The sequence below is a fragment of the Camelus bactrianus genome, chromosome 31 (assembly GCF_048773025.1).
Source record: "Camelus bactrianus isolate YW-2024 breed Bactrian camel chromosome 31, ASM4877302v1, whole genome shotgun sequence".
In the NCBI taxonomy this organism is placed as follows: domain Eukaryota; kingdom Metazoa; phylum Chordata; class Mammalia; order Artiodactyla; family Camelidae; genus Camelus; species Camelus bactrianus.
This window is the reverse complement of record NC_133569.1, coordinates 4,151,244-4,295,422: the sequence shown is the minus strand read 5'-3', so window position 1 is coordinate 4,295,422 and position 144,179 is coordinate 4,151,244.

The following is a 144,179-nucleotide window of genomic DNA, read 5'->3' as shown; positions in this document are numbered from 1 at the left end:
AGAGAAATTTTGTGTTCACAACAAGCTAGGTGAAGGACGGCTTTCACACACACTTATCTCTCAGAACTGAGCATGTGGAGAGACGTTCGTTCATCTAGCACAAAGGGAACGGGTTGCAGGAGAAATTTTGCTCTGGTTTCTCGGTCTTTTTCCTAGTGCCGGTTTGAACTTCCTGCAGTTTTCACTGTAAAAACGAGTTGGAGCTAGTACCTCCCCATATATATGTATGGAGTGGAGTTTGCAACTGAAGAGAAACTTTGTGTTCCCAACAAGCTAGGCGAAGGACGGCATTCACACACACTTATCTCTCAGACCTGGGCATGTGGAGAGACGTTCGTTCATCTAGCACAAATGGAACGGGTTGCAGGAGAAACTTTTACTCTGGTTTCTCGGTCTGTTTCCTAGTGCCGGTTTGAAGTTCCTGCAGTTTTCACTGTAAAACCGATTTGGAGCTAGTACCTCCCCTTATATATGTATGGAGTGGAGTTTGCAACTGAAGAGAAACTTTGTGTTCCCAACAAGCTAGGTGAAGGACGGCTTTCACACACACTTATCTCTCAGAACTGAGCATGTGGAGAGACGTTCGTTCATCTAGCACAAAGGGAACGGGTTGCAGGAGAAACTTTTACTCTGGTTTCTCAGTCTGTTTCCTAGTGCCGGTTTGAAATTCCTGCACTTTTCACTGTAAAACCGAGTTGGAGCTAGTACCTCCCCATATATATGTATGAGTGGAATTTGCAACTGAAGAGAAAATTTGTGTTCCCAACAAGCTAGGTGAAGGACGGCTTTCACACACACTTTTCTCTCAGAAATGAGCATGTGGAGAGTCTTTCGTTCATCTAGCACAAATGGAAAGGTTTGCAGGAGAAACTTTTACTCTGGAGTCTCGGTCTGTTTCCTAGTGCCGCTTTAAAGTTCCTGCAGTTTTCACTGTAAAACCGAGTTGGAGCTAGTACCTCCCCATATATATGTATGGAGTGGAGTTGGCAACTGAAGAGAAACTTTGTGTTCCCAACAAGCTAGGTGAAGGACGGCTTTCACACACACTTATCTCTCAGAACTGAGCATGTGGAGAGACGTTCGTTCATCTAGCACAAAGGGAACGTGTTGCAGGAGAAACTTTTACTCTGGTTTCTCAGTCTGTTTCCTAGTGCCGGTTTAAAGTTCCTGCAATTTTCACTGTAAAACCGAGTTGTAGCTAGTACCTCCCCATATATATGTATGCAGTGGAGTTTGCAACTGAGGAGATACTTTGTGTTCCCAACAAGCTAGGTGAAGGACGGCTTTCTAACAAACTTATCTCTCAGAACTGAGCATGTGGGGAGACGTTCGTTCATCTAGCACAAAGGGAACTGGTTGCAGGAGAAACTTTTACTCTGTTTTCATAGTCTGTTTCCTAGTGCCTGTTTGAAGTTCCTGCAGTTTTCACTGTAAAACCGAGTTGGAGCTATTACCTCCCCATATATATGTATGGACTGGAATTTGCAACTGAAGAGAAACTTTGTGTTCCCAACAAGCTAGGTGAAGTACGGCTTTCACACACACTTTTCTCTCAGAAATGAGCATGTGGAGAGACGTTCGTTCATCTAGCACAAAGGGAAAGGGTTGCAGGAGAAACTTTTACTCTGGTTTCTCAGTCTGTTTCCTAGTGCCGGTTTGAATTTCCTGCACTTTTCACTGTAAAACCGAGTTCGAGCTAGTATCTCCCCATATATATGTATGGAGTGGAGTTTGCAACTGAAGAGAAACTTTGTGTTCCCAACAAGCTAGGTGAAGGACGGCTTTCACACACACTTTTCTCTCAGAAATGAGCACGTGGAGAGACGTTCGTTCATCTAGCACAAAGGGAAAGTGTTGCAGGAGGAACTTTTACTCTGGTGTCTCGGTCTGTTTCCTAGTGCCGGTTTGAAGTTCCTGCAGTTTTCACTGTAAAACCGAGTTGGAAGTAGTACCTCCCCATGTATATGTATGGCGTGGAGTTTGCAACTGAAGAGAAACTTTGTGTTTCCAACAAGCTAGGTGAAGGACGGCTTTCACACACACTTATCTCTCAGAACTGAGCATGTGGAGAGACGTTCGTTCATCTAGCACAAAGGGAACGTGTTGCAGGAGAAACTTTTACTCTGGTTTCTCAGTCTGTTTCCTAGTGCCGGTTTGATGTTCCTGCAGTTTTCTCTGTAAAACCGAGTTGTAGCTAGTACCTCCCCATATATATGTATGCAGTGGAGTTTGCAACTGAGGAGATACTTTGTGTTCCCAACAAGCTAGTTGAAGGACGGCTTTCACACACACTTATCTCTCAGAACTGAGCATGTGGAGAGACTTTCGTTCATCTAGCACAAAGGGAACGGTTTGCAGGAGAAAATTTTACTCTGGTTTCTCAGTCTGTTTCCTAGTGCCTGTTTAAAGTTCCTGCAGTTTTCACTGTAAAACCGAGTTGGAGCTAGTACCTCCCCATATATATGTATGGAGTGGAGTTTGCAACTGAAGAGAAACTTTGTGTTCCCAACAAGGTAGGTGAAGGACGGCTTTCACACACACTTATCTCTCAGAACTGAGCATGTGGACAGACATTCGTTAATCTAGCACAAAGTGAACATGTTGAAGAAGAAACTTTTACTCTGGTTTCCCGTTCTGTTTCCTAGTGCCGGATTGAAGTTCCAGCAGTTTTCACTGTAAAACCGAGTTGGAGCTAGTACCTCCCCATATATATGTATGGAGTGGAGTTTGCAACTTAAGAGGAACTTTGTGTTCCCAACAAGCTAGGTGAAGGACGGCATTCACACACACTTATCTCTCAGAACTGAGCATGTGGAGAGACGTTCGTTCATCTAGCAAAAAGGGAACGGTTTGCAGGAGAAACTTTTACTCTGGTTTATCGGTCTGTTTCCTAGTGCCGGTTTGAAGTTCCTGCAGTTTTCACTGTAAAACCGAGTTGGAGCTAGTACCCCTCCTTATATATGTATGGAGTGGAGTTTGCAACTGAAGAAAAACTTTGTGTTCCCAATAAGGTAGGTGAAGGACGGCTTTCACATACACTTATCTCTCAGAACTGATTATGTGGAGAGACGTTCGTTCATCTAGCACAACGGGAACGGTTAGCAGGAGAAATTTTACTCTGGTTTCTCGGTCTGTTTACTAGTGCCGTTTTGAAGTTCCTGCAGTTTTCACTGTAAAAACGAGTTGGAGCTAGTACCTCCCCGTATATATGTATGGATTGGAGTTTACAACTGAAGAGAAACTTTGTGTTCCCAACAAGCTAGGTGAAGGACGGCTTTCACACACACATATCTCTCAGAACTGAGCATGTGGAGAGACGTTCGTTCATCTAGCACAAAGTGAACGGGTTGCAGGAGAAACTTTTACTCTGGTTTCTCAGTCTGTTTCCTAGTGCCGGTTTGAATTTCCTGCACTTTTCACTGTAAAACCGAGTTGGAGCTAGTACCTCCCCTTATATATTTATGGAGTGGATTTTGCAACTGAAGAGAAACTTTGTGTTCCCAACAAGCTAGGTGAAGGACGGCTTTCACATACCCTTTTCTCTCAGAAATGAGCATGTGGAGAGACGTTCGTTCATCTAGCACAATGGGAAAGGGTTCCAGGAGAAACTTTTACTCTGGTGTCTCAGTCTGTTTCCTAGTGCCGGTTTGAAGTTCCTGCAGTTTTCACTGTAAATCCGAGTTGGAGCTAGTACCTCCACATATATATGTATGGCGTGGAGTTTGCAACTGAAGAGAAACTTTGTGCTCCCAACAAGCTAGGTGAAGGACGGCTTTCACACACACTTATCTCTCAGAACTGAGCATGTGGAGAGACGTTCGTTCATCTAGCACAAAGGGAACTTGTTGCAGGAGAAACTTTTACTCTGGTTTCTCAGTCTGTTTCCTAGTGCCGGTTTGATGTTCCTGCAGTTTTCTCTGTAAAACCGAGTTGTAGCTAGTACCTCCCCATATATATGTATGCAGTGGAGTTTGCAACTGAGGAGATACTTTGTGTTCCCAACAAGCTAGGTGAAGGACGGCTTTCACACACACTTATCTCTCAGAACTGAGCATGTGGGGAGACGTTCGTTCATCTAGGAGAAAGGGAAAGTGTTGCAGGAGAAACTTTTACTCTGCTGTCTCGGTCTGTTACCTAGTGCCGGTTTGAAGTTCCTGAAGTTTTTACTGTAAAACAGAGTTGGAGCTAGTACCTCCCCATATATATGTATGGAGTGGAGTTTGCAACTGAAGAGAAACTTTGTGTTCTCAACAAGCTAGGTGAAGGACGGCTTTCACACACACTTATCTCTCAGAACTGAGCATGTGGAGAGACGTCCGTTCATCTAGCACAAAGGGAATGGGTAGCAGGAGAAATTTTACTCTGGTTTCTCGGTCTGTTTCCTAGTGTCGGTTTGAAGTTCCTGCAGTTTTCACTGTAAAACCGAGTTGGAGCTAGTACCTCCCCGTATATATGTATGGATTGGAGTTTGCAACTGAAGAGAAAGTTTGTGTTCCCAACAAGCTAGGTGAAGGACGGCTTTCACACACACTTATCTCTCAGAACTGAGCATGTGGAGAGACGTTCGTTCATCTAGCACAAAGGGAACGGGTTGCAGGAGAAACTTACTCTGGTTTCTCAGTCTGTTTCCTTGTGCTGGTTTGATGTTCCTGCAGTTTTCACTGTAAAACCGAGTTGGAGCTAGTACCTCCCCATATATATGTATGCAGTGGAGTTTGCAACTGAAGAGAAACTTTGTGTTCCCAACAAGCTAGGTGAAGGACGGCTTTCACACACACTTATCTCTCAGAACTGAGCATGTGGAGAGACGTTCGTTCATCTAGCACAAAGGGAACGGGTAGCAGGAAAATTTTACTCTGGTTTCTCGGTCTGTTTCCTAGTGCCGGTTTGAAGTTCCTTCAGTTTTCACTGTAAAACCGAGTTGGAGCTAGTACCTCCCCATATATATGTATGGAGCGGGGTTTGCAACTTAAGAGGAACTTTGTGTTCCCAACAAGCTAGGTGAAAGACGGCTTTCACACACAATTATCTCTCAGAACTGAGCATGTGGAGAGACGTTCGTTCATCTAGCAAAAAGGGAACGGGTTGCAGGAGAAACTTTTACTCTGGTTTCTCAGTCTGTTTCCTAGTGCCGGTTTGATGTTCCTGCACTTTTCACTGTAAAACCGAGTTGGAGCTAGTACCTCCCCATATTTATGTATGGAGTGGAGTTTGCAACTGAAGAGAAACTTTGTGTTCCCAACAAGCTAGGTGAAGGACGGCTTTCACACACAATTTTCTCTCAGAAATCAGCATGTGGAGAGACGTTCGTTCATATAGCACAAAGGGAAAGGGTTGCAGGAGAAACTTTTACTCTGGTGTCTCGGTCTGTTTCCTAGTGCCGGTTTGAAGTTCCTGCAGTTTTCACTGTAAAACCGAGTTGGAGCTTGTACCTCCCCATATATATGTATGGCGAGGAGTTTTCAACTGAAGAGAAACTTTGTGTTCCCAACAAGATAGGTGAAGGACGGCTTTCACACACACTTATCTCTCTGAACTGAGCATGTGGGAGACGTTCATTCATCTAGCACAAAGGGAACGGGTTTCAGGAGAAACTTTTACTCTGGTTTCTCAGTCTGTTTCCTAGTGCCGGTTTTATGTTCCTGCAGTTTTCACTGTAAAACCGAGTTGGAGCTAGTACCTCCCCATATATATGTATGCAGTGGAGTTTGCAACTGAAGAGATATTTTGTGTTCCCAACAAGCTAGGTGAAGGACGGCTTTCACACACACTTATCTCTCAGAACTGAGCATGTGGAGAGACGTTCGTTCATCTAGCACAATGGGAACGGGTTGCAGAAGAAACTTTTACTCTGTTTTCTCGGTCTGTTTCCTAGTGCCGGATTGAATTTCCAGCAGTTTTCACTGTAAAACCGAGTTGGAGCTAGTACCTCCCCATATATATATATGGAGTGGAATTTGCAACTGAAAAGAAACTTTGTGTTCCCAACAAGCTAGGTGAAGGACGGCTTTAAAACACAATTATCTCTCAGAACTGAGCATGTGGAGAGACGTTCGTTCATCTAGCACAAAGGGAACGGGTTGCAGGAGAAACTTTTACTCTGGTTTCTCGGTCTGATTCTTAGTGCCGGTTTAAAGTTCCTGCAGTTTTCACTGTAAAACCGAGTTGGAGCTAGTACCTCCCCATATATATGTATGGAGTGGTGTTTGCAACTGAAGAGAATCTTTGTGTTCCCAACAAGCTAGGTGAAGGCGGCTTTCACACACACTTATCTCTCAGAACTGAACATGTGGAGAGACGTTCGTTCATCTAGCACAAAGGGAACGGGTTTCAGGAGAAACTTTTACTCTGGTTTCTCAGTCTGTTTCCTAGTGCCAGTTTAAAGTTCCTGCAGTTTTCACAGTAAAACCGAGTTGGAGCTAGTACCTCCCCATATATATGTATGGAGTGGAGTTTGCAACTGAAGAGAAACTTTGTGTTCCCAACAAGGTAGGTGAATGACGGCTTTCACACACACTTATCTCTCAGAACTGAGCATGTGGAGAGACGTTCGTTCATCTAGCACAAAGGGAACGGGTTGCAGAAGAAACTTTTACTCTGGTTTCTCGTTCTGTTTCCTAGTGACGGATTGAAGTTCCAGCAGTTTTCACTGTAAAACAGATTTGGAGCTGGTACCTACCCTTATATATGTATGGAGTGGAGTTTGCAACTGAAGAGAAACTTTGTGTTCCGAACAAGCTAGTTGAAGGACGGCTTTCACACACACTTATCTGTCAGAACTAAGCATGTGGAGAGACGTTCGTTCATCTAGCACAAAGGGAACGGGTTGCAGGAGAAACTTTTACTCTGGTTTCTCAGTCTGTTTCCTAGTGCCTGTTTGAAGTTCCTGCAGTTTTCACTGTAAAACTCTTTTGGAGCTAGTACCTTCCCATATATATGTATGGAATGGAATTTGCAACTGAAGAGAAATTTTGTGTTCCCAACAAGTTAGGTGAAGGACGGTTTTCACACACACTTTCTCTCAGAAATGAGCATGTGGAGAGAAGTTCCTTCATCTAGCACAAAGGGAAAGGGTTGCAGGAGAAACTTTTACTCTGGTGTCTTGGTCTGTTTCCTAGTGCCGGTTTGAAGTTCCTGCAGTTTTCACTGTAAAACCGAGTTGGAGCTAGTAACTCCCCATATATATGTATGGCTTGGAGTTTGCAACTGAAGAGAAACTTTGTGTTCCCAACAAGCTAGGTGAAGGACGGCTTTAACACACACTTATCTCTCAAAACTGAGCATGTGAAGAGACGTTCGTTCATCTAGCACAAAGGGAACGGGTTGCAGGAGAAACTTACTCTGGTTTCTCAGTCTGTTTCCTTGTGCTGGTTTGAAGTTCCTGCAGTTTTCACTGTTAAACCGAGTTGGAGCTAGTACCTCCCCATATATATGTATGCAGTGGAGTTTGCAACTTAAGAGAAACTTTGTGTTCACAACAAGATAGGTGAAGGACGGCTTTCACACACACTTATCTCTCAGAACTGAGCATGTGGAGAGACGTTCGTTCATCTAGCACAAAGGGAACGGGTAGCAGGAGAAATTTTACTCTGGTTTCTCGGTCTGTTTCCTAGTGCCGGTTTGAAGTTCCAGCAGTTTCACTGTAAAACCGAGTTGGAGCTAGTACCTCCCCATATATATGTATGGAGTGGAGTTTGCAACTGAAGAGAAACTTTGTGTTCCCAGCAAGCTAGGTGAAGGACACTTTCACACACACTTATCTCTCAGAACTGAGCATGTGGAGAGACGTTCGTTCATCTAGCACAAAGGGAACGGGTTGCAGGAGAAACTTACTCTGGTTTCTCAGTCTGTTTCCTTGTGCTGGTTTGAAGTTCCTGCAGTTTTCACTGTAAAACCGAGTTGGAGCTAGTACCTCCCCATATATATGTATGCAGTGGAGTTTGCAACTGAGGAGATACTTTGTGTTCCCAACAATCTAGGTGAAGGACGGCTTTCTAACAAACTTATCTCTCAGAACTGAGCATGTGGGGAGACGTTCGTTCATCTAGCACAAAGGGAACTGGTTGCAGGAGAAACTTTTACTCTGTTTTCATAGTCTGTTTCCTAGTGCCTGTTTGAAGTTCCTGCAGTTTTCACTGTAAAACCGAGTTGGAGCTAGTACCTCCCCATATATATGTATGGACTGGAATTTGCAACTGAAGAGAAACTTTGTGTTCCCAACAAGCTAGGTGAAGTACGGCTTTCACACACACTTTTCTCTCAGAAATGAGCATGTGGAGAGACGTTCGTTCATCTAGCACAAAGGGAACGGGTTGCAGGAGAAACTTTTACTCTGGTTTCTCAGTCTGTTTCCTAGTGCCGGTTTGAAGTTCCAGCAGTTTTCACTGTAAAACCGAGTTGGAGCTAGCACCTCCCCATATATATGTATGGAGTGGAGTTTGCAACTGAAGAGAAACTTTGTGTTCCCAACAAGCTAGGTGAAGGACGGCTTTCACACACACTTTTCTCTCAGAACTGAGCATGTGGAGAGACGTTCGTTCATCTAGCACAAAGGGAACGGGTAGCAGGAGAAATTTTACTCTGGTTTTTCCGTCTGTTTCCTAGTGCCGTTTTGAAGTTCCTACAGTTTTCAATGTAAAACCGAGTTGGAGCTTTTACCTCCCCGTATATATGTATGGAGTGGAGTTTGCAACTGAAGAGAAACTTTGTGTTCCCAACAAGCTAGGTGAAGGACGGCATTCACACACACTTATCTCTCAGAACTGAGCATGTGGAGAGACGTTCGTTCATCTAGCACAAAGGGAACGTGTTGCAGGAGAAACTTTTACTCTGGTTTCTCAGTCTGTTTCCTAGTGCCGGTTTGAATTTCCTGCACTTTTCACTGTAAAACCGAGTTCGAGCTAGTATCTCCCCATATATATGTATGGAGTGGAGTTTGCAACTGAAGAGAAACTTTGTGTTCCCAACAAGCTAGGTGAAGGATGGCTTTCACACACACTTTTCTCTCAGAAATGAGCACGTGGAGAGACGTTCGTTCATCTAGCACAAAGGGAAAGTGTTGCAGGAGGAACTTTTACTCTGGTGTCTCGGTCTGTTTCCTAGTGCCGGTTTGAAGTTCCTGCAGTTTTCACTGTAAAACCGAGTTGGAGCTAGTACCTCCCCATGTATATGTATGGCGTGGAGTTTGCAACTGAAGAGAAACTTTGTGTTCCCAACAAGCTAGGTGAAGGACGGCATTCACACACACTTATCTCTCAGAAATGAGCATGTGGAGAGACGTTCGTTCATCTAGCACAAAGGGAACGTGTTGCAGGAGAAACTTTTACTCTGGTTTCTCAGTCTGTTTCCTAGTGCCGGTTTGATGTTCCTGCAGTTTTCTCTGTAAAACCGAGTTGTAGCTAGTACCTCCCCATATATATGTATGCTGTGGAGTTTGCAACTGAGGAGATACTTTGTGTTCCCAACAAGCTAGTTGAAGGACGGCTTTCACACACACTTATCTCTCAGAACTGAGCATGTGGAGAGACTTTCGTTCATCTAGCACAAAGGAACGGTTTGCAGGAGAAAATTTTACTCTGGTTTCTCAGTCTGTTTCCTAGTGCCTGTTTAAAGTTCCTGCAGTTTTCACTGTAAAACCGAGTTGGAGCTAGTACCTCCCCATATATATGTATGGAGTGGAGTTTGCAACTGAAGAGAAACTTTGTGTTCCCAACAAGGTAGGTGAAGGACGGCTTTCACACACACTTATCTCTCAGAACTGAGCATGTGGAGAGACATTCGTTAATCTAGCACAAAGGGAACATGTTGAAGAAGAAACTTTTACTCTGGTTTCCCGTTCTGTTTCCTAGTGCCGGATTGAAGTTCCAGCAGTTTTCACTGTAAAACCGAGTTGGAGCTAGTACCTCCCCATATATATGTATGGAGTGGAGTTTGCAACTTAAGAGGAACTTTGTGTTCCCAACAAGCTAGGTGAAGGACGGCATTCACACACACTTATCTCTCAGAACTGAGCATGTGGAGAGACGTTCGTTCATCTAGCAAAAAGGGAACGGTTTGCAGGAGAAACTTTTACTCTGGTTTATCGGTCTGTTTCCTAGTGCCGGTTTGAAGTTCCTGCAGTTTTCACTGTAAAACCGAGTTGGAGCTAGTACCCCTCCTTAAATATGTATGGAGTGGAGTTTGCAACTGAAGAAAAACTTTGTGTTCCCAACAAGGTAGGTGAAGGACGGCTTTCACATACACTTATCTCTCAGAACTGATTATGTGGAGAGACGTTCGTTCATCTAGCACAACGGGAACGGTTAGCAGGAGAAATTTTACTCTGGTTTCTCGGTCTGTTTACTAGTGCCGTTTTGAAGTTCCTGCAGTTTTCACTGTAAAAACGAGTTGGAGCTAGTACCTCCCCGTATAAATGTATGGAGTGGAGTTTACAACTGAAGAGAAACTTTGTGTTCCCAACAAGCTAGGTGAAGGACGGCTTTCACACACACATATCTCTCAGAACTGAGCATGTGGAGAGACGTTCGTTCATCTAGCACAAAGGGAACGGGTTGCAGGAGAAACTTTTACTCTGGTTTCTCAGTCTGTTTCCTAGTGCCGGTTTGAATTTCCTGCACTTTTCACTGTAAAACCGAGTTGGAGCTAGTACCTCCCCTTATATATTTATGGAGTGGAGTTTGCAACTGAAGAGAAACTTTGTGTTCCCAACAAGCTAGGTGAAGGACGGCTTTCACATACCCTTTTCTCTCAGAAATGAGCATGTGGAGAGACGTTCGTTCATCTAGCACAATGGGAAAGGGTTGCAGGAGAAACTTTTACTCTGGTGTCTCAGTCTGTTTCCTAGTGCCGGTTTGAAGTTCCTGCAGTTTTCACTGTAAAACCGAGTTGGAGCTAGTACCTCCACATATATATGTATGGCGTGGAGTTTGCAACTGAAGAGAAACTTTGTGCTCCCAACAAGCTAGGTGAAGGACGGCTTTCACACACACTTATCTCTCAGAACTGAGCATGTGGAGAGACGTTCGTTCATCTAGCACAAAGGGAACGTGTTGCAGGAGAAATTTTACTCTGGTTTCTCAGTCTGTTTCCTAGTGCCGGTTTGATGTTCCTGCAGTTTTCTCTGTAAAACCGAGTTGTAGCTAGTACCTCCCCATATATATGTATGCAGTGGAGTTTGCAACTGAGGAGATACTTTGTGTTCCCAACAAGCTAGGTGAAGGACGGCTTTCACACACACTTATCTCTCAGAACTGAGCATGTGGGGAGACGTTCGTTCATCTAGGACAAAGGGAAAGTGTTGCAGGAGAAACTTTTACTCTGGTGTCTCGGTCTGTTACCTAGTGCCGGTTTGAAGTTCCTGAAGTTTTTACTGTAAAACAGAGTTGGAGCTAGTACCTCCCCATATATATGTATGGAGTGGAGTTTGCAACTGAAGAGAAACTTTGTGTTCTCAACAAGCTAGGTGAAGGACGGCTTTCACACACACTTATCTCTCAGAACTGAGCATGTGGAGAGAAGTTCGTTCATCTAGCACAAAGGGAACGGGTTGCAGGAGAAACTTTTACTCTGGTTTCTCAGTCTGTTTCCTAGTGCCGGTTTGAAATTTCTGCACTTTTCACTGTAAAACCGAGTTGGAGCTAGTACCTCCCCATATATATGTATGAGTGGAATTTGCAACTGAAGAGAAACTTTGTGTTCCCAACAAGGTAGGTGAAGGACGGCTTTCACACACACTTATCTCTCAGAACTGAGCATGTGGAGAGACATTCGTTAATCTAGCACAAAGGGAAGATGTTGAAGAAGAAACTTTTACTCTGGTTTCCCGTTCTGTTTCCTAGTGCCGGATTGATGTTCCAGCAGTTTTCACTGTAAAACCGAGTTGGAGCTAGTACCTCCCCATATATATGTATGGAGTGGAGTTTGCAACTGAAGAGAAACTTTGTGTTCCCAACAAGCAAGGTGAAGGATGGCTTTCACACACACTTATCTCTCAGAACTGAGCATGTGGAGAGACGTTCGTTCATCTAGCACAAATGGAACGGGTTGCAGGAGAAACTTTTACTCTGGATTCTCAGTCTGTTTCCTAGTGCCGGTTTGAAGTTCCTGCAGTTTTCACTGTAAAACCGAGTTGGAGCTTGTACCTCCCCATATATATGTATGGAGTGGAGTTTGCAACTTAAGAGGAACTTTGTGTTCCCAACAAGCTAGGTGAAGGACGGCTTTCACACACACTTATCTCTCAGAACTGAGCATGTGGAGAGACGTTCGTTCATCTAGCAAAAAGGGAACGGGTTGCAGGAGAAACTTTTACTCTGGTTTCTCGGTTTGTTTCCTAGTGCCGGTTTGAAGTTCCTGCAGTTTTCACTGTAAATCCGTGTTGGAGCTAGTACATTCCCTTATATATGTATGGAGTGGAGTTTGCAACTGAAGAGAAACTTTGTGTTCCCAACAAGCTAGGTGAAGGACGGCTTTCACACACACTTATCTCTCAGAACTGAGCATGTGGAGAGACGTCCGTTCATCTAGCACAAAGGGAATGGGTAGCAGGAGAAATTTTACTCTGGTTTCTCGGTCTGTTTCCTAGTGTCGGTTTGAAGTTCCTGCAGTTTTCACTGTAAAACCGAGTTGGAGCTAGTACCTCCCCGTATATATGTATGGATTGGAGTTTGCAACTGAAGAGAAAGTTTGTGTTCCCAACAAGCTAGGTGAAGGACGGCTTTCACACACACTTATCTCTCAGAACTGAGCATGTGGAGAGACGTTCGTTCATCTAGCACAAAGGGAACGGGTTGCAGGAGAAACTTACTCTGGTTTCTCAGTCTGTTTCCTTGTGCTGGTTTGATGTTCCTGCAGTTTTCACTGTAAAACCGAGTTGGAGCTAGTACCTCCCCATATATATGTATGCAGTGGAGTTTGCAACTGAAGAGAAACTTTGTGTTCCCAACAAGCTAGGTGAAGGACGGCTTTCACACACACTTATCTCTCAGAACTGAGCATGTGGAGAGACGTTCGTTCATCTAGCACAAAGGGAACGGGTAGCAGGAAAATTTTACTCTGGTTTCTCGGTCTGTTTCCTAGTGCCGGTTTGAAGTTCCTTCAGTTTTCACTGTAAAACCGAGTTGGAGCTAGTACCTCCCCATATATATGTATGGAGTGGAATTTGCAACTGAAGAGAAATTTTGTGTTCCCAACAAGCTAGGTGAAGGACGGCTTTCACACACACTTTTCTCTCAGAACTGAGCATGTGGAGAGACGTTCGTTCATCTAGCACAAAGGGAACGTGTTGCAGGAGAAACTTTTACTCTGGTTTCTCAGTCTGTTTCCTAGTGCCGGATTGAAGTTCCAGCAGTTTTCACTGTAAAACCGAGTTGGAGCTAGTACCGCCCCATATATATGTATGGAGTGGAGTTTGCAACTGAAGAGAAACTTTGTGTCCCCAACAAGCTAGGTGAAGGACGGCTTTCACACACACTTATCTCTCAGAACTGAGCATGTGGAGGGACGTTCGTTCATCTAGCACAAAGGGAACGGGTTGCAGGAGAAACTTTTACTCTGGTTTCTCGGTCTGTTTCCTAGTGCCTGTTTGAAGTTCCTGCAGTTTTCACTGTAAAACCGAGTTGGAGCTAGTACCTCCCCATATATATGTATGGAGCGGGGTTTGCAACTTAAGAGGAACTTTGTGTTCCCAACAAGCTAGGTGAAAGACGGCTTTCACACACAATTATCTCTCAGAACTGAGCATGTGCAGAGACGTTCGTTCATCTAGCACAAATGGAACGGGTTGGAGGAGAAACTTTTACTCTGGTTTCTCTGTCTGTTTCCTAGTGCCGGTTTGAAGTTCCTGCAGTTTTCACTGTAAAACCGAGTTGGAGCTAGAACCTCCCATTATATATGTATGGATTGGAGTTTGCAACTGAAGAGAAACTTTGTGTTCCCAACAAACTAGCTGAAGGACGGCTTTCACACACACTTATCTCTCAGAACTGAGCATGTGGAGAGACGTTCGTTCATCAAGCACAAAGGGAACGGTTAGCAGGAGAAATTTTACTCTGGTTTCTCGGCCTGTTTCCTAGTGCCGGTTTGAAGTTCCTGCAGATTTCACTGTAAAACCGAGTTGGAGCTAGTACCCCCCCATATATATGTATGGAGTGGCGTTTGCAACTGAAGAGAAACTTTGTGTTCCCAACAAGCTAGGTGAAAGACGGCTTTCACACACACTTATCTCTCAGAACTGAGCATGTGGAGAGACGTTCGTTCATCTAGCAAAAAGGGAATGGGTTGCATGAGAAACTTTTACTCTGGTTTCTCAGTCTGTTTCCTAGTGCCGGTTTGAAGTTCCTGCACTTTTCACTGTAAAACCGAGTTGGAGCTAGTATCTCCCCATATATATGTATGGAGTGGAGTTTGAAACTGAAGAGAAACTTTGTGTTCCCAACAAGCTAGGTGAAGGACGGCTTTCACACACACTTTTCTCTCAGAAATGAGCATGTGGAGAGACGTTCGTTCATCTAGCACAAAGGGAACGGGTTGCATGGGAAACTTTAATTCTGGTTTCTCAGTCTGTTTCCTAGTGCCGGTTTGAAGTTCCTGCAGTTTTCACTGTAAAACCGAGTTGGAGCTAGTACCTCCCCATATATATGTATGCAGTGGAGTTTGCAACTGAAGAGGTATTTTGTGTTCCCAACAAGCTAGTTGAAGGACGGCTTTCACACACAATTATCTCTCAGAACTGAGCATGTGGAGAGACGTTCGTTCATCTAGCACAAAGGGAACGGGTTGCAGAAGAAACTTTTACTCTGTTTTCTCGATCTGTTTCCTAGTGCCGGATTGAAGTTCCAGCAGTTTTCACTGTAAAACCGATTTGGAGCTAGTACCTCCCCATATATATGTACGGAGTGGAATTTGCAACTGAAGAGAAACTTTGTGTTCCCAACAAGCTAGGTGAAGGACGGCTTTAACACACAATTATCTCTCAGAACTGAGCATGTGGAGAGACGTTCGTTCATCTAGCACAAAGGGAACGGGTTGCAGGAGGAACTTTTACTCTGGTTTCTCGGTCTGTTTCCTAGTGCCGGTTTGAAGTTCCTGCAGTTTTCACTGTAAAACCGAGTTGGAGCTACTACCTCCCCTTATATATGTATGGAGTGGAGTTTGCAACTGAAGAGAAACTTTGTGTTTCCAACATGCTAGGTGAAGGACGGCTTTCACACACACTTATCTCTCAGAACTGAGCATGTGGAGAGACGTTCGTTCATCTAGCACAAAGGGAAAGGGTATCAGGGGAAATTTTACTCTGGTTTCTCGGTCTGTTTCCTATTGCCTGTTTGAAGTTCCTGCAGTTTTCACTGTAAAACCGAGTTGGAGCTAGTACCTCCCCATATATATGTATGGAGTGGAATTTGCAACTGAAGAGAAATTTTGTGTTCCCAACAAGCTAGGTGAAGGACGGCTTACACACACACTTTTCTCTCAGAAATGAGCATGTGGAGAGACGTTCTTTCATCTAGCACAAAAAGAAAGGGTTGCAGGAAAAACTTTTACTCTGGTGTCTCGGTCTGTTTCCTAGTGCCGGTTTGAAGTTCCTGCAGTTTTCACTGTAAAACCGAGTTGGAGCTAGTACTTCCCCATATATATGTATGCAATGGAGTTTGCAACTGAAGAGATACTTTGTGTTCCCAACAAGCTAGGTGAAGGACGGCTTTCACACACACTTATCTCTCAGAACTGAGCATGTGGAGAGACGTTCGTTCATCTAGCAAAAAGGGAACTGGTTGCAGAAGAAACTTTTTCTCTGGTTTCTCGGTCTGTTTCCTACTGCCAGATTGAAGTTCCAGCAGTTTTCACTGTAAAACCGAGTTGGAGCTAGTACCTCCCCATATATATGTATGGAGTGGAATTTGCAACTGAAGAGAAATTTTGTGTTCCCAACAAGCTAGGTGAAGGACGGCTTACACACACACTTTTCTCTCAGAAATGAGCATGTGGAGAGACGTACTTTCATCTATCACAAAAAGAAAGGGTTGCAGGAAAAACTTTTACTCTGGTGTCTCGGTCTGTTTCCTAGTGCCGGTTTGAAGTTCCTGCAGTTTTCACTGTAAAACCGAGTTGGAGCTAGTACCTCCCCATATATATGTATGCAGTGGAGTTTGCAACTGAAGAGATACTTTGTGTTCCCAACAAGCTAGGTGAAGGACGGCTTTCACACACACTTATCTCTCAGAACTGAGCATGTGGAGAGACGTTCGTTCATCAAGCACAAAGGGAACGGTTAGCAGGAGAAATTTTACTCTGGTTTCTCGGCCTGTTTATTAGTGCCGGTTTGAAGTTCCTGCAGATTTCACTGTAAAACCGATTTGTAGCTAGTACCTCCCCATATATATGTATGGAGTGGAGTTTGCAACTGAAGAGAAACTTTGTGTTCCCAACAAGCTAGGTGAAAGACGGCTTTTACACACACTTATCTCTCAGAACTGAGCATGTGGAGAGACGTTCGTTCATCTAGCAAAAAGGGAATGGGTTGCATGAGAAACTTTTACTCTGGTTTCTCAGTCTGTTTCCTAGTGCCGGTTTGAAGTTCCTGCACTTTTCACTGTAAAACCGAGTTGGAGCTAGTATCTCCCCATATATATGTATGGAGTGGAGTTTGAAACTGAAGAGAAACTTTGTGTTCCCAACAAGCTAGGTGAAGGACGGCTTTCACACACACTTTTCTCTCAGAAATGAGCATGTGGAGAGACGTTCGTTCATCTAGCACAAAGGGAACGGGTTGCAGGAGAAACTTTTACTCTGGTTTCTCAGTCTGTTTCCTAGTGCCGGTTTGATGTTCCTGCAGTTTTCACTGTAAAACCGAGTTGGAGCTAGTACCTCCCCATATATATGTATGCAGTGGAGTTTGCAACTGAAGAGGTATTTTGTGTTCCCAACAAGCTAGTTGAAGGACGGCTTTCACACACAATTATCTCTCAGAACTGAGCATGTGGAGAGACGTTCGTTCATCTAGCACAAAGGGAACGGGTTGCAGAAGAAACTTTTACTCTGTTTTCTCGGTCTGTTTCCTAGTGCCGGATTGAAGTTCCAGCAGTTTTCACTGTAAAACAGATTTGGAGCTAGTACCTCCCCATATATATGTACGGAGTGGAATTTGCAACTGAAGAGAAACTTTGTGTTCCCAACAAGCTAGGTGAAGGACCGCTTTAACACACAATTATCTCTCAGAACTGAGCATGTGGAGAGACGTTCGTTCATCTAGCACAAAGGGAACGGGTTGCAGGAGGAACTTTTACTCTGGTTTCTCGGTCTGTTTCCTAGTGCCGGTTTGAAGTTCCTGCAGTTTTCACTGTAAAACCGAGTTGGAGCTACTACCTCCCCTTATATATGTATGGAGTGGAGTTTGCAACTGAAGAGAAACTTTGTGTTTCCAACATGCTAGGTGAAGGACGGCTTTCACACACACTTATCTCTCAGAACTGAGCATGTGGAGAGACGTTCGTTCATCTAGCACAAAGGGAAAGGGTATCAGGAGAAATTTTACTCTGGTTTCTCGGTCTGTTTCCTATTGCCTGTTTGAAGTTCCTGCAGTTTTCACTGTAAAACCGAGTTGGAGCTTGTACCTCCCCATATATATGTATGGAGTGGAATTTGCAACTTCAGAGGAACTTTGTGTTCACAACAAGCTAGGTGAAGGACGGCTTTCACACACACTTATCTCTCAGAACTGAGCATGTGGAGAGACGTTCGTTCATCTAGCACAAAGGGAACGGGTTGCAGGAGAAACTTTTACTCTGGTTTCGCGGTCTGTTTCCTAGTGCCGGTTTGAAGTTCCTGCAGATTTCACGGTAAAACCGAGTTGGAGCTAGTACCTCCCCATATATATGTATGGAGTGGAGTTTGCAACTGAAGAGAAACTTTGTGTTCCCAACAAGCTAGGTGAAGGACGGCTTTCACACACACTTATCTCTCGGAACTGAGCATGTGGAGAGACGTTCGTTCATCTAGCACAAAAGGAACGGGTTGCAGGAGAAACTTTTACTCTGGTTTCTCAGTCTGTTTCCTAGTGCCAGTTTGAATTTCCTGCACTTTTCACTGTAAAACCGAGTTGGAGCTAGTACCTCCCCATATATATGTATGCAGTGGAGTTTGCAACTGAAGAGAAACTTTGTGTTCCCAACAAGCTAGTTGAAGGACGGCTTTCACACACAATTATCTCTCAGAACTGAGCATGTGGAGAGACGTTCGTTCTTCTAGCACAAAAGGAACGGGTTGCAGAAGAAACTTTTACTCTGTTTTCTCGGTCTGTTTCCTAGTGCCGGATTGAAGTTCCAGCAGTTTTCACTGTAAAACCGATTTGGAGCTAGTACCTCCCCATATATATGTACGGAGTGGAATTTGCAACTGAAGAGAAACTTTGTGTTCCCAACAAGCTAGGTGAAGGACGGCTTTAACACACAATTATCTCTCAGAACTGAGCATGTGGAGAGACGTTCGTTCATCTAGCACAAAGGGAACAGGTAGCAGGAGAAATTTTACTCAGGTTTCTTGGTCTGTTTCCTAGTGCCGGTTTGAAGTTCCTGCAGTTTTCACTGTAAAACCGAGTTGGAGCTAGTACCTCCCCATATATGTATGGAGTGGAATTTGCAACTGAAAAGAAATTTTGTGTTCCCAACAAGCTAGGTGAAATCGGCTTTCACACACACTTTTCTCTCAGAAATGAGCATGTGGAGAGACATTCGTTCATCTAGCACAAAGGGAACGTTTTGCAGAAGAAACTTTTACTCTGGTTTCTCGGTCTGTTTCCTAGTGCCTGATTGAAGTTCCAGCAGTTTTCACTGTAAAACCGAGTTGGAGCTAGTACCTCCCCATATATATGTATGGAGTGGAGTTTGCAACTGAAGAGAAACTTTGTGTTCCCAACAAGCTAGGTGAAGGACGGCTTTCACACACACTTATCTCTCAGAACTGAGCATGTGGAGAGACGTTCGTTCATCTAGCACAAAGGGAACGGGTTGCAGAAGAAACTTTAACTCTGGTTTCTCGGTCTGTTTCCTAGTGTCGGTTTGAAGTTCCTGCAGTTTTCACTGTAAAACCGAGTTGGAGCTAGTACCTCCCCATATATATGTATGGAGTGGAGTTTGCAACTTAAGAGGAACTTTGTGTTCCCAACAAGCTAGGTGAAAGACGGCTTTCACACACACTTATATCTCAGAACTGAGCATGTGGAGAGACGTTCGTTCATCTAGCACAAAGGGAACGGGTTGGAGGAGAAACTTTTACTCTGGTTTCTCTGTCTGTTTCCTAGTGCCGGTTTGAAGTTCCTGCAGTTTTCACTGTAAAACCGAGTTGGAGCTAGTACCTCCCCTTATATATGTATGGATTGGAGTTTGCAACTGAAGAGAAACTTTGTGTTCCCAACAAGCTAGGTGAAGGAAGGCTTTCACACACACTTATCTCTCAGAACTGAGCATGTGGAGAGACGTTCGTTCATCTAGCAAAAAGGGAATGGGTTGCAGGAGAAACTTTTACTCTGGTTTCTCTGTCTGTTTCCTAGTGCCGGTTTGAAGTTCCTGCACTTTTCACTGTAAAACCGAGTTGGAGCTAGTATCTCCCCATATATATGTACGGAGTGGAGTTTGAAACTGAAGAGAAACTTTGTGTTCCCAACAAGCTAGGTGAAGGACGGCTTTCACACCCACTTTTCTCTCAGAAATGAGCATGTGGAGAGACGTTCGTTCATCTAGCACAAAGGGAACGGGTTGCAGGAGAAACTTTTACTCTGGTTTCTCAGTCTGTTTCCTAGTGCCGGTTTGATGTTCCTGCAGTTTTCACTGTAAAACCGAGTTGGAGCTAGTACCTCCCCATATATATGTATGCAGTGGAGTTTGCAACTGAAGAGGTATTTTGTGTTCCCAACAAGCTAGTTGAAGGACGGCTTTCACACACAATTATCTCTCAGAACTGAGCATGTGGAGAGACGTTCGTTCATCTAGCACAAATGGAACGGGTTGCAGAAGAAACTTTTACTCTGTTTTCTCGGTCTGTTTCCTAGTGCCGGATTGAAGTTCCAGCAGTTTTCACTGTAAAACAGATTTGGAGCTAGTACCTCCCCATATATATGTACGGAGTGGAATTTGCAACTGAAGAGAAACTTTGTGTTCCCAACAAGCTTGGTGAAGGACGGCTTTCACACACAATTATCTCTCAGAACTGAGCATGTGGAGAGACGTTCGTTCATCTAGCACAAAGGGAACGGGTAGCAGGAGAAATTTTACTCAGGTTTCTCGGTCTGTTTCCTAGTGCCGGTTTGAAGTTCCTGCAGTTTTCACTGTAAAACCGAGTTGGAGCTAGTACCTCCCCATATATGTATGGAGTGGAATTTGCAACTGAAAAGAAATTTTGTGTTCCCAACAAGCTAGGTGAAAACGGCTTTCACACACACTTTTCTCTCAGAAATGAGCATGTGGAGAGACATTCGTTCATCTAGCACAAAGGGAACGTTTTGCAGAAGAAACTTTTACTCTGGTTTCTCGGTCTGTTTCCTAGTACCGGTTTGAAGTTCCAGCAGTTTTCACTGTAAAACCGAGTTGGAGCTAGTACCTCCCCATATATATGTATGGAGTGGAGTTTGCAACTGAAGAGAAACTTTGTGTTCCCAACAAGCTAGGTGAAGGACGGCTTTCACACACACTTATCTCTCAGAACTGAGCATGTGGAGAGACGTTCGTTCATCTAGCACAAAGGGAACGGGTTGCAGAAGAAACTTTAACTCTGGTTTCTCGGTCTGTTTCCTAGTGTCGGTTTGAAGTTCCTGCAGTTTTCACTGTAAAACCGAGTTGGAGCTAGTACCTCCCCATATATATGTATGGAGTGGAGTTTGCAACTTAAGAGGAACTTTGTGTTCCCAACAAGCTAGGTGAAAGACGGCTTTCACACACACTTATCTCTCAGAACTGAGCATGTGCAGAGACGTTCGTTCATCTAGCACAAAGGGAACGGGTTGGAGGAGAAACTTTTACTCTGGTTCTCTGTCTGTTTCCTAGTGCCGGTTTGAAGTTCCTGCAGTTTTCACTGTAAAACCGAGTTGGAGCTAGTACCTCCCCTTATATATGTATGGATTGGAGTTTGCAACTGAAGAGAAACTTTGTGTTCCCAACAAGCTAGGTGAAGGACGGCTTTCACACACACTTATCTCTCAGAACTGAGCATGTGGAGAGACGTTCCTTCATCTAGCACATAGGGAAAGGTTTGCAGGAGAAACTTTTACTCTGGTGTCTCGGTCTGTTTCCTAGTGCCTGTTTGAAGTTCCTGCAGTTTTCACTGTAAAACCGAGTTGGAGCTAGTACCTCCCCATATATATGTATGGCGTGGAGTTTGCAACTGAAGAGAAACATTGTGTTCCCAACAACCTAGGTGAAGGACGGCTTTAACACACACTTATCTCTCAGAACTGAGCATGTGGAGAGACGTTCGTTCATCTAGCACAAAGGGAACGGGTTGCAGGAGAAACTTACTCTGGTTTCTCAGTCTGTTTCCTTTTGCTGGTTTGATGTTCCTGCAATTTTCACTGTAAAACCGAGTTGGAGCTAGTACCTCCCCATATATATTTATGCAGTTGAGTTTGCATCTGAAGAGAAACTTTGTGTTCCCAACAAGCTAGGTGAAGGACGGCTTTCACACACACTTTTCTCTCAGAACTGAGCATGTGGAGAGACGTTCGTTCATCTAGCACAAAGGGAACAGGTAGCAGGAGAAATTTTACTCAGGTTTCTTGGTCTGTTTCCTAGTGCCGGTTTGAAGTTCCTGCAGTTTTCACTGTAAAACCGAGTTGGAGCTAGTACCTCCCCATATATGTATGGAGTGGAATTTGCAACTGAAAAGAAATTTTGTGTTCCCAACAAGCTAGGTGAAAACGGCTTTCACACACACTTTTCTCTCAGAAATGAGCATGTGGAGAGACATTCGTTCATCTAGCACACAGGGAACGTTTTGCAGAAGAAACTTTTACTCTGGTTTCTCGGTCTGTTTCCTAGTGCCTGATTGAAGTTCCAGCAGTTTTCACTGTAAAACCGAGTTGGAGCTAGTACCTCCCCATATATATGTATGGAGTGGAGTTTGCAACTGAAGAGAAACTTTGTGTTCCCAACAAGCTAGGTGAAGGACGGCTTTCACACACACTTATCTCTCAGAACTGAGCATGTGGAGAGACGTTCGTTCATCTAGCACAAAGGGAACGGGTTGCAGAAGAAACTTTAACTCTGGTTTCTCGGTCTGTTTCCTAGTGTCGGTTTGAAGTTCCTGCAGTTTTCACTGTAAAACCGAGTTGGAGCTAGTACCTCCCCATATATATGTATGGAGTGGAGTTTGCAACTTAAGAGGAACTTTGTGTTCCCAACATGCTAGGTGAAAGACGGCTTTCACACACACTTATCTCTCAGAACTGAGCATGTGCAGAGACGTTCGTTCATCTAGCACAAAGGGAACGGGTTGGAGGAGAAACTTTTACTCTGGTTTCTCTGTCTGTTTCCTAGTGCCGGTTTGAAGTTCCTGCAGTTTTCACTGTAAAACCGAGTTGGAGCTAGTACCTCCCCTTATATATGTATGGATTGGAGTTTGCAACTGAAGAGAAACTTTGTGTTCCCAACAAGCTAGGTGAAGGACGGCTTTCACACACACTTATCTCTCAGAACTGAGCATGTGGAGAGACGTTCGTTCATCAAGCACAAAGGGAACGGTTAGCAGGAGAAATTTTACTCTGGTTTCTCGGCCTGTTTCCTAGTGCCGGTTTGAAGTTCCTGCAGATTTCACTGTAAAACCGAGTTGGAGCTAGTACCTCCCCATATATATGTATGGAGTGGAGTTTGCAACTGAAGAGAAACTTTGTGTTCCCAACAAGCTAGGTGAAAGACGGCTTTCACACACACTTATCTCTCAGAACTGAGCATGTGGAGAGACGTTCGTTCATCTAGCAAAAAGGGAATGGGTTGCAGGAGAAACTTTTACTCTGGTTTCTCAGTCTGTTTCCTAGTGCCGGTTTGAAGTTCCTGCACTTTTCACTGTAAAACCGAGTTGGAGCTAGTATCTCCCCATATATATGTACGGAGTGCAGTTTGAAACTGAAGAGAAACTTTGTGTTCCCAACAAGCTAGTTGAAGGACGGCTTTCACACACACTTTTCTCTCAGAAATGAGCATGTGGAGAGACGTTCGTTCATCTAGCACAAAGGGAACGGGTTGCAGGAGAAACTTTTACTCTGGTTTCTCAGTCTGTTTCCTAGTGCCGGTTTGATGTTCCTGCAGTTTTCACTGTAAAACCGAGTTGGAGCTAGTACCTCCCCATATATATGTATGCAGTGGAGTTTGCAACTGAAGAGGTATTTTGTGTTCCCAACAAGCTAGTTGAAGGACGGCTTTCACACACAATTATCTCTCAGAACTGAGCATGTGGAGAGACGTTCGTTCATCTAGCACAAAGGGAACGGGTTGCAGAAGAAACTTTTACTCTGTTTTCTCGGTCTGTTTCCTAGTGCCGGATTGAAGTTCCAGCAGTTTTCACTGTAAAACCGATTTGGAGCTTGTACCTCCCCATATATATGTACGGAGTGGAATTTGCAACTGAAGAGAAACTTTGTGTTCCCAACAAGCTAGGTGAAGGACGGCTTTCACACACAATTATCTCTCAGAACTGAGCATGTGGAGAGACGTTCGTTCATCTAGCACAAAGGGAACGGGTAGCAGGAGAAATTTTACTCAGGTTTCTCGGTCTGTTTCCTAGTGCCGGTTTGAAGTTCCTGCAGTTTTCACTGTAAAACCGAGTTGGAGCTAGTACCTCCCCATATATGTATGGAGTGGAATTTGCAACTGAAAAGAAATTTTGTGTTCCCAACAAGCTAGGTGAAAACGGCTTTCACACACACTTTTCTCTCAGAAATGAGCATGTGGAGAGACATTCGTTCATCTAGCACAAAGGGAACGTTTTGCAGAAGAAACTTTTACTCTGGTTTCTCGGTCTGTTTCCTAGTGCCTGATTGAAGTTCCAGCAGTTTTCACTGTAAAACCGAGTTGGAGCTAGTACCTCCCCATATATATGTATGGAGTGGAGTTTGCAACTGAAGAGAAACTTTGTGTTCCCAACAAGCTAGGTGAAGGACGGCTTTCACACACACTTATCTCTCAGAACTGAGCATGTGGAGAGACGTTCGTTCATCTAGCACAAAGGGAACGGGTTGCAGAAGAAACTTTAAATCTGGTTTCTCGGTCTGTTTCCTAGTGTCGGTTTGAAGTTCCTGCAGTTTTCACTGTAAAACCGAGTTGGAGCTAGTACCTCCCCATATATATGTATGGAGTGGAGTTTGCAACTTAAGAGGAACTTTGTGTTCCCAACAAGCTAGGTGAAAGACGGCTTTCACACACACTTATCTCTCAGAACTGAGCATGTGGAGAGACGTTCGTTCATCTAGCACAAAGGGAACGGGTTGGAGGAGAAACTTTTACTCTGGTTTCTCTGTCTGTTTCCTAGTGCCGGTTTGAAGTTCCTGCAGTTTTCACTGTAAAACCGAGTTGGAGCTAGTACCTCCCCTTATATATGTATGGATTGGAGTTTGCAACTGAAGAGAAACTTTGTGTTCCCAACAAGCTAGGTGAAGGACGGCTTTCACACACACTTATCTCTCAGAACTGAGCATGTGGAGAGACGTTCATTCATCTAGCACAAAGGGAACGGGTTGCAGGTGAAACTTACTCTGGTTTCTCAGTCTGTTTCCTTGTGCTGGTTTGATGTTCCTGCAATTTTCACTGTAAAACCGAGTTGGAGCTAGTACCTCCCCATATATATGTATGCAGTTGAGTTTGCATCTGAAGAGAAACTTTGTGTTCCCAACAAGCTAGGTGAAGGACGGCTTTCACACACACTTATCTCTCAGAACTGAGCATGTGGAGAGACGTTCGTTCATCTAGCACAAAGGGAACAGGTAGCAGGAGAAATTTTACTCAGGTTTCTTTGTCTGTTTCCTAGTGCCGGTTTGAAGTTCCTGCAGTTTTCACTGTAAAACCGAGTTGGAGCTAGTACCTCCCCATATATGTATGGAGTGGAATTTGCAACTGAAAAGAAATTTTGTGTTCCCAACCAGCTAGGTGAAAACGGCTTTCACACACACTTTTCTCTCAGAAATGAGCATGTGGAGAGACATTCGTTCATCTAGCACAAAGGGAACGTTTTGCAGAAGAAACTTTTACTCTGGTTTCTCGGTATGTTTCCTAGTGCCTGATTGAAGTTCCAGCAGTTTTCACTGTAAAACCGAGTTGGAGCTAGTACCTCCCCATATATATGTATGGAGTGGAGTTTGCAACTGAAGAGAAACTTTGTGTTCCCAACAAGCTAGGTGAAGGACGGCTTTCACACACACTTATCTCTCAGAACTGAGCATGTGGAGAGACGTTCGTTCATCTAGCACAAAGGGAACGGGTTGCAGAAGAAACTTTAACTCTGGTTTCTCGGTCTGTTTCCTAGTGTCGTTTTGAAGTTCCTGCAGTTTTCACTGTAAAACCGAGTTGGAGCTAGTACCTCCCCATATATATGTATGGAGTGGAGTTTGCAACTTAAGAGGAACTTTGTGTTCCCAACAAGCTAGGTGAAAGACGGCTTTCACACACACTTATCTCTCAGAACTGAGCATGTGCAGAGACGTTCGTTCATCTAGCACAAAGGGAACGGGTTGGAGGAGAAACTTTTACTCTGGTTTCTCTGTCTGTTTCCTAGTGCCGGTTTGAAGTTCCTGCAGTTTTCACTGTAAAACCGAGTTGGAGCTAGTACCTCCCCTTATATATGTATGGATTGGAGTTTGCAACTGAAGAGAAACTTTGTGTTCCCAACAAACTAGGTGAAGGACGGCTTTCACACACACTTATCTCTCAGAACTGAGCATGTGGAGAGACGTTCGTTCATCAAGCACAAAGGGAACGGTTAGCAGGAGAAATTTTACTCTGGTTTCTCGGCCTGTTTCCTAGTGCCGGTTTGAAGTTCCTGCAGATTTCACTGTAAAACCGAGTTGGAGCTAGTACCTCCCCATATATATGTATGGAGTGGAGTTTGCAACTGAAGAGAAACTTTGTGTTCCCAACAAGCTATGTGAAAGACGGCTTTCACACACACTTATCTCTCAGAACTGAGCATGTGGAGAGACGTTCGTTCATCTAGCAAAAGGGAATGGGTTGCAGGAGAAACTTTTACTCTGGTTTCTCAGTCTGTTTCCTAGTGCCGGTTTGAAGTTCCTGCACTTTTCACTGTAAAACCGAGTTGGAGCTAGTATCTCCCCATATATATGTATGGAGTGGAGTTTGAAACTGAAGAGAAACTTTGTGTTCCCAACAAGCTAGGTGAAGGACGGCTTTCACACACACTTTTCTCTCAGAAATGAGCATGTGGAGAGACGTTCGTTCATCTAGCACAAAGGGAACGGGTTGCAGGAGAAACTTTTACTCTGGTTTCTCAGTCTGTTCCTAGTGCCGGTTTGATGTTCCTGCAGTTTTCACTGTAAAACCGAGTTGGAGCTAGTACCTCCCCATATATATGTATGCAGTGGAGTTTGCAACTGAAGAGGTATTTTGTGTTCCCAACAAGCTAGTTGAAGGACGGCTTTCACACACACTTATCTCTCAGAACTGAGCATGTGGAGAGACGTTCGTTCATATAGCACAAATGGAACGGGTTGCAGAAGAAACTTTTACTCTGTTTTCTCGGTCTGTTTCCTAGTGCCGGATTGAAGTTCCAGCAGTTTTCACTGTAAAACCGATTTGGAGCTAGTACCTCCCCATATATATGTACGGAGTGGAATTTGCAACTGAAGAGAAACTTTGTGTTCCCAACAAGCTAGGTGAAGGACGGCTTTCACACACAATTATCTCTCAGAACTGAGCATGTGGAGAGACGTTCGTTCATCTAGCACAAAGGGAACGGGTAGCAGGAGAAATTTTACTCAGGTTTCTCGGTCTGTTTCCTAGTGCCGGTTTGAAGTTCCTGCAGTTTTCACTGTAAAACCGAGTTGGAGCTAGTACCTCCCCATATATGTATGGAGTGGAATTTGCAACTGAAAAGAAATTTTGTGTTCCCAACAAGCTAGGTGAAAACGGCTTTCACACACACTTTTCTCTCAGAAATGAGCATGTGGAGAGACATTCGTTCATCTAGCACAAAGGGAACGTTTTGCAGAAGAAACTTTTACTCTGGTTTCTCGGTCTGTTTCCTAGTGCCTGATTGAAGTTCCAGCAGTTTTCACTGTAAAACCGAGTTGGAGCTAGTACCTCCCCATATATATGTATGGAGTGGAGTTTGCAACTGAAGAGAAACTTTGTGTTCCCAACAAGCTAGGTGAAGGACGGCTTTCACACACACTTATCTCTCAGAACTGAGCATGTGGAGAGACGTTCGTTCATCTAGCACAAAGGGAACGGGTTGCAGAAGAAACTTTAACTCTGGTTTCTCGGTCTGTTTCCTAGTGTCGGTTTGAAGTTCCTGCAGTTTTCACTGTAAAACCGAGTTGGAGCTAGTACCTCCCCATATATATGTATGGAGTGGAGTTTGCAACTTAAGAGGAACTTTGTGTTCCCAACAAGCTAGGTGAAAGACGGCTTTCACACACACTTATCTCTCAGAACTGAGCATGTGCAGAGACGTTCGTTCATCTAGCACAAAGGGAACGGGTTGGAGGAGAATCTTTTACTCTGGTTTCTCTGTCTGTTTCCTAGTGCCGGTTTGAAGTTCCTGCAGTTTTCACTGTAAAACCGAGTTGGAGCTAGTACCTCCCCTTATATATGTATGGATTGGAGTTTGCAACTGAAGAGAAACTTTGTGTTCCCAAAAAGCTAGGTGAAGGACGGCTTTCACACACACTTATCTCTCAGAACTGAGCATGTGGAGAGACGTTCGTTCATCAAGCCCAAAGGGAACGGTTAGCAGGAGAAATTTTACTCTGGTTTCTCGGCCTGTTTCCTAGTGCCGGTTTGAAGTTCCTGCAGATTTCACTGTAAAACCGAGTTGGAGCTAGTACCTCCCCATATATATGTATGGAGTGGAGTTTGCAACTGAAGAGAAACTTTGTGTTCCCAACAAGCTAGGTGAAGGACGGCTTTAACACACAATTATCTCTCAGAACTGAGCATGTGGAGAGACGTTCGTTCATCTAGCACAAAGGGAACGGGTTGCAGGAGGAACTATTACTCTGGTTTCTCGGTCTGTTTCCTAGTGCCGGTTTGAAGTTCCTGCAGTTTTCACTGTAAAACCGAGTTGGAGCTACTACCTCCCCTTATATATGTATGGAGTGGAGTTTGCAACTGAAGAGAAACTTTGTGTTTCCAACATGCTAGGTGAAGGACGGCTTTCACACACACTTATCTCTCAGAACTGAGCATGTGGAGAGACGTTCGTTCATCTAGCACAAAGGGAAAGGTTATCAGGAGAAATTTTACTCTGGTTTCTCGGTCTGTTTCCTATTGCCTGTTTGAAGTTCCTGCAGTTTTCACTGTAAAACCGAGTTGGAGCTAGTACCTCCCCATATATATGTATGGAGTGGAATTTGCAACTGAAGAGAAATTTTGTGTTCCCAACAAGCTAGGTAAAGGACGGCTTACACACACACTTTTCTCTCAGAAATGAGCATGTGGAGAGACGTTCTTTCATCTAGCACAAAAAGAAAGGGTTGCAGGAAAAACTTTTACTCTGGTGTCTCGGTCTGTTTCCTAGTGCCGGTTTGAAGTTCCTGCAGTTTTCACTGTAAAACCGAGTTGGAGCTAGTACCTCCCCATATATATGTATGCAGTGGAGTTTGAAACTGAAGAGATACTTTGTGTTCCCAACAAGCTAGGTGAAGGACGGCTTTCACACACACTTATCTCTCAGAACTGAGCATGTGGAGAGACGTTCGTTCATCTAGCACAAAGGGAACTGGTTGCAGAAGAAACTTTTACTCTGGTTCCTCGGTCTGTTTCCTACTGCCGGATTGAAGTTCCAGCAGTTTTCACTGTAAAACCGAGTTGGAGCTATTACCTCCCCATATATATGTATGGAGTGGAGTTTGCAACTGGAGAGAAACTTTGTGTTTCCAACAAGCTAGGTGAAGGACGGCTTTCACACACACTTATCTCTCAGAACTGAGCATGTGGAGAGACGTTCGTTCATCTAGCACAAATGGAACGGGTTGAAGGAGAAACTTTTACTCTGGTCTCTCGGTCTCCTTCCTAGGGCCGGTTTGAAGTTCCTGCAGTTTTCACTGTAAAACCGAGTTGGAGCTAGTACCTCCCCATATATATGTATGGAGTGGAGTTTGCAACTGAAGAGAAACTTTGTGTTCCCAACAAGCTAGGTGAAGGACGGCTTTCACACACACTTATCTCTCAGAACTGAGCATGTGGAGAGACGTTCGTTCATCTAGCACAAAGGGAACGGGTTGCAGGAGAAACTTTTACTCTGGTTTCTCGGTCTGTTTCCTAGTGCCGGTTTGAAGTTCCCGCAGTTTTCACTGTAAAACCGAGTTGGAGCTAATACCTCCCCTTATATATGTATGGAGTGGAGTTTGCAACTGAAGAGAAACTTTTTGTTCCCAACAAGCTATGTGAAGGACGGCTTTCACACACACTTATCTCTCAGAACTGAGCATGTGGAGAGACGTTCGTTCATCTAGCACAAAGGAACGCGTAGCAGGAGAAAATTTACTCTGGTTTCTCAGTCTGTTTTCTAGTGCCGGTTTGAAGTTCCTGCAGATTTCACGGTAAAACCGAGTTGGAGCTAGTACCTCCCCATATATATGTATGGAGTGGAGTTTGCAACTGAAGAGAAACTTTGTGTTCCCAACAAGCTAGGTGAAGGACGGCTTTCACACACACTTATCTCTCAGAACTGAGCATGTGGAGAGACGTTCGTTCATCTAGCACAAAAGGAACGGGTTGCAGGAGAAACTTTTACTCTGGTTTCTCAGTCTGTTTCCTAGTGCCAGTTTGAATTTCCTGCACTTTTCACTGTAAAACCGAGTTGGAGCTAGTACCTCCCCATATATATGTATGCAGTGGAGTTTGCAACTGAAGAGAAACTTTGTGTTCCCAACAAGCTAGGTGAAGTACGGCTTTCACACACACTTATCTCTCAGAACTGAGCATGTGGAGAGAGGTTCGTTCATCTAGCACAAAGGGAACGGGTAGCAGGAGAAATTTTACTCTTGTTTCTCGGTCTGTTTCCTATTGCCGGTTTGAATTTCCTGCAGTTTTCACTGTAAAACCTAGTTGGAGCTAGTACATCCCCGTATATATGTATGGAGTGGAGTTTGCAACTTAAGAGAAACTTTGTGTTCCCAACAAGCTAGGTGAAAGACGGCTTTCACAAACACTTATCTCTCAGAACTGAGCATGTGGAGAGACGTTCGTTCATCTAGCAAAAATGGAACGGGTTGCAGGATAAACTTTTACTCTGGTTTCTCAGTCTGTTTCCTAGTGCCGGTTTGAATTTCCTGCAGTTTTCACTGTAAAATCGAGTTGTAGCTAGTACCTCCCTATATATATGTATGGAGTGGAGTTTGCAACTGAAGAGAAACTTTGTGTTCCCAACAAGCTAGGTGAAGGACGGCTTTCACACACACTTATCTCTCAGAACTGAGCATGTGGAGAGACGTTCGTTCATCTAGCACAAAGGGAACGGGTTGGAGGAGAAACTTTTACTCTGGTTTTTCGGTCTGTTTCGTAGTGCCGGTTTGAAGTTCCTGCAGATATCACTGTAAAACCGAGTTGGAGCTTGTACCTCCCCGTATATATGTATGGAGTGGAGTTTGCAACTGAAGAGAAACTTTGTGTTCCCAACAAGCTAGGTGAAGGACGGCTTTCACACACACTTATCTCTCAGAACTGAGCATGTGGAGAGACGTTCGTTCATCTAGCACAAAGGGAACGGGTAGCAGGGGAACTTTTACTCTGGTTTCTCGGTCTGTTTCCTAGTGCCGGTTTGAATTTCCTGCAGATTTCACGGTAAAATCGAGTTGGAGCTAGTACCTCCCCATATATATGTATGGATTGGAATTTGCAACTGAAGAGGTATTTTGTGTTCCCAACAAGCTAGTTGAAGGACGGCTTTCACACACACTTTTCTCTCAGAACTGAGCATGTGGAGAGACTTTCCTTCATCTAGCACATAGGGAAAGGGTTGCAGGAGAAACATTTACTCTGGTGTCTCGGTCTGTTTCCTAGTGCCTGTTTGAAGTTCCTGCAGTTTTCACTGTAAAACCGAGTTGGAGCTAGTACCTCCCCATATATATGTATGGCGTGGAGTTTGCAACTGAAGAGACACATTGTGTTCCCAACAACCTAGGTGAAGGACGGCTTTAACACACACTTATCTCTCAGAACTGAGCATGTGGAGAGACGTTCGTTCATCTAGCACAAAGGGAACGGGTTGCAGGAGAAACTTACTCTGGTTTCTCAGTCTGTTTCCTTGTGCTGGTTTGATGTTCCTGCAATTTTCACTGTAAAACCGAGTTGGAGCTAGTACCTCCCCATATATATGTATGCAGTTGAGTTTGCATCTGAAGAGAAACTTTGTGTTCCCAACAAGCTAGGTGAAGGACGGCTTTCACACACACTTATCTCTCAGAACTGAGCATGTGGAGAGACGTTCGTTCATCTAGCACAAAGGGAACGGGTAGCAGGAGAAATTTTACTCAGGTTTCTTGGTCTGTTTCCTAGTGCCGGTTTGAAGTTCCTGCAGTTTTCACTGTAAAACCGAGTTGGAGCTAGTACCTCCCCATATATGTATGGAGTGGAATTTGCAACTGAAAAGAAATTTTGTGTTCCCAACAAGCTAGGTGAAAACGGCTTTCACACACACTTTTCTCTCAGAAATGAGCATGTGGAGAGACATTCGTTCATCTAGCACAAAGGGAACGTTTTGCAGAAGAAACTTTTACTCTGGTTTCTCGGTCTGTTTCCTAGTGCCTGATTGAAGTTCCAGCAGTTTTCACTGTAAAACCGAGTTGGAGCTAGTACCTCCCCATATATATGTATGGAGTGGAGTTTGCAACTGAAGAGAAACTTTGTGTTCCCAACAAGCTAGGTGAAAGACGGCTTTCACACACACTTATCTCTCAGAACTGAGCATGTGCAGAGACGTTCGTTCATCTAGCACAAAGGGAACGGGTTGGAGGAGAAACTTTTACTCTGGTTTCTCTGTCTGTTTCCTAGTGCCGGTTTGATGTTCCTGCAGTTTTCACTGTAAAACCGAGTTGGAGCTAGTACCTCCCCTTATATATGTATGGATTGGAGTTTGCAACTGAAGAGAAACTTTGTGTTCCCAACAAGCTAGGTGAAGGACGGCTTTCACACACACTTATCTCTCAGAACTGAGCATGTGGAGAGACGTTCGTTCATCAAGCACAAAGGGAACGGTTAGCAGGAGAAATTTTACTCTGGTTTCTCGGCCTGTTTCCTAGTGCAGGTTTGAAGTTCCTGCAGATTTCACTGTAAAACCGAGTTGGAGCTAGTACCTCCCCATATATATGTATGGAGTGGAGTTTGCAACTGAAGAGAAATTTTGTGTTCCCAACAAGCTAGGTGAAAGACGGCTTTCACACACACTTATCTCTCAGAACTGAGCATGTGGAGAGACGTTCGTTCATCTAGCAAAAATGGAATGGGTTGCAGGAGAAACTTTTACTCTGGTTTCTCAGTCTGTTTCCTAGTGCCGGTTTGAAGTTCCTGCACTTTTCACTGTAAAACCGAGTTGGAGCTAGTATCTCCCAATATATATGTATGGAGTGGAGTTTGAAACTGAAGAGAAACTTTGTGTTCCCAACAAGCTAGGTGAAGGACGGCTTTCACACACACTTTTCTCTCAGAAATGAGCATGTGGAGAGACGTTCGTTCATCTAGCACAAAGGGAACGGGTTGCAGGAGAAACTTTTACTCTGGTTTCTCAGTCTGTTTCCTAGTGCCGGTTTGATGTTCCTGCAGTTTTCACTGTAAAACCGAGTTGGAGCTAGTACCTCCCCATATATATGTATGCAGTGGAGTTTGCAACTGAAGAGGTATTTTGTGTTCCCAACAAGCTAGTTGAAGGACGGCTTTCACACACAATTATCTCTCAGAACTGAGCATGTGGAGAGACGTTCGTTCATCTAGCACAAAGGGAACGGGTTGCAGAAGAAACTTTTACTCTGTTTTCTCGGTCTGTTTCCTAGTGCCGGATTGAAGTTCCAGCAGTTTTCACTGTAAAACCGATTTGGAGCTAGTACCTCCCCATATATATGTACGGAGTGGAATTTGCAACTGAAGAGAAACTTTGTGTTCCCAACAAGCTAGGTGAAGGACGGCTTTCACACACAATTATCTCTCAGAACTGAGCATGTGGAGAGACGTTCGTTCATCTAGCACAAAGGGAACGGGTAGCAGGAGAAATTTTACTCAGGTTTCTCGGTCTGTTTCCTAGTGCCGGTTTGAAGTTCCTGCAGTTTTCACTGTAAAACCGAGTTGGAGCTAGTTCCTCCCCATATATGTATGGAGTGGAATTTGCAACTGAAAAGAAATTTTGTGTTCCCAACAAGCTAGGTGAAAACGGCTTTCACACACACTTTTCTCTCAGAAATGAGCATGTGGAGAGACATTCGTTCATCTAGCACAAAGGGAACGTTTTGCAGAAGAAACTTTTACTCTGGTTTCTCGGTCTGTTTCCTAGTGCCTGATTGAAGTTCCAGCAGTTTTCACTGTAAAACCGAGTTGGAGCTAGTACCTCCCCATATATATGTATGGAGTGGAGTTTGCAACTGAAGAGAAACTTTGTGTTCCCAACAAGCTAGGTGAAGGACGGCTTTCACACACACTTATCTCTCAGAACTGAGCATGTGGAGAGACGTTCGTTCATCTAGCACAAAGGGAACGGGTTGCAGAAGAAACTTTAACTCTGGTTTCTCGGTCTGTTTCCTAGTGTCGGTTTGAAGTTCCTGCAGTTTTCACTGTAAAACCGAGTTGGAGCTAGTACCTCCCCATATATATGTATGGAGTGGAGTTTGCAACTTAAGAGGAACTTTGTGTTCCCAACAAGCTAGGTGAAAGACGGCTTTCACACACACTTATCTCTCAGAACTGAGCATGTGCAGAGACGTTCGTTCATCTAGCACAAAGGGAACGGGTTGGAGGAGAAACTTTTACTCTGGTTTCTCTGTCTGTTTCCTAGTGCCGGTTTGAAGTTCCTGCAGTTTTCACTGTAAAACCGAGTTGGAGCTAGTACCTCCCCTTATATATGTATGGATTGGAGTTTGCAACTGAAGAGAAACTTTGTGTTCCCAACAAGCTAGGTGAAGGACGGCTTTCACACACACTTATCTCTCAGAACTGAGCATGTGGAGAGACGTTCGTTCATCAAGCACAAAGGGAACGGTTAGCAGGAGAAATTTTACTCTGGGTTCTCGGCCTGTTTCCTAGTGCCGGTTTGAAGTTCCTGCAGATTTCACTGTAAAACCGAGTTGGAGCTAGTACCTCCCCATATATATGTATGGAGTGGTGTTTGCAACTGAAGAGAAACTTTGTGTTCCCAACAAGCTATGTGAAAGACGGCTTTCACACACACTTATCTCTCAGAACTGAGCATGTGGAGAGACGTTCGTTCATCTAGCAAAAAGGGAATGGGTTGCAGGAGAAACTTTTACTCTGGTTTCTCAGTCTGTTTCCTAGTGCCGGTTTGAAGTTCCTGCACTTTTCACTGTAAAACCGAGTTGGAGCTAGTATCTCCCCATATATATGTATGGAGTGGAGTTTGAAACTGAAGAGAAACTTTGTGTTCCCAACAAGCTAGGTGAAGGACGGCTTTCACACACACTTTTCTCTCAGAAATGAGCATGTGGAGAGACGTTCGTTCATCTAGCACAAAGGTAACGGGTTGCAGGAGAAACTTATACTCTGGTTTCTCAGTCTGTTTCCTAGTGCCGGTTTGATGTTCCTGCAGTTTTCACTGTAAAACCGAGTTGGAGCTAGTACCTCCCCATATATATGTATGCAGTGGAGTTTGCAACTGAAGAGGTATTTTGTGTTCCCAACAAGCTAGTTGAAGGACGGCTTTCACACACAATTATCTCTCAGAACTGAGCATGTGGAGAGACGTTCGTTCATCTAGCACAAACGGAACGGGTTGCAGAAGAAACTTTAACTCTGGTTTCTCGGTCTGTTTCCTAGTGCCGGATTGAAGTTCCAGCAGTTTTCACTGTAAAACCGATTTGGAGCTAGTACCTCCCCATATATATGTACGGAGTGGAATTTGCAACTGAAGAGAAACTTTGTGTTCCCAACAAGCTAGGTGAAGGACGGCTTTAACACACAATTATCTCTCAGAACTGAGCATGTGGAGAGACGTTCGTTCATCTAGCACAAAGGGAACGGGTTGCAGGAGGAACATTTACTCTGGTTTCTCGGTCTGTTTCCTAGTGCCGGTTTGAAGTTCCTGCAGTTTTCACTGTAAAACCGAGTTGGAGCTACTACCTCCCCTTATATATGTATGGAGTGGAGTTTGCAACTGAAGAGAAACTTTGTGTTTCCAACATGCTAGGTGAAGGACGGCTTTCACACACACTTATCTCTCAGAACTGAGCATGTGGAGAGACGTTCGTTCATCTAGCACAAAGGGAAAGGGTATCAGGAGAAATTTTACTCTGGTTTCTCGGTCTGTTTCCTATTGCCTGTTTGAAGTTCCTGCAGTTTTCACTGTAAAACCGAGTTGGAGCTAGTACCTCCCCATATATATGTATGGAGTGGAATTTGCAACTGAAGAGAAATTTTGTGTTCCCAACAAGCTAGGTGAAGGACGGCTTACACACACACTTTTCTCTCAGAAATGAGCATGTGGAGAGACGTTCTTTCATCTAGCACAAAAAGAAAGGGTTGCAGGAAAAACTTTTACTCTGGTGTCTCGGTCTGTTTCCTAGTGCCGGTTTGAAGTTCCTGCAGTTTTCACTGTAAAACCGAGTTGGAGGTAGTACCTCCCCATATATATGTATGCTGTGGAGTTTGCAACTGAAGAGATACTTTGTGTTCCCAACAAGGTAGGTGAAGGACGGTTTTCACACACACTTATCTCTCAGAACTGAGCATGTGGAGAGACGTTCGTTCATCTAGCACAAAGGGAACGGGTTGCAGAAGAAACTTTTACTCTGGTTTCTCGGTCTGTTTCCTACTGCCGGATTGAAGTTCCAGCAGTTTTCACTGTAAAACCGAGTTGGATCTAGTACCTCCCCATATATATATATGGAGTGGAGTTTGCAACTGAAGAGAAACTTTGTGTTCCAAACAAGCTAGGTGAAAGACGGCTTTCACACACACTTATCCCTCAGAACTGAGCATGTGGAGAGACGTTCGTTCATCTAGCACGAATGGAACGGGTTGAAGGAGAAACTTTTACTCAGGTTTCTCGGTCTGCTTCCTAGTGCTGGTTTGAAGTTCCTGCAGTTTTCACTGTAAAACCGAGTTGGAGCTAGTACCTCCCCATATATATGTATGGAGTGGAGTTTGCAAATTAAGAGGAACTTTGTGTTCCCAACAAGCTAGGTGAAGGAAGGCTTTCACACACACTTATCTCTCAGAACTGAGCATGTGGAGAGACTTTCGTTCATCTAGCACAAAGGGAACGGGTTGCAGGAGAAACTTTTACTCTGGTTTCTCGGTCTGTTTCCTAGTGCCGGTTTGAAGTTCCAGCAGTTTTCACTGTAAAACCGAGTTGGAGCTAGTACCTCCACTTATATATGTATGGAGTGGATTTTGCAACTGAAGAGAAACTTTTTGTTCCCAACAAGCTAGGTGAAGGACGGCTTTCACACACACTTATCTCTCAGAACTGAGCATGTGGAGAGACGTTCTTTCATCTAGCACAAATGGAAAGGTTTGCAGGAGAAACTTTTACTCTGGTTTCTCAGTCTGTTTCCTAGTGCCAGTTTGAATTTCCTGCACTTTCACTGTAAAACCGAGTTGGAGCTAGTACCTCCCCATATATATGTATGGATTGGAGTTTGCAACTGAAGAGAAACTTTGTGTTCCCAACAAGCTAGGTGAAGGACGGCTTTCACACACACTTATCTCTCAGAACTGAGCATGTGGAGAGACGTTCGTTCATCTAGCACAAAGGGAACGGGTTGCAGAAGAAACTTTTACTCTGGTTTCTCGGTCTGTTTCCTACTGCCGGATTGAAGTTCCAGCAGTTTTCACTGTAAAACCGAGTTGGAGCTATTACCTCCCCATATATATGTATGGAGTGGAGTTTGCAACTGAAGAGAAACTTTGTGTTCCCAACAAGCTAGGTGAAGGACGGCTTTCACACACACTTATCTCTCAGAACTGAGCATGTGGAGAGACGTTCGTTCATCTAGCACAAATGGAACGGGTTGAAGGAGCAACTTTTACTCTGGTTTCTCGGTCTGCTTCCTAGGGCCGGTTTGAAGTTCCTGCAGTTTTCACTGTAAAACCGAGTTGGAGCTAGTACCTCCCCATATATATGTATGGAGTGGAGTTTGCAACTTCAGAGGAGCTTTGTGTTCCCAACAAGCTAGGTGAAGGACGGCTTTCACACACACTTATCTCTCAGAACTGAGCATGTGGAGAGACGTTCGTTCATCTAGCACAAAGGGAACGGGTTGCAGGAGAAACTTTTACTCTGGTTTCTCGTTCTGTTTCCTAGTGCCGGTTTGAAGTTCCCGCAGTTTTCACTGTAAAACCGAGTTGGAGCTAATACCTCCCCTTATATATGTATGGAGTGGAGTTTGCAACTGAAGAGAAACTTTTTGTTCCCAACAAGCTAGGTGATGGACGGCTTTCACACACACTTATCTCTCAGAACTGAGCATGTGGAGAGACGTTCGTTCATCTAGCACAAAGGAACGCGTAGCAGGAGAAAATTTACTCTGGTTTCTCAGTCTGTTTCCTAGTGCCGGTTTGAAGTTCCTGCAGATTTCACGGTAAAACCGAGTTGGAGCTAGTACCTCCCCATATATATGTATGGAGTGGAGTTTGCAACTGAAGAGAAACTTTGTGTTCCCAACAAGCTAGGTGAAGGACGGCTTTCACACACACTTATCTCTCAGAACTGAGCATGTGGAGAGACGTTCGTTCATCTAGCACAAAGGGAACGGGTTGCAGGAGAAACTTTTACTCTGGTTTCTCAGTCTGTTTCCTAGTGCCAGTTTGAATTTCCTGCACTTTTCACTGTAAAACCGAGTTGGAGCTAGTACCTCCCCATATATATGTATGCAGTGGAGTTTGCAACTGAAGAGAAACTTTGTGTTCCCAACAAGCTAGGTGAAGGACGGCTTTCACACACACTTATCTCTCAGAACTGAGCATGTGGAGAGAGGTTCGTTCATCTAGCACAAAGGGAACGGGTAGCAGGAGAAATTTTACTCTTGTTTCTCGGTCTGTTTCCTATTGCCGGTTTGAATTTCCTGCAGTTTTCACTGTAAAACCTAGTTGGAGCTAGTACATCCCCGTATATATGTATGGAGTGGAGTTTGCAACTGAAGAGAAACTTTGTGTTCCCAACAAGCTAGGTGAAGTACGGCTTTCACAAACACTTATCTCTCAGAACTGAGCATGTGGAGAGACGTTCGTTCATCTAGCAAAAATGGAACGGGTTGCAGGATAAACTTTTACTCTGGTTTCTCAGTCTGTTTCCTAGTGCCGGTTTGAATTTCCTGCAGTTTTCACTGTAAAATCGAGTTGTAGCTAGTACCTCCCTATATATATATGTATGGAGTGGAGTTTGCAACTGAAGAGAAACTTTGTGTTCCCAACAAGCTTGGTGAAGGACGGCTTTCACACACACTTATCTCTCAGAACTGAGCATGTGGAGAGACGTTCGTTCATCTAGCACAAACGGAACGGGTTGGAGGAGAAACTTTTACTCTGGTTTCTCGGTCTGTTTCGTAGTGCCGGTTTGAAGTTCCTGCAGATATCACTGTAAAACCGAGTTGGAGCTTGTACCTCCCCGTATATATGTATGGAGTGGAGTTTGCAACTGAAGAGAAACTTTGTGTTCCCAACAAGCTAGGTGAAGGACGGCTTTCACACACACTTATGTCTCAGAACTGAGCATGTGGAGAGACGTTCGTTCATCTAGCACAAAGGGAACGGGTAGCAGGAGAACTTTTACTCTGGTGTCTCGGTCTGTTTCCTAGTGCCGGTTTGAATTTCCTGCAGATTTCACGGTAAAATCGAGTTGGAGCTAGTACATCCCCATATACATGTATGGATTGGAATTTGCAACTGAAGAGAAATTTTGTGTTCCCAACAAGCTAGTTGAAGGACGGCTTTCACACACACTTTTCTCTCAGAACTGAGCATGTGGAGAGACGTTCCTTCATCTAGCACATAGGGAAAGGGTTGCAGGAGAAACTTTTACTCTGGTGTCTCGGTCTGTTTCCTAGTGCCTGTTTGAAGTTCCTGCAGTTTTCACTGTAAATCCGAGTTGGAGCTAGTACCTCCCCATATATATGTATGGCGTGGAGTTTGCAACTGAAGAGAAACATTGTGTTCCCAACATCCTAGATGAAGGACGGCTTTCAAACAAACTTATCTCTCAGAACTGAGCATGTGGAGAGACGTTCGTTCATCTAGCACAAAGGGAACGGGTTTCAGAAGAAACTTACTCTGGTTTCTCAGTCTGTTTCCTTGTGCTGGTTTGATGTTCCTGCAATTTTCACTGTAAAAGCGAGTTGGAGCTAGTACCTCCCCATATATATATGCAGTTGAGTTTGCATCTGAAGAGAAACTTTGTGTTCCCAACAAGCTAGGTGAAGGACGGCTTTCACACACACTTATCTCTCAGAACTGAGCATGTGGAGAGACATTCGTTCATCTAGCACAAAGGGAACGGGTAGCAGGAGAAATTTTACTCAGGTTTCTTGGTCTGTTTCCTAGTGCCGGTTTGAAGTTCCTGCAGTTTTCACTGTAAAACCGAGTTGGAGCTAGTACCTCCCGATATATGTATGGAGTGGAATTTGCAACTGAAAAGAAATTTTGTGTTCCCAACAAGCTAGGTGAAAGACGGCTTTCACACACACTTTTCTCTCAGAAATGAGCATGTGGAGAGACATTCGTTCATCTAGCACAAAGGGAACGTTTTGCAGAAGAAACTTTTACTCTGGTTTCTCGGTCTGTTTCCTAGTGCCGGATTGAAGTTTCAGCAGTTTTCACTGTAAAACCGAGCTGGAGCTAGTACCTCCCCATATATATGTATGGAGTGGAGTTTGCAACTGAAGAGAAACTTTGTGTTCCCAACAAGCTAGGTGAAGGACGGCTTTCACACACACTTATCTCTCAGAACTGAGCATGTGGAGAGACGTTCGTTCATCTAGCACAAAGGGAACGGGTTGCAGGAGAAACTTTTACTCTGGTTTCTCGGTCTGTGTCCTAGTGAAGGTTTGAAGTTCCTGCAGTTTTCACTGTAAAACCGAGTTGGAGCTAGGACCTCCCCATATATATGTATGGAGTGGAGTTTGCAACTGAAGAGGAACTTTGTGTTCCCAACAAGATAGGTGAAGGACGGCTTTCACACACACTTATCTCTCAGAACTGAGCATGTGGAGAGACGTTCGTTCATCTAGCACAAAGGGAACGGGTTGCAGGAGAAACTTTTACTCTGGTTTCTCAGTCTGTTTCCTAGTGCAGGTTTGATGTTCCTGCAGTTTTCACTGTAAAACCGATTTGGAGCTAGTACCACCCCATATATATGTATGCAGTGGAGTTTGCTACTGAAGAGATATTTTGGGTTTCCTAGAAGCTAGGTGAAGGACGGCTTTCACACACACTTATCTCTCAGAACTGAGCATGTGGAGAGACGTTCGTTCATCTAGCACAAAGGGAACGGTTTGCAGGAGAAACTTTTACTCTGGTTTCTAAGTATGTTTCCTAGTGCCGGTTTAAATTTCCTGCAGTTTTCACTGTAAAACCGAGTTGGAGCTATTACCTCCCCATATATATGTATGGAGTGGAGTTTGCAACTGAAGAGAAACTTTGTGTTCCCAACAAGCTAGGTGAAAGACGGCATTCACACACACTTATCTCTCAGAACTGAGCATGTGGAGAGACGTTCGTTCATCTAACAAAAAGGGAAGATATTGAAGAAGAAACTTTTACTCTGGTTTCTCGTTCTGTTTCCTAGTGACGGATTGAAGTTCCAGTAGTTTTCACTGTAAAACCGAATTGGAGCTAGTACCTCCCCATATATATGTATGGAGTGGAGTTTGCAACTGAAGAGAAACTTTGTGTTCCCAACAAGCTAGGCGAAGGACGGCTTTCACACACTCTTATCTCTCAGAACTGAGCATGTGGAGAGACGTTCGTTCATCTAGCACAAAGGGAACGGGTTGCAGGAGAAACTTTTACTCTGGTTTCTCGGTCTGTTTCCTAGTGCCGGTTTGAAGTTCCTGCAGTTTTCACGGTAAAACCGAGTTGGAGCTAGTACCTCCCCTTATATATGTATGGAGTGGAGTTTGCAACTGAAGAGAAACTTTCTGTTTCCAACATGCTAGGTGAAGGACGGCTTTCACACACACTTATCTCTCTGAACTGAGCATGTGGAGAGACGTTCGTTCATCTAGCACAAAGGGAACGGGTTGCAGGAGAAACTTTTACTCTGGTTTCTCAGTCTGTTTCCTAGTGCCGGTTTGAAGTTCCTGCACTTTTCACGGTAAAACCGAGTTGGAGCTAGTACCTCCCCTTATATATGTATGGAGTGGAGTTTGCAACTGAAGAGAAACTTTGTGTTCCCAACAAGCTAGGTGAAGGACGGCTTTCACACACACTTATCTCTCAGAACTGAGCATGTGGAGAGACGTTCGTTCATCTAGCACAAAGGGAACGGGTAGCAGGAAAAATTTTACTCTGGTTTCTCAGTCTGTTTCTTAGTGCCGGTTTGAAGTTCTTGCAGTTTTCACGGTAAAACCGAGTTGGAGCTAGTACCTCCCCATATATATGTATGGAGTGGAGTTTGCAACTGAAGAGAAACTTTGTGTTCCCAACAAGCTAGGTGAAGGACGGCTTTCACACACACTTATCTCTCAGAACTGAGCATGTGGAGAGACGTTCGTTCATCTAGCACAAAGGGAACGGGTTGCAGGAGAAACTTTTACTCTGGTTTCTCAGTCTGTTTCCTAGTGCCGGTTTGAAGTTCCTGCACTTTTCACTGTAAAACCGAGTTGGAGCTAGTACCTCCCCTTATATATGTATGGAGTGGTGTTTGCAACTGAAGAGAAACTTTGTGTTCCCAACAAGCTAGGTGAAGAACGGCTTTCACACACACTTATCTCTCAGAACTGAGCATGTGGAGAGACGTTCGTTCATCTAGCACAAAGGGAACGGGTAGCAGGAGAAATTTTACTCTGGTTTCTCAGTCTGTTTCCTAGTGCCGTTTTGAAGTTCTTGCAGTTTTCACGGTAAAACCGAGTTGGAGCTAGTACCTCCCCATATATATGTATGGAGTGGAGTTTGCAACTGAAGAGAAACTTTGTGTTCCCAACAAGCTAGGTGAAGGACGGCTTTCACACACACTTATCTCTAAGAACTGAGCATGTGGAGAGACGTTCGTTCATCTAGCACAAAGGGAACGGGTTGCAGGAGAAAATTTTACTCTGGTTTCTCAGTCTGTTTCCTAGTGCCGGTTTGAATTTCCTGCACTTTTCACTGTAAAACCGAGTTGGAGCTAGTACCTCCCCATATATATTTATGGAGTGGAGTTTGCAACTGAAGAGAAACTTTGTGTTCCCAACAAGCTAGGTGAAGGACGGCTTTCACACACACTTATCTCTCAGAACTGAGCATGTGGAGAGACGTTCGTTCATCTAGCACAAAGGGAACGGGTAGCAGGAGAAATTTTACTCTGGTTTCTCGGTCTGTTTCCTAGTGCCGGTTTGAAGTTCCTGCAGTTTTCACTGTAAAACCGAGTTGGAGCTAGTACCTCCCCGTATATATGTATGGAGTGGAGTTTGCAACTGAAGAGAAACTTTGTGTTCGCAACAAGCTAGGTGAAGGACGGCATTCACACACACTTATCTCTCAGAACTGAGCATGTGGAGAGACGTTCGTTCATCTAGCAAAAAGGGAACGGGTTGCAGGATAAACTTTTACTCTGGTTTCTCAGTCTGTTTCCTAGTGCCGGTTTGAATTTCCTTCACTTTTCACTGTAAAACCGAGTTGGAGCTAGTACCTCCCCATATATATGTATGGAGTGGAGTTTGCAACTGAAGAGAAACTTTGTGTTCCCAACAAGCTAGGTGAAGGACGGCTTTCACACACACTTATCTCTCAGAACTGAGCATGTGGAGAGACGTTCGTTCATCTAGCACAAAGGGAACGGGTAGCAGGAGAAATTTTACTCTGGTTTCTCGGTCTGTTTCCTAGTGCTGGTTTGAAGTTCCTGCAGTTTTCACTGTAAAACCGAGTTGGAGCTAGTACCTCCCCGTATATATGTATGGAGTGGAGTTTGCAACTGAAGAGAAACTTTGTGTTCGCAACAAGCTAGGTGAAGGACGGCATTCACACACACTTATCTCTCAGAACTGAGCATGTGGAGAGACGTTCGTTCATCTAGCAAAAAGGGAACGGGTTGCAGGATAAACTTTTACTCTGGTTTCTCAGTCTGTTTCCTAGTGCCGGTTTGAATTTCCTTCACTTTTCACTGTAAAACCGAGTTGGAGCTAGTACCTCCCCATATATATGTATGGAGTGGAGTTTGCAACTGAAGAGAAACTTTGTGTTCCCAACAAGCTAGGTGAAGGACGGCTTTCACACACACTTTTCTCTCAGAAATGAGCATGTGGAGAGACTTTCGTTCATCTAGCACAAAGGGAACTGATAGCAGGAGAAATTTTACTCTGGTTTCTCGGTCTGTTTCCTAGTGCCTGTTTGAAGTTCCTGCAGTTTTCACTGTAAAACCGAGTTGGAGCTATTACCTCCCCATATATATGTATGGAGTGGAGTTTGCAACTGAAGAGAAACTTTGTGTTCCCAACAAGCTAGGTGAAGGACGGCTTTCACACACACTTATCTCTCAGAATTCAACATGTGGAGAGACGTTCGTTCATCTAGCACAAAGGGAAAGGGTTGCAGGAGAAAGTTTTACTCGGTGTCTCGGTCTGTTTCCTAGTGCCGGTATGATGTTCCTGCAGTTTTCACTGTAAAACCGAGTTGGAGCTAGTACCTCCCCATATATATGTATGGCGTGGAGTTTGCAACTGAAGAGAAACTTTGTGTTCCCAACAAGCTAGGTGAAGGACGGCTTTAACACACACTTATCTCTCAGAACTGAGCATGTGGAGAGACCTTCGTTCATCTAGCATATAGGGAGCGGGATGCAGGAGAAACTTTTACTCTGGTTTCTCAGAATGTTTCCTAGTGCCGGTTTAAAGTTCCTGCAGTTTTCACTGTAAAACCGAGTTGGAGCTAGTACCTCCCCATATATATGTATGGAGTGGAGTTTGCAACTGAAGAGAAACTTTGTGTTCCCAACAAGCTAGGTGAAGGACGGCTTTCACACACACTTATTTCTGAGAACTGAGCATGTGGAGAGACTTTCGTTCATATAGCACAAAGGGAACGGGTTGCAGGAGAAACTATTACTCTGGTTTCTCGGTCTGTTTCCTAGTGCCGGTTTGAAATTCCTGCAGTTTTCACTGTAAAACCGAGTTGGAGCTTGTACCTCCCCATATATATGTATGGAGTGTAGTTTGCAACTTAAGAGGAACTTTGTGTTCCCAACAAGCTAGGTGAAGGACGGCTTTCACACACACTTATCTCTCAGAACTGAGCATGTGGAGAGACGTTCGTTCATCTAGCACAAAGGGAACGGTTTGCAGGAGAAACTTTTACTCTGGTTTCTCAGTCTGTTTCCTAGTGCCGGTTTGAAGTTCCTGCAGTTTTCACTGTAAAACCGAGTTGGAGCTAGTACCTCCCCTTATATATGTATGGAGTGGAGTTTGCAACTGAAGAGAAACTTTGTGTTCCCAACAAGATAGGTGAAGGACGGCTTTCACACACACTTATCTCTCAGAACTGAGCATGTGGAGAGAAGTTCGTTCATCTAGCATAAAGGGAACGGGTAGCAGGAGAAATTTTACTCTGGTTTCTCAGTCTGTTTCTTAGTGCCGGTTTGAAGTTCTTGCAGTTTTCACGGTAAAACGAGTTGGAGCTAGTACCTCCCCATATATATGTATGGAGTGGAGTTTGCAACTGAAGAGAAACTTTGTGTTCCCAACAAGCTAGGTGAAGGACGGCTTTCACACACACTTATCTCTCAGAACTGAGCATGTGGAGAGACGTTCGTTCATCTAGCACAAAGGGAACGGGTTGCAGGAGAAAATTTTACTCTTATTTCTCAGTCTGTTTCCTAGTGCCGGTTTGAATTTCCTGCACTTTTCACTGTAAAACCGAGTTGGAGCTAGTACCTCCCCATATATATGTATGGAGTGGAGTTGGCAACTGAAGAGAAACTTTGTGTTCCCAACAAGCTAGGCGAAGGACGGCTTTCACACACAATTGTCTCTCAGAACTGAGCATGTGGAGAGACGTTCGTTCATCTAGCACAAAGGGAACGGGTAGCAGGAGAAATTTTACTCTGGTTTCTCAGTCTGTTTCCTAGTGCCGGTTTGAAGTTCCTGCAGTTTTCACTGTAAAACCGAGTTGGAGCTAGTACCTCCCCGTATATATGTATGGAGTGGAGTTTGCAACTGAAGAGAAACTTTGTGTTCGCAACAAGCTAGGTGAAGGACGGCATTCACACACACTTATCTCTCAGAACTGAGCATGTGGAGAGACGTTCGTTCATCTAGCAAAAAGGGAACGGGTTGCAGGATAAACTTTTACTCTTGTTTCTCAGTCTGTTTCCTAGTGCCGGTTTGAATTTCCTTCAATTTTCACTGTAAAACCGAGTTGGAGCTAGTACCTCCCCATATATATGTATGAAGTGGAGTTTGCAACTGAAGAGAAACTTTGTGTTCCCAACAAGCTAGGTGAAGGACGGCTTTCACACACAATTTTCTCTCAGAAATGAGCATGTGGAGAGACTTTCGTTCATCTAGCACAAAGGGAACTGATAGCAGGAGAAATTTTACTCTGGTTTCCCGGTCTGTTTCCTAGTGCCGGTTTGAAGTTCCTGCAGTTTTCACTGTAAAACCGAGTTGGAGCTATTACCTCCCCATATATATGTATGGAGTGGAGTTTGCAACTGAAGAGAAACTTTGTGTTCCCAACAAGCTAGGTGAAGGACGGCTTTCACACACACTTACCTCTCAGAATTGAACATGTGGAGAGACGTTCGTTCATCTAGCACAAAGGGAAAGGGTTGCAGGAGAAAGTTTTACTCGGTGTCTCGGTCTGTTTCCTAGTGCCGGTATGATGTTCCTGCAGTTTTCACTGTAAAACCGAGTTGGATCTAGTACCTCCCCATATATATGTATGGCGTGGAGTTTGCAACTGAAGAGAAACTTTGTGTTCCCAACAAGCTAGGTGAAGGACGGCTTTAACACACACTTATCTCTCAGAACTGAGCATGTGGAGAGACCTTCGTTCATCTAGCACATAGGGAACGGGATGCAGGAGAAACTTTTACTCTGGTTTCTCAGACTGTTTCCTAGTGCCGGTTTAAAGTTCCTGCAGTTTTCACTGTAAAACCGAGTTGGAGCTAGTACCTCCCCATATATATGTATGGAGTGGAGTTTGCAACTGAAGAGAAACTTTGTGTTCCAAACAAGCTAGGTGAAGGACGGCTTTCACACACAATTATCTCTCAGAACTGAGCATGTGGAGAGACTTTCGTTCATCTAGCACAAAGGGAACGGGTTGCAGAAGAAACTTTTACTCTGGTTTCTCGGTCTGTTTCCTAGTACCAGATTGAAGTTCCAGCAGTTTTCACAGTAAAACCGAGTTTGAGCTAGTACCTCCCCATATGTATGTATGGAGTGGTGTTTGCAACTGAAGAGAAGCTTTGTGTTCCCAACAAGCTAGGTGAAAGACGGCTTTCACACACACTTATCTCTCAGAACTGAGCATCTGGTGAGACGTTCTTTCATCTAGCACAAAGGGAACGGGTTGCAGGAGAAAGTTTTACTCTGGTTTCTCGGTCTGTTTCATAGTGCCGGTTTGAAGTTCCTGCAGTTTTCACTGTAAAACCGTGTTGGAGCTAATACCTCCCCATATATATGTATGGAGTGGAGTTTGCAACTGAAGAGAAACTTTGTGTTCCCAACAAGCTAGGTGAAAGACGGCTTTCACACACACTTATCTCTCAGAAATGAGCATGTGGAGAGACGTTCCTTCATCTAGCACAAAGGGAACGGCTTGCAGGAGAAATTTTACTCTGGTTTCTCGGTCTGTTTCCTAGTGCCTGTTTGAAGTTCCTGCAGTTTTCACTGTAAAACCGAGTTGGAGCTTTTACCTCCCCATATATATGTATGGAGTGGAGTTTGCAACTGAAGAGAAACTTTGTGTTCCCAACAAGCTAGGTGAAGGACGGCTTTCACACACACTTATCTCTCAGAACTGAGCATGTGGAGAGACGTTCGTTCATTTAGCACAAAGGGAACGGGTAGCAGGTGAAATTTTACTCAGGTTTCTCGGTCTGTTTCCTAGTGCCTGTTTGAAGTTCCTGCAGTTTTCACTGTAAAACCGAGTTGGAGCTATTACCTCCCCATATATATGTATGGAGTGGAGTTTGCAACTGAAGAGAAACTTTGTGTTCCCAACAAGCTAGGTGAAGGACGGCTTTCACTCACAATTATCTCTCAGAACTGAGCATGTGGAGAGACTTTCGTTCATCTAGCACAAAGGGAACGGGTTGTAGGAGAAACTTTTACTCTGGTTTCTCGGTCTGTTTCCTAGTGCCGGTTTGAAATTCCTGCAGTTTTCACTGTAAAACAGTGTTGGAGATAGTACCTCCCCATATATATGTATGCAGTGGAATTTGCAACTGATGAGAAACTTGTGTTCCCAACAAGCTAGGTGAAGGACGGCTTTCAAACACACTTATCTCTCAGAACTGAGCATGTGGAGAGACGTTCTTTCTTCTAGCACAAATGGAACGTGTTGCAGGAGAAACTTTTTCTCTAGTTTCTCGGTCTGTTTCCTAGTGCCAGTTTGAAGTTCCTGCACTTTTCACTGTAAAACCGAGTTGGAGCTTGTACCTCCCCATATATTTGTATGGAGTGGAGTTTGCAACTGAAGAGAAACTTTGGGTTCCCAACAAGCTAGGTGAAGGACGGCTTTCACACACACTTATCTCTCAGAACTGAGCATGTGGAGAGACGTTCCTTCATCTAGCACAAAGGGAACGGTTAGCAGGAGAAATTTTACTCTGGTTTCCCGGTCTGTTTCCTAGTGCCTGTTTGAAGTTCCTGCAGTTTTCACTGTAAAACCGAGTAGGAGCTATTACCTCCCCATATATATGTATGGATTGGAGTTTGCAACTGAAGAGAAACTTTGTGTTCCCAACAAGCTAGGTGAAGGACGGCTTTCACACACACTTATCTCTCAGAACTGAGCATGTGGAGAGACGTTCGTTCATCTAGCACAAAGGGAACGGATAGCAGGAGAAATTTTACTCTGGTTTCTCGGTCTCTTTCCTAGTGCCTGTTTGAAGTTCCTGCAGTTTTCACTGTAAAACCGAGTTGGAGCTAGTACCTCCCCATATATATGTATGGCGTGGAGTTTGCAACTGAAGAGAAACTTTGTGTTCCCAACAAGCTAGGTGAAGGACGGCTTTAACACACACTTATCTCTCAGAACTGAGCATGTGGAGAGACCTTCGTTCATCTAGCACAAAGGGAACGGGATGCAGGAAAAACTTTTACTCTGGTTTCTCGGTCTGTTTCCTAGTGCCGGTTTGAAGTTCCTGCAGTTTTCACTGTAAAACCGAGTTGGAGCTAGTACCTCCCCGTATATATGTATGGAGTGGAGTTTGCAACTGAAGAGAAACTTTTTGTTCCCAACAAGCTAGGTGAAGAACGGCTTTCACACACACTTATCTCTCAGAACTGAGCATGTGGAGAGACGTTCGTTCATCTAGCATAAAGGGAACGGGTTGCAGGATAAACTTTTACTCTGGTTTCTCAGTCTGTTTCCTAGTGCCGGTTTGAATTTCCTTCACTTTTCACTGTAAAACCGTGTTGGAGCTAGTACCTCCCCATATATATGTATGAAGTGGAGTTTGCAACTGAAGAGAAACTTTGTGTTCCCAACAAGCTAGGTGAAGGAAGCTTTCACACACACTTATCTCTCAGAACTGAGCATGTGGAGAGACGTTCCTTCATCTAGCACAAAGGGAACGAGTAGCAGGAGAAATTTTACTCTGGTTTCCCAGTCTTTTTCCTAGTGCCTAATGAAGTTCCTGGAGTTTTCACTGTAAAACCGAGTTGGAGATATTACCTCCCCATATATATGGATGGATTGGAGTTTGCAATTGAAGAGAAACTTTGTGTTCCCAACAAGCTAGGTGAAGGACGGCTTTCACAGAAACTTATCTCTCAGAACTGATCATGTGGAGAGACGTTCGTTCATCTAGCACAAAGGGAACGGATAGCAGTGGAAATTTTACTCTGGTTTCTCGGTCTGTTTCCTAGTGCCTGTTTCAAGTTCCTGCAGTTTTCACTGTAAAACCGAGTAGGAGCTATTACCTCCCCATATATATGTATGGAGTGGAGTTTGCAACTGAAGAGAAACTTTGTGTTCCCAACAAGCTAGGTGAAGGACGGCATTCACACACACTTATCTCTCAGAAATGAGCATGTGGAGAGACGTTCGTTCATCTAGCACAAAGGGAAAGGGGTGCAGGAGAAAGTTTTACTCGGTGTCTCGGTCTGTTTCCTAGTGCCGGTATGAAGTTCCTGCAGTTTTCACTGTAAAACCGAGTTCGAGCTAGTACCACCCCATATATATGTATGGCGTGGAGTTTGCAACTGAAGAGAAACTTTGTGTTCCCAACAAGCTAGGTGAAGGACGGCTTTAACACACACTTAACTCTCAAAACTGAGCATGTGGAGAGACCTTCGTTCATCTAGCACAAAGGGAACGGGTTGTAGGTGAAATTTTACTCTGGTTTCTCGGTCTGTTTCCTAGTGCCGGTTTGAATTTCCTGCAGTTTTCACTGTAAAACAGTGTTGGAGCTAGTACCTCCCCATATATATGTATGCAGTGGAATTTGCAACTGATGAGAAACTTTGTGTTCCCAACAAGCTAGGTGAAGGACGGCTTTCAAACACAGTTATCTCTCAGAACTGAGCATGTGGAGAGATGTTCTTTCTTCTAGCACAATTGGAACGGGTTGCAGGAGAAACTTTTACTCTAGTTTCTTGGTCTGTTTCCTAGTGCCGGTTTGAAGTTCCTGCACTTTTCACTGTAAAACCGATTTGGAGCTATTACCTACCCATATGTATGTATGGAGTGGAGTTTGCAACTGAAGAGAAACTTTGTGTTCCCAACAAGCTAGGTGAAGGACGGCTTTCACACACACTTATCTCTCAGAACTGAGCATGTGGAGAGACGTTCGTTCATCTAGCACAAAGGAAACGGGTTGCAGAAGAAACTATTACTCTGGTTTCTCGGTCTGTTTCCTACTGCCGGTTTGAAGTTCCTGCAGTTTTCACTATAAAACCGAGTTGGAGCTAGTACCTCCCCATATATATGTATGGAGTGGAGTTTGCAACTGAAGAGAAACTATGTGTTCCCAACAAGCTAGTTGAAGGACGGCTTTCACACACACTTATCTCTCAGAACTGAGCATGTGGAGAGACGTTCCTTCATCTAGCACAAAGGGAACGGGTAGCAGGAGAAATTTTCTCTGGTTTCCCAGTCTGTTTCCTAGTGCCTGTTTGAAGTTCCTGCAGTTTTCACTGTAAAACCGAGTTGGAGCTATTACTTCCCAATATACATGTATGGAGTGGGGTTTGCAACTGAAGAGAAAGTTTGTGTTCCCAACAAGCTAGGTAAGGACGGCTTTCACACACACTTATCTCTCAGAAATGAGCATGTGGAGAGACGTTCGTTCATCTAGCACAAAGGGAAAGGATTGCAGGAGAAAAATTTACTCTGGTGTCTCGGTCTGTTTCCTAGTGCCGGGTTGAAGTTCCTGCAGTTTTCACTGTAAAACCGAGTTGGAGCTAGTACCTCCCCATATATATGTATGGAATGGAGTTTGCAACTGAAGAGAAACTTTGTGTTCCCAACAAGCTAGGTGAAGGACGGCTTTCACACACACTTATCTCTCAGAACTGAACATGTGGAGAGACGTTCGTTCATCTAGCACAAAAGGAACGGGTAGCAGGAGAAATTTTACTCTGGTTTCTCGGTCTGTTTCCTAGTGCCGGTTTGAAGTTCCTGCAGTTTTCACTGTAAAACCGAGTTGGAGACAGTACCTCCCCGTATATATGTATGGAGTGGAGTTTGCAACTGAAGAGAAACTTTTTGTTCCCAACAAGCTAGGTGAAGAACGGCTTTCACACACACTTATCTCTCAGAACTGAGCATGTGGAGAGACGTTCGTTCATCTAGCATAAAGGGAACGGGTTGCAGGATAAACTTTTACTCTGGTTTCTCAGTCTGTTTCCTAGTGCCGGTTTGAATTTCCTTCACTTTTCACTGTAAAACCGAGTTGGAGCTAGTACCTCCCCATATATATGTATGAAATAGAGTTTGCAACTGAAGAGAAACTTTGTGTTCCCAACAAGCTAGGTGAAGGAAGCTTTCACACACACTTATCTCTCAGAACTGAGCATGTGGAGAGACGTTCCTTCATCTATCACAAAGGGAACGAGTAGCAGGAGAAATTTTACTCTGGTTTCCCAGTCTTTTTCCTAGTGCCTGATGAAGTTCCTGGAGTTTTCACTGTAAAACCGAGTTGGAGATATTACCTCCCCATATATATGGATGGATTGGAGTTTGCAATTTAAGAGAAACTTTGTGTTCCCAACAAGCTAGGTGAAGGACGGCTTTCACAGAAACTTATCTCTCAGAACTGAGCATGTGGAGAGACGTTCGTGCATCTAGCACAAAGGGAACGGATAGCAGGGGAAATTTTACTCTGGTTTCTCGGTCTGTTTCCTAGTGCCTGTTTCAAGTTCCTGCAGTTTTCACTGTAAAACCGAGTTGGAGCTATTACCTCCCCATATATATGTATGGAGTGGAGTTTGCAACTGAAGAGAAACTTTGTGTTCCCAACAAGCTAGGTGAAGGACGGCTTTCACACACACTTATCTCTCAGAAATGAGCATGTGGAGAGACGTTCGTTCATCTAGCACAAAGGGAAAGGGTTGCAGGAGAAAGTTTTACTCGGTGTCTCGGTCTGTTTCCTAGTGCCGGTATGAAGTTCCTGCAGTTTTCACTGTAAAACCGAGTTCGAGCTAGTACCACCCCATATATATGTATGGCGTGGAGTTTGCAACTGAAGAGAAACTTTGTGTTCCCAACAAGCTAGGTGAAGGACGGCTTTAACACACACTTAACTCTCAAACCTGAGCATGTGGAGAGACCTTCGTTCATCTAGCACAAAGGGAACGGGTTGAGGAAGAAACTATTACTCTGGTTTCTCTGTCTGTTTCCTAGTGCCGGATTGAAGTTCCAGCAGTTTTCACTATAAAACCGAGTTGGAGCTAGTACCTACCCATATATATGTATGAATTGGTGTTTGCAACTGAAGAGAAACTTTGTGTTCCCAACAAGCTAGGTGAAGGACGGCTTTCACACACACTTATCTCTCAGAACTGAGCATGTGGAGAGACGTTCGTTCATCTAGCACAAAGGGAACGGGTTGCAGGAGAAACTTTTACTTTGGTTTCTCGGTCTGTTTCCTAGTGCCGGTTTGAAGTTCCTGCAGTTTTCACTGTAATACCGAGATGGAGCTTGTACCTCCCCATATATATGTATTGAGTGGAGTTTGCAACTGAAGAGAAACTTTGTGTTCCCAACAAGCTAGGTGAAGGACGGCTTTCACACACAATTATCTCTCAGAACTGAGCATGTGGAGAGACGTTCCTTCATCTAGCACAAAGGGAACGGGTAGCAGGGGAAAATTTACTCTGGTCTCCCGGTCTGTTTCCTAGTGCCTGTTTGAAGTTCCTGCAGTTTTCACTGTAAAACCGAGTTGGAGCTATTACCTCCCCATATATATGTATGGATTGGAGTTTGCAACTGAAGAGAAACTTTGTGTTCCCAACAAGCTAGGTGAAGGACGGCTTTCACACACACTTATCTCTCAGAACTGAGCATGTGGAGAGACGTTCGTTCATCTAGCACAAAGGGAACGGATAGCAGGAGAAATTTTACTCTGATTTCTCGGTCTGTTTCCTAGTTCCTGTTTGAAGTTCCTGCAGTTTTCACTGTAAAACCGAGTTGGAGCTATTACCTCCCCATATATATGTATGGAGTAGGATTTGCAACTGAAAAGAAACTTTGTGTTCCCAACAAGCTAGGTGAAGGAAGGCTTTCACACACACTTATCTCTCAGAAATGAGCATGTGGAGAGACGTTCGTTCATCTAGCACAAAGGGAAAGGTTTGCAGGAGAAAGTTTTACTCGGTGTCTCGGTCTGTTTCCTAGTGCCGGATAGAAGTTCCTGCAGTTTTCACTGTAAAACCGAGTTGGAGCTAGTAGCTCCCCATATATATGTATGGCGTGGAGTTTGCAACTGAAGAGAAACTTTGTGTTCCCAACAAGCTTGGTGAAGTACGGCTTTAACACACAATTATCTCTCAGAACTGAGCATGTGGAGAGACGTTCGTTCATCTAGCACAAAGGGAACGGGTTGCAGGAGAAAATTTAATCTGGTTTCTCGGTCTGTTTCCTAGTGCCGGTTTGAAGTTCCTGCAGTTTTCACTGTAAAACAGAGTTGGAGCTAGTACCTCCCCATATATATGTATGTAGTGGAGTTTGCAACTGAAGAGAAACTTTGTGTTCCCAACAAGCTAGTTGAAGGACGGCTTTCACACACACTTATCTCTCGGAACTGAGCATGTGGAGAGACTTTCGTTCATCTAGCACAAAGGGAACGGGTTGCAGAAGAAATTTTTACTCTGGTTTCTCGGTCTGTTTCCTAGTGCCGGATTGAAGTTCCAGCAGTATTCACTGTAAAACCGAGTTGGAGCTAGTACCTACCCATATATATGTATGGAGTGGAGTTTGCAACTGAAGAGAAACTTTGTGTTCCCAACAAGCTAGGTGAAGTACGGCTTTCACACACACTTATCTCTCAGAACTGAGCATGTGGAGAGACGTTCGTTCATCTAGCAAAAAGGGAACGGGTTGCAGGAGAAACTTTTACTCTGGTTTCTCGGTCTATTTCCTAGTGCCGATTTGAAGTTCCTGCAGTTTTCACTGTAAAACCGAGTTGGAGCTAGTACCTCCCCATATATATTTATGGAGTGGAGTTTGCAACTGAAGAGAAACTTTGTGTTCCCAACAAGCTAGGTGAAGGACGGCTTTCACACACACTTTTCTCTCAGAAATGAGCATGTGGAGAGATGTTCGTTCATCTAGCACACAGGGAAATGGTTGCAGGAGAAACTTTTACTCTGGTGTCTCGGTCTGTGTCCTAGTGCCTGTTTGAAGTTCCTGCAGTTTTCACTGTAAAAACGAGTTGGAGCTAGTACCTCCCCATATATATGTATGGTGTGGAGTTAGCAACTGAAGAGAAACTTTGTGTTCCCAACAAGCTAGGTGAAGGACGGCTTTCACACACACTTATCTCTCAGAACTGAGCATGTGGAGAGACGTTCGTTCATATAGCACAAAATGAACGGGTTGAAGGAGAAAAATTTACTCTGGTTTCTAAGTTTGTTTCCTAGTGCCGGTTTGATTCCTGCATTTTTCACTGTAAAACCGAGTTGGAGCTATTACCTACCCATATATATGTATGGAGTGGAGATTGCAACTGAAAAGAAACGTTGTGTTCCCAACAAGCTAGGTGAAGGACGGCTTTCACACACACTTACCTCTCAGAACTGAGCATGTGGAGAGACGTTCGTTCATCTAGCAAAAAGGGAACGGGTTGCAGGAGAAACTTTTACTCTGGTTTCTCGGTCTATTTCCTAGTGCCGATTTGAAGTTCCTGCAGTTTTCACTGTAAAACCGAGTTGGAGCTAGTACCTCCCCATATATATGTATGCAGTGGAGTTTGCAACTGAAGAGAAACTTTGTGTTCCCAACAAGCTAGGTGAAGGTCGGCTTTCACAGACACTTATCTCTCAGAACTTAGCATGTGGAGAGACGTTCGTTCATCTAGCACAAAGGGAACGGGTAGAAGGAGAAATTTTACTCTGGTTTCTCGGTCTGTTTCCTAGCGCCTGTTTGAAGTTCCTGCAGTTTTCACTGTAAAACCGAGTTGGAGCTAGTACCTCCCCATATATATGTATGGAGTATAGTTTGCAACTGAAGAGAAACTTTGTGTTCCCAACAAGCTAGTTGAAGGACGGCTTTCACACACACTTATCTCTCGGAACTGAGCATGTGGAGAGACATTCGTTCATCTAGCACAAAGGGAACGGGTTGCAGAAGAAATTTTTACTCTGGTTTCTCGGTCTGTTTACTAGTGCCGGATAGAAGTTCCAGCAGTATTCACTGTAAAACAGAGTTGGAGCTAGTACCTACCCATATATATGTATGGAGTGGAGTTTGCAACAGAAGAGAAACTTTGTGTTCCCAACAAGCTAGATGAAGGACGGCTTTCACACACACTTATCTCTCAGAACAGATCATGTGGAGAGACGTTCGTTCATCTAGCACAAAGGGAACGGGTAGCAGGAGAAATTTTACTCTGGTTTCTCGGTCTGTTTCCTAGTGCCTGTTTGAAAGTCCTGCAGTTTTCACTGTAAAACCGAGTTGGAGCTAGTACCTCCCCATATATATGTATGGAGTGGAGTTTGCAACTGAAGAGAAACTTTGTGTTCCCAACAAGCTAGGTGAAGGTCGCCTTCCACACACACTTATCTCTCAGAACTGAGCATGTGGAGAGACGTTCGTTCATCTAGCACAAAGGGAACGGGTTGCAGGGGAAATTTTTACTCTGGTTTCTCTGTCTGTTTCCTAGTGCCGGTTTGAAGTTCCTGCAGTTTTCTCTGTAAAACCGTGTTGGAGCTAGTACTTCCCATATATATGTATGCAGTGGAGTTTGCAACTGAAGAGAAACTTTGTGTTCCGTACAAGCTAGGTGAAGCACGGCTTTCACAAACACTTATCTCTCAGAAATGAGCATGTGGAGAGAAGTTTTTTCTTCTAGCAAAAATGGAACGTGTTGCAGGAGAAATTTTACTCTGGTATCTCGGTCTGTTTCCTAGTGCCGGTTTGAATTTCCTGCATTTTTCACTGTAAAACCGAGTTGGAGCTAGTACCTTCCCATATATATGTATGGAGTGGAGTTTGCAACTGACGAGAAACTTTTTGTTCCCAACAATCTAGGTGAAGGACGGCTTTCACACACACTTATCTCTCAGAACTGAGCATGTGGAGAGACGTTCGTTCATCTAGCACAAAGGGAACGGGTTGCAGGAGAAACTTTTACTCTGGTTTCTCAGTCTGTTTCCTAGTGCCGGTTTGAAGTTCCTGCAGTTTTCACTGTAAAACAGAGTTGGAGCTAGTACCTCCCCATATATATTTATGCAGTGGAGTTTGCAACTGAAGAGAAACTTTGTGTTCCCAACAAGCTAGGTGAAGGTCGCCTTCCACACACACTTATCTCTCAGAACTGAGCATGTGGAGAGACGTTCTTTCTTCTAGCACAAATGGAACGTGTGGCAGGAGAATCTTTTACTCTGGTTTCTCGGTCTGTTTCCTAGTGCCGGTTTGAAGTTCCTGCAGTTTTCACTGTAAAACAGAGTTGGAGCTAGAACCTCCCCATATATATGTATGGAGTGGAGTTTGCAACTGAAGAGAAACTTTGTGTTCCCAACAAGCTAGGTGAAGGTCGGCTTCCACACACACTTATCTCTCAGAACTGAGCATGTGGAGAGACGTTCGTTCATCTAGCACAAATGGAACGGGTTGCAGGAGAAACTTTTTCTCTGGTTTCTCGTTCTGTTTCCTAGTGCCTGTTTGAAGTTCTTGCAATTTTCACAGTAAAACAGAGTTGGAGCTATTACCTCCCCATATATATGTATGGAGTGGAGTTTGCAACTGAAGAGAAATTTTGTGTTCCCAACAAGCTATGTGAAGGAGGGCTTTCACACACATTTATCTCTCAGAATTGAGCATGTGGAGAGACGTTCGTTCATCTAGCAAAAAGGGAACGGTTTGCAGGAGAAACTTTTACTCTGGTTTCTCGGTCTATTTCCTATTGCCGGTTTGAAGTTCCTGCAGTTTTCAATGTAAAACCGTGTTGGAGCTAGTACCTCCCCATATATATGTATGGAGTGGAGTTTGAAACTGAAGAGAAACTTTGTGTTCCCAACAAGCTAGGTGAATTTCGGCTTTCACACACAATTATCTCTCAGAACTGAGCATGTGGAGAGACGTTCGTTCATCTAGCACAAAGGGAACGGGTTGCAGGAGAAACTTTAACTCTGTTTTCTCTGTCTGTTTCCTAGTGCCGTTTTGAAGTTCCTGCAGTTTTCACTGTAAAACCGAATTGGAGCTAGTACCTCCCCATATATATGTATGCAGTGGAGTTTGCAACTGAAGAGAAACTTTGTGTTCCCAACAAGCTAGGTGAAGGTCGCCTTCCACACACACTTATCTCTCAGAACTGAGCATGTGGAGAGACGTTCGTTCATCTAGCACAAAGGGAACGGGTTGCAGGGGAAATTTTTACTCTGGTTTCTCTGTCTGTTTCCTAGTGCCGGTTTGAAGTTCCTGCAGTTTTCACTGTAAAACCGTGTTGGAGTTAGTACTTCCCATATATATGTATGCAGTGGAGTTTGCAACTGAAGAGAAACTTTGTGTTCCGAACAAGCTAGGTGAAGCACGGCTTTCACAAACACTTATCTCTCAGAAATGAGCATGTGGAGAGAAGTTCTTTCTTCTAGCAAAAATGGAACGTGTTGCAGGAGAAATTTTACTCTGGTTTCTCGGTCTCTTTCCTAGTGCCGGTTTGAAGTTCCTGCATTTTTCACTGTAAAACCGATTTGGAGCTAGTACCTTCCCATATATATGTATGGAGTGGAGTTTGCAACTGAAGAGAAACTTTTTGTTCCCATCAAGCTAGGTGAAGGACGGCTTTCACACACACTTATCTCTCAGAACTGAGCATGCGGAGAGACGTTCGTTCATCTAGCACAAAGGGAACGGGTTGCAGGGGAAACTTTTAGTCTGGTTTCTCAGTCTGTTTCCTAGTGCCGGTTTGAAGTTCCTGCAGTTTTCACGGTAAAACCGAGTTGGAGCTAGTACCTCCCCATATATATGTATGCTGTGGAGTTTGCAAATGAAGAGAATCTTTGTGTTCCCTACAAGCTATGTGAAGGACGGCTTTCACACACACTTATCTCTCAGAATTGAGCATGTGGAGAGACGTTCGTTCATCTAGCAGAAAGGGAACGGTTTGCAGCAGAAACTTTTACTCTGGTTTCTCAGTCTGTTTCCTAGTGCCGGTTTGAAGTTCCTGCAGTTTTCGCAGTAAAACCGAGTTGGAGCTAGTACCTCCCCATATATATGTATGGTGTGGAGTTTGCAACTGAAGAGAAACTTTGTGTTCCCAACAATCATGGTGAAAGACGGCTTTCACACACACTTATCTTTCAGAACTGAGCATGTGGAGAGACGTTCGTTCATCTAGCAAAATGGGAACGGGTTGCAGGAGAAACTTTTACTCTGGTTTCTCGGTCTGTTTCCTAGTGCCGGTTTGAAGTTCCTGCAGTTTTCACTGTAAAACCGAGTTGGAGCTTGTACCTACCCATGTATATGTATGGAGTGGGGTTGGCAACTGAAGAGAAACTTTGTGTTCCCAACAAGCTAGGTGAAGGTCGGCTTCCACACACAAATATCTCTCAGAACTGAGCATGTGGAGAGACGTTCGTTCATCTAGCACAAATGGAACGGGTTGCAGGAGAAACTTTTACTCTGGTTTCTCGTTCTGTATCCTAGTGTCGGTTTGAAGTTCGTGCAGTTTTCACTGTAAAACGGAGTTGGAGCTAGTACCTCCCCATATATATGTATGGATTGGAGTTTGCAATTGAAGAGAAACTTTGTGTTCCCAACAAGCTAGGTGAAGGACGGGTTTCACATACACTTATCTCTCAGAACTGAGCATGTGGAGAGACGTTCTTTCATCTAGCAAAAAGGGAACGGGTTGCAGGAGAAACTTTAAGCTGATTTCTCGGTCTATTTCTTAATGCCGGTTTGAAGTTAATGCGTTTTTCACTGTAAAACCGAGTTGGAGCTAGAACCTCCCCATATATATGTATGGAGTGGAGTTTGCAACTGAAGAGAAACTTTGTGTTCCCAACAAGCTAGGTGAAAGTCGGCTTTCACACACACTAATCTCTCAGAACTGAGCATGTGGAAAGACGTTCGTTCATCTAGCACAAATGGAACGGGTTGCAGGAAAAACTTTTACTCTGGTTTCTCAGTCTGTTTCCTAGTGCCGGTTTGAAGTTCCTGCAGTTTTCACTGTAAAACCGAGTTGGAGCTAGTACCTCCCCATATATATGTATGGAGTGGAGTTTGCAACTGAAGAGAAACTTTGTGTTCCAATCCAGCTAGGTGAAGGGCGGCTTTCACACACACTTATCTCTCAGAAGTGAGCATGTGGAGAGACGTTCGTTCATCTAGCACAAAGGGAACGGGTTGCGGGGGAAATTTTACTCTGGTTTCTCAGTCTGTTTCCTAGTGCCGGTTTGAAGTTCCTGCAGTTTTCACTGTAAAACCGAGTTGGAGCTAGTACCTCCCCATATATATGTATGCTGTGGAGTTTGCAAATGAAGAGAAAGTTTGTGTTCCCAACATGTTAGGTGAAGGACGGCTTTCACACAAACTTATCTCTCAGAATTGAGCATGTGGAGAGACGTTCGTTCATCTAGCAAAAAGGGAACGTGTTGCAGGTGAAACTTTTACTCTGGTTTCTCAGTGTGTTTCCTAGTGCCGGTTTGAAATTTCTGCAGTTTTCGCAGTAAAACCGAGTTGGAGCTAGTACCTCCCCATATATATGTATGGTGTGGAGTTTGCAACTGAAGAGAAACTTTGTGTTCCAAACAATCTAGGTGAAGGACGGCTTTCACACACACTTATCTCTCAGAACTGAGCATGTGGAGAGACGTTCGTTCATCTAGCACAATGGGAACTGTTTGCAGGAGAAATTTTTACTCTGGTTCTCGGTCTGTTTCCTAGTGCCGGTTTGAAGTTCCTGCAATTTTCACTGTAAAACCGAGTTGGAGCTTGTACCTACCCATGTATATGTATGGAGTGGAGTTGGAAACTGAAGAGAAACTTTGTGTTCCCAACAAGCTAGGTGAAGGTCGGCTTCCACACACACTTATCTCTCAGAACTGAGCATGTGGAGAGACGTTCGTTCATCTAGCACAAATGGAAAGGGTTGCAGGAGAAACTTTTACTCTGGTTTCTCGTTCTGTTTCCTAGTGCCGGTTTGAAGTTCCTGCAGTTTTCACTGTAAAACCGAGTTGGAGCTAGTACCTCCCTATATATATGTATGGAGTGGAATTTGCAACTGAAGAGAAACTTTGTGTTCCCAACAAGCTATGTGAAGGACGGCTTTCACACACACTTATCTCTCAGAACTGAGCATGTGGAGAGACGTTCGTTCATCTAGCAAATAGGGAACGGGTTGCAGGTGAAACTTTTAAGCTGGTTTCTCGGTCTATTTCCTATTGCCGGTTTGAAGTTCCTGCAGTTTTCACTGTAAAACCGAGTTGGAGCTAGTACCTCCCCATATATATGTACGGAGTGGAGTTTGCAACTGAAGAGAAACTTTGTGTTCCCAACAAGCTAGGTGAAGTTCGGCTTTCACACACAATTATCTCTCAGAACTGAGCATGTGGAGAGACGTTCGTTCATCTAGCACAAATGGAACGGGTTGCAGTAGAAAATTTTACTCTGTTTTCTCGGTGAGTTTCCTAGTGCCGGTTTGAATTTTCTGCAGTTTTCACATTAAAAGCGAGTTGGAGCTAGTACCTCCCCATATATATTTATGGAGTGGAGTTTGCAACTGAAGAGAAACTTTGTGTTCCCAACAATCTAGGTGAAGGACGGCTTTCACACACACTTATCTCTCAGAACTCAGCATGTGGAGAGACGTTCGTTCATCTAGCACAAAAGGAAAGGGTTGCAGGAGGAACTTTTACTCTGGTTTCTCGGTATGTTTCCTAGTGCCGGTTTGAAGTTCCTGCAATTTTCACTGTAAAACCGAGTTGGAGCTAGTACCTCCCCATATATATGTATGCAGTGGAGTTTGGAACTGAAGAGAAACTTTGTGTTCCCAACAAGCTAGGTGAAGGTCGCCTTACACACACACTTATCTCTCAGAAATGAGCATGTGTAGAGACGTTCTTTATCCAAGCACAAAGGGAACAGGTTGCAGGAGAAACTTTTACTGTGGTTTCTCGGTCTGTTTCCTAGTGCTGGTTTTAAGTTCCTGCAGTTTTCACTGTAAAACCGTGTTGGAGCTAGTACCTCCCCATATATATTTATGCAGTGGAGTTTGCAACTGATGAGAAACTTTTTGTTCCCAACAAGCTAGGTGAAGGACGGCTTTCACACACACTTATCTCTCAGAACTGAGCATGTGGAGAGACGTTCGTTCATCTAGCACAAATGGAACGTGTTGCAGGAGCAACATTTAATCTGGTTTCTCGGTCTGTTTCCTAGTGACTGTTTGAAGTTCCTGCAGTTTTCACTGTAAAACAGAGTTGGAACTAGTACCTCCCCATAAATATGTATGGAGTGGATTTTGCAACTGAAGAGAAACTTTGTGTTCCCAACACGCTAGGTGAAGGACGGCTTTCACACACACTTATCTCTCAGAACTGAGCATGTGGAAAGACGTTCGTTCATCTAGCAAAATGGGAACGGGTTGCAGGAGAAACTTTTACTCTGGTTTCTCGGTCTGTTTCCTAGTGCCGGTTTGAAGTTCCTGCAGTTTTCACTGTAAAACCGAGTTGGAGCTTGTACCTACCCATGTATATGTATGGAGTGGGGTTGGCAACTGAAGAGAAACTTTGTGTTCCCAACAAGCTAGGTGAAGGTCGGCTTCCACACACAAATATCTCTCAGAACTGAGCATGTGGAGAGACGTTCGTTCATCTAGCACAAATGGAACGGGTTGCAGGAGAAACTTTTACTCTGGTTTCTCGTTCTGTATCCTAGTGTCGGTTTGAAGTTCGTGCAGTTTTCACTGTAAAACGGAGTTGGAGCTAGTACCTCCCCATATATATGTATGGAGTGGAGTTTGCAATTGAAGAGAAACTTTGTGTTCCCAACAAGCTAGGTGAAGGACGGGTTTCACATACACTTATCTCTCAGAACTGAGCATGTGGAGAGACGTTCGTTCATCTAGCAAAAAGGGAACGGGTTGCAGGAGAAACTTTAAGCTGATTTCTCGGTCTATTTCTTAATGCCGGTTTGAAGTTAATGCGTTTTTCACTGTAAAACCGAGTTGGAGCTAGAACCTCCCCATATATATGTATGGAGTGGAGTTTGCAACTGAAGAGAAACTTTGTGTTCCCAACAAGCTAGGTGAAAGTCGGCTTTCACACACACTAATCTCTCAGAACTGAGCATGTGGAAAGACGTTCGTTCATCTAGCACAAATGGAACGGGTTGCAGGAAAAACTTTTACTCTGGTTTCTCAGTCTGTTTCCTAGTGCCGGTTTGAAGTTCCTGCAGTTTTCACTGTAAAACCGAGTTGGAGCTAGTACCTCCCCATATATATGTATGGAGTGGAGTTTGCAACTGAAGAGAAACTTTGTGTTCCAATCCAGCTAGGTGAAGGGCGGCTTTCACACACACTTATCTCTCAGAAGTGAGCATGTGGAGAGACGTTCGTTCATCTAGCACAAAGGGAACGGGTTGCGGGGGAAATTTTACTCTGGTTTCTCAGTCTGTTTCCTAGTGCCGGTTTGAAGTTCCTGCAGTTTTCACTGTAAAACCGAGTTGGAGCTAGTACCTCCCCATATATATGTATGCTGTGGAGTTTGCAAATGAAGAGAAAGTTTGTGTTCCCAACATGTTAGGTGAAGGACGGCTTTCACACAAACTTATCTCTCAGAATTGAGCATGTGGATAGACGTTCGTTCATCTAGCAAAAAGGGAACGTGTTGCAGGTGAAACTTTTACTCTGGTTTCTCAGTGTGTTTCCTAGTGCCTGTTTGAAATTTCTGCAGTTTTCGCAGTAAAACCGAGTTGGAGCTAGTACCTCCCCATATATATGTATGGTGTGGAGTTTGCAACTGAAGAGAAACTTTGTGTTCCAAACAATCTAGGTGAAGGACGGCTTTCACACACACTTATCTCTCAGAACTGAGCATGTGGAGAGACGTTCGTTCATCTAGCACAATGGGAACTGTTTGCAGGAGAAATTTTTACTCTGGTTTCTCGGTCTGTTTCCTAGTGCCGGTTTGAAGTTCCTGCAATTTTCACTGTAAAACCGAGTTGGAGCTTGTACCTACCCATGTATATGTATGGAGTGGAGTTGGAAACTGAAGAGAAACTTTGTGTTCCCAACAAGCTAGGTGAAGGTCGGCTTCCACACACACTTATCTCTCAGAACTGAGCATGTGGAGAGACGTTCGTTCATCTAGCACAAATGGAAAGGGTTGCAGGAGAAACTTTTACTCTGGTTTCTCGTTCTGTTTCCTAGTGCCGGTTTGAAGTTCCTGCAGTTTTCACTGTAAAACCGAGTTGGAGCTAGTACCTCCCTATATATATGTATGGAGTGGAATTTGCAACTGAAGAGAAACTTTGTGTTCCCAACAAGCTATGTGAAGGACGGCTTTCACACACACTTATCTCTCAGAACTGAGCATGTGGAGAGACGTTCGTTCATCTAGCAAATAGGGAACGGGTTGCAGGTGAAACTTTTAAGCTGGTTTCTCGGTCTATTTCCTATTGCCGGTTTGAAGTTCCTGCAGTTTTCACTGTAAAACCGAGTTGGAGCTAGTACCTCCCCATATATATGTACGGAGTGGAGTTTGCAACTGAAGAGAAACTTTGTGTTCCCAACAAGCTAGGTGAAGTTCGGCTTTCACACACAATTATCTCTCAGAACTGAGCATGTGGAGAGACGTTCGTTCATCTAGCACAAATGGAACGGGTTGCAGTAGAAAATTTTACTCTGTGTTCTCGGTGAGTTTCCTAGTGCCGGTTTGAATTTTCTGCAGTTTTCACATTAAAAGCGAGTTGGAGCTAGTACCTCCCCATATATATTTATGGAGTGGAGTTTGCAACTGAAGAGAAACTTTGTGTTCCCAACAATCTAGGTGAAGGACGGCTTTCACACACACTTATCTCTCAGAACTCAGCATGTGGAGAGACGTTCGTTCATCTAGCACAAAAGGAAAGGGTTGCAGGAGGAACTTTTACTCTGGTTTCTCGGTATGTTTCCTAGTGCCGGTTTGAAGTTCCTGCAATTTTCACTGTAAAACCGAGTTGGAGCTAGTACCTCCCCATATATATGTATGCAGTGGAGTTTGGAACTGAAGAGAAACTTTGTGTTCCCAACAAGCTAGGTGAAGGTCGCCTTACACACACACTTATCTCTCAGAAATGAGCATGTGTAGAGACGTTCTTTATCCAAGCACAAAGGGAACAGGTTGCAGGAGAAACTTTTACTGTGGTTTCTCGGTCTGTTTCCTAGTGCCGGTTTTAAGTTCCTGCAGTTTTCACTGTAAAACCGTGTTGGAGCTAGTACCTCCCCATATATATTTATGCAGTGGAGTTTGCAACTGATGAGAAACTTTTTGTTCCCAACAAGCTAGGTGAAGGACGGCTTTCACACACACTTATCTCTCAGAACTGAGCATGTGGAGAGACGTTCGTTCATCTAGCACAAATGGAACGTGTTGCAGGAGCAACATTTAATCTGGTTTCTCGGTCTGTTTCCTAGTGACTGTTTGAAGTTCCTGCAGTTTTCACTGTAAAACAGAGTTGGAACTAGTACCTCCCCATAAATATGTATGGAGTGGATTTTGCAACTGAAGAGAAACTTTGTGTTCCCAACACGCTAGGTGAAGGACGGCTTTCACACACACTTATCTCTCAGAACTGAGCATGTGGAAAGACGTTCGTTCATCTAGCACAAAGGGAACGGTTTGCAGGAGAAACTTTTACTCTGGTTTCTCAGTCTGTTTCCTAGTGCCGGTTTGATGTTCCTGCATTTTTCACTGTAAAAACGAGTTGGAGCTAGTACCTCCCCATATATATGTATGGAGAGGAGTTTGCAACTGTAGAGAAACTTTGTGTTCCCAACAATCTAGGAGAAGGACGGCTTTCACACTCACTTATCTTTCAAAACTGAGCATGTGGAGAGACGTTCGTTCATCTAGCACAATGGGAACGGTTTGCAGGAGAAACTTTTACTCTGGTTTCTCGGTCTGATTCCTAGTGCCGGTTTGAAGTTCCTGCAGTTTTCACTGTAAAACAGGGTTGGAGCTTGTACCTCCCCATATATATGTATGGAGTGGAGTTGGCAACTGAAGAGAAACTTTGTGTTCCCAACAAGCTAGGTGAATTTCGGCTTCCACACACATTTATCTCTCAGAACTGAGCATGTGGAGAGACGTTCGTTCATTTAGCACAAATGGAACGGGTTGTAGGAGAAACTTTTACTCTGGTTTCTCGGTCTGTTTCCTAGTGCCGGTTTGAATTTCCTGCAGTTTTCACAGTAAAACCGAGTTGGAGTTTGTACCTCCCCATATATATGTATGGAGTGGAGTTTGCAACTGAAGAGAAACTTTGTGTTCCCAACAAGCTAGGTGAAGGACGGCTTTCACACACACTTATCTCTCAGAACTGAGCATGTGGAGAGACGTTCATTCATCTAGCACATAGGAACGGGTTGCAGGAGAAACTTTTACTCTGGTTTCTCAGTCTGTTTCCTAGTGCCGGTTTGAAGTTCCTGCAGTTTTCACTGTAAAACCGAGTTGGAGCTAGTACCTCCCCATATATATGTATGGAGTGGAGTTTGCAACTGAAGAGAAACTTTGTGTTCCCAACAAGCTAGGTTAAGTTCGGTTTTCACACACAATTATCTCTCAGAACTGAGCATGTGGAGAGACGTTCGTTCATCTAGCACAAAGGGAACGGGTTGCAGTAGAAACTTTTACTCTGGTTTCTCGGTCTGTTTCCTAGTGCCGGTTTGAAGTTTCTGCAGTTTTCACATTAAAACCGAGTTGGAGCTAGTACCTCCCCATATATATTTATGGAGTGGAGTTTGCAACTGAAGAGAAACTTTGTGTTTCCAACAATCTAGGTGAAGGACGGCTTTCACACACACTTATCTCTCAGAACTCAGCATGTGGAGAGACGTTCGTTCATCTAGCACAAAAGGAAAGGGTTGCAGGAGAAACTTTTACTCTGGTTTCTCGGTCTGTTTCCTAGTGCCGGTTTGAAGTTCCTGCAGTTTTCACTGTAAAACCGAGTTGGAGCTAGTACCTCCCCATATATATGTATGCAGTGGAGTTTGGAAATGAAGAGAAACTTTGTGTTCCCAACAAGCTAGGTGAAGGTCGCCTTCCACACACACTTATCTCTCAGAACTGAGCATGTGTAGAGACGAACGTTCATCTAGCACAAAGGGAACGGGTTGCAGGAGAAACTTTTACTCTGGTTTCTCGGTCTGTTTCCTAGTGCCGGTTTGAAGTTACTGCAGTTTTCACTGTAAAACCGTGTTGGAGCTAGTACCTCCCCATATATATTTATGCAGTGGAGTTTGCAACTGATGAGAAACTTTGTGTTCCCAACAAGCTAGGTGAAGGACGGCTTTCACACACACTTATCTCTCAGAACTGAGCATGTGGAGAGACGTTCGTTCATCTAGCACAAAGGGAACGGGTTGCAGGAGCAACTTTTACTCTGGTTTCTCGGTCTGTTTCCTAGTGCCGGTTTGAAGGTCCTGCAGTTTTCACTGTAAAACAGAGTTGGAGCTAGTACCTCCCCATATATATGTATGGAATGGAGTTTGCAACTGAAGAGAAATTTTGTTCCCAACACGCTAGGTGAAGGAAGGCTTTCACACACACTTATCTCTCAGAACTGAGCATGTGGAAAGACGTTCGTTCATCTAGCACAAAGGGAACGGTTTGCAGGAGAAACTTTTACTCTGGTTTCTCAGTCTGTTTCCAAGTGCCGGTTTGAAGTTCCTGCATTTTTCACTGTAAAACCGAGTTGGAGCTAGTACCTCCCCATATATATGTATGCAGTGGAGTTTGCAACTGAAGAGAAACTTTGTGTTCCCAACAAGCTTGGTGAAGGACGGCTTTCACACACACTTATCTCTCAGAACTGAGCATGTGGAGAGACGTTCGGTCATCTAGCAAAAAGGGAACGGTTTGCAGGAGAAACTTTTACTCTGGTTTCTCAGTCTGTTTCCTAGTGCCGGTTTGAAGTTCCTGCAATTTTCACAGTAAAACCGATTTGGAGCTAGTACCTCCCCTTATATATGTATGGAGAGGAGTTTGCAACTGAAGAGAAACTTTGTGTTCCCAACAATCTAAGAGAAGGACGGCTTTCACACACACTTATCTTTCAAAACTGAGCATGTGGAGAGACGTTCGTTCATCTAGCACAAAGGGAACGGGTTGCGGGGGAAATTTTACTCTGGTTTCTCAGTCTGTTTCCTAGTGCCGGTTTGAAGTTCCTGCAGTTTTCACTGTAAAACCTAGTTGGAGCTAGTACCTCCCCATATATATGTATGCTGTGGAGTTTGCAAATGAAGAGAAAGTTTGTGTTCCCAACATGTTAGGTGAAGGACGGCTTTCACACAAACTTATCTCTCAGAATTGAGCATGTGGAGAGACGTTCGTTCATCTAGCAAAAAGGGAACGTGTTGCAGGTGAAACTTTTACTCTGGTTTCTCAGTGTGTTTCCTAGTGCCGGTTTGAAATTTCTGCAGTTTTCGCAGTAAAACCGAGTTGGAGCTAGTACCTCCCCATATATATGTATGGTGTGGAGTTTGCAACTGAAGAGAAACTTTGTGTTCCAAACAATCTAGGTGAAGGACGGCTTTCACACACACTTATCTCTCAGAACTGAGCATGTGGAGAGACGTTCGTTCATCTAGCACAATGGGAACTGTTTGCAGGAGAAATTTTTACTCTGGTTTCTCGGTCTGTTTCCTAGTGCCGGTTTGAAGTTCCTGCAATTTTCACTGTAAAACCGAGTTGGAGCTTGTACCTACCCATGTATATGTATGGAGTGGAGTTGGAAACTGAAGAGAAACTTTGTGTTCCCAACAAGCTAGGTGAAGGTCGGCTTCCACACACACTTATCTCTCAGAACTTAGCATGTGGAGAGACGTTCGTTCATCTAGCACAAATGGAAAGGGTTGCAGGAGAAACTTTTACTCTGGTTTCTCGTTCTGTTTCCTAGTGCCGGTTTGAAGTTCCTGCAGTTTTCACTGTAAAACCGAGTTGGTGCTAGTACCTCCCTATATATATGTATGGAGTGGAATTTGCAACTGAAGAGAAACTTTGTGTTCCCAACAAGCTATGTGAAGGACGGCTTTCACACACACTTATCTCTCAGAACTGAGCATGTGGAGAGACGTTCGTTCATCTAGCAAATAGGGAACGGGTTGCAGGTGAAACTTTTAAGCTGGTTTCTCGGTCTATTTCCTATTGCCGGTTTGAAGTTCCTGCAGTTTTCACTGTAAAACCGAGTTGGAGCTAGTACCTCCCCATATATATGTACGGAGTGGAGTTTGCAACTGAAGAGAAACTTTGTGTTCCCAACAAGCTAGGTGAAGTTCGGCTTTCACACACAATTATCTCTCAGAACTGAGCATGTGGAGAGACGTTCGTTCATCTAGCACAAATGGAACGGGTTGCAGTAGAAAATTTTACTCTGTTTTCTCGGTGAGTTTCCTAGTGCCGGTTTGAATTTTCTGCAGTTTTCACATTAAAAGCGAGTTGGAGCTAGTACCTCCCCATATATATTTATGGAGTGGAGTTTGCAACTGAAGAGAAACTTTGTGTTCCCAACAATCTAGGTGAAGGACGGCTTTCACACACACTTATCTCTCAGAACTCAGCATGTGGAGAGACGTTCGTTCATCTAGCACAAAAGGAAAGGGTTGCAGGAGGAACTTTTACTCTGGTTTCTCGGTATGTTTCCTAGTGCCGGTTTGAAGTTCCTGCAATTTTCACTGTAAAACCGAGTTGGAGCTAGTACCTCCCCATATATATGTATGCAGTGGAGTTTGGAACTGAAGAGAAACTTTGTGTTCCCAACAAGCTAGGTGAAGGTCGCCTTACACACACACTTATCTCTCAGAAATGAGCATGTGTAGAGACGTTCTTTATCCAAGCACAAAGGGAACAGGTTGCAGGAGAAACTTTTACTGTGGTTTCTCGGTCTGTTTCCTAGTGCCGGTTTTAAGTTCCTGCAGTTTTCACTGTAAAACCGTGTTGGAGCTAGTACCTCCCCATATATATTTATGCAGTGGAGTTTGCAACTGATGAGAAACTTTTTGTTCCCAACAAGCTAGGTGAAGGACGGCTTTCACACACACTTATCTCTCAGAACTGAGCATGTGGAGAGACGTTCGTTCATCTAGCACAAAGGGAACGTGTTGCAGGAGCAACATTTAATCTGGTTTCTCGGTCTGTTTCCTAGTGCCTGTTTGAAGTTCCTGCAGTTTTCACTGTAAAACAGAGTTGGAACTAGTACCTCCCCATAAATATGTATGGAGTGGATTTTGCAACTGAAGAGAAACTTTGTGTTCCCAACACGCTAGGTGAAGGACGGCTTTCACACACACTTATCTCTCAGAACTGAGCATGTGGAAAGACGTTCGTTCATCTAGCACAAAGGGAACGGTTTGCAGGAGAAACTTTTACTCTGGTTTCTCAGTCTGTTTCCTAGTGCCGGTTTGATGTTCCTGCATTTTTCACTGTAAAAACGAGTTGGAGCTAGTACCTCCCCATATATATGTATGGAGAGGAGTTTGCAACTGTAGAGAAACTTTGTGTTCCCAACAATCTAGGAGAAGGACGGCTTTCACACTCACTTATCTTTCAAAACTGAGCATGTGGAGAGACGTTCGTTCATCTAGCACAATGGGAACGGTTTGCAGGAGAAACTTTTACTCTGGTTTCTCGGTCTGATTCCTAGTGCCGGTTTGAAGTTCCTGCAGTTTTCACTGTAAAACAGGGTTGGAGCTTGTACCTCCCCATATATATGTATGGAGTGGAGTTGGCAACTGAAGAGAAACTTTGTGTTCCCAACAAGCTAGGTGAATTTCGGCTTCCACACACATTTATTTCTCAGAACTGAGCATGTGGAGAGACGTTCGTTCATTTAGCACAAATGGAACGGGTTGTAGGAGAAACTTTTACTCTGGTTTCTCGGTCTGTTTCCTAGTGCCGGTTTGAATTTCCTGCAGTTTTCACTGTAAAACCGAGTTGGAGTTTGTACCTCCCCATATATATGTATGGAGTGGAGTTTGCAACTGAAGAGAAACTTTGTGTTCCCAACAAGCTAGGTGAAGGACGGCTTTCACACACACTTATCTCTCAGAACTGAGCATGTGGAGAGACGTTCATTCATCTAGCACATAGGAACGGGTTGCAGGAGAAACTTTTACTCTGGTTTCTCAGTCTGTTTCCTAGTGCCGGTTTGAAGTTCCTGCAGTTTTCACTGTAAAACCGAGTTGGAGCTAGTACCTCCCCATATATATGTATGGAGTGGAGTTTGCAACTGAAGAGAAACTTTGTGTTCCCAACAAGCTAGGTTAAGTTCGGTTTTAACACACAATTATCTCTCAGAACTGAGCATGTGGAGAGACGTTCGTTCATCTAGCACAAAGGGAACGGGTTGCAGTAGAAACTTTTACTCTGGTTTCTCGGTCTGTTTCCTAGTGCCGGTTTGAAGTTTCTGCAGTTTTCACATTAAAACCGAGTTGGAGCTAGTACCTCCCCATATATATTTATGGAGTGGAGTTTGCAACTGAAGAGAAACTTTGTGTTTCCAACAATCTAGGTGAAGGACGGCTTTCACACACACTTATCTCTCAGAACTCAGCATGTGGAGAGACGTTCGTTCATCTAGCACAAAAGGAAAGGGTTGCAGGAGAAACTTTTACTCTGGTTTCTCGGTCTGTTTCCTAGTGCCGGTTTGAAGTTCCTGCAGTTTTCACTGTAAAACCGAGTTGGAGCTAGTACCTCCCCATATATATGTATGCAGTGGAGTTTGGAAATGAAGAGAAACTTTGTGTTCCCAACAAGCTACGTGAAGGTCGCCTTCCACACACACTTATCTCTCAGAACTGAGCATGTGTAGAGACGAACGTTCATCTAGCACAAAGGGAACGGGTTGCAGGAGAAACTTTTACTCTGGTTTCTCGGTCTGTTTCCTAGTGCCGGTTTGAAGTTACTGCAGTTTTCACTGTAAAACCGTGTTGGAGCTAGTACCTCCCCATATATATTTATGCAGTGGATTTTGCAACTGATGAGAAACTTTGTGTTCCCAACAAGCTAGGTGAAGGACGGCTTTCACACACACTTATCTCTCAGAACTGAGCATGTGGAGAGACGTTCGTTCATCTAGCACAAAGGGAACGGGTTGCAGGAGCAACTTTTACTCTGGTTTCTCGGTCTGTTTCCTAGTGCCGGTTTGAAGGTCCTGCAGTTTTCACTGTAAAACAGAGTTGGAGCTAGTACATCCCCATATATATGTATGGAATGGAGTTTGCAACTGAAGAGAAATTTTGTGTTCCCAACACGCTAGGTGAAGGAAGGCTTTCACACACACTTATCTCTCAGAACTGAGCATGTGGAAAGACGTTCGTTCATCTAGCACAAAGGGAACGGTTTGCAGGAGAAACTTTTACTCTGGTTTCTCAGTCTGTTTCCAAGTGCCGGTTTGAAGTTCCTGCATTTTTCACTGTAAAACCGAGTTGGAGCTAGTACCTCCCCATATATATGTATGCAGTGGAGTTTACAACTGAAGAGAAACTTTGTGTTCCCAACAAGCTTGGTGAAGGACGGCTTTCACACACACTTATCTCTCAGAACTGAGCATGTGGAGAGACGTTCGGTCATCTAGCAAAAAGGGAACGGTTTGCAGGAGAAACTTTTACTCTGGTTTCTCAGTCTGTTTCCTAGTGCCGGTTTGAACTTCCTGCAATTTTCACAGTAAAACCGAGTTGGAGCTAGTACCTCCCCTTATATATGTATGGAGAGGAGTTTGCAACTGAAGAGAAACTTTGTGTTCCCAACAATCTAAGAGAAGGACGGCTTTCACACACACTTATCTTTCAAAACTGAGCATGTGGAGAGACGTTCGTTCATCTAGCACAAAGGGAACGGGTTGCGGGGGAAATTTTACTCTGGTTTCTCAGTCTGTTTCCTAGTGCCGGTTTGAAGTTCCTGCAGTTTTCACTGTAAAACCGAGTTGGAGCTAGTACCTCCCCATATATATGTATGCTGTGGAGTTTGCAAATGAAGAGAAAGTTTGTGTTCCCAACATGTTAGGTGAAGGACGGCTTTCACACAAACTTATCTCTCAGAATTGAGCATGTGGAGAGACGTTCGTTCATCTAGCAAAAAGGGAACGTGTTGCAGGTGAAACTTTTACTCTGGTTTCTCAGTGTGTTTCCTAGTGCCGGTTTGAAATTTCTGCAGTTTTCGCAGTAAAACCGAGTTGGAGCTAGTACCTCCCCATATATATGTATGGTGTGGAGTGTGCAACTGAAGAGAAACTTTGTGTTCCAAACAATCTAGGTGAAGGACGGCTTTCACACACACTTATCTCTCAGAACTGAGCATGTGGAGAGACGTTCGTTCATCTAGCACAATGAGAACTGTTTGCAGGAGAAATTTTTACTCTGGTTTCTCGGTCTGTTTCCTAGTGCCGGTTTGAAGTTCCTGCAATTTTCACTGTAAAACCGAGTTGGAGCTTGTACCTACCCATGTATATGTATGGAGTGGAGTTGGAAACTGAAGAGAAACTTTGTGTTCCCAACAAGCTAGGTGAAGGTCGGCTTCCACACACACTTATCTCTCAGAACTGAGCATGTGGAGAGACGTTCGTTCATCTAGCACAAATGGAAAGGGTTGCATGAGAAACTTTTACTCTGGTTTCTCGTTCTGTTTCCTAGTGCCGGTTTGAAGTTCCTGCACTTTTCACTGTAAAATCGAGTTGGAGCTAGTACCTCCCTATATATATGTATGGAGTGGAATTTGCAACTGAAGAGAAACTTTGTGTTCCCAACAAGCTATGTGAAGGACGGCTTTCACACACACTTATCTCTCAGAACTGAGCATGTGGAGAGACGTTCGTTCATCTAGCAAATAGGGAACGGGTTGCAGGTGAAACTTTTAAGCTGGTTTCTCGGTCTATTTCCTATTGCCGGTTTGAAGTTCCTGCAGTTTTCACTGTAAAACCGAGTTGGAGCTAGTACCTCCCCATATATATGTACGGAGTGGAGTTTGCAACTGAAGAGAAACTTTGTGTTCCCAACAAGCTAGGTGAAGTTCGGCTTTCACACACAATTATCTCTCAGAACTGAGCATGTGGAGAGACGTTCGTTCATCTAGCACAAATGGAACGGGTTGCAGTAGAAAATTTTACTCTGTTTTCTCGGTGAGTTTCCTAGTGCCGGTTTGAATTTTCTGCAGTTTTCACATTAAAAGCGAGTTGGAGCTAGTACCTCCCCATATATATTTATGGAGTGGAGTTTGCAACTGAAGAGAAACTTTGTGTTCCCAACAATCTAGGTGAAGGACGGCTTTCACACACACTTATCTCTCAGAACTCAGCATGTGGAGAGACGTTCGTTCATCTAGCACAAAAGGAAAGGGTTGCAGGAGGAACTTTTACTCTGGTTTCTCGGTATGTTTCCTAGTGCCGGTTTGAAGTTCCTGCAATTTTCACTGTAAAACCGAGTTGGATCTAGTACCTCCCCATATATATGTATGCAGTGGAGTTTGGAACTGAAGAGAAACTTTGTGTTCCCAACAAGCTAGGTGAAGGTCGCCTTACACACACACTTATCTCTCAGAAATGAGCATGTGTAGAGACGTTCTTTATCCAAGCACAAAGGGAACAGGTTGCAGGAGAAACTTTTACTGTGGTTTCTCGGTCTGTTTCCTAGTGCCGGTTTGAAGTTAATGCAGTTTTCACTGTAAAACCGTGTTGGAGCTAGTATCTCCCCATATATATTTATGCAGTGGAGTTTGCAACTGATGAGAAACTTTTTGTTCCCAACAAGCTAGGTGAAGGACGGCTTTCACACACACTTATCTCTCAGAACTGAGCATGTGGAGAGACGTTCGTTCATCTAGCACAAAGGGAACGTGTTGCAGGAGCAACATTTAATCTGGTTTCTCGGTCTGTTTCCTAGTGCCTGTTTGAAGTTCCTGCAGTTTTCACTGTAAAACAGAGTTGGAACTAGTACCTCCCCATAAATATGTATGGAGTGGATTTTGCAACTGAAGAGAAACTTTGTTTTCCCAACACGCTAGGTGAAGGACGGCTTTCACACACACTTATCTCTCAGAACTGAGCATGTGGAAAGACGTTCGTTCATCTAGCACAAAGGGAACGGTTTGCAGGAGAAACTTTTACTCTGGTTTCTCAGTCTGTTTCCTAGTGCCGGTTTGATGTTCCTGCATTTTTCACTGTAAAAACGAGTTGGAGCTAGTACCTCCCCATATATATGTATGGAGAGGAGTTTGCAACTGTAGAGAAACTTTGTGTTCCCAACAATCTAGGAGAAGGACGGCTTTCACACTCACTTATCTTTCAAAACTGAGCATGTGGAGGGACGTTCGTTCATCTAGCACAATGGGAACGGTTTGCAGGAGAAACTTTTACTCTGGTTTCTCGGTCTGATTCCTAGTGCCGGTTTGAAGTTCCTGCAGTTTTCACTGTAAAACAGGGTTGGAGCTTGTACCTCCCCATATATATGTATGGAGTGGAGTTGGCAACTGAAGAGAAACTTTGTGTTCCCAACAAGCTAGGTGAATTTCGGCTTCCACACACATTTATCTCTCAGAACTGAGCATGTGGAGAGACGTTCGTTCATTTAGCACAAATGGAACGGGTTGTAGGAGAAACTTTTACTCTGGTTTCTCGGTCTGTTTCCTAGTGCCGGTTTGAATTTCCTGCAGTTTTCACTGTAAAACCGAGTTGGAGTTTGTACCTCCCCATATATATGTATGGAGTGGAGTTTGCAACTGAAGAGAAACTTTGTGTTCCCAACAAGCTAGGTGAAGGACGGCTTTCACACACACTTATCTCTCAGAACTGAGCATGTGGAGAGACGTTCATTCATCTAGCACATAGGAACGGGTTGCAGGAGAAACTTTTACTCTGGTTTCTCAGTCTGTTTCCTAGTGCCGGTTTGAAGTTCCTGCAGTTTTCACTGTAAAACCGAGTTGGAGCTAGTACCTCCCCATATATATGTATGGAGTGGAGTTTGCAACTGAAGAGAAACTTTGTGTTCCCAACAAGCTAGGTTAAGTTCGGTTTTCACACACAATTATCTCTCAGAACTGAGCATGTGGAGAGACGTTCGTTCATCTAGCACAAAGGGAACGGGTTGCAGTAGAAACTTTTACTCTGGTTTCTCGGTCTGTTTCCTAGTGCCGGTTTGAAGTTTCTGCAGTTTTCACATTAAAACCGAGTTGGAGCTAGTACCTCCCCATATATATTTATGGAGTGGAGTTTGCAACTGAAGAGAAACTTTTTGTTTCCAACAATCTAGGTGAAGGACGGCTTTCACACACACTTATCTCTCAGAACTCAGCATGTGGAGAGACGTTCGTTCATCTAGCACAAAAGGAAAGGGTTGCAGGAGAAACTTTTACTCTGGTTTCTCATTCTGTTTCCTAGTGCTGGTTTGAAGTTCCTGCAGTTTTCACTGTAAAACCGAGTTGGAGCTAGTACCTCCCCATATATATGTATGCAGTGGAGTTTGGAAATGAAGAGAAACTTTGTGTTCCCAACAAGCTAGGTGAAGGTCGCCTTCCACACACACTTATCTCTCAGAACTGAGCATGTGTAGAGACGAACGTTCATCTAGCACAAAGGGAACGGGTTGCAGGAGAAACTTTTACTCTGGTTTCTCGGTCTGTTTCCTAGTGCCGGTTTGAAGTTACTGCAGTTTTCACTGTAAAACCGTGTTGGAGCTAGTACCTCCCCATATATATTTATGCAGTGGATTTTGCAACTGATGAGAAACTTTGTGTTCCCAACAAGCTAGGTGAAGGACGGCTTTCACACACACTTATCTCTCAGAACTGAGCATGTGGAGAGACGTTCGTTCATCTAGCACAAAGGGAACGGGTTGCAGGAGCAACTTTTACTCTGGTTTCTCGGTCTGTTTCCTAGTGCCGGTTTGAAGGTCCTGCAGTTTTCACTGTAAAACAGAGTTGGAGCTAGTACCTCCCCATATATATGTATGGAATGGAGTTTGCAACTGAAGAGAAATTTTGTGTTCCCAACACGCTAGGTGAAGGAAGGCTTTCACACACACTTATCTCTCAGAACTGAGCATGTGGAAAGACGTTCGTTCATCTAGCACAAAGGGAACGGTTTGCAGGAGAAACTTTTACTCTGGTTTCTCAGTCTGTTTCCAAGTGCCGGTTTGAAGTTCCTGCATTTTTCACTGTAAAACCGAGTTGGAGCTAGTACCTCCCCATATATATGTATGCAGTGGAGTTTGCAACTGAAGAGAAACTTTGTGTTCCCAACAAGCTTGGTGAAGGACGGCTTTCACACACACTTATCTCTCAGAACTGAGCATGTGGAGAGACGTTCGGTCATCTAGCAAAAAGGGAACGGTTTGCAGGAGAAACTTTTACTCTGGTTTCTCAGTCTGTTTCCTAGTGCCGGTTTGAAGTTCCTGCAATTTTCACAGTAAAACCGAGTTGGAGCTAGTACCTCCCCTTATATATATATGGAGAGGAGTTTGCAACTGAAGAGAAACTTTGTGTTCCCAACAATCTAAGAGAAGGACGGCTTTCACACACACTTATCTTTCAAAACTGAGCATGTGGAGAGACGTTCGTTCATCTAGCAAAATGGGAACGGTTTGCAGGAGAAACTTTATTCTGGTTTCTCGGTCTGATTCCTAGTCCCGGTTTGAATTTCCTGCAGTTTTCACTGTAAAACAGAGTTGGAGCTTGTACCTCCCCATATATATGTATGGAGTGGAGTTAGCAACTGAAGAGAAACTGTGTGTTCCCAACAAGCTATGTGAAGTTCGGCTTCCACACACACTTATTTCTCAGAACTGAGCATGTGGAGAGACGTTCGTTCATCTAGCACAAAGGGAACGGGTTGCAGGAGAAACTTTTACTCTGGTTTCTCGGTCTGTTTCCTAGTGCCGGTTTGAAGTTCCTGCAGTTTTCACTGTAAAACCGAGTTGGAGTTTGTACCTCCCCATATATATGTATGGAGTGGAGTTTGCAACTGAAGAGAAACTTTCTGTTCCCAACAAGCTAGGTGAAGGACGGCTTCCACACACACTTATCTCTCAGAACTGAGAATGTGGAGAGACGTTCGTTCATTTAGCACAAATGGAACGGGTTGCAGGAGAAACTTTTACTCTGGTTTCTCGGTCTGTTTCCTAGTGCCGGTTTGAATTTCCTGCAGTTTTCACTGTAAAACCGAGTTGGAGCTAGTACCACCCTATATATATGTATGGAGTGGAGTTTGCAACTGAAGAGAAACTTTTTGTTCCCAACAAGCTAGGTTAAGTTCGGTTTTCACACACAATTATCTCTCAGAACTGAGCATGTGGAGAGACGTTCGTTCATCTAGCACAAAGGGAACGGGTTGCAGTAGAAACATTTACTCTGGTTTCTCGGTCTGTTTCCTAGTGCCGGTTTGAAGTTTCTGCAGTTTTCACATTAAAACCGAGTTGGAGCTAGTACCTCCCCATATATATTTATGGAGTGGAGTTTGCAACTGAAGAGAAACTTTGTGTTCCCAACAATCTAGGTGAAGGACGGCTTTCACACACACTTATCTCTCAGAACTCAGCATGTGGAGAGACGTTCGTTCATCTAGCACAAAAGGAAAGGGTTGCAGGAGAAACTTTTACTCTGGTTTCTCGGTCTGTTTCCTAGTGCCGGTTTGAAGTTCCTGCAGTTTTCACTGTAAAACCGAGTTGGAGCTAGTACCTCCCCATATATATGTATGCAGTGGAGTTTGGAATTGAAGAGAAACTTTGTGTTCCCAACAAGCTAGGTGAAGGTCGCCTTCCACACACACTTATCTCTCAGAACTGAGCATGTGTAGAGACGATCGTTCATCTAGGACAAAGGGAACGGGTTGCAGGAGAAACTTTTACTCTGGTTTCTCGGTCTGTTTCCTAGTGCCGGTTTGAAGTTACTGCAGTTTTCACTGTAAAACCGTGTTGGAACTAGTACCTCCCCATATATATTTATGCAGTGGAGTTTGCAACTGAAGAGAAACTTTGTGTTCCCAACAAGCTAGGTGAAGGACGGCTTTCACACACACTTATCTCTCAGAACTGAGCATGTGGAGAGACGTTCGTTCATCTAGCACAAAGGGAACGGGTTGCAGGAGCAACTTTTACTCTGGTTTCTCGGTCTGTTTCCTAGTGCCGGTTTGAAGGTCCTGCAGTTTTCACTGTAAAACAGAGTTGGAGCTAGTACCTCCCCATATATATGTATGGAATGGAGTTTGCAACTGAAGACAAACTTTGTGTTCCCAACACGCTAGGTGAAGGAAGGCTTTCACACACACTTATCTCTCAGAACTGAGCATGTGGAAAGACGTTCGTTCATGTAGCACAAAGGGAACGGTTTGCAGGAGAAACTTTTACTCTGGTTTCTCAGTCTGTTTCCAAGTGCCGGTTTGAAGTTCCTGCATTTTTCACTGTAAAACCGAGTTGGAGCTTGTACCTCCCCATATATATGTATGCAGTGGAGTTTGCAACTTAAGAGAAACTTTGTGTTCCCAACAAGCTTGGTGAAGGACGGCTTTCACACACACTTTTCTCTCAGAACTGAGCATGTGAGAGACGTTCGTTCATCTAGCAAAAAGGGAACGGTTTGCAGGAGAAACTTTTACTCTGGTTTCTCAGTCTGTTTCCTAGTGCCGGTTTGAAGTTCCTGCAATTTTCACAGTAAAACCGAGTTGGAGCTAGTACCTCCCCTTATATATGTATGGAGAGGAGTTTGCAACTGAAGAGAAACTTTGTGTTCCCAACAATCTAGGAGAAGGACGGCTTTCACACACACTTATCTTTCAAAACTGAGCATGTGGAGAGACGTTCGTTCATCTAGCAAAATGGGAACGGTTTGCAGGAGAAATTTTATTCTGGATTCTCGGTCTGATTCCTAGTCCCGGTTTGAATTTCCTGCAGTTTTCACTGTAAAACAGAGTTGGAGCTTGTACCTCCCCATATATATGTATGGAGTGGAGTTGGCAACTGAAGAGAAACTGTGTGTTCCCAACAAGCTATGTGAAGTTCGGCTTCCACACACACTTATTTCTCAGAACTGAGCATGTGGAGAGACGTTCGTTCATCTAGCACAAAGGGAACGGGTTGCAGGAGAAACTTTTACTCTGGTTTCTCGGTCTGTTTCCTAGTGCCGGTTTGAAGTTCCTGCAGTTTTCACTGTAAAACCGAGTTGGAGTTTGTACCTCCCCATATATATGTATGGAGTGGAGTTTGCAACTGAAGAGAAACTTTCTGTTCCCAACAAGCTAGGTGAAGGACGGCTTCCACACACACTTATCTCTCAGAACTGAGCATGTGGAGAGACGTTCGTTCATTTAGCACAAATGGAACGGGTTGCAGGAGAAACTTTTACTCTGGTTTCTTGGTCTGTTTCCTAGTGCCGGTTTGAAGTTCCTGCAGTTTTCACTGTAAAACCGAGTTGGAGCTAGTACCCCCCCATATATATGTATGGAGTGGAGTTTGCAACTGAAGAGAAACTTTGTGTTCCCAACAAGCTAGGTGAAGGACGGCTTTCACACACACTTATCTCTCAGAACTGAGCATGTGGAGAGACGTTCGTTCATCTAGCACATAGGAACGGGTTGCAGGAGAAACTTTTACTCTGGTTTCTCAGTCTGTTTCCTAGTGCCGGTTTGAAGTTCCTGCAGTTTTCACTGTAAAACCGAGTTGGAGCTAGTACCCCCCCATATATATGTATGGAGTGGAGTTTGCAACTGAAGAGAAACTTTGTGTTCCCAACAAGCTAGGTGAAGGACGGCTTTCACACACACTTATCTCTCAGAACTGAGCATGTGGAGAGACGTTCGTTCATCTAGCAAAAAGGGAACGGGTTGCAGGAGAAACTTTTACTCTGGTTTCTCGGTCTGTTTCCTAGTGCCGGTTTGAATTTCCTGCAGTTTTCACTGTAAAACCGAGTTGGAGCTAGTACCACCCTATATATATGTATGGAGTGGAGTTTGCAACTGAAGAGAAACTTTGTGTTCCCAACAAGCTAGGTGAAGGACGGCTTTCACACACACTTATCTCTCAGAACTGAGCATGTGGAGAGACGTTCGTTCATCTAGCACATAGGAACGGGTTGCAGGAGAAACTTTTACTCTGGTTTCTCAGTCTGTTTCCTAGTGCCGGTTTGAAGTTCCTGCAGTTTTCACTGTAAAACCGAGTTGGAGCTAGTACCCCCCCATATATATGTATGGAGTGGAGTTTGCAACTGAAGAGAAACTTTGTGTTCCCAACAAGATAGGTGAAGGACGGCTTTCACACACACTTATCTCTCAGAACTGAGCATGTGGAGAGACGTTCGTTCATCTAGCAAAAAGGGAACGGGTTGCAGGAGAAACTTTTACTCTGGTTTATCAGTCTGTTTCCTAGTGCCGGTTTGAAGTTCCTGCAGTTTTCACTGTAAAACCGTGTTGGATCTAGTACCTCCCCATATATATTTATGCAGTGGAGTTTGCAACTGATGAGAAACTTTGTGTTCCCAACAAGCTAGTTGAAGTACGGCTTTCACACACACTTATCTCTCAGAACTGAGCATGTGGAGAGACGTTCGTTCATCTAACACAAAGGGAACGGGTTGCAGGAGAAACTTTTACTCTGGTTTCTCAGTCTGTTTCCTAGTGCCGGTTTGAATTTCCTGCAGTTTTCACTGTAAATCCGAGTTGGAGCTAGTACCTCCCCTTATATATGTATGCAGTGGAGTTTGCAACTGAAGAGAAACTTTGTGTTCCCAACAAGCTAGGTGAAGGACGGCTTTCACACACACTTATCTCTCAGAACTGAGCATGTGGAGAGACGTTCGTTCATCTAGCACAAAGGGAACGGGTTGCAGGAGCAACTTTTACTCTGGTTTCTCGGTCTGTTTCCTAGTGCCGGTTTGAAGGTCCTGCAGTTTTCACTGTAAAACAGAGTTGGAGCTAGTACCTCCCCATATATATGTATGGAATGGAGTTTGCAACTGAAGAGAAATTTTGTGTTCCCAACACGCTAGGTGAAGGAAGGCTTTCACACACACTTATCTCTCAGAACTGAGCATGTGGAAAGACGTTCGTTCATCTAGCACAAAGGGAACGGTTTGCAGGAGAAACTTTTACTCTGGTTTCTCAGTCTGTTTCCAAGTGCCGGTTTGAAGTTCCTGCATTTTTCACTGTAAAACCGAGTTGGAGCTAGTACCTCCCCATATATATGTATGCAGTGGAGTTTGCAACTGAAGAGAAACTTTGTGTTCCCAACAAGCTTGGTGAAGGACGGCTTTCACACACACTTATCTCTCAGAACTGAGCATGTGGAGAGACGTTCGGTCATCTAGCAAAAAGGGAACGGTTTGCAGGAGAAACTTTTACTCTGGTTTCTCAGTCTGTTTCCTAGTGCCGGTTTGAAGTTCCTGCAATTTTCACAGTAAAACCGAGTTGGAGCTAGTACCTCCCCTTATATATATATGGAGAGGAGTTTGCAACTGAAGAGAAACTTTGTGTTCCCAACAATCTAAGAGAAGGACGGCTTTCACACACACTTATCTTTCAAAACTGAGCATGTGGAGAGACGTTCGTTCATCTAGCAAAATGGGAACGGTTTGCAGGAGAAACTTTATTCTGGTTTCTCGGTCTGATTCCTAGTCCCGGTTTGAATTTCCTGCAGTTTTCACTGTAAAACAGAGTTGGAGCTTGTACCTCCCCATATATATGTATGGAGTGGAGTTGGCAACTGAAGAGAAACTGTGTGTTCCCAACAAGCTATGTGAAGTTCGGCTTCCACACACACTTATTTCTCAGAACTGAGCATGTGGAGAGACGTTCGTTCATCTAGCACAAAGGGAACGGGTTGCAGGAGAAACTTTTACTCTGGTTTCTCGGTCTGTTTCCTAGTGCCGGTTTGAAGTTCCTGCAGTTTTCACTGTAAAACCGAGTTGGAGTTTGTACCTCCCCATATATATGTATGGAGTGGAGTTTGCAACTGAAGAGAAACTTTCTGTTCCCAACAAGCTAGGTGAAGGACGGCTTCCACACACACTTATCTCTCAGAACTGAGAATGTGGAGAGACGTTCGTTCATTTAGCACAAATGGAACGGGTTGCAGGAGAAACTTTTACTCTGGTTTCTCGGTCTGTTTCCTAGTGCCGGTTTGAATTTCCTGCAGTTTTCACTGTAAAACCGAGTTGGAGCTAGTACCACCCTATATATATGTATGGAGTGGAGTTTGCAACTGAAGAGAAACTTTTTGTTCCCAACAAGCTAGGTTAAGTTCGGTTTTCACACACAATTATCTCTCAGAACTGAGCATGTGGAGAGACGTTCGTTCATCTAGCACAAAGGGAACGGGTTGCAGTAGAAACATTTACTCTGGTTTCTCGGTCTGTTTCCTAGTGCCGGTTTGAAGTTTCTGCAGTTTTCACATTAAAACCGAGTTGGAGCTAGTACCTCCCCATATATATTTATGGAGTGGAGTTTGCAACTGAAGAGAAACTTTGTGTTCCCAACAATCTAGGTGAAGGACGGCTTTCACACACACTTATCTCTCAGAACTCAGCATGTGGAGAGACGTTCGTTCATCTAGCACAAAAGGAAAGGGTTGCAGGAGAAACTTTTACTCTGGTTTCTCGGTCTGTTTCCTAGTGCCGGTTTGAAGTTCCTGCAGTTTTCACTGTAAAACCGAGTTGGAGCTAGTACCTCCCCATATATATGTATGCAGTGGAGTTTGGAAATGAAGAGAAACTTTGTGTTCCCAACAAGCTAGGTGAAGGTCGCCTTCCACACACACTTATCTCTCAGAACTGAGCATGTGTAGAGACGATCGTTCATCTAGGACAAAGGGAACGGGTTGCAGGAGAAACTTTTACTCTGGTTTCTCGGTCTGTTTCCTAGTGCCGGTTTGAAGTTACTGCAGTTTTCACTGTAAAACCGTGTTGGAACTAGTACCTCCCCATATATATTTATGCAGTGGAGTTTGCAACTGAAGAGAAACTTTGTGTTCCCAACAAGCTAGGTGAAGGACGGCTTTCACACACACTTATCTCTCAGAACTGAGCATGTGGAGAGACGTTCGTTCATCTAGCACAAAGGGAACGGGTTGCAGGAGCAACTTTTACTCTGGTTTCTCGGTCTGTTTCCTAGTGCCGGTTTGAAGGTCCTGCAGTTTTCACTGTAAAACAGAGTTGGAGCTAGTACCTCCCCATATATATGTATGGAATGGAGTTTGCAACTGAAGACAAACTTTGTGTTCCCAACACGCTAGGTGAAGGAAGGCTTTCACACACACTTATCTCTCAGAACTGAGCATGTGGAAAGACGTTCGTTCATGTAGCACAAAGGGAACGGTTTGCAGGAGAAACTTTTACTCTGGTTTCTCAGTCTGTTTCCAAGTGCCGGTTTGAAGTTCCTGCATTTTTCACTGTAAAACCGAGTTGGAGCTTGTACCTCCCCATATATATGTATGCAGTGGAGTTTGCAACTTAAGAGAAACTTTGTGTTCCCAACAAGCTTGGTGAAGGACGGCTTTCACACACACTTTTCTCTCAGAACTGAGCATGTGAGAGACGTTCGTTCATCTAGCAAAAAGGGAACGGTTTGCAGGAGAAACTTTTACTCTGGTTTCTCAGTCTGTTTCCTAGTGCCGGTTTGAAGTTCCTGCAATTTTCACAGTAAAACCGAGTTGGAGCTAGTACCTCCCCTTATATATGTATGGAGAGGAGTTTGCAACTGAAGAGAAACTTTGTGTTCCCAACAATCTAGGAGAAGGACGGCTTTCACACACACTTATCTTTCAAAACTGAGCATGTGGAGAGACGTTCGTTCATCTAGCAAAATGGGAACGGTTTGCAGGAGAAATTTTATTCTGGATTCTCGGTCTGATTCCTAGTCCCGGTTTGAATTTCCTGCAGTTTTCACTGTAAAACAGAGTTGGAGCTTGTACCTCCCCATATATATGTATGGAGTGGAGTTGGCAACTGAAGAGAAACTGTGTGTTCCCAACAAGCTATGTGAAGTTCGGCTTCCACACACACTTATTTCTCAGAACTGAGCATGTGGAGAGACGTTCGTTCATCTAGCACAAAGGGAACGGGTTGCAGGAGAAACTTTTACTCTGGTTTCTCGGTCTGTTTCCTAGTGCCGGTTTGAAGTTCCTGCAGTTTTCAATGTAAAACCGAGTTGGAGTTTGTACCTCCCCATATATATGTATGGAGTGGAGTTTGCAACTGAAGAGAAACTTTCTGTTCCCAACAAGCTAGGTGAAGGACGGCTTCCACACACACTTATCTCTCAGAACTGAGCATGTGGAGAGACGTTCGTTCATTTAGCACAAATGGAACGGGTTGCAGGAGAAACTTTTACTCTGGTTTCTTGGTCTGTTTCCTAGTGCCGGTTTGAATTTCCTGCAGTTTTCACTGTAAAACCGAGTTGGAGCTAGTACCACCCTATATATATGTATGGAGTGGAGTTTGCAACTGAAGAGAAACTTTGTGTTCCCAACAAGCTAGGTGAAGGACGGCTTTCACACACACTTATCTCTCAGAACTGAGCATGTGGAGAGACGTTCGTTCATCTAGCACATAGGAACGGGTTGCAGGAGAAACTTTTACTCTGGTTTCTCAGTCTGTTTCCTAGTGCCGGTTTGAAGTTCCTGCAGTTTTCACTGTAAAACCGAGTTGGAGCTAGTACCCCCCCATATATATGTATGGAGTGGAGTTTGCAACTGAAGAGAAACTTTGTGTTCCCAACAAGCTAGGTGAAGGACGGCTTTCACACACACTTATCTCTCAGAACTGAGCATGTGGAGAGACGTTCGTTCATCTAGCAAAAAGGGAACGGGTTGCAGGAGAAACTTTTACTCTGGTTTCTCGGTCTGTTTCCTAGTGCCGGTTTGAATTTCCTGCAGTTTTCACTGTAAAACCGAGTTGGAGCTAGTACCACCCTATATATATGTATGGAGTGGAGTTTGCAACTGAAGAGAAACTTTGTGTTCCCAACAAGCTAGGTGAAGGACGGCTTTCACACACACTTATCTCTCAGAACTGAGCATGTGGAGAGACGTTCGTTCATCTAGCACATAGGAACGGGTTGCAGGAGAAACTTTTACTCTGGTTTCTCAGTCTGTTTCCTAGTGCCGGTTTGAAGTTCCTGCAGTTTTCACTGTAAAACCGAGTTGGAGCTAGTACCCCCCCATATATATGTATGGAGTGGAGTTTGCAACTGAAGAGAAACTTTGTGTTCCCAACAAGATAGGTGAAGGACGGCTTTCACACACACTTATCTCTCAGAACTGAGCATGTGGAGAGACGTTCGTTCATCTAGCAAAAAGGGAACGGGTTGCAGGAGAAACTTTTACTCTGGTTTATCAGTCTGTTTCCTAGTGCCGGTTTGAAGTTCCTGCAGTTTTCACTGTAAAACCGTGTTGGATCTAGTACCTCCCCATATATATTTATGCAGTGGAGTTTGCAACTGATGAGAAACTTTGTGTTCCCAACAAGCTAGTTGAAGTACGGCTTTCACACACACTTATCTCTCAGAACTGAGCATGTGGAGAGACGTTCGTTCATCTAACACAAAGGGAACGGGTTGCAGGAGAAACTTTTACTCTGGTTTCTCAGTCTGTTTCCTAGTGCCGGTTTGAATTTCCTGCAGTTTTCACTGTAAATCCGAGTTGGAGCTAGTACCTCCCCTTATATATGTATGCAGTGGAGTTTGCAACTGAAGAGAAACTTTGTGTTCCCAACAAGCTAGGTGAAGGACGGCTTTCACACACACTTATCTCTCAGAACTGAGCATGTTGAGAGACGTTCGTTCATCTAGCACATAGGAACGGGTTGCAGGAGAAACTTTTACTCTGGTTTCTCAGTCTGTTTCCTAGTGCCGGTTTGAAGTTCCTGCAGTTTTCACTGTAAAACCGAGTTGGAGCTAGTACCAACCCATATATATGTATGGATTGGAGTTTGCAACTGAAGAGAAACTTTGTGTTCCCAACAAGATATGTGAAGGACGGCTTTCACACACACTTATCTCTCAGAACTGAGCATGTGGAGAGACGTTCGTTCATCTAGCAAAAAGGGAACGGGTGGCAGGAGACACTTTTACTCTGGTTTCTCAGTCTGTTTCCTAGTGCCGGTTTGAAGTTCCTGCAGTTTTCACTGTAAAACCGAGTTGGAGCTAGTACCCCCCCATATATATGTATGGAGTGGAGTTTGCAACTGAAGAGAAACTTTGTGTTCCCAACAAGATAGGTGAAGGACGGCTTTCACACACACTTATCTCTCAGAACTGAGCATGTGGAGAGACGTTCGTTCATCTAGCAAAAAGGGAACGGGTTGCAGGAGAAACTTTTACTCTGGTTTATCAGTCTGTTTCCTAGTGCCGGTTTGAAGTTCCTGCAGTTTTCACTGTAAAACCGTGTTGGATCTAGTACCTCCCCATATATATTTATGCAGTGGAGTTTGCAACTGATGAGAAACTTTGTGTTCCCAACAAGCTAGTTGAAGTACGGCTTTCACACACACTTATCTCTCAGAACTGAGCATGTGGAGAGACGTTCGTTCATCTAACACAAAGGGAACGGGTTGCAGGAGAAACTTTTACTCTGGTTTCTCAGTCTGTTTCCTAGTGCCGGTTTGAATTTCCTGCAGTTTTCACTGTAAATCCGAGTTGGAGCTAGTACCTCCCCTTATATATGTATGCAGTGGAGTTTGCAACTGAAGAGAAACTTTGTGTTCCCAACAAGCTAGGTGAAGGACGGCTTTCACACACACTTATCTCTCAGAACTGAGTATGTTGAGAGACGTTCGTTCATCTAGCACATAGGAACGGGTTGCAGGAGAAACTTTTACTCTGGTTTCTCAGTCTGTTTCCTAGTGCCGGTTTGAAGTTCCTGCAGTTTTCACTGTAAAACCGAGTTGGAGCTAGTACCCCCCCATATATATGTATGGATTGGAGTTTGCAACTGAAGAGAAACTTTGTGTTCCCAACAAGATAGGTGAAGGACGGCTTTCACACACACTTATCTCTCAGAACTGAGCATGTGGAGAGACGTTCTTTCATCTAGCAAAAAGGGAACGGGTTGCAGGAGACACTTTTACTCTGGTTTATCAGTCTGTTTCCTAGTGCCGGTTTGAAGTTCCTGCAGTTTTCTCTGTAAAACCGTGTTGGATCTAGTACCTCCCCATATATATTTATGCAGTGGAGTTTGCAACTGATGAGAAACTTTGTGTTCCCAACAAGCTAGTTGAAGTACGGCTTTCACACACACTTATCTCTCAGAACTGAGCATGTGGAGAGACGTTCGTTCATCTAACACAAAGGGAACGGGTTGCAGGAGAAACTTTTACTCTGGTTTCTCAGTCTGTTTCCTAGTGCCGGTTTGAATTTCCTGCAGTTTTCACTGTAAATCCGAGTTGGAGCTAGTACCTCCCCTTATATATGTATGCAGTGGAGTTTGCAACTGAAGAGAAACTTTGTGTTCCCAACAAGCTAGGTGAAGGACGGCTTTCAAACACACTTATCTCTCAGAACTGAGCATGTGGAGAGACGTTCGTTCATCTAGCAAAAAGGGAACGGTTTGCAGCAGAAACTTTACTCTGTTTTCTCAGTCTTTTTCCTAGTGCCGGTTTGAAGTTCCTGCAATTTTCACAGTAAAACCGAGTTGGAGCTAGTACCTCCCCTTATATATGTATGGAGAGGAGTTTGCAACTGAAGAGAAACTTTGTGTTCCCAACAATCTAGGAGAAGGACGGCTTTCACACACACTTATCTTTCAAAACTGAGCATGTGGAGAGACGTTCGTTCATCTAGCAAAATGGGAACGGTTTGCAGGAGAAATTTTATTCTGGATTCTCGGTCTGATTCCTAGTCCCGGTTTGAATTTCCTGCAGTTTTCACTGTAAAACAGAGTTGGAGCTTGTACCTCCCCATATATATGTATGGAGTGGAGTTGGCAACTGAAGAGAAACTGTGTGTTCCCAACAAGCTATGTGAAGTTCGGCTTCCACACACACTTATTTCTCAGAACTGAGCATGTGGAGAGACGTTCGTTCATCTAGCACAAAGGGAAAGGGTTGCAGGAGAAACTTTTACTCTGGTTTCTCGGTCTGTTTCCTAGTGCCGGTTTGAAGTTCCTGCAGTTTTCACTGTAAAACCGAGTTGGAGTTTGTACCTCCCCATATATATGTATGGAGTGGAGTTTGCAACTGAAGAGAAACTTTCTGTTCCCAACAAGCTAGGTGAAGGACGGCTTCCACACACACTTATCTCTCAGAACTGAGCATGTGGAGAGACGTTCGTTCATTTAGCACAAATGGAACGGGTTGCAGGAGAAACTTTTACTCTGGTTTCTTGGTCTGTTTCCTAGTGCCGGTTTGAATTTCCTGCAGTTTTCACTGTAAAACCGAGTTGGAGCTAGTACCACCCTATATATATGTATGGAGTGGAGTTTGCAACTGAAGAGAAACTTTGTGTTCCCAACAAGCTAGGTGAAGGACGGCTTTCACACACACTTATCTCTCAGAACTGAGCATGTGGAGAGACGTTCGTTCATCTAGCACATAGGAACGGGTTGCAGGAGAAACTTTTACTCTGGTTTCTCAGTCTGTTTCCTAGTGCCGGTTAGAAGTTCCTGCAGTTTTCAATGTAAAACCGAGTTGGAGCTAGTACCCCCCCATATATATGTATGGAGTGGAGTTTGCAACTGAAGAGAAACTTTGTGTTCCCAACAAGCTAGGTGAAGGACGGCTTTCACACACACTTATCTCTCAGAACTGAGCATGTGGAGAGACGTTCGTTCATCTAGCAAAAAGGGAACGGGTTGCAGGAGAAACTTTTACTCTGGTTTCTCGGTCTGTTTCCTAGTGCCGGTTTGAATTTCCTGCAGTTTTCACTGTAAAACCGAGTTGGAGCTAGTACCACCCTATATATATGTATGGAGTGGAGTTTGCAACTGAAGAGAAACTTTGTGTTCCCAACAAGCTAGGTGAAGGACGGCTTTCACACACACTTATCTCTCAGAACTGAGCATGTGGAGAGACGTTCGTTCATCTAGCACATAGGAACGGGTTGCAGGAGAAACTTTTACTCTGGTTTCTCAGTCTGTTTCCTAGTGCCGGTTTGAAGTTCCTGCAGTTTTCACTGTAAAACCGAGTTGGAGCTAGTACCCCCCCATATATATGTATGGAGTGGAGTTTGCAACTGAAGAGAAACTTTGTGTTCCCAACAAGATAGGTGAAGGACGGCTTTAACACACACTTATCTCTCAGAACTGAGCATGTGGAGAGACGTTCGTTCATCTAGCAAAAAGGGAACGGGTTGCAGGAGAAACTTTTACTCTGGTTTATCAGTCTGTTTCCTAGTGCCGGTTTGAAGTTCCTGCAGTTTTCACTGTAAAACCGTGTTGGATCTAGTACCTCCCCATATATATTTATGCAGTGGAGTTTGCAACTGATGAGAAACTTTGTGTTCCCAACAAGCTAGTTGAAGTACGGCTTTCACACACACTTATCTCTCAGAACTGAGCATGTGGAGAGACGTTCGTTCATCTAACACAAAGGGAACGGGTTGCAGGAGAAACTTTTACTCTGGTTTCTCAGTCTGTTTCCTAGTGCCGGTTTGAATTTCCTGCAGTTTTCACTGTAAATCCGAGTTGGAGCTAGTACCTCCCCTTATATATGTATGCAGTGGAGTTTGCAACTGAAGAGAAACTTTGTGTTCCCAACAAGCTAGGTGAAGGACGGCTTTCACACACACTTATCTCTCAGAACTGAGTATGTTGAGAGACGTTCGTTCATCTAGCACATAGGAACGGGTTGCAGGAGAAACTTTTACTCTGGTTTCTCAGTCTGTTTCCTAGTGCCGGTTTGAAGTTCCTGCAGTTTTCACTGTAAAACCGAGTTGGAGCTAGTACCCACCCATATATATGTATGGATTGGAGTTTGCAACTGAAGAGAAACTTTGTGTTCCCAACAAGATAGGTGAAGGACGGCTTTCACACACACTTATCTCTCAGAACTGAGCATGTGGAGAGACGTTCGTTCATCTAGCAAAAAGGGAACGGGTTGCAGGAGACACTTTTACTCTGGTTTCTCAGTCTGTTTCCTAGTGCCGGTTTGAAGTTCCTGCAGTTTTCACTGTAAAACCGAGTTGGAGCTAGTACCCCCCCATATATATGTATGGAGTGGAGTTTGCAACTGAAGAGAAACTTTGTGTTCCCAACAAGATAGGTGAAGGACGGCTTTCACACACACTTATCTCTCAGAACTGAGCATGTGGAGAGACGTTCGTTCATCTAGCAAAAAGGGAACGGGTTGCAGGAGAAACTTTTACTCTGGTTTATCAGTCTGTTTCCTAGTGCCGGTTTGAAGTTCCTGCAGTTTTCACTGTAAAACCGTGTTGGATCTAGTACCTCCCCATATATATTTATGCAGTGGAGTTTGCAACTGATGAGAAACTTTGTGTTCCCAACAAGCTAGTTGAAGTACGGCTTTCACACACACTTATCTCTCAGAACTGAGCATGTGGAGAGACGTTCGTTCATCTAACACAAAGGGAACGGGTTGCAGGAGAAACTTTTACTCTGGTTTCTCAGTCTGTTTCCTAGTGCCGGTTTGAATTTCCTGAAGTTTTCACTGTAAATCCGAGTTGGAGCTAGTACCTCCCCTTATATATGTATGCAGTGGAGTTTGCAACTGAAGAGAAACTTTGTGTTCCCAACAAGCTAGGTGAAGGACGGCTTTCACACACACTTATCTCTCAGAACTGAGCATGTTGAGAGACGTTCGTTCATCTAGCACATAGGAACGGGTTGCAGGAGAAACTTTTACTCTGGTTTCTCAGTCTGTTTCCTAGTGCCGGTTTGAAGTTCCTGCAGTTTTCACTGTAAAACCGAGTTGGAGCTAGTACCCCCCCATATATATGTATGGATTGGAGTTTGCAACTGAAGAGAAACTTTGTGTTCCCAACAAGATAGGTGAAGGACGGCTTTCACACACACTTATCTCTCAGAACTGAGCATGTGGAGAGACGTTCTTTCATCTAGCAAAAAGGGAACGGGTTGCAGGAGACACTTTTACTCTGGTTTATCAGTCTGTTTCCTAGTGCCGGTTTGAAGTTCCTGCAGTTTTCTCTGTAAAACCGTGTTGGATCTAGTACCTCCCCATATATATTTATGCAGTGGAGTTTGCAACTGATGAGAAACTTTGTGTTCCCAACAAGCTAGTTGAAGTACGGCTTTCACACACACTTATCTCTCAGAACTGAGCATGTGGAGAGACGTTCGTTCATCTAACACAAAGGGAACGGGTTGCAGGAGAAACTTTTACTCTGGTTTCTCAGTCTGTTTCCTAGTGCCGGTTTGAATTTCCTGCAGTTTTCACTGTAAATCCGAGTTGGAGCTAGTACCTCCCCTTATATATGTATGCAGTGGAGTTTGCAACTGAAGAGAAACTTTGTGTTCCCAACAAGCTAGGTGAAGGACGGCTTTCAAACACACTTATCTCTCAGAACTGAGCATGTGGAGAGACGTTCGTTCATCTAGCAAAAAGGGAACGGTTTGCAGCAGAAACTTTACTCTGTTTTCTCAGTCTTTTTCCTAGTGCCGGTTTGAAGTTCCTGCAGTTTTCACTGTAAAACCGAGTTGGAGCTAGTACCTCCCCATATATATGTATGGGGTGGAGTTTGCAACTGAAGAGAAACTTTGTGTTCCCAACAAGCTAGGTGAAGGACGGCTTCCACACACACTTCTCCCTCAGAACTGAGCATGTGGAGAACGTTCGTTCATTTAGCCAAATGGAACGGGTTGCAGGATAAACTTTTACTCTGGTTTCTCTGTCTGTTTCCTAGTGCCGGTTTGAAGTTCCTGCAGTTTTCACTGTAAAACCGAGTTGGAGCTAGTACCTCCCCATATATATGTATGGAGTGGAGTTTGCAACTGAAGAGAAACTTTGTGTTCCCAACAAGCTAGGTGAAGGACGGCTTTCACACACACATATCTCTCAGAACTGAGCATGTCGAGAGACGTTCGTTCATCTAGCACAAAAGGAACGGGTTGCAGGAGAAACTTTTACTCTGGTTTCTCAGTCTGTTTCCTAGTGCCGGTTTGATGTTCCTGCAATTTTCACTGTAAAACCGAGTTGGAGCTAGTACCTCCCCATATATATGTATGGAGTGGAGTTTTCAACTGAAGAGAATCTTTGTGTTCCCAACAAGCTAGGTGAAGTGCGGCTTTCACACACACTTATCTCTCAGAACTGAGCATGTCGAGAGACGTTCGTTCATCTAGCAAAAAGGGAACGGGTTGCAGGAGAAACTTTTTCTCTGGTTTCTCAGTCTGTTTCCTAGTGCCGGTTTGAAGTTCCTGCAGTTTTCAATGTAAAACCGTGTTGGAGCTAGTACCTCCCCATATATATGTATGGAGAGGAGTTTGCAAGTGAAGAGAAACTTTGTTTTCCCAACAATCTAGGTGAAGGACGGCTTACACACACACTTATCTCTTAGAACTGAGCATGTGGAGAGACGTTCGTTCATCTAGCACAAATGGAACGGGTTGCAGGAGAAACTTTTACTCTGGTTTCTCAGTCTGTTTCCTAGTGCCGGTTAGAAGTCCCTGCAGTTTTCACTGTAAAACCGAGTTTGAGCTAGTACCTCCCCATATATATGTATGGAGTGGAGTTTGCAACTGAAGAGAAACTTTGTGTTCCCAACAATCTAGGTGAAGGACGGCTTTCACACACACTTATCTTTCAAAATTGAGCATGTGGAGAGACGTTCGTTCATCTAGCACAATGGGAACGGTTTGCAGGAGAAACTTTTACTCTGGTTTCTCGGTCTGATTCCTAGTGCCGGTTTGAAGTTCCTGCAGTTTTCACTGTAAAACCGAGTTGGAGATTATACTTCCCCATATATATGTATGGAGTGGAGTTGGCAACTGAAGAGAAACTTTGTGTTCCCAACAAGCTAGGTGAAGGTCGGCTTCCACACACACTTATCTCTCAGAACTGAGCATGTGGAGAGACGTTCGTTCATCTAGCACAAATGGAACGGTTTGCAGGAGAAAATTTTAATCTGGTTTCTCGGTCTGTTTCCTAGTGCCGGTATGAAGTTCCTGCAGTTTTCACTGTAAAACCGAGTTGGAGTTAGTACCTCCACATATATATGTATGGAGAGGAGTTTGCAACTGAAGAGAAACTTTGTGTTCCCAACAAGCTAGGTGAAGGACGGCTTCCACACACACTTATCTCTCAGAACTGAGCATGTGGAGAGACGTTCGTTCATTTAGCACAAATTGAACGGGTTGCAGGAGAAACATTTACTCTGGTTTCTCGGTCTGTTTCCTAGTGCCGGTTTGAATTTCCTGCAGTTTTCACTGTAAAACCGAGTTGGAGCTAGTACCTCCCCATATATATGTATGTAGAGGGGATTGCAACTGAAGAGAAACTTTGTGTTCCCAACAAGCTATGTGAAGGACGGCTTTCACACACACTTATCCCTCATAACTGAGCATGTGGAGAGACGTTCGTTCATCTAGCACAAAGGGAACGGGTTGCAGGGGAAACTTTTACTCTGGTTTCTCAGTCTGTTTCCTAGTGCCGGTTTGAAGTTCCTGCAGTTTTCACTGTAAAACCGAGTTGGAGCTAGTATCTCCCCATATATATTTATGGAGTGGAGTTTGCAACTGAAGAGAATCTTTGTGTTCCCAACAAGCTAGTTGAAGGACGGCTTTCACACACACTTATCTCTCAGAACTGAGCATGTGGAGAGAAGTTCGTTCATCTAGCACAAAGGAACGGGTTGCAGGAGAAACTTTTACTCTGGTTTCTCAGTCTGTTTCCTAGTGCCGGTTTGAAGTTCCTGCAGTTTTCACTGTAAAACCGAGTTGGAGCTAGTACCTCCCCATATATATGTATGGAGTGGAGTTTGCAACTGAAGAGAAACTTTGTGTTCCCAACAAGATAGGTGAAGACGGCTTTCACACACACTTATCTCTGAGAACTGAGCATGTGGAGAGACGTTCGTTCATCTAGCAAAAAGGGAACGGGTTGCAGGAGAAACTTTTACTCTGGTTTCTCAGTCTGTTTCCTAGTGCCGGTTTGAAGTTCCTGCAGTTTTCACTGTAAAACCGAGTTGGAGCTAGTACCCCCCCATATATATGTATGGAGTGGAGTTTGCAACTGAAGAGAAACTTTGTGTTCCCAACAAGATAGGTGAAGGACGGCTTTCACACACACTTATCTCTCAGAACTTAGAATGTGGAGAGACGTTCGTTCATCTAGCAAAAAGGAACGGGTTGCAGGAGAAACTTTTACTCTGGTTTCTCAGTCTGTTTCCTAGTGCCGGTTTGAAGTTCCGGCAGTTTTCACTGTAAAACCGTGTTGGATCTAGTACCTCCCCATATATATTTATGCAGTGGAGTTTGCAACTGATGAGAAACTTTGTGTTCCCAACAAGCTAGTTGAAGTACGGCTTTCACACACACTTATCTCTCAGAACTGAGCATGTGGAAAGACGTTCGTTCATCTAACACAAAGGGAACGGGTTGCTGGAGCAAATTTTACTCTGGTTTCTCGGTCTGTTTCCTAGTGCCGGTTTGAAGTTCCTGCAGTTTTCACTGTAAAACAGAGTTGGAGCTAGTACTTCCCCATATATATGTATGGAGTGGAATTTGCAACTGAAGAGAAACTTCGTGTTCCCAACACGCTAGGTGAAGGAAGCCTTTCACACTCACTTATCTCTCAGAACTGAGTATGTGGAAAGACTTTCGTTCATCTAGCACAAAGCGAACGGGTTGCAGGAGAAACTTTTACTCTGGTTTCTCAGTCTGTTTCCTCGTGCCGGTTTGAATTTCCTGCAGTTTTCACTGTAAATCCGAGTTGGAGCTAGTACCTCCCCTTATATATGTATGCAGTGGAGTATGCAACTGAAGAGAAACTTTGTGTTCCCAACAAGCTAGGTGAAGGACGGCTTTCAAACACACTTATCCCTCAGAACTGAGCATGTGGAGAGACGTTCGTTCATCTAGCAAAAAGGGAACGGTTTGCAGCAGAAACTTTACTCTGGTTTCTCAGTCTTTTTCCTAGTGCCGGTTTGAAGTTCCTGCAGTTTTCACTGTAAAACCGAGTTGGAGCTAGTACCACCCCATATATATGTATGGAGAGGAGTTTGCAACTGAAGAGAAACTTTGTGTTCCCAACAATCTAGGTGAAGGACGGCTTTCACACACACTTATCTTTTTTAACTGAGCATGTGGAGAGACGTTCGTTCATCTAGCACAAAGGGAACGGGTTGCAGGATAAACTTTTACTCTGGTTTCTCAGTCTGTTTCCTAGTGCCGGTTTGAATTTCCTGCAGTTTTCACTGTAAAATCGAGTTGTAGCTAGTACCTCCCTATATATGTATGTATGGAGTGGAGTTTGCAACTGAAGAGAAACTTTGTGTTCCCAACAAGCTAGGTGAAGGACGGCTTTCACACACACTTATCTCTCAGAACTGAGCATGTGGAGAGACGTTCGTTCATCTAGCACAAAGGGAACGGGTTGGAGGAGAAACTTTTACTCTGGTTTCTCGGTCTGTTTCGTAGTGCCGGTTTGAAGTTCCTGCAGATATCACTGTAAAACCGAGTAGGAGCTTGTACCTCCCCGTATATATGTATGGAGTGGAGTTTGCAACTGAAGAGAAACTTTGTGTTCCCAACAAGCTAGGAAAAGGACGGCTTCCACACACACTTTTCTCTCAGAACTGAGCATGTGGACAACGTTCGTTCATTTAGCCAAATGGAACGGGTTGCAGGATAAACTTTTACTCTGGTTTCCCTGTCTGTTTCCTAGTGCCGGTTTGAAGTTCCTGCAGTTTTCACTGTAAAACCGAGTTGGAGCTAGTACCTCCCCATATATATGTATGGAGTGGAGTTTGCAACTGAAGAGAAACTTTGTGTTCCCAACAAGCTAGTTGAAGGACGGCTTTCACACACACTTATCTCTCAGAACTGAGCATGTCGAGAGACGTTCGTTCATCTAGCACAAAAGGAACGGGGTGCAGGAGAAACTTTTACTCTGGTTTCTCAGTCTGTTTCCTAGTGCCAGTTTGATGTTCCTGCAGTTTTCACTGTAAATCCGAGTTGGAGCTGGTACCTCCCCATATATATTTATGGAGTGGAGTTTGCAACTGAAGAGAATCTTTGTGTTCCCAACAAGCTATGTGAAGGACGGCTTTCACACACACTTACCTCTCAGAACTGAGCATGTGGAGAGACGTTCGTTCATCTAGCAAAAAGGGAACGGTTTGCAGGATAAACTTTTTCTCTGGTTTCTCAGTCTGTTTCCTAGTGCCGGTTTGAATTTCCTGCAGTTTTCACTGTAAAATCGAGTTGTAGCTAGTACCTCCCTATATATATATGTATGGAGTGGAGTTTGCAACTGAAGAGAAACTTTGTGTTCCCAACAAGCTAGGTGAAGGACGGCTTTCACACACACTTATCTCTCAGAACTGAGCATGTGGAGAGACGTTCGTTCATCTAGCACAAAGGGAACGGGTTGGAGGAGAAACTTTTACTCTGGTTTCTCGGTCTGTTTCGTAGTGCCGGTTTGAAGTTCCTGCAGATATCACTGTAAAACCGAGTAGGAGCTTGTACCTCCCCGTATATATGTATGGAGTGGAGTTTGCAACTGAAGAGAAACTTTGTGTTCCCAACAAGCTAGGAAAAGGACGGCTTCCACACACACTTTTCTCTCAGAACTGAGCATGTGGACAACGTTCGTTCATTTAGCCAAATGGAACGGGTTGCAGGATAAACTTTTACTCTGGTTTCCCTGTCTGTTTCCTAGTGCCGGTTTGAAGTTCCTGCAGTTTTCACTGTAAAACCGAGTTGGAGCTAGTACCTCCCCATATATATGTATGGAGTGGAGTTTGCAACTGAAGAGAAACTTTGTGTTCCCAACAAGCTAGTTGAAGGACGGCTTTCACACACACTTATCTCTCAGAACTGAGCATGTCGAGAGACGTTCGTTCATCTAGCACAAAAGGAACGGGTTGCAGGAGAAACTTTTACTCTGGTTTCTCAGTCTGTTTCCTAGTGCCAGTTTGATGTTCCTGCAGTTTTCACTGTAAATCCGAGTTGGAGCTAGTACCTCCCCATATATATTTATGGAGTGGAGTTTGCAACTGAACAGAATCTTTGTGTTCCCAACAAGCTAGGTGAAGTGCGGCTTTCACACACACTTATCTCTCAGAACTGAGCATGTGGAGAGACGTTCGTTCATCTAGCAAAAAGGGAACGGGTTGCAGGATAAACTTTTTCTCTGGTTTCTCAGTCTGTTTCCTAGTGCCGGTTTGAATTTCCTGCAGTTTTCACTGTAAAACCGAGTTGGAGCTAGTATCTCCCAATATATATGTATGGAGTGGAGTTTGCAACTGAAGAGAAACTTTGTGTTCCCAACAAGCTATGTGAAGGACGGCTTTCACACACACTTACCTCTCAGAACTGAGCATGTGGAGAGACGTTCGTTCATCTAGCACAAAGGGAACGGGTTGCAGGGGAAACATTTACTCTGGTTTCTCGGTCTGTTTCCTAGTGCCGGTTTGATGTTCCTGCAGTTTTCACTGTAAAACCGAGTTGGAGCTAGTACCTCCCCATATATATTTATGGAGTGGAGTTTGCAACTGAAGAGAATCTTTGTGTTCCCAACAAGCTAGGTGAAGTGCGGCTTTCACACACACTTATCTCTCAGAACTGAGCATGTGGAGAGACGTTCGTTCATCTAGCAAAAAGGGAACGGGTTGCAGGATAAACTTTTTCTCTGGTTTCTCAGTCTGTTTCCTAGTGCCGGTTTGAATTTCCTGCAGTTTTCACTGTAAAACCGAGTTGGAGCTAGTATCTCCCAATATATATGTATGGAGTGGAGTTTGCAACTGAAGAGAAACTTTGTGTTCCCAACAAGCTATGTGAAGGACGGCTTTCACACACACTTACCTCTCAGAACTGAGCATGTGGAGAGACGTTCGTTCATCTAGCACAAAGGGAACGGGTTGCAGGGGAAACATTTACTCTGGTTTCTCGGTCTGTTTCCTAGTGCCGGTTTGAAGTTCCTGCAGTTTTCACTGTAAAACAGAGTTGGAGCTAGTACTTCCCCATATATATGTATGGAGTGGAATTTGCAACTGAAGAGAAACTTCGTGTTCCCAACACGCTAGGTGAAGGAAGCCTTTCACACTCACTTATCTCTCAGAACTGAGTATGTGGAAAGACTTTCGTTCATCTAGCACAAAGCGAACGGGTTGCAGGAGAAACTTTTACTCTGGTTTCTCAGTCTGTTTCCTCGTGCCGGTTTGAATTTCCTGCAGTTTTCACTGTAAATCCGAGTTGGAGCTAGTACCTCCCCTTATATATGTATGCAGTGGAGTATGCAACTGAAGAGAAACTTTGTGTTCCCAACAAGCTAGGTGAAGGACGGCTTTCAAACACACTTATCCCTCAGAACTGAGCATGTGGAGAGACGTTCGTTCATCTAGCAAAAAGGGAACGGTTTGCAGCAGAAACTTTACTCTGGTTTCTCAGTCTTTTTCCTAGTGCCGGTTTGAATTTCCTGCAGTTTTCACTGTAAAATCGAGTTGTAGCTAGTACCTCCCTATATATATATGTATGGAGTGGAGTTTGCAACTGAAGAGAAACTTTGTGTTCCCAACAAGCTAGGTGAAGGACGGCTTTCACACACACTTATCTCTCAGAACTGAGCATGTGGAGAGACGTTCGTTCATCTAGCACAAAGGGAACGGGTTGGAGGAGAAACTTTTACTCTGGTTTCTCGGTCTGTTTCGTAGTGCCGGTTTGAAGTTCCTGCAGATATCACTGTAAAACCGAGTAGGAGCTTGTACCTCCCCGTATATATGTATGGAGTGGAGTTTGCAACTGAAGAGAAACTTTGTGTTCCCAACAAGCTAGGAAAAGGACGGCTTCCACACACACTTTTCTCTCAGAACTGAGCATGTGGACAACGTTCGTTCATTTAGCCAAATGGAACGGGTTGCAGGATAAACTTTTACTCTGGTTTCCCTGTCTGTTTCCTAGTGCCGGTTTGAAGTTCCTGCAGTTTTCACTGTAAAACCGAGTTGGAGCTAGTATCTCCCAATATATATGTATGGAGTGGAGTTTGCAACTGAAGAGAAACTTTGTGTTCCCAACTAGCTATGTGAAGGACGGCTTTCACACACACTTACCTCTCAGAACTGAGCATGTGGAGAGACGTTCGTTCATCTAGCACAAAGGGAACGGGTTGCAGGGGAAACATTTACTCTGGTTTCTCGGTCTGTTTCCTAGTGCCGGTTTGAATTTCCTGCAGTTTTCTCTGTAAAACCGAGTTGGAGCTAGTACCTCCCCATATATATTTATGCAGTGGAGTTTGCAACTGAAGAGAATCTTTGTGTTCCCAACAAGCTAGTTGAAGGACGGCTTTCACACACACTTATCTCTCAGAACTGAGCATGTGGAGAGACGTTCGTTCATCTAGCACAAAGGAACGGGTTGCAGGAGAAACTTTTACTCTGGTTTCTCAGTCTGTTTCCTAGTGCCGGTTTGAAGTTCCTGCAGTTTTCACTGTAAAACCGAGTTGGAGCTAGTACCTCCCCATATGTATGTATGGAGTGGAGTTAGCAACTGAAGAGAAACTTTGTGTTCCCAACAAGCTAGGTGAAGGACGGCTTTCACACACATTTATCTCTCAGAACTGAGCATGTGGAGAGACGTTCGTTCATCTAGCACAAAGGGAACGGGTTGCAGGGGAAACTTTTACTCTTTTTTCTCGGTCTGTTTCCTAGTGCCGGTTTGAAGTTCCTGCAGTTTTCACTGTAAAACCGAGTTGGAGCTAGTACCTCCCCATATATATGTATGGAGTGGAGTTTGCAACTGAAGAGAAACTTTGTGTTCCCAACAAGCTAGTTGAAGGACGGCTTTCACACACACTTATCTCTCAGAACTGAGCATGTGGAGAGACGTTCGTTCATCTAGCACAAAGGAACGGGTTGCAGGAGAAACTTATACTCTGGTTTCTCAGTCTGTTTCCTAGTGCCGGTTTGAAGTTCCTGCAGTTTTCACTTTCAAACCGAGTTGGAGCTAGTACCTCCCCATATATATGTATGGAGTGGAGTTTGCAACTGAAGAGAAACTTTGTGTTGCCAACAAGCTAGGTGAAGTGCGGCTTTCACACACACTTATCTCTCAGAACTGAGCATGTGGAGAGACGTTCGTTCATCTAGCAAAAAGGGAACGGGTTGCAGGAGAAACATTTTCTCTGGTTTCTCAGTCTGTTTCCTAGTGCCGGTTTGAAGTTCCTGCAGTTTTCACAGTAAAACCATGTTGGAGCTAGTACCTCCCCATATATATGTATGGAGAGGAGTTTGCAAGTGAAGAGAAACTTTGTTTTCCCAACAATCTAGCTTAAGGACGGCTTACACAACCACTTATCTCTCAGAACTGAGCATGTGGAGAGACGTTCGTTCATCTAGCACAAAGGGAACGGGTTGCAGGAGAAACATTTACTCTAGTTTCTCGGTCTGTTTCCTAGTGCCGGTTTGAAGTTCCTGCAGTTTTCACTGTAAAACCGAGTTGGAGCTAGTACCTCCCCATATATATGTATGGAGTGGAGTTTGCAACTGAAGAGAAACTTTCTGTTCCCAACAAGCTAGGTGAAGGACGGCTTCCACACACACTTATCACTCAGAACTGAGCATGTGGAGAGACGTTCGTTCATTTAGCACAAATAGAACGGGTTGCAGGAGAAACTTTTACTCTGGTTTCTCAGTCTGTTTCCTAGTGCCGGTTTGAAGTTCCTGCAGTTTTCACTGTAAAACCGAGTTGGAGCTTGTACCTCCCCATATATATGTATGGAGTGGAGTTTGCAACTGAAGAGAAACTTTGTGTTCCCAACAATCTAGGTGAAGGACTTCTTTCACACACACTTATCTTTCAAAACTGAGCATGTGGAGAGACGTTCGTTCATCTAGCACAATGGGAACTGTTTGCAGGAGAAACTTTTACTCTGGTTTCTCGGTCTGATTCCTAGTGCCGGTTTGAAGTTCCTGCAGTTTTCACTGTAAAACCGAGTTGGAGCCTGTACCTCCCCATATATATGTATGGAGTGGAGTTGGCAACTGAAGAGAAACTTTGTGTTCCCAACAAGCTATGTGAAGGTCGTCTTCCACACACACATATCTCTCAGAACAGAGCATGTGGAGAGACGTTCGTTCATCTAGCACAAATGGAACGGTTTGCAGGAGAAACTTTTACTCTGGTTTCTCGGTCTGTTTCCTAGTGCCGGTTTGAAGTACCTGCAGTTTTCACTGTAAAACCGAGTTGGAGTTAGTACCTCCCCATATATATGTATGGAGAGGAGTTTGCAACTGAAGAGAAACTTTGTGTTCCCAACAAGCTAGGTGAAGGACGGCTTCCACACACCCTTATCTCTCAGAACTGAGCATGTGGAGAGACCTTCGTTCATTTAGCAAAAATGGAATGGGTTGCAGGAGAAACTTTTACTCTGGTTTCTCGGTCTGTTTCCTAGTGCCGGTTTGAATTCCCTGCAGTTTTCACTGTAAAACCGAGTTGGAGCTAGTACCTCCCCATATATATGTATGGAGTGGAGTTTGCAACTGAAGAGAAACTTTGTGTTCCCAACAAGCTAGGTGAAGGACGGCTTTCACACACACTTATCTTTCAGAACTGAGCATGTGGAGAGACGTTCGTTCATCTAGCACAAAGGGAACGGTTTGCAGGGGAAACTTTTACTCTGGTTTCTCAGTCTGTTTCCTAGTGCCGGTTTGAAGTTCCTGCAGTTTTCACTGTAAAACCGAGTTGGAGCTAGTACCTCCCCATATGTATGTATGGAGTGGAGTTTGCAACTGAAGAGAAACTTTGTGTTCCCAACAAGCTAGGTGAAGGACGGCTTTCACACACATTTATCTCTCAGAACTGAGCATGTGGAGAGACGTTCGTTCATCTAGCACAAAGGGAACGGGTTGCAGGGGAAACTTTTACTCTTTTTTCTCGGTCTGTTTCCTAGTGCCGGTTTGAAGTTCCTGCAGTTTTCACTGTAAAACCGAGTTGGAGCTAGTACCTCAACATATATATGTATGGAGTGGAGTTTGCAACTGAAGAGAAACTTTGTGTTCCCAACAAGCTAGGTGAAGGACGGCTTCCACACACACTTATCACTCAGAACTGAGCATGTGGAGAGACGTTCGTTCATTTAGCACATATGGAACGGGTTGCAGGAGAAACTTTTACTCTGGTTTCTCAGTCTGCTTCCTAGTGCCGGTTTGAAGTTCCTGCAGTTTTCACTGTAAAACCGAGTTGGAGCTAGTACCTCCCCATATATATGTATGGAGTGGAGTTTGCAACTGAAGAGAAACTTTGTGTTTCCAACAATCTAGGTGAAGGACTTCTTTCACACACACTTATCTTTCAAAACTGAGCATGTGGAGAGACGTTCGTTCATCTAGCACAATGGGAACTGTTTGCAGGAGAAACTTTTACTCTGGTTTCTCGGTCTGATTCCTAGTGCCGGTTTGAAGTTCCTGCAGTTTTCACTGTAAAACCGAGTTGGAGCCTGTACCTCCCCATATATATGTATGGAGTGGAGTTGGCAACTGAAGAGAAACTTTGTGTTCCCAACAAGCTATGTGAAGGTCGGCTTCCACACACACTTATCTCTCAGAACTGAGCATGTGGAGAGACGTTCGTTCATCTAGCACAAATGGAACGGTTTGCAGGAGAAACTTTTACTCTGGTTTCTCGGTCTGTTTCCTAGTGCCGGTTTGAAGTACCTGCAGTTTTCACTGTAAAACCGAGTTGGAGTTAGTAACTCCCCATATATATGTATGGAGAGGAGTTTGCAACTGAAGAGAAACTTTGTGTTCCCAACAAGCTAGGTGAAGGACGGCTTCCACACACCCTTATCTCTCAGAACTGAGCATGTGGAGAGACCTTCGTTCATTTAGCAAAAATGGAATGGGTTGCAGGAGAAACTTTTACTCTGGTTTCTCGGTCTGTTTCCTAGTGCCGGTTTGAATTCCCTGCAGTTTTCACTGTAAAACCGAGTTGGAGCTAGTACCTCCCCATATATATGTATGGAGTGGAGTTTGCAACTGAAGAGAAACTTTGTGTTCCCAACAAGCTAGGTGAATGACGGCTTTCACACACACTTATCTTTCAGAACTGAGCATGTGGAGAGACGTTCGTTCATCTAGCACAAAGGGAACGGTTTGCAGGGGAAACTTTTACTCTGGTTTCTCAGTCTGTTTCCTAGTGCCGGTTTGAAGTTCCTGCAGTTTTCACTGTAAAACCGAGTTGGATCTAGTACCTCCCCATATATATGTATGGAGTGGAGTTTGAAACTGAAGAGAAACTTTGTGTTCCCAACAAGCTAGTTGAAGGACGGCTTTCACACACACTTATCTCTCAGAACTGAGCATGTGGAGAGACGTTCGTTCATCTAGCACAAAGGGAACGGGTTGCAGGAGAAACTTTTACTCTGGTTTCTCAGTCTGTTTCCTAGTGCCGGTTTGAAGTTCCTGCAGTTTTCACTTTAAAACCGAGTTGGAGCTAGTACCTCCCCATATATATGTATGGAGTGGAGTTTGCAACTGAAGAGAAACTTTGTGTTCCCAACAAGCTAGGTGAAGGACGGCTTCCACACACACTTATCTCTCAGAACTGAGCATGTGGAGAGAAGTTCGTTCATTTAGCACAAATGGAACGGGTTGCAGGAGAAATTTTACTCTGGTTTCTCGGTCTGTTTCCTAGTGCCGTTTTGAATTTCCTGCAGTTTTCACTGTGAAACCGAGTTGGAGCTAGTACCTCCCCATATATATGTATGGAGTGGGGTTTGCAACTGAAGAGAAACTTTGTGTTCCCAACAAGCTAGGTGAAGGACGGCTTTCACACACACTTATCTCTCAGAACTGAGCATGTGGAGAGACGTTCGTTCATTTAGCACAAATGGAACGGGTTGCAGGAGAAATTTTACTCTGGTTTCTCGGTCTGTTTCCTAGTGCCGGTTTGAAGTTCCTGCAGTTTTCACAGTAAAACCGTGTTGGAGCTAGTACCTCCCCATATATATGTATGGAGAGGAGTTTGCAAGTGAAGAGAAACTTTGTTTTCCCAACAATCTAGGTGAAGGACGGCTTACACACCCACTTATCTCTCAGAACTGACATGTGGAGAGACGTTCGTTCATCTAGCACAAAGGGAACGGGTTGCAGGAGAAATTTTTACTGTAGTTTCTCGGTCTGTTTCCTAGTGCCGGTTTGAAGTTCCTGCAGTTTTCACTGTAAAACCGAGTTGGAGCTAGTACCTCCCCATATATATGTATGGATTGGAGTTTGCAACTGAAGAGAAACTTTGTGTTCCCAACAAGCTAAGTGAAGGACGGCTTCCACACACAATTATCACTCAGAACTGAGCATGTGGAGAGACGTTCGTTCATTTAGCACAAATGGAACGGGTTGCAGGAGAAACTTTTAATCTGGTTTCTCAGTCTGTTTCCTAGTGCCGGTTTGAAGTTCCTGCAGTTTTCACTGTATAACCGAGTTGGAGCAAGTACATCCCCATATATATGTATGGAGTGGAGTTTGCAACTGAAGAGAAACTTTGTGTTCCCAACAATCTAGGTGAAGGACGGCTTTCACACACACTTATCTTTCAAAACTGAGCATGTGGAGAGACTTACGTTCATCTAGCACAATGGGAACTGTTTGCAGGAGAAACTTTTACTCTGGTTTCTCGGTCTGATTCCTAGTGCCGTTTTGAAGTTCCTGCAATTTTCACTGTAAAACCGAGTTGGAGCTTGTACCTCCCCATATATATGTATGGAGTGGAGTTGGCAACTGAAGAGAAACTTTGTGTTCCCAACAAGCTAGGTGAAGTTCGGCTTCCACACACACTTATCTCTCAGAACTGAGCATGTGGAGAGACGTTCGTTCATCTAGCACAAATGGAACGGGTTGCAGGAGAAACTTTTACTCTGGTTTCTCGGTCTGTTTCCTAGTGCCGGTTTGAAGTTCCTGCAGTTTTCACAGTAAAACCGTGTTGGAGCTAGTACCTCCCCATATATATGTATGGAGTGGAGTTTGCAACTGAAGAGAAACTTTGTGTTCCCAACAAGCTAGGTGAAGGTAGGTTTCCACACACACTTATCACTCAGAACTGAGCATGTGGAGAGACGTTCGTTCATTTAGCACAAATGGAACGGGTTGCAGGAGAAACTTTTACTCTGGTTTCTCAGTCTGTTTCCTAGTGCCGGTTTGAACTTCCTGCAGTTTTCAGTGTAAAACCGAGTTGGAGCTAGTACCTATCAATATATATGTATGGATTGGAGTTTGCAACTGAAGAGAAACTTTGTGTTCCCAACAAGCTAGGTGAAGTGCGGCTTTCACACACACTTATCTCTCAGAACTGAGCATGTGGAGAGACGTTCGTTCATCTAGCAAAAAGGGAACGGGTTGCAGGAGAAACTTTTTCTCTGGTTTCTCAGTCTGTTTCCTAGTGCCGGTTTGAATTTCCTGCAGTTTTCACAGTAAAACCGTGTTGGAGCTAGTACCTCCCCATATATATGTATGGAGAGGAGTTTGCAAGTGAAGAGAAACTTTGTTTTCCCAACAATCTAGGTGAAGGACGGCTTACACACACACTTATCTCTCAGAACTGAGCATGTGGAGAGACGTTCGTTCATCTAGCCAAAAGGGAACGGGTTGCAGGAGAAACTTTTACTCTAGTTTCTCGGTCTGTTTCCTAGTGCCGGTTTGAAGTTCCTGCAGTTTTCACTGTAAAACCGAGTTGGAGCTAGTACCTCCCCATATATATGTATTGAGTGGAGTTGCAACTGAAGAGAAACTTTGTGTTCCAAACAAGCTAGGTGAAGGACGGCTTCCACACACACTTATCACTCAGAACTGAGCATGTGGAGAGACGTTCGTTCATTTAGCACAAATGGAACGGGTTGCAGGAGAAACTTTTACTCTGGTTTCTCAGTCTGTTTCCTAGTGCCGGTTTGAAGTTCCTGCAGTTTTCACTGTAAAACCGAGTTGGAGCTAGTACCTATCCATATATATGTATGGAGTGGAGTTTGCAACTGAAGAGAAACCTTGTGTTCCCAACAATCTAGGTGAAGGACGGCTTTCACACACACTTATCTTTCAATACTGAGCATGTGCAGAGACGTTCGTTCATCTAGCACAATGGGAACGTTTTGCATGAGAAACTTTTACTCTGGTTTCTCGGTCTGATTACTAGTGCCGGTTTGAAGTTCCTGCAGTTTTCACTGTAAAACCGAGTTGGAGCTTGTACATCCCCATATATATGTATGGAGTGGAGTTGGCAACTGAAGAGAAACTTTGTGTTCCCAACAAGCTAGGTGAAGTTCGGCTTCCACACACACTTATCTCTCAGAACTGAGCATGTGGAGAGACGTTCGTTCATTTATCACAAATTTAACGTGTTGTAGGAGAAACTTTTACTCTGGTTTCTCAGTCTGTTTCCAAGTGCCGGTTTGAAGTTCCTGCAGTTTTCACTGTAAAACCGTGTTGGAGCTAGTACCTCCCCATATATATGTATGGAGTGGAGTTGGCAACTGAAGAGAAACTTTGTGTTCCCAACAAGCTAGGTGAAGGTCGGCTTCCACACACAATTATCTCTCAGAACTGAGCATGTGGAGAGACGTTCGTTCATCTGGCACAAATGGAACGGGTTGCGGGAGAAACTTTTACTCTGGTTTCTCGGTCTATTTCCTAGTGCCGGTTTGAAGTTCCTGCAGTTTTCACTGTAAAACCGAGTTGGAACTAGTACCTCCCCATATATATGTATGGAGTGGAGTTTGCAACTGAAGAGAAACTTTGTGTTCCCAACAAGCTAGGTGAAGGACGGCTTTCACACACACTTATCTCTCAGAACTGAGCATGTCGAGAGACGTTCGTTCATCTAGCACAAAGGGAACGGTTTGCAGGAGAAATTTTTACTCTGGTTTCTCGGTCTGTTTCCTAGTGCCGGTTTGATGTTCCTGCAGATTTCACTGTAAAACCGAGTTGGAGCTAGTACCTCCCCATATATATGTATGGAGTGGAGTTTGCAACTGAAGAGAAACTTTGTGTTCCCAACAAGCTAGGTGAAGTGCGGCTTTCACACACACTTATCTCTCAGAACTGAGCATGTGGAGAGGCGTTCGTTCATCTAGCAAAAAGGGAACGGGTTGCAGGAGAAACTTTTTCTCTGCTTTCTCAGTCTGTTTCCTAGTGCCGGTTTGAAGTTCCTGCAGTTTTCACAGTAAAACCGTGTTGGAGCTAGTACCTCCCCATATATATGTATGGAGAGGAGTTTGCAAGTGAATAGAAACTTTGTTTTCCCAACAATCTAGGTGAAGGACGGCTTACACACACACTTATCTCTCAGAACTGAGCATGTGGAGAGACGTTCGTTCATCTAGCACAAAGGGAACGGGTTGCAGGAGAATCTTTTACTCTAGTTTCTCGGTCTGATTCCTAGTGCCGGTTTGAAGTTCCTGCAGTTTTCACTGTAAAACCGAGTTGGAGCTAGTACTTCTCCATATATATGTATGGAGTGGACTTTGCAACTGAAGAGAAACTATGTGTTCCCAACAAGCTAGGTGAAGGACGGCTTTAACACACACTTATCTTTCAAAACTGAGCATGTGGAGAGACGTTCGTTCATCTAGCACAATGGGAACGTTTTGCAGGAGAAATTTTACTCTGGTTTCTCGGTCTGATTCCTAGTGCCGGTTTGAAGTTCCTGCAGTTTTCACTGTAAAACCGAGTTGGAGCTTGTACCTCCCCATATATATGTATGGAGTGTAGTTGGCAACTGAAGAGAAACTTTGTGTTCCCAACAAGCTAGGTGAAGGACGGCTTTCACACTCACTTATCTCTCAGAACTGAGCATGTGAAGAGACGTTCATTCATCTAGCACAAAGGGAACGTGTTGCAGGAGAAACTTTTACTCTGGTTTCTCGGTCTGTTTCCTAGTGCCGGTTTGAAGTTCCTGCAGTTTTCACAGTAAAACCGTTTTGGAGCTAGTACCTCCCCATATATATGTATGGAGAGGAGTTTGCAAGTGAAGAGAAACTTTGTTTTCCCAACAATCTAGGTGAAGGACGGCTTACACACCCACTTAACTCTCAGAACTGAGCATGTGGAGAGACGTTCGTTCATCTAGCACAAAGGGAACGGGTTGCAGGAGAAACTTTTACTCTAGTTTCTCGGTCTGTTTCCTAGTGCCGGTTTGAAGTTCCTGCAGTTTACACTGTAAAAACGAGTTGGAGCTAGTACCTCCCCATATATATGTACGGAGTGGAGTTTGCAACTGAAGAGAAACTTTGTGTTCCCAACAATATAGGTGAAGGACGGCTTCCACACACACTTATCTCTCAGAACTGAGCATGTGGAGAGACGTTCGTTCATTTAGCACAAATGGAACGGGTTGCAGGGGAAACTTTTATTCTGGTTTCTCAGTCTGTTTCCTAGTGCCGGTTTGAAATTCCTTCAGTTTTCACAGTAAAACCGAGTTGGAGCTAGTACCTCCCCATATATATGTATGGAGTGGAGTTGGCAACTGAAGAGAAACTTTGTGTTCCCAACAATCTAGGTGAAGGACGGCTTTCACACACACTTATCTTTCAAAACTGAGCATGTGGAGAGACGTTCGTTCATCTAGCACAATGGGAACGGTTTGCAGGAGAAAATTTTACTCTGGTTTCTCGGGCTGATTCCTAGTGCCGGTTTGAAGTTCCTGCAGTTTTCACTGTAAAACCGAGTTGGAGCTTGTACCTCCCCATATATATGTATGGAGTGGAGTTGGCAACTGAAGAGAACCTTTGTGTTCCCAACAAGCTAGGTGAAGGTCGGCTTCCACACACACTTATCTCTCAGAACTGAGCATGTGGAGAGACGTTCGTTCATCAAGCACAAATGGAACGGGTTGCAGTAGAAACTTTTACTCTGGTTTCTCGGTCTGTTTCCTAGTGCTGGTTTGAAGTTCCTGCAGTTTTCACTGTAAAACCGAGTTGGAGTTAGTAACTACCCATATATGTGTATGGAGAGGAGTTTGCAACTGAAGAGAAACTTTGTGTTCCCAACAAGCTAGGTGAAGGACGGCTTCAACACACACTTATCTCTCAGAACTGAGCATGTGGAGAGACGTTCGTTCATTTAGCACAAATGGAACGGGTTGCAGGAGAAATTAACTCTGGTTTCTCGGTCTGTTTCCTAGTGCAGGTTAGAATTTCCTGCAGTTTTCACTGTAAAACCGAGTTGGAGCTAGTACCTCCCCATATATATGTATGGAGAGGAGTTTGGAACTGAAGAGAAACTTTGTGTTCCCAACAAGCTAGGTGAAGGACGGCTTTCACACACACTTATCTCTCAGATATGAGCATGTGGAGAGACGTTCGTTCATCTAGCACAAAGGGAACGGGTTGCAGGGGAAACTTTTACTCTGGTTTCTCAGTCTGTTTCCTAGTGCCGGTTTGAAGTTCCTGCAGTTTTCACTGTAAAACCGAGTTGGAGCTAGTACCTCCCCATATATATGTATGGAGAGGAGTTTGCAACTGAAGAGAAACTTTGTGTTCCCAACAAGCTAGGTGAAGGACGGCTTCCACATACACTTATCTCTCAGAACTGGGCATGTGGAGAGACGTTCGTTCATTTAGCACAAATGGAACGGGTTGAAGGAGAAATTTTACTCTGGTTTCTCGGTCTGTTTCCTAGTGCCGTTTTGAAGTTCCTGCAGTTTTCACTGTAAAACCGAGTTGGAGCTAGCACCTCCCCATATATATGTATGGAGTGGAGTTGGCAACTGAAGAGAAACTTTGTGTTCCCAACAAGCTATGTGAAGGACGGCTTTCACACACACTTATCTCTCAGAACTGAGCATGTGGAGAGACGTTCGTTCACCTAGCAAAAAGGGAACGGTTTGCAGGAGATACTTTTTCTCTGGTTTCTCAGTCTGTTTCCTAGTGCCGGTTTGAAGTTCCTGCAGTTTTCACAGTAAAACCGTGTTGGAGCTAGTACCTCCCCATATATATGTATGGAGAGGAGTTTGCAAGTGAAGAGAAACTTTGTTTTCCCAACAATCTAGGTGAAGGACGGCTTACACACCCACTTATCTCTCAGAACTGAGCATGTGGAGAGACGTTCGTTCATCTAGCACAAAGGGAACGGGTTGCAGGAGAAACTTTTACTCTAGTTTCTCGGTCTGTTTCCTAGTGCCGGTTTGAAGTTCCTGCAGTTTACACTGTAAAACCGAGTTGGAGCTAGTACCTCCCCATATATATGTATGGAGTGGAGTTTGAAACTGAAGAGAAACTTTGTGTTCCCAACAATATAAGTGAAGGACGGCTTCCACACACACTTATCTCTCAGAACTGAGCATGTGGAGAGACGTTCGTTCATTTAGCACAAATGGAACGGGTTGCAGGAGAAACTTTTATTCTGGTTTCTCAGTCTGTTTCCTAGTGCCGGTTTGAAGTTCCTGCAGTTTTCACTGTAAAACCGAGTTGGAGCTAGTACCACCCCATATATATGTATGGAGTGGAGTTGGCAACTGAAGAGAAACTTTGTGTTCCCAACAATCTTGTTGAAGGACGCCTTTCACACACACTTATCTTTCAAAACTGAGCATGTGGAGAGACGTTCGTTCATCTAGCACAATGGGAATTGTTTGCAGGAGAAACTTTTTCTTTGGTTTCTCGGGCTGATTCCTAGTGCCGGTTTGAAGTTCCTGCAGTTTTCACTGTAAAACCGAGTTGGAGCTTGTACCTCCCCATATATATGTATGGAGTGGAGTTGGCAACTGTAGAGAACCTTTGTGTTCCCAACAAGCTAGGTGAAGGTCGGCTTCCACACACACTTATCTCTCAGAACTGAGCATGTGGAGAGACGTTCGTTCATCAAGCACAAATGGAACGGGTTACAGGAGAAACTTTTACTCTGGTTTCTCGGTCTGTTTCCTAGTGCCGGTTTGAAGTTCCTGCAGTTTTCACTGTAAAACCGAGTTGGAGTTAGTATCTCCCCATATATGTGTATGGAGAGGAGTTTGCAACTGAAGAGAAACTTTGTGTTCCCAACAAGCTAGTTGAAGGACGGCTTCAACACACACTTATCTCTCAGAACTGAGCATGTGGAGAGACGTTCGTTCATTTAGCACAAATGGAACGGGTTGCAGGAGAAATTTTACTCTGGTTTCTCGGTCTGTTTCCTAGTGCAGGTTTGAATTTCCTGCAGTTTTCACTGTAAAACCGAGTTGGAGCTAGTACTTCCCCATATATATGAATGGAGTGGAGTTTGCAACTGAAGAGAAACTTTGTGTTCCCAACAAGCTAGGTGAAGTTCGGCTTTCACACACACTTATCTCTCAGAACTGATCATGTGGAGAGACGTTCGTTCATCTAGCAAAAAGGGAACGGTTTGCAGGTGAAACTTTTACTCTGGTTTCTCAGTCTGTTTCCTAGTGCCGGTTTGAAGTTCCTGCAGTTTTCACTGTAAAACCGAGTTGGAGCTAGTTCCTCCCCATATATATGTATGCACTGGAATTTGCAACTGAAGAGAAACTTTGTGTTCCCAACAAGTTAGGTGAAGTTCGTCTTCCACACACAATTGTCTCTCAGAACTGAGCATGTGGAGAGACGTTCGTTCATCTAGCACAAAGGGAACGGGTTGGAGGAGAAACTTTTACTCTGGTTCTCGGTCTGTTTCCAAGTGCCGGTTTGAAGTTCCTGCAGTTTTCACTGTAAAACCGTTTTGGAGCTAGTACCTTCCCCATATATATTTATGCATTGAAGTTTGCAACTGATGAGAAACTTTGTGTTCCCAACAAGCTAGTTGTAGTACGGCTTTCACACACACTTATCTCTCTGAACTGAGCATGTTGAGAGACGTTTGTTCATCTAACACAAAGGGAACGGGTTGCAGGAGCAACTTTTACTCTGGTCCCTCGGTCTGTTTCCTAGTGCCGGTTTGAAGTTCCTGCAGTTTTCACTGTAAAACAGAGTTGGAGCTAGTACTTCCCCATATATATGTATGGAGTGGATTTTGCAACTGTAGAGAAACTTTGTGTTCCCAACACGCTAGGTGAAGGACGGCTTTCACACACAATTATCTCTCAGAACTGAGCATGTGGAAAGACGTTCGTTCATCTAGCACAAAGGTATCGGGTTGGAAGAGAAACTTTTACTCTGGTTTCTCAGTCTGTTTCCTAGTGCCGGTTTGAACTTCCTGCAGTTATCACTGTAAATCCGAGTTTTAGCTTGTACCTCCCCATATATATGTATGCAGTGGAGTTTGCAACTGAAGAGAAACTTTGTGTTCCCAACAATCTAGGTGAAGGACGGCTTTCACACACACTTATCTTTCAGAACTGAGCATGTGGAGAGACGTTCGTACATCTAGCACAATGGGAACGGTTTGCAGGAGAAACTTTTACTCTGGTTTCTCGGTCTGTTTCCTAGTGCCGGTTTGAAGTTCCTGCAGTTTTCACTGTAAAAACCAAGTTGGAGCTTGTACCTCCCCATATATATGTATGGAATGGAGTTGGCAACTGAAGAGAAATTTGTGTTCCCAACAAGCTAGGTTAAGTTCGGCTTCCAAACACACTTATCTCTCAGAACTGAGCATGTGGAGAGACGTTCGTTCATCTAGCACAAATGGAACGGGTTGCAGTAGAAACTTTTACTCTGGTTTCTCGGTCTGTTTCCTAGTGCCGGTTTGAAGTTCCTGCAGTTTTCACTGTAAAACCGAGTTGGAGCTAGTACATCCCCATATATATGAATGGAGTGGAGTTTGCAACTGAAGAGAAACTTTGTGTTCCCAACAAGCTAGGTGAAGGAAGGCTTCCACACACACTTTTCTCTCAGAACTGAGCATGTGGAGAGACGTTCGTTCATTTAGCACAAATGGAACGGGTTGCAGGATAAACTTTTACTCTGTTTTTTCGGTCTGTTTCCTAGTGCCGGTTTGAAGTTCCTGCAGTTTTCACAGTAAAACCGAGTTGGAGCTAGTACTTCCCCATATATATGAATGGAGTGGAGTTTGCAACTGTAGAGAAACTTTGTGTTCCCAACAAGCTAGGTGAAGGACGGCTTTCACACACACTTATCTCTCAGAACTGAGCATGTGGAGAGACGTTCGTTCATCTAGCAAAAAGGGAACGGTTTGCAGGTGAAACTTTTACTCTGGTTTCTCAGTCTGTTTCCTAGTGCCGGTTTGAAGTTCCTGCAGTTTTCACTGTAAAACCGAGTTGGAGCTAGTACCTCCCCATATATATGTATGCAGTGGAATTTGCAACTGAAGAGAAACTTTGTGTTCCCAACAAGCTAGGTGAAGTTCGCCTTCCACACACAATTGTCTCTCAGAACTGAGCATGTGGAGAGACGTTCGTTCATCTAGCACAAAAGGAACGGGTTGCAGGAGAAACTTTTACTCTGGTTTCTCGGTCTTTTTCCTAGTGCCGGTTTGAAGTTCCTGCAGTTTTCACTGTAAAACCGTGTTGGAGCTAGTACCTCCCCATATATATTTATGCAGTGGAGTTTGCAACTGATGAGAAACTTTGTGTTCCCAACAAGCTAGTTGAAGTACGGCTTTCACACACACTTATCTCTCAGAACTGAGCATGTGGAGAGACGTTCGTTCATCTAACACAAAGGGAACGAGTTCCATGAGCAACTTTTACTCTGGTTTCTCGGTCTGTTTCCTAGTGCCGGTTTGAAGTTCCTGCAGTTTTCACTGTAAAACAGAGTTGGAGCTAGTAAATCCCCATATATATGTATGGAGTGGAGTTTGCAACTGAAGCGAAACTTTGTGTTCCCAAAACGCTAGGTGAAGTACGGCTTTCACACACACTTATCTCTCAGAACTGAGCATGTGGAAAGACGTTCGTTCATCTAGCACAAAGGGAACGGGTTGCAGGAGAAACTTTTACTCTGGTTTCTCTGTCTGTTTCCTTGTGCCGGTTTGAAGTTCCTGCAGTTTTCACTGTAAATCCGAGTTGGAGCTAGTACCTCCCCATATATATGTATGCAGTGGAGTTGGCAACTGAAGAGAAACTTTGTGTTCCCAACAATCTAGGTGAAGGACGGCTTTCACACACACTTATCTTTCAGAACTGAGCATGTGGAGAGACGTTCTTTCATCTAGCACAATGGGAACGGTTTGCAGGAGAAAATTTACTCTGGTTTCTCGGTCTGTTTCCTAGTGCCGGTTTGAAGTTCCTGCAGTTTTCACTGTAAAAACCAAGTTGGAGCTTGTACCTCCCCATATATATGTATGGAGTGGAGTTGGCAACTGAAGAGAAACTTTGTGTTCCCAACAAGCTAGGTTAAGTTCGGCTTCCACACACAGTTATCTCTCAGAACTGAGCATGTGGAGAGACGTTCGTTCATCTAGCACAAATGGAACGGGTTGCAGGAGTAACTTTTACTCTGGTTTCTCGGTCTGTTTCCTAGTGCCGGTTTGAAGTTCCTGCAGTTTTCACTGTAAAACCGAGTTGGAGCTAGTACCTCCCCATATATATGTATGGAGTGGATTTTGCAACTGAAGAGAAACTTTGTGTTCCCAACAAGCTAGGTTAAGTTCGGCTTCCACACACACTTATCTCTCAGAACTGAGCATGTGGAGAGACGTTCGTTCATCTAGCACAAATGGAACGGGTTGCAGTAGAAACTTTTACTCTAATTTCTCGGTCTGTTTCCTAGTGCCGGTTAGAAGTTCCTGCAGTTTTCACTGTAAAACCGAGTTGGAGCTAGTACCTCCCCATATATATGTATGCAGTGGAATTTGCAACTGAAGAGAAACTTTGTGTTCCCAACAAGCTAGGTGAAGTTCGCCTTCCACACACAATTTTCTCTCAGAACTGAGCATGTGGATAGACGTTCGTTCATCTAGCACAAAAGGAACGGGTTGCAGGAGAAACTTTTACTCTGGTTTCTCGGTCTTTTTCCTAGTGCCGGTTTGAAGTTCCTGCAGTTTTCACTGTAAAACCGTGTTGGAGCTAGTACCTCCCCATATATATTTATGCAGTGGAGTTTGCAACTGATGAGAAACTTTGTGTTCCCAACAAGCTAGTTGAAGTACGGCTTTCACACACACTTATCTCTCAGAACTGAGCATGTGGAGAGACGTTCGTTCATCTAACACAAAGGGAACGAGTTCCATTAGCAACTTTTACTCTGGTTTCTCGGTCTGTGTCCTAGTGCCGGTTTGAAGTTCCTGCAGTTTTCACTGTAAAACAGAGTTGGAGCTAGTAAATCCCCATATATATGTATGGAGTGGAGTTTGCAACTGAAGCGAAACTTTGTGTTCCCTAAACGCTAGGTGAAGTACGGCTTTCACACACACTTATCTCTCAGAACTGAGCATGTGGAAAGACGTTCGTTCATCTAGCACAAAGGGAACGGGTTGCAGGAGAAACTTTTACTCTGGTTTCTCGGTCTGTTTCCTTCTGCCGGTTTGAAGTTCCTGCAGTTTTCACTGTAAATCCGAGTTGGAGCTAGTACCTCCCCATATATATGTATGCAGTTGAGTTGGCAACTGAAGAGAAACTTTGTGTTCCCAACAATCTAGGTGAAGGACGGCTTTCACACACACTTATCTTTCAGAACTGAGCATGTGGAGAGACGTTCTTTCATCTAGCACAATGGGAACGGTTTGCAGGAGAAACTTTTACTCTGGTTTCTCGGTCTGTTTCCTAGTGCCGGTTTGAAGTTCCTGCAGTTTTCACTGTAAAAACCAAGTTGGAGCTTGTACCTCCCCATATATATGTATGGAGTGGAGTTGGCAACTGAAGAGAAACTTTGTGTTCCCAACAAGCTAGGCGAAGGACGGCTTTCACACACACTTATCTCTCAGAACTGAGCATGTGGAGAGACGTTCGTTCATCTAGCACAAATGGAACGGGTTGCAGTAGAAACTTTTACTCTAGTTTCTCGGTCTGTTTCCTAGTGCCGGTTTGAAGTTCCTGCAGTTTTCACTGTAAAACCGAGTTGGAGCTAGTACCTCCCCATATATATGTATGGAGTGGAGTTTGCAACTGAAGAGAAACTTTGTGTTCCCAACAAGCTAGGTGAAGGACGGCTTTCACACACACATATCTCTCAGAACTGAGCATGTCGAGAGACGTTCGTTCATCTAGCAAAAAGGGAACGGGTTGCAGGAGAAACTTTTACTCTGGTTTCTCAGTCTGTTTCCTAGTGCCGGTTTGAAGTTCCTGCAGTTTTCACAGTAAAACCGTGTTGGAGCTAGTACCTCCCCATATATATGTATGGAGAGGAGTTTGCAACTGAAGAGAAACTTTGTTTTCCCAACAAGCTAGGTGAAGGACGGCTTACACACACAATTATCCTTCAGAAATGAGCATGTGGAGAGACGTTCGTTCATCTAGCACAAAGGGAACGGGTTGCAGTAGAAACTTTTACTCTAGTTTCTCGGTCTGTTTCCTAGTGCCGGTTTGAAGTTCCTGCAGTTTTCACTGTAAAACCGAGTTGGAGCTAGTACCTCCCCATATATATGTATGGAGTGGAGTTTGCAACTGAAGAGAAACTTTGTGTTCCCAACAAGCTAGGTGAAGGACGGCTTTCACACACACTTATCTCTCAGAACTGAGCATGTCGAGAGACGTTCGTTCATCTAGCAAAAAGGGAACGGGTTGCAGGAGATACTTTTACTCTGGTTTCTCAGTCTGTTTCCTAGTGCCGGTTTGAAGTTCCTGCAGTTTTCACTGTAAAACCGAGTTGGAGCTAGTACCTCCCCATATATATGTATGCAGTGGAATTTGCAACTGATGAGAAACTTTGTGTTCCCAACAAGCTAGTTGAAGTACGGCTTTCACACACACTTATCTCTCAGAACTGAGCATGTGGAGAGACGTTCGTTCATCTAACACAAAGGGAACGAGTTCCATGAGCAACTTTTACTCTGGTTTCTCGGTCTTTTTCCTAGTGCCGGTTTGAAGTTCCTGCAGTTTTCACTGTAAAACCGTGTTGGAGCTAGTACCTCCCAATATATATGTATGCAGTGGAGTTGGCAACTGAAGAGAAACTTTGTGTTCCCAACAATCTAGGTGAAGGACGGCTTTCACACACACTTATCTCTCAGAACTGAGCATGTGGAGAGACGTTCGTTCATCTAACACAAAGGGAACGAGTTCCATGAGCAACTTTTACTCTGGTTTCTCGGTCTGTTTCCTAGTGCCGGTTTGAAGTTCCTGCAGTTTTCACTGTAAAACAGAGTTGGAGCTAGTAAATCCCCATATATATGTATGGAGTGGATTTTGCAACTGAAGCGAAACTTTGTGTTCCCAAAACGCTAGGTAAAGTACGGCTTTCACACACACTTATCTCTCAGAACTGAGCATGTGGAAAGACGTTCGTTCATCTAGCACAAAGGGAACGGGTTGCAGGAGAAACTTTTACTCTGGTTTCTCTGTCTGTTTCCTTGTGCCGGTTTGAAGTTCCTGCAGTTTTCACTGTAAATCCGAGTTGGAGCTAGTACCTCCCCATATATATGTATGCAGTGGAGTTGGCAACTGAAGAGAAACTTTGTGTTCCCAACAATCTAGGTGAAGGACGGCTTTCACACACACTTATCTTTCAGAACTGAGCATGTGGAGAGACGTTCTTTCATCTAGCACAATGGGAACGGTTTGCAGGAGAAACTTTTACTCTGGTTTCTCGGTCTGTTTCCTAGTGCCGGTTTGAAGTTCCTGCAGTTTTCACTGTAAAAACCAAGTTGGAGCTTGTACCTCCCCATATATATGTATGGAGTGGAGTTGGCAACTGAAGAGAAACTTTGTGTTCCCAACAAGCTAGGTTAAGTTCGGCTTCCACACACACTTATCTCTCAGAACTGAGCATGTGGAGAGACGTTCGTTCATCTAGCACAAATGGAACGGGTTGCAGTAGAAACTTTTACTCTAGTTTCTCGGTCTGTTTCCTAGTGCCGGTTTGAAGTTCCTGCTGTTTTCACTGTAAAACCGTGTTGGAGCTAGTACCTCCCCATATATATGTATGCAGTGGAGTTTGCAACTGAAGAGAAACTTTGTGTTCCCAACAAGCTAGGTGAAGGACGGCTTTCACACACACATATCTCTCAGAACTGAGCATGTCGAGAGACGTTCTTTCATCTAGCAAAAAGGGAACGGGTTGCAGGAGAAACTTTTACTCTGGTTTCTCAGTCTGTTTCCTAGTGCCGGTTTGAAGTTCCTGCAGTTTTCACAGTAAAACCGTGTTGGAGCTAGTACCTCCCCATATATATGTATGGAGAGGAGTTTGCAACTGAAGAGAAACTTTGTTTTCCCAACAAGCTAGGTGAAGGACGGCTTACACACACAATTATCCTTCAGAACTGAGCATGTGGAGAGACGTTCGTTCATCTAGCACAAAGGGAACGGGTTGCAGGAGAAACATTTACTCTGGTTTCTCGGTCAGTTTCCTAGTGCCGGTTTGAAGTTCCTGCATTTTTCACTGTAAAACAGAGTTGGAGCTAGTACCTCCCCATATATATGTATGGAGTGGAGTTTGCAACTGAAGAGAAACTTTGTGTTCCCAACAAGCTAGGTGAAGAACGGCTTTCACACACACTTATCTCTCAGAACTGAGCATGTGGAGAGACGTTCGTTCATCTAGCACAAATTGAACCGTTTGCAGGGAAACTTTAACTCTGGTTTCTCAGTGTGTTTCCTAGTGCCGGTTTGAAGTTCCTGCAGTTTTCACTGTAAAACCGAGTTGGAGCTAGTACCTGCCCATATATATGTATGGAGTGGAGTTTGCAACTGAAGAGAAACTTTGTGTTCCCAAAACGCTAGGTGAAGTACGGCTTTCACACACACTTATCTCTCAGAACTGAGCATGTGGAAAGACGTTCGTTCATCTAGCACAAAGGGAACGGGTTGCAGGAGAAACTTTTACTCTGGTTTCTCTGTCTGTTTCCTTGTGCCGGTTTGAAGTTCCTGCAGTTTTCACTGTAAATCCGAGTTGGAGCTAGTACCTCCCCATATATATGTATGCAGTGGATTTGGCAACTGAAGAGAAACTTTGTGTTCCCAACAATCTAGGTGAAGGACGGCTTTCACACACACTTATCTTTCAGAACTGAGCATGTGGAGAGACGTTCTTTCATCTAGCACAATGGGAACGGTTTGCAGGAGAAACTTTTACTCTGGTTTCTCGGTCTGTTTCCTAGTGCCGGTTTGAAGTTCCTGCAGTTTTCACTGTAAAAACCAAGTTGGAGCTTGTACCTCCCCATATATATGTATGGAGTGGAGTTGGCAACTGAAGAGAAACTTTGTGTTCCCAACAAGCTAGGTTAAGTTCGGCTTCCACACACACTTATCTCTCAGAACTGAGCATGTGGAGAGACGTTCGTTCATCTAGCACAAATGGAACGGGTTGCAGTAGAAACTTTTACTCTAGTTTCTCGGTCTGTTTCCTAGTGCCGGTTTGAAGTTCCTGCAGTTTTCACTGTAAAACCGAGTTGGAGCTAGTACCTCCCCATATATATGTATGGAGTGGAGTTTGCAACTGAAGAGAAACTTTGTGTTCCCAACAAGCTAGGTGAAGGACTGCTTTCACACACACATATCTCTCAGAACTGAGCATGTCGAGAGACGTTCGTTCATCTAGCAAAAAGGGAACGGGTTGCAGGAGAAACTTTTACTCTGGTTTCTCAGTCTTTTTCCTAGTGCCGGTTTGAAGTTCCTGCAGTTTTCACAGTAAAACAGTGTTGGAGCTAGTACCTCCCCATATATATGTATGGAGAGGAGTTTGCAACTGAAGAGAAACTTTGTTTTCCCAACAATCTAGGTGAAGTACGGCTTACACACACAATTATCCTTCAGAACTGAGCATGTGGAGAGACGTTCGTTCATCTAGCACAAAGGAACGGGTTGCAGGAGGAACTTTTACTCTGGTTTCTCAGTCTGTTTCCTAGTGCCTGTTTGAAGTTCCTGCAGTTTTCACAGTAAAACCGAGTTGGAGCTAGTACTTCCCCATATATATGAATGGAGTGGAGTTTGCAACTGTAGAGAAACTTTGTGTTCCCAACAAGCTAGGTGAAGGACGGCTTTCACACACACTTATCTCTCAGAACTGAGCATGTGGAGAGACGTTCGTTCATCTAGCAAAAAGGGAACGGTTTGCAGGTGAAACTTTTACTCTGGTTTCTCAGTCTGTTTCCTAGTGCCGGTTTGAAGTTCCTGCAGTTTTCACTGTAAAACCGAGTTGGAGCTAGTACCTCCCCATATATATGTATGCAGTGGAATTTGCAACTGAAGAGAAACTTTGTGTTCCCAACAAGCTAGGTGAAGTTCGCCTTCCACACACAATTGTCTCTCAGAACTGAGCATGTGGAGAGACGTTCGTTCATCTAACACAAAGGGAACGAGTTCCATGAGCAACTTTTACTCTGGTTTCTCGGTCTGTTTCCTAGTGCCGGTTTGAAGTTCCTGCAGTTTTCACTGTAAAACAGAGTTGGAGCTAGTAAATCCCCATATATATGTATGGAGTGGATTTTGCAACTGAAGCGAAACTTTGTGTTCCCAAAACGCTAGGTGAAGTACGGCTTTCACACACACTTATCTCTCAGAACTGAGCATGTGGAAAGACGTTCGTTCATCTAGCACAAAGGGAACGGGTTGCAGGAGAAACTTTTACTCTGGTTTCTCTGTCTGTTTCCTTGTGTCGGTTTGAAGTTCCTGCAGTTTTCACTGTAAATCCGAGTTGGAGCTAGTACCTCCCCATATATATGTATGCAGTGGAGTTGGCAACTGAAGAGAAACTTTGTGTTCCCAACAATCAAGGTGAAGGACGGCTTTCACACACACTTATCTTTCAGAACTGAGCATGTGGAGAGACGTTCTTTCATCTAGCACAATGGGAACGGTTTGCAGGAGAAACTTTTACTCTGGTTTCTCGGTCTATTTCCTAGTGCCGGTTTGAAGTTCCTGCAGTTTTCACTGTAAAAACCAAGTTGGAGCTTGTACCTCCCCATATATATGTATGGAGTGGAGTTGGCAACTGAAGAGAAACTTTGTGTTCCCAACAAGCTAGGTTAAGTTCGGCTTCCACACACACTTATCTCTCAGAACTGAGCATGTGGAGAGACGTTCGTTCATCTAGCACAAATGGAACGGGTTGCAGTAGAAACTTTTACTCTAGTTTCTCGGTCTGTTTCCTAGTGCCGGTTTGAAGTTCCTGCAGTTTTCACTGTAAAACCGAGTTGGAGCTAGTACCTCCCCATATATATGTATGGAGTGGAGTTTGCAACTGAAGAGAAACTTTGTGTTCCCAACAAGCTAGGTGAAGGACGGCTTTCACACACACATATCTCTCAGAACTGAGCATGTCGAGAGACGTTCGTTCATCTAGCAAAAAGGGAACGGGTTGCAGGAGAAACTTTTACTCTGGTTTCTCAGTCTGTTTCCTAGTGCCGGTTTGAAGTTCCTGCAGTTTTCACAGTAAAACCGTGTTGGATCTAGTACCTCCCCATATATATGTATGGAGAGGAGTTTGCAACTGAAGAGAAACTTTGTTTTCCCAACAATCTAGGTGAAGTACGGCTTACACACACAATTATCCTTCAGAACTGAGCATGTGGAGAGACGTTCGTTCATCTAGCACAAAGGGAACGGGTTGCAGGAGAAACTTTTACTCTGGTTTCTCGGTCAGTTTCCTAGTGCCGGTTTGAAGTTCCTGCATTTTTCACTGTAAAACAGAGTTGGAGCTAGTACCTCCCCATATATATGTAAGGAGGGGAGTTTGCAACTGAAGAGAAACTTTGTGTTCCCAACAAGCTAGGTGAAGAACGGCTTTCACACACACTTATCTCTCAGAACTGAGCATGTGGAGAGACGTTCGTTCATCTAGCACAAATTGAACCGGTTGCAGGGAAACTTTTACTCTGGTTTCTCAGTGTGTTTCCTAGTGCCGGTTTGAAGTTCCTGCAGTTTTCACTGTAAAACCGAGTTGGAGCTAGTACCTGCCCATATATATGTATGGAGTGGAGTTTGCAACTGAAGAGAAACTTTGTGTTCCCAACAAGCTAGGTGAAGGACGGCTTTCACAGAAACTTATCTCTCAGAACTGAGCATGTGGAGAGACGTTCGTTCATCTAGCACAAAGGGAACGGGTTGCAGGAGGAACTTTTACTCTGGTTTCTCAGTCTGTTTCCTAGTGCCGGTTTGAAGTTCCTGCAGTTTTCACTGTAAAACCGAGTTGGAGGTAGTACCTCCCCATATATATGTATGGAGTGGAGTTTGCAACTGAAGAAAAACTTTGTGTTCCCAACAAGCTAGGTGAAGGACGGCTTTCACACACACGTATCTCTCAGAACTGAGCATGTGGGAGACGTTCGTTCATCTAGCACAAAGGGAACGGGTTGCAGGGGAAACTTTTACTCTGGTTTCTCAGTCTGTTTCCTAGTGCTGGTTTGAAGTTCCTGCAGTTTTCACTGTAAACCTAGATGGAGCTAGTACCTCCCCATATATATGTATGGAGTGGAGTTTGCAACTGAAGAGAAACTTTGTGTTCCCAACAAGCTAGGTGAAGGACGGCTTTCACACACACTTATCTCTCAGAACTGAGCATGTGGAGAGACGTCCGTTCATCTAGCACAAAGGAACGGGTTGCAGGAGAAACTTTTACTCTGGTTTCTCAGTCTGTTTCCTAGTGCCGGTTTGAAGTTCCTGCAGTTTTCACTGCAAAACCGAGTTGGAGCTAGTACCTCCCCATATATATGTATGGAGTGGAGTTTGCCACTGAATAGAAAATTTGTGTTCCCAACAAGCTAGTTGGAGGACGGCTTTCACACACACTTATCTCTCAGAACTGAGCATGTGGAGAGACGTTCGTTCATCTAGCACAAAGGAACGGGTTGCAGGAGAAACTTTTACTCTGGTTTCTCAGTCTGTTTCCTAGTGCCTGTTTGAAGTTCCTGCAGTTTTCACAGTAAAACCGAGTTGGAGCTAGTACTTCCCCATATATATGAATGGAGTGGAGTTTGCAACTGTAGAGAAACTTTGTGTTCCCAACAAGCTAGGTGAAGGACGGCTTTCACACACACTTATCTCTCAGAACTGAGCATGTGGAGAGACGTTCGTTCATCTAGCAAAAAGGGAACGGTTTGCAGGTGAAACTTTTACTCTGGTTTCTCAGTCTGTTTCCTAGTGCCGGTTTGAAGTTCCTGCAGTTTTCACTGTAAAACCGAGTTGGAGCTATTACCTCCCCATATATATGTATGCAGTGGAATTTGCAACTGAAGAGAAACTTTGTGTTCCCAACAAGCTAGGTGAAGTTCGCCTTCCACACACAATTGTCTCTCAGAACTGAGCATGTGGAGAGACGTTCGTTCATCTAGCACAAAAGGAACGGGTTGCAGGAGAAACTTTTACTCTGGTTTCTCGGTCTTTTTCCTAGTGCCGGTTTGAAGTTCCTGCAGTTTTCACTGTAAAACCGTGTTGGAGCTAGTACCTCCCCATATATATTTATGCAGTGGAGTTTGCAACTGATGAGAAACTTTGTGTTCCCAACAAGCTAGGTGAAGAACGGCTTTCACACACACTTATCTCTCAGAACTGAGCATGTGGAGAGACTTTCGTTCATCTAACACAAAGGGAACGAGTTCCATGAGCAACTTTTACTCTGGTTTCTCGGTCTGTTTCCTAGTGCCGGTTTGAAGTTCCTGCAGTTTTCACTGTAAAACAGAGTTGGAGCTAGTAAATCCCCATATATATGTATGGAGTGGATTTTGCAACTGAAGCGAAACTTTGTGTTCCCAAAACGCTAGGTGAAGTACGGCTTTCACACACACTTATCTCTCAGAACTGAGCATGTGGAAAGACGTTCGTTCATCTAGCACAAAGGGAACGGGTTGCAGGAGAAACTTTTACTCTGGTTTCTCTGTCTGTTTCCTTGTGCCGGTTTGAAGTTCCTGCAGTTTTCACTGTAAATCCGAGTTGGAGCTAGTACCTCCCCATATATATGTATGCAGTGGAGTTGGCAACTGAAGAGAAACTTTGTGTTCCCAACAATCTAGGTGAAGGACGGCTTTCACACACACTTATCTTTCAGAACTGAGCATGTGGAGAGACGTTCTTTCATCTAGCACAAAGGGAACGGGTTGCAGGAGAAACTTTTACTCTGGTTTCTCGGTCAGTTTCCTAGTGCCGGTTTGAAGTTCCTGCATTTTTCACTGTAAAACAGAGTTGGAGCTAGTACCTCCCCATATATATGTATGGAGGGGAGTTTGCAACTGAAGAGAAACTTTGTGTTCCCAACAAGCTAGGTGAAGAACGGCTTTCACACACACTTATCTCTCAGAACTGAGCATGTGGAGAGACGTTCGTTCATCTAGCACAAATTGAACCGGTTGCAGGGAAACTTTTACTCTGGTTTCTCAGTGTGTTTCCTAGTGCCGGTTTGAAGTTCGTGCAGTTTTCACTGTAAAACCGAGTTGAAGCTATTACCTCCCCATATATATGTATGCAGTGGAATTTGCAACTGAAGAGAAACTTTGTGTTCCCAACAAGCTAGGTGAAGTTCGCCTTCCACACACAATTGTCTCTCAGAACTGAGCATGTGGAGAGACGTTCGTTCATCTAGCACAAAAGGAACGGGTTGCAGGAGAAACTTTTACTCTGGTTTCTCGGTCTTTTTCCTAGTGCCGGTTTGAAGTTCCTGCAGTTTTCACTGTAAAACCGTGTTGGAGCTAGTACCTCCCCATATATATTTATGCAGTGGAGTTTGCAACTGATGAGAAACTTTGTGTTCCCAACAAGCTAGTTGAAGTACGGCTTTCACACACACTTATCTCTCAGAACTGAGCATGTGGAGAGACTTTCGTTCATCTAACACAAAGGGAACGAGTTCCATGAGCAACTTTTACTCTGGTTTCTCGGTCTGTTTCCTAGTGCCGGTTTGAAGTTCCTGCAGTTTTCACTGTAAAACAGAGTTGGAGCTAGTAAATCCCCATATATATGTATGGAGTGGATTTTGCAACTGAAGCGAAACTTTGTGTTCCCAAAACGCTAGGTGAAGTACGGCTTTCACACACACTTATCTCTCAGAACTGAGCATGTGGAAAGACGTTCGTTCATCTAGCACAAAGGGAACGGGTTGCAGGAGAAACTTTTACTCTGGTTTCTCTGTCTGTTTCCTTGTGCCGGTTTGAAGTTCCTGCAGTTTTCACTGTAAATCCGAGTTGGAGCTAGTACCTCCCCATATATATGTATGCAGTGGAGTTGGCAACTGAAGAGAAACTTTGTGTTCCCAACAATCTAGGTGAAGGACGGCTTTCACACACACTTATCTTTCAGAACTGAGCATGTGGAGAGACGTTCTTTCATCTAGCACAAAGGGAACGGGTTGCAGGAGAAACTTTTACTCTGGTTTCTCGGTCAGTTTCCTAGTGCCGGTTTGAAGTTCCTGCATTTTTCACTGTAAAACAGAGTTGGAGGTAGTACCTCCCCATATATATGTATGGAGGGGAGTTTGCAACTGAAGAGAAACTTTGTGTTCCCAACAAGCTAGGTGAAGAACGGCTTTCACACACACTTAACTCTCAGAACTGAGCATGTGGAGAGACGTTCGTTCATCTAGCACAAATTGAACCGGTTGCAGGGAAACTTTTACTCTGGTTTCTCAGTGTGTTTCCTAGTGCCGTTTTGAAGTTCCTGCAGTTTTCACTGTAAAACCGAGTTGGAGCTAGTACCTGCCCATATATATGTATGGAGTGGATTTTGCAACTGAAGAGAAACTTTGTGTTCCCAACAAGCTAGGTGAAGGACGGCTTTCACAGAAACTTATCTCTCAGAACTGAGCATGTGGAGAGACGTTCGTTCATCTAGCACAAAGGGAACGGGTTGCAGGAGGAACTTTTACTCTGGTTTCTCAGTCTGTTTCCTAGTGCCAGTTTGAAGTTCCTGCAGTTTTCACTGTAAAACCGAGTTGGAGCTAGTACCTCCCCATATAAATGTATGGAGTGGAGTTTGCAACTGAAGAGAAACTTTGTGTTCCCAACAATCTAGGTGAAGGACGGCATACACACACACTTATCTCTCAGAACTGAGCATGTGGATAGACTTTCGTTCATCTAGCACAAATGGAACGGGTTGCAGGAGAAACTTTTACTCTGGTTTCTCAGTGAGTTTCCTAGTGCCGGTTTGAAGTTCCTGCAGTTTTCACTGTAAAACCGAGTTGGAGCTTGTACTTCCCCATATATATGTACGGAGTGGAGTTTGCAACTGAAGAGAAACTTTGTGTTCCCAACAAGCTAGGTGAAGGGCGGCTTTCACACACACTTATCTCTCAGAACTGAGCATGTGGAGAGACGTTCGTTCATCTAGCACAAAGGGAACGGGTTGCAGGAGAAACTTTTACTCTGGTTTCTCGGTCTGTTTCCTAGTGCCGGTTTGAAGTTCCTGCAGTTTTCACTGTAAAACCGAGTTGGAGCTTGTACCTCCCCATATATATGTATGGAGTGGAGTTTGCAACTGAAGAGAAACTTTGTGTTCCCAACAAGCTAGCTGAAGGACGGCTTTCACACACACTTATCTCTCAGAACTGAGCATGTGGAGAGACGTTCGTTCATCTAGCACAAATGGAACGGGTTGCAGGAGAAACTATTACTCTGGTTTCTCGGTCTGTTTCCTAGTGCCGGTTTGAAGTTCCTGCAGTATTCACTGTAAAACCGAGTTGGAGCTTGTACCTCCCCATATGTATGTATGGAGTGGTGTTGGCAAGTGAAGAAAAACTTTGTGTTCCCAACAAGATAGGTGAAGGGCGGCTTCCACACACAGTTATCTCTCAGAACTGAGCATGTGGAGTGACGTTCGTTCATCTAGCACAAATGGAACGGGTTGCAGGAGAAACTTTTACTCTGGTTTCTCGGTCTGTTTCCTAGTGCCGGTTTGAAGTTCCTGCAGTTTTCACTGTAAAACCGAGTTGGAGCTAGTACCTCCCCATATATATGTATGGATTGGAGTTTGCAACTGAAGAGAAACTTTTTTGTTCCCAACAAGCTAGGTGAAGGACGGCTTCCACACACACTTATCTCTCAGAACTGAGCATGTGGAGAGACGTTCGTTCATTTAGCACAAATGGAACGGGTTGCAGGAGAAACTTGTACTCTGGTTTCTCGGTCTGTTTCCTAGTGCCGGTTTGAAGTTCCTGCAGTTTTCACTGTAAAACCGATTTGGAGCTAGTACCTCCCCATATATATGTATGGAGTGGAGTTTGCAACTGAAGAGAAACTTTGTGTTCCCAACAAGCTAGGTGAAGGACGGCTTTCACACAAACTTTTCTCTCAGAACTGAGCATGTGGAGAGACGTTCGTTCATTTAGCACAAATGGAACGGGTTGCAGGATAAACTTTTACTCTGGGTTCTCGGTCTGTTTCCTAGTGCCGGTTTGAAGTTCCTGCAGTTTTCACTGTAAAACCGATTTGGAGCTAGTACCTCCCCATATATATGTATGGATTGGAGTTTGCAACTGAAGAGAAACTTTGTGTTCCCAACAAGCTAGGTGAAGGACCGCTTCCACACACACTTATCTCTCAGAACTGAGCATGTGGAGAGACGTTCGTTCATTTAGCACAAATGGAACGGGTTGCAGGAGGAACTTGTACTCTGGTTTCTCGGTCTGTTTCCTAGTGCCGGTTTGAAGTTCCTGCAGTTTTCACTGTAAAACCGAGTTGGAGCTAGTACCTCCCCATATATATGTATGGAGTGGAGATTGCAACTGAAGAGAAACTTAGTTTTCCCAACAATCTAGGTGAAGTACGGCTTACACACACAATTATCTTTCAGAATTGAGCATGTGGAGAGACGTTAGTTCATCTAGCACAAAGGGAACGGGTTGCAGGAGAAACTTTTACTCTAGTTTCTCGGTCTGTTTCCTAGTGCCGGTTTGAAGTTCCTGCATTTTTCACTGTAAAACAGAGTTGGAGATAGTACCTCCCCATATATAAGTATGGAGTTGAGTTTGCAACTGAAGAGAAACTTTGTGTTCCCAACAAGCTAGGTGAAGTACGGCTTTCACACACACTTATCTCTCAGAACTGAGCATGTGGAGAGACGTTCGTTCATCTAGCACAAATTGAACCGGTTGCAGGGAAAAGTTTTACTCTGGTTTCTCAGTCTGTTTCCTAGTGCCAGATTGAAGTTCCTGCAGTTTTCACTGTAAAACCGAGTTGGAGTTAGTACCTGCCCATATATATGTATGGAGTGGAGTTTGCAACTGAAGAGAAACTTTGTGGTCCCAACAAGATATGTGAAGGACGGCTTTCACAGAAACTTATCTCTCAGAACTGAGCATGTGGAGAGACGTTCGTTCATCTAGCACAAATGGAACGGGTTGCAGGAGGAACTTTTACTCTGGTTTCTCAGTCTGTTTCCTAGTGCCAGTTTGAAGTTCCTGCAGTTTTCACTGTAAAACAGAGATGGAGCTAGTACCTCCCCATATAAATGTATGGAGTGGAGTTTGCAACTGAAGAGAAACTTTGTGTTCCCAACAATCTAGGTGAAGGACTTCTTACACACACACTTATCTCTCAGAACTGAGCATGTGGAGAGACGTTCGTTCATCTAGCACTAATGGAACGGGTTGCAGGAGAAACTTTTACTCTGGTTTCTCAGTCTGTTTCCTAGTGCCGGTTTGAATTTCCTGCAGTTTTCACTGTAAAACCGAGTTGGAGCTTGTACCTCCCCATATATATGTATGGAGTGGAGTTTGCAACTGAAGAAAAACTTTGTGTTCCCAACAAGCTAGCTGAAGGACGGATTTCACACACACTTATCTCTCAGAACTGAGCATGTGGAGAGACGTTCGTTCATCTAGCACAATGGGAAAGGGTTGCAGGAGAAACTTTTACTCTGGTTTCTCGGTATGTTTCCTAGTGCCGGTTTGAAATTCCTGCAGTTTTCACTGTAAAACCGAGTTGGAGCTTGTACCTCCCCATATATATGTATGGAGTGGAGTTTGCAACTGAAGGGAAACTATGTGTTCCCAACAAGCTAGGTGAAGTACGGCTTTCACACACACTTATCTCTCAGAACTGAGCATGTGGAGAGACGTTCGTTCATCTAGCACAAAGAGAACGGGTTGCAGGAGAAACTTTTACTCTGGTTTCTCGGTCTGTTTCCTAGTGCCGGTTTGAAGTTCTTGCAGTTTTCACTGTAAAAGCGAGTTGGAGCTACTACTTCCCCATATATATGTACGGAGTGGAGTTTGCAACTGAAGAGAAACTTTGTGTTCCCAACAAGCTAGGTGAAGGACGGCATTCACACACACATATCTCTCAGAACTGAGCATGTGGAGAGACGTTCGTTCATCTAGCACAAAGGGAAAGGTTTGCAGGAGAAACTTTTACTCTGGTTTCTCAGTCTGTTTCCAAGTGCCGGTTTGAAGTTCCTGCTGTTTTCACTGTAAAACCGAGTTGGAGCTTGTACCTCCCCATATATATGTATGGAGTGTAGTTTGCAACTGAAGAGAAACTTTGTGTTCCCAACAAGCTAGCTGAAGAACGGTTTTCACACACACTTATCTCTCAGAACTGAGCATGTTGAGAGACGTTCGTTCATCTAGCACAAAGGGAACGTGTTGAAGGAGAAACTTTTACTCTGGTTTCTCAGTCTGTTTCCTAGTGCCGGTTTGAAGTTCCTGCAGTTTTCACTGTAAAACCGAGTTGGAGCTAGTGCCTCCACATATATATGTATGGAGTGGGGTTTGCAAGTGAAGAGAAACTTTGTGTTCCCAACAAGCTAGGTGAAGGACGGCTTTCACACACACTTATCTCTCAGAACTGAGAATGTGGAGAGACGTTCGTTCATCTAGCACAAATGGAACGGGTTGCAATAGAAACTTTTACTCTGGTTTCTCGGTCTTTTTCCTAGTGCAGGTTTGAAGTTCCTGCAATTTTCACTGTAAAACCGAGTTGGAGCTAGTACTTCCCCATATATATGTATGGAGTGGAGTTTGCAACTGTAGAGAAACTTTGTGTTCCCAACAAGCTAGGTGAAGGACGGCTTTCACACACACTTATCTCTCAGAACTGAGCATGTGGAGGGACGTTCGTTCATCTAGCACAAAGGGAACGGGTTGCAGTAGAAACTTTTACTCTGGTTTCTCAGTCTGTTTCCTAGTGCCGGTTTGAAGTTCCTGCAGTTTTCACTATAAAACCGAGTTGGAGCTAGTACCTCCCCATATATATGTATGGAGTGGAGTTTGCAACTGAAGAGAAACTTTGTGTTCCCTACAAGCTAGCTTAAGGACGGCTTCACACACACTTATCTCTCAGAACTGAGCATGTGGAGAGACGTTCGTTCATCTAGCACAAACGAACGTGTTGCCGGAGAAACTTTTACTCTGGTTTCTCGGTCTGTTTCCTAGAGCTGGTTTGAAGTTCCTGCAGTTTTCCCTGTAAAACCGAGTTGGATCTAGTACCTCCCCATATATATGTATGGAGTGGAGATTGCAACTGAAGAGAAGCTTTGTGTTCCCAACAAGCTATTTGAAGGACGGCTTTCACACACACTTATCTCTGAGAACTGAGCATGTGGAGAGACGTTCTTTCATCTAGCACAAAGGGAACGGGTTGCAGGGGAAACTTTTACTCTGGTTTCTCAGTCTGTTTCCTAGTGCCGGTTTGAAGTTCCTGCAGTTTTCACTGTAAAACAGAGTTGGAGCTAGTACCTCCCCATATATATGTATGGATTGGAGTTTGCAACTGAAGAGAAAATTTGTGTTCCCAACAAGCTAGGTGAAGGACGGCTTTCACACACACTTATCTCTCAGAACTGAGCATGTGGAGAGACGTTCGTTCATCTAGCACATAGGAACGGGTTGCAGGAGAAACATTTACTCTGGTTTCTCAGTCTGTTTCCTAGTGCCGGTTTGAAGTTCCTGCAGTTTTCACTGTAAAACCGAGTTGGAGCTAGTACCTCCCCATATATATGTATGGAGTGGAGTTTGCAACTGAAGAGAATTTTTGTGTTCCCAACAAGCTAGTTAAAGGACGGCTTTCACACACACTTATCTCTCAGAACTGAGCATGTGGAGGGACGTTCGTTCATCTAGCACAAAGGGAACGGGTTGCAGTAGAAACTTTTACTCTGGTTTCTCAGTCTGTTTCCTAGTGCCGGTTTGAAGTTCCTGCAGTTTTCACTATAAAAAAGAGTTGGAGCTAGTACCTCCCCATATATATGTATGGAGTGGAGTTTGCAACTGAAGAGAAACTTTGTGTTCCCAACAAGCTAGCTTAAGGACGGCTTTCACACACACTTATCTCTCAGAACTGAGCATGTGGAGAGACGTTCGTTCATCTAGCACAAAGGGAACGGTTTGCAGGAGAAACTTTTACTCTGGTTTCTCAGTCTGTTTCCTAGTGCCGGTTTGAAGTTCCTGCAGTTTTCACTGTAAAACCGAGTTGGAGCTATTACCTCCCCATATATATGTATGGAGTGGAGTTTGAAACTGAAGAGAAACTTTGTGTTCCCAACAAGCTAGGTGAAGGACAGCTTTCACACACACTTATCTCTCAGAACTGAGCATGTGGAGAGACGTTCGTTCATCTAGCACAAAGGGAAAGGGTTGCAGGAGAAACTTTTACTCTGGTTTCTCAGTCTGTTTCCTAGTGCCGGTTGGAAGTTCCTGCAGTTTTCACTGTAAAACAGAGTTGGAGCTTGTACCTCCCCATAAATATGTATGGAGTGGGGTTTGCAACTGAAGAGAAACTTTGTGTTCCCAACAAGCTAGCTGAAGTACGGTTTTCACACACACTTATCTCTCAGTACTGAGCATGTTGAGAGACATTCGTTCATCTAGCACAAAGGGAACGTGTTGCAGGAGAAACTTTTACTCTGGTTTCTCAGTCTGTTTCCTAGTGCCGGTTTGAAGTTCCTGCAGTTTTCACTGTAAAACCGAGTTGGAGCTAGTACCTCCCCATATAAATGTATGGAGTGGAGTTTGCAACTGAAGAGAAACTTTGTGTTCCCAACAATCTAGGTGAAGGACGGCTTACACACACACTTATCTCTCTGAACTGAGCATGTGGAGAGACGTTCGTTCATCTAGCACAAATGGAACGGGTTGCAGGAGAAACTTTTACTCTGGTTTCTCAGTGTGTTTCCTAGTGCCGGTTTGAAGTTCCTGCACTTTTCACTATAAAACCGAGTTGGAGCTTGTACTTGCCCATATATATGTACGGAGTGGAGTTTGCAACTGAAGAGAAACTTTGTGTTCCCACCAATCTAGTTGAAGTGCGGCTTTCACACACACTTATCTCTCAGAACTGAGCATGTGGAGAGACGTTCGTTCATCTAGCACAAATGGAACGGGTTGCAGGAGAAACTTTTACTCTGGTTTCTCAGTCTGTTTCCTAGTGCCGGTTTGAAGTTCCTGCAGTTTTCACTGTAAAACCGAGATGGAGCTTGTACCTCCCCATATATATGTATGGAGTGGAGTTTGCAACTGAAGAGAAACTTTGTGTTCCCAACAAGCTAGCTGAAGGACGGCTTTCACACACACTTATCTCTCAGAACTGAGCATGTGGAGAGACGTTCGTTCATCTAGCACAATGGGAAAGGGTTGCAGGAGAAACTTTTACTCTGGTTTCGCGGTCTGTTTCCTAGTGCCGGTTTGAAGTTCCTGCAGTTTTCACTGTAAAACCGAGTTGGAGCTAGTAACTCCCCGTATATATGTATGGAGTGGAGTTTGCAACTGAAGAGAAACTTTGTGTTCCCAACAAGCTAGGTGAAGTGCGGCTTCCACACACAATTATCTCTCAGAACTGAGCATGTGGAGAGACGTTCGTTAATTTATCACAAATGGAACGGGTTGCAGGAGAAACTTTTACTCTGGTTTCTCAGTCTGTTTCCTAGTGCCGGTTTGAAGTTCCTGCAGTTTTCACTGTAAAACCGAGTTGGAGCTAGTACCTCCCCATATATATGTATGGAGTGGACATTGCAACTGAAGAGAAACTTTGTGTTCCCAACAATCTAGGTGAAGGACGGCTTTCACACACACTTATCTTTCAAAACTGAGCATGTGGAGAGACGTTCGTTCATCTAGCACAATCGGAAAGTTTTGCAGGAGAAACTTTTACTCTGGTTTCTCGGTCTGATTCCTAGTGCCGGTTTGAAGTTCCTGCAGTTTTCACTGTAAAACCGTGTTGGAGCTTGTACCTCCCCATATATATGTATGGAGTGGAGTTGGCATCTGAAGAGAAACTTTGTGTTCCCAACAAGCTAGGTGAAGGTCGGCTTCCACACACACTTATCTCTCAGAACTGAGCATGTGGAGAGTCGTTCGTTCATCAAGAACAAATGGAACGGGTTGCAGGAGAAACTTTTACTCTGGTTTCTCGGTCTGTTTCCTAATGCCTGTTTGAAGTTCCTGCAGTTTTCACTGTAAAACCGAGTTGGAGTTAGTACCTCCCCATATATATGAATTGAGAGGAGTTTGCAACTGAAGAGAAACTTTGTGTTCCCAACAAGCTAGGTGAAGGACGGCTTCCACACACACTTATCTCTCAGAACTGGGCATGTGGAGAGACGTTCGTTCATTTAGCACAAATGGAACGGGTTGCAGGAGAAATTTTACTCTGGTTTCTCGGTCTGTTTCCTAGTGCCGTTTTGAAGTTCCTGCAGTTTTCACTGTAAAACCGAGTTGGAGCTAGTACTTCCCCATATATATGTATGGAGTGGAGTTGGCAACTGAAGAGAAACTTTGTGTTCCCTACAAGCTAGGTGAAGGACGGCTTTCACACACACTTATCTCTCAGAACTGAGCATGTGGAGAGACTTTCGTTCACCTAGCAAAAAGGGAACGGTTTGCAGGAGAAACTTTTTCTCTGGTTTCTCAGTCTGTTTCCTAGTGCCGGTTTGAAGTTCCTGCAGTTTTCACAGTAAAACCGTGTTGGAGCTAGTACCTCCCCATATATATGTATGGAGAGGAGTTTGCAAGTGAAGAGAAAGTTTGTTTTCCCAACAATCTAGGTGAAGGACTGCTTACACACCCACTTATCTCTCAGAACTGAGCATGTGGAGAGACGTTCGTTCATCTAGCACAAAGGGAACGGGTTGCAGGAGAAACTTTTACTCTAGTTTCTCGGTCTGTTTCCTAGTGCCGGTTTGAAGTTCCTGCAGTTTACACTGTAAAACCGAGTTGGAGCTAGTACCTCCCCATATATATGTATGGAGTGGAGTTTGCAACTGAAGAGAAAATTTGTGTTCCCAACAATATAGGTGAAGGACGGCTTCCACACACACTTATCTCTCAGACCTGAGCATGTGGAGAGACGTTCGTTCATTTAGCACAAATGGAACGGGTTGCAGGGGAAGCTTTTATCCTGGTTTCTCAGTCTGTTTCCTAGTGCCGGTTTGAAGTTCCTGCATTTTTCACTGTAAAACCGAGTTGGAGCTTGTACCTCCCCATATATATGTATGGAGTGGAGTTGGCAACTGAAGAGAAACTTTGTGTTCCCAACAATCTAGGTGAAGGACGGCTTTCACACACACTTATCTTTCAAAACTGAGCATGTGGAGAGACGTTCGTTCATCTAGCACAATGGGAACGGTTTGCAGGAGAAACTTTTACTCTGGTTTCTCGGGCTGATTCCTAGTGCCGGTTTGAAGTTCCTGCAGTTTTCACTGTAAAACCGAGTTGGAGCTTGTACCTCCCCATATATATGTATGGAGTGGAGTTGGCAACTGAAGAGAAACTTTGTGTTCCCAACAAGCTAGGTGAAGGTCGGCTTACACACACACTTATCTCTCAGAACTGAGCATGTGGAGAGACGTTCGTTCATCAAGCACAATTATAACGGGTTGCAGGAGAAACTTTTACTCTGGTTTCTCCGTCTGTTTCCTAGTGCCGGTTTGAAGTTCCTGCAGTTTTCACTGTAAAACCGAGTTGGAGTTTGTACCTCCCCATATATGTGTATGGAGAGGAGTTTGCAACTGAAGAGAAACTTTGTGTTCCCAACAAGCTAGGTTAAGGACGGCTTCAACACACACTTATCTCTCACAACTGAGCATGTGGAGAGACGTTCGTTCATTTAGCACAAATGGAACGGGTTGCAGGGGAAATTTTACACTGGTTTCTCGGTCTTTTTCCTAGTGCAGGTTTGAATTTCCTGCAGTTTTCACTGTAAAACCGAGTTGGAGCTAGTACCTCCCCATATATATGTATGGAGAGGAGTTAGCAACTGAAGAGAAACTTTGTGTTCCCAACAAGCTAGGTGAAGGACGGCTTTCACACACACTTATCTCTCAGAACTGAGCATGTGGAGAGACGTTCGTTCATCTAGCACAAAGGGAACGGGTTGCAGGGGAAACTTTTACTCTGGTTTCTCAGTCTGTTTCCTAGTGCCGGTTTGAAGTTCCTGCAGTTTTCACTGTAAAACCGAGTTGGAGCTAGTACCTCCCCATATATATGTATGGAGTGGAGTTTGCAACTGAAGAGAAACTTTGTGTTCCCAACAAGCTAGGTGAAGGACGGCTTTCACACACACTTATCTCTCAGAACTGAGCATGTCGAGAGACGTTCGTTCATCTAGCACAAAGGGAACGGGTTGCAGGAGAAACCTTTACTCTGGTTTCTCAGTCTGTTTCCTAGTTCCTGTTTGAAGTTCCTGCAGTTTTCACTGTAAAACCGAGTTGGAGCTAGTACTTCCCCATATATATGAATGGAGTGGAGTTTGCAACTGAAGAGAAACTTTGTGTTCCCAACAAGCTAGGTGAAGGACGGCTTTCACACACACTTATCTCTCAGAACTGAGCATGTGGAGAGACGTTCGTTCATCTAGCAAAAAGGGAACGGTTTGCAGGTGAAACTTTTACTCTGGTTTCTCAGTCTGTTTCCTATTGCCGGTTTGAAGTTCCTGCAGTTTTCACTGTAAAACCGAGTTGGAGCTAGTACCTCCCCATATATATGTATGCAGTGGAATTTGCAACTGAAGAGAAACTTTGTGTTCCCAACAAGCTAGGTGAAGTTCGCCTTCCACACACAATTGTCTCTCAGAACTGAGCATGTGGAGAGACGTTCGTTCATCTAGCAAAAAGGAACGGGTTGCAGGAGAAACTTTTACTCTGGTTTCTCGGTCTGTTTCCAAGTGCCGGTTTGAAGTTCCTGCAGTTTTCACTGTAAAACCTTTTTGGAGCTAGTACCTTCCCCATATATATTTATGCATTGGAGTTTGCAACTGATGAGAAAATTTGTGTTCCCAACAAGCTAGTTGAAGTACGGCTTTCACACACACTTATCTCTCAGAACTGAGCATGTGGAAATACGTTCGTTCATCTAGCACAAAGGGAACGGTTTGCAGGGGAAACTTTTACTCTGGTTTCTCAGTCTGTTTCCTAGTGCCGGTTTGAAGTTCCTGCAGTTTTCACTGTAAATCCGAGTTGGAGATAGTACCTCCCCATATATATGTATGCAGTGGAGTTTGCAACTGAAGAGAAACTTTGTGTTCCCAACAATCTAGGTGAAGGTCGGCTTTCACACACACTTATCTTTCAGAACTGAGCATGTGGGGAGACGTTCGTTCATCTAGCACAATGGGAACTGTTTGCAGGAGAAACTTTTACTCTGGTTTCTCGGTCTGTTTCCTAGTGCCGGTTTGAAGTTCCTGCAGTTTTCACTGTAAAAACCAAGTTGGAGCTTGTACATCCCCATATATATGTATGGAATGGAGTTGGCAACTGAAGAGAAATTTGTGTTCCCAACAAGCTAGGTTAAGTTCGGCTTCCAAACACACTTATCTCTCAGAACTGAGCATGTGGAGAGACGTTCGTTCATCTAGCACAAATGGAACGGGTTGCAGTAGAAACTTTTACTCTGGTTTTTCGGTCTGTTTCCTAGTGCCGGTTTGAAGTTCCTGCAGTTTTCACTGTAAAACCGAGTTGGAGCTATTACCTCCCCATATATATGTATGCAGTGGAGTTTGCAACTGAAGAGAAACTTTGTGTTCCCAACAAGCTAGGTGAAGGAAGGCTTCCACACACACTTTTCTCTCAGAACTGAGCATGTGGAGAGACGTTCGTTCATTTAGCACAAATGGAACGGTTTGCAGGATAAACTTTTACTCTGGTTTCTCGGTCTGTTTCCTAGTGCCGGTTTGAAGTTCCTGCAGTTTTCACTGTAAAACCGAGTTGGAGCTAGTACCTCCCGATATATATGTATGGAGTGGAGTTTGCAACTGAAGAGAAACTTTGTGTTCCCAACAAGCTAGGTGAAGGACGGCTTTCACACACACTTATCTCTCAGAACTGAGCATGTCGAGAGACGTTCGTTCATCTAGCACAAAGGGAACGGGTTGAAGGAGAAACATTTACTCTGGTTTCTCAGTCTGTTTCCTAGTGCCGGTGTGAAGTTCCTGCAGTTTTCACAGTAAAACCGTGTTGGAGCTAGTACCTCCCCATATATATGTATGGAGAGGAGTTTGCAACTGAAGAGAAACTTTGTTTTCCCAACAATCTAGGTGAAGGACGGCTTACACACACAATTATCTTTCAGAACTGAGCATGTGGAGAGACGTTCGTTCATCTAGCACAAAGGGAACGGGTTGCAGGAGAAACTTTTACTGTAGTTTCTCGGTCTGTTTCCTAGTGCCGGTTTGAAGTTCCTGCAGTTTTCACTGTAAAACCGAGTTGGAGGTAGTACCTCCCCATATATATGTATGGAGTGGAGTTTGCAACTGAAGAGAAACTTTGTGTTCCCAACAAGCTAGATGAATTACGGCTTCCACACACACTTATCACTCAGAACTGAGCATGTGGAGAGACGTTCGTTCATTTAGCACAAATGGAACGGGTTGCAGGAGAAACTTTTACTCTGGTTTCTCGGTCTGTTTCCTAGTGCCGGTTTGAAGTTCCTGCAGTTTTCACTGTAAAACAGAGTTGGAGTTAGTATCTCCCCATATATATGTATGGAGTGGAGTTTGCCACTGAAGAGAAACTTTGTGTTCCCAACAAGCTAGGTGAAGGACGGCTTTCACACACACTTATCTCTCAGAACTGAGCATGTCGAGAGACGTTCGTTCATCTAGCACAAAGGAACGGGTTGCAGGAGAAACTTTTACTCTGGTTTCTCAGTCTGTTTCCTAGTGCCTGTGTGAAGTTCCTGCAGTTTTCACAGTAAAACCGAATTGGAGCTAGTACTTCCCCATATATATTTATGCATTGGAGTTTGCAACTGATGAGAAACTTTGTGTTCCCAACAAGCTAGTTGAAGTACGGCTTTCACACACACTTATCTCTCAGAACTGAGCATGTGGAAAGACGTTCGTTCATCTAGCACAAAGGGAACGGGTTGCAGGAGAAACTTTTACTCTGGTTTCTCAGTCTGTTTCCTAGTGCCGGTTTGAAGTTCCTGCAGTTTTCACTGTAAATCCGAGTTGGAGCTAGTACCTCCCCATATATATGTATGCAGTGGAGTTTGCAACTGAAGAGAAACTTTGTGTTCCCAACAATCTAGGTGAAGGACGGCTTTCACACACACTTATCTTTCAGAACTGAGCATGTGGAGAGACGTTCGTTCATCTAGCACAATGGGAACGGTTTGCAGGAGAAACTTTTACTCTGGTTTCTCGGTCTGTTTCCTAGTGCCGGTTTGAAGTTCCTGCAGTTTTCACTGTAAAAACCAAGTTGGAGCTTGTACATCCCCATATATATGTATGGAATGGAGTTGGCAACTGAAGAGAAATTTGTGTTCCCAACAAGCTAGGTTAAGTTCGGCTTCCAAACACACTTATCTCTCAGAACTGAGCATGTGGAGAGACGTTCGTTCATCTAGCACAAATGGAACGGGTTGCAGTAGAAACTTTTACTCTGGTTTCTCGGTCTGTTTCCTAGTGCCGGTTTGAAGTTCCTGCAATTTTCACTGTAAAACCGAGTTGGAGCTATTACCTCCCCATATATATGTATGGAGTGGAGTTTGCAACTGAAGAGAAACTTTGTGTTCCCAACAAGCTAGGTGAAGGAAGGCTTCCACACACACTTTTCTCTCAGAACTGAGCATGTGGAGAGACGTTCGTTCATTTAGCACAAATGGAACGATTTGCAGGATAAACTTTTACTCTGGTTTCTCGGTCTGTTTCCTAGTGCCGGTTTGAAGTTCCTGCAGTTTTCACTGTAAAACCGAGTTGGAGCTAGTACCTCCCGATATATATGTATGGAGTGGAGTTTGCAACTGAAGAGAAACTTTGTGTTCCCAACAAGCTAGGTGAAGGACGGCTTTCAAACACACTTATCTCTCAGAACTGAGCATGTCGAGAGACGATCGTTCATCTAGCACAAAGGGAACGGGTTGCAGGAGAAACTTTTACTCTGGTTTCTCAGTCTGTTTCCTAGTGCCGGTGTGAAATTCCTGCAGTTTTCACAGTAAAACCGTGTTGGAGCTATTACCTCCCCATATATATGTATGGAGAGGAGTTTGCAACTGAAGAGAAACTTTGTTTTCCCAACAATCTAGGTGAAGGACGGCTTACACACCCAATTATCTTTCAGAACTGAGCATGTGGAGAGACGTTCGTTCATCTAGCACAAAGGGAACGGGTTGCAGGAGAAACTTTTACTCTAGTTTCTCGGTCTGTTTCCTAGTGCCGGTTTGAAGTTCCTGCAGTTTTCACTGTAAAACCGAGTTGGAGGTAGTACCTCCCCATATATATGTATGGAGTGGAGTTTGCAACTGAAGAGAAACTTTGTGTTCCCAACAAGCTAGATGAATTACGGCTTCCACACACACTTATCACTCAGAACTGAGCATGTGGAGAGACGTTCGTTCATTTAGCACAAATGGAACGGGTTGCAGGAGAAACTTTTACTCTGGTTTCTCGGTCTGTTTCCTAGTGCCGGTTTGAAGTTCCTGCAGTTTTCACTGTAAAACAGAGTTGGAGTTAGTACCTCCCCATATATATGTATGGATTGGAGTTTGCAGCTGAAGAGAAACTTTGTGTTCCCAACAAGCTAGGTGAAGGACGGCTTTCACACACACTTATCTCTCAGAACTGAGCATGTCGAGAGACGTTCGTTCATCTAGCACAAAGGGAACGGGTTGCAGGGGAAACTTTTACTCTGGTTTCTCAGTCTGTTTCCTAGTGCTGGTTTGAAGGTCCTGCAGTTTTCACTGTAAACCGAGTTGGAGCTAGTACCTCCCCATATATATGTATGGAGTGGAATTTGCAACTGAAGGGAATCTTTGTGTTCCCAACAAGCTAGGTGAAGGACGGCTTTCTCACACAATTATCTCTCACAACTGAGCATGTGGAGAGACGTTCGTTCATCTAGCACAAAGGAACGGGTTGCAGGAGAAACTTTTACTCTGGTTTCTCAGTCTGTTTCCTAGTGCCGGTTTGAAGTTCCTGCAGTTTTCACTGCAAAACCGAGTTGGAGCTAGTACCTCCCCATATATATGTATGGAGTGGAGTTTGCCACTGAAGAGAAACTTTGTGTTCCCAACAAGCTAGTTGAAGGACGGCTTTCACACACACTTATCTCTCAGAACTGAGCATGTGGAGAGACGTTCGTTCATCTAGCACAAAGGAACGGGTTGCAGGAGAAACTTTTACTCTGGTTTCTCAGTCTGTTTCCTAGTGCCTGTTTGAAGTTCCTGCAGTTTTCACAGTAAAACCGAGTTGGAGCTAGTACTTCCCCATATATATGAATGGAGTGGAGTTTGCAACTGAAGAGAAACTTTGTGTTCCCAACAAGCTAGGTGAAGGACGGCTTTCACACACACTTATCTCTCAGAACTGAGCATGTGGAGAGACGTTCGTTCATCTAGCAAAAAGGGAACGGTTTGCAGGTGAAACTTTTACTCTGGTTTCTCAGTCTGTTTCCTAGTGCCGGTTTGAATTTCCTGCAGTTTTCACTTTAAAACCGAGTTGGAGCTAGTACCTCCCCATATATATGTATGCAGTGGAAATTGGAACTGAAGAGAAACTTTGTGTTCCCAACAAGCTAGGTGAAGTTCGCCTTCCACACACAATTGTCTCTCAGAACTGAGCATGTGGAGAGACGTTCGTTCATCTAGCACAAAAGGAACGGGTTGCAGGAGAAACATTTACTCTGGTTTCTCAGTCTGTTTCCTAGTGCCGGTTTGAAGTTCCTGCAGTTTTCACTGTAAAACCGAGTTGAAGCTAGTACATCCCCTTATATATGTATGGAGTGGATTTTGCAACTGAAGAGAAACTTTGTGTTCCCAAAACGCTAGGTGAAGGACGGCTTTCACACACAATTATCTCTCAGAACTGAGCATGTGGAAAGACGTTCGTTCATCTAGCACAAAGGGAACGGGTTGCAGGAGAAACTTTTACTCTGGTTTCTCAGTCTGTTTACTTGTGCCGGTTTGAAGTTCCTGCAGTTTTCACTGTAAATCCGAGTTGGAGCTAGTACCTCCCCATATATATGTATGCAGTGGAGTTTGCAACTGAAGAGAAACTTTGTGTTCCCAACAATCTAGGTGAAGGACGGCTTTCACACACACTTAACTTTCAGAACTGAGCATGTGGAGAGACGTTCGTTCATCTAGCACAATGGGAACGGTTTGCAGGAGAAACTTTTACTCTGGTTTCTCGGTCTGTTTCCTAGTGCCGGTTTGAAGTTCCTGCAGTTTTCACTGTAAAAACCAAGTTGGAGCATGTACCTCCCCATATATATGTATGGAGTGGAGTTGGCAACTGAAGAGAAACTATGTGTTCCCAACAAGCTAGGTTAAGTTCGGCTTCCACACACACTTATCTCTCAGAACTGAGCATGTGGAGAGACGTTCGTTCATCTAGCACAAATGGAACGGGTTGCAGTAGAAACTTTTACTCTAGTTTCTCGGTCTGTTTCCTAGTGCCGTTTTGAAGTTCCTGCAGTTTTCACTGTAAAACCGACTTGGAGCTGGTACCTCCCCATATATATGTATGGAGTGGAGTTTGCAACTGAAGAGAAACTTTGTGTTCCCAACAAGCTAGGTGAAGTAAGGCTTCCACACACACTTTTCTCTCAGAACTGAGCATGTGGAGAGACGTTCGTTCATTTAGCACAAATGGAACGGGTTGCAGTATAAACTTTTACTCTGGTTTCTCGGTCTGTTTCCTAGTGCTGGTTTGAAGTTCCTGCAGTTTTCACTGTAAAACCGAGTTGGAGCTAGTACCCCCCCATATATATGTATGGAGTGGAGTTTGCAACTGAAGAGAAACTTTGTGTTCCCAACAAGCTAGGTGAAGGACGGCTTTCACACACACATATCTCTCAGAACTGAGCATGCCGAGAGACGTTCGTTCATCTAGCAAAAAGGGAACGGGTTGCAGGAGAAACTTTTACTCTGGTTTCTCAGTCTGTTTCCTAGTGCCGGTTTGAAGTTCCTGCAGTTTTCACAGTAAAACCGTGTTGGAGCTAGTTCCTCCCCATATATATGTATGGAGAGGAGTTTGCAACTGAAGAGAAACTTTGTTTTCCCAACAATCTAGGTGAAGTACGGCTTACACACACAATTATCTTTCAGAACTGAGCATGTGGAGAGACGTTCGTTCATCTAGCAAAAAGGGAACGGGTTGCAGGAGAAACTTTTACTCTGGTTTCTCAGTCTGTTTCCTAGTGCCGGTTTGAATTTCCTGCATTTTTCACTGTAAAACAGAGTTGGAGCTAGTACCTCCCCATATATATGTATGGAGTGGAGTTTGCAACTGAAGAGAAAGTTTGTGTTCCCACCAAGCTAGGTGAAGAACGGCTTTCACACACACTTATCTCTCAGAACTGAGCATGTGGAGAGACGTTCGTTCATCTAGCACAAATTGAACCGGTTGCAGGAGAAACTTTTACTCTGGTTTCTCAGTCTGTTTCCTAGTGCAGGTTTGAAGTTCCTGCAGTTTTCACTGTAAAACCGAGTTGGAGCTAGTACCTGCCCATATATATGTATGGAGTGGAGTTTGCAACTGAAGAGAAACTTTGTGTTCCCAACAAGCTAGGTGAAGGACGGCTTTCACAGAAAATTATCTCTCAGAACTGATCATGTGGAGAGACGATCGTTCATCTAGCACAAAGGGAACGGGTTGCAGGAGGAACTTTTACTCTGGTTTCTCAGTCTGTTTCCTAGTGCCAGTTTGAAGTTCCTGCAGTTTTCACTGTAAAACCGAGTTGGAGCTTGTACTTCCCCATATATATGTACGGAGTGGAGTTTGCAACTGAAGAGAAACTTTGTGTTCCCAACAAGCTAGGTGAAGGGCGGCTTTCACACACACTTATCTCTCAGAACTGAGCATGTGGAGAGACGTTCGTTCATCTAGCACAAAGGGAACGGGTTGCAGGAGAAACTTTTACTCTGGTTTCTCAGTCTGTTTCCTAGTGCCTGTTTGAAGTTCCTGCAGTTTTCACTGTAAAACCGAGTTGGAGCTTGTACCTCCCCATATATATGTATGGAGTGGAGTTTGCAAATGAAGAGAAACTTTGTGTTCCCAACAAGCTAGCTGAAGGACGGCTTTCACACACACTTATCTCTCAGAACTGAGCATGTGGAGAGTCGTTCGTTCATCTAGCAAAATGGGAAAGGGTTGCAGGAGAAACTTTTACTCTGGTTTCTCGGTCTGTTTCCTAGTGCCGGTTTGAAGTTCCTGCAGTTTTCACTGTAAAACCGAGTTGGAGCT